This window comes from Salvelinus alpinus, chromosome 29 (assembly GCF_045679555.1).
Source record: "Salvelinus alpinus chromosome 29, SLU_Salpinus.1, whole genome shotgun sequence".
Lineage (NCBI taxonomy): Eukaryota > Metazoa > Chordata > Actinopteri > Salmoniformes > Salmonidae > Salvelinus > Salvelinus alpinus.
Window position 1 is genome coordinate 41,332,230 of NC_092114.1, and position 122,365 is coordinate 41,454,594.

The 122,365-nt window shown below is 43.1% G+C and overlaps 7 protein-coding genes and 1 long non-coding RNA gene across 19 annotated transcripts in view; 3 read left to right on the forward strand and 5 right to left on the reverse strand.

The window, feature by feature from the left end:
* LOC139558746 (uncharacterized) overlaps nucleotides 1-2,217 on the reverse strand; it is an 8,264-nt gene extending 6,047 nt beyond the window's left edge. The window contains exon 1 of the long non-coding RNA XR_011671634.1: nucleotides 2,104-2,217. This is a non-coding gene — a long non-coding RNA (uncharacterized lncRNA). The remainder of the gene's footprint in view (nucleotides 1-2,103) is intronic.
* A 10,165-nt stretch (nucleotides 2,218-12,382) lies between these two features.
* On the reverse strand, nucleotides 12,383-23,877 carry LOC139559039 (sialin-like). Of its 2 annotated transcripts, XM_071374672.1 has the most exons (13): nucleotides 23,749-23,877; nucleotides 22,360-22,458; nucleotides 22,045-22,218; nucleotides 21,340-21,527; nucleotides 20,728-20,942; nucleotides 19,990-20,223; nucleotides 19,596-19,770; nucleotides 18,739-18,857; nucleotides 14,705-14,866; nucleotides 14,134-14,266; nucleotides 13,451-13,598; nucleotides 13,096-13,186; nucleotides 12,383-12,712 (listed from the first exon to the last, which is right to left on the reverse strand). In XM_071374672.1, exons 4-13 carry the CDS (start codon nucleotides 21,440-21,442, stop codon nucleotides 12,545-12,547), a joined length of 1,548 nt encoding a protein of 515 aa, XP_071230773.1. In that variant the 5' UTR covers nucleotides 21,443-21,527; nucleotides 22,045-22,218; nucleotides 22,360-22,458; nucleotides 23,749-23,877; the 3' UTR covers nucleotides 12,383-12,544. The 2 variants fall into 2 exon arrangements, with proteins under 2 accessions (XP_071230773.1, XP_071230774.1); XM_071374673.1 differs by lacking the exons at nucleotides 22,360-22,458; nucleotides 23,749-23,877 and having other exon boundaries at nucleotides 21,340-21,530; nucleotides 22,045-22,182.
* Nucleotides 22,942-28,514, forward strand: LOC139559041 (palmitoyl-protein thioesterase 1-like). Of its 3 annotated transcripts, none has more exons than XM_071374677.1 (10): nucleotides 22,942-23,105; nucleotides 23,806-23,927; nucleotides 24,731-24,840; nucleotides 25,338-25,465; nucleotides 25,744-25,814; nucleotides 25,923-26,025; nucleotides 26,262-26,352; nucleotides 26,517-26,615; nucleotides 26,729-26,800; nucleotides 28,094-28,514. In XM_071374677.1, exons 2-10 carry the CDS (start codon nucleotides 23,813-23,815, stop codon nucleotides 28,214-28,216), a joined length of 912 nt encoding a protein of 303 aa, XP_071230778.1. In that variant the 5' UTR covers nucleotides 22,942-23,105; nucleotides 23,806-23,812; the 3' UTR covers nucleotides 28,217-28,514. The 3 variants fall into 3 exon arrangements, with proteins under 3 accessions (XP_071230778.1, XP_071230777.1, XP_071230779.1); XM_071374676.1 differs by lacking the exon at nucleotides 22,942-23,105 and adding an exon at nucleotides 23,128-23,239; XM_071374678.1 differs by lacking the exon at nucleotides 22,942-23,105 and adding an exon at nucleotides 23,130-23,234.
* A 218-nt stretch (nucleotides 28,515-28,732) lies between these two features.
* LOC139559040 (adenylyl cyclase-associated protein 1-like) lies at nucleotides 28,733-39,338 on the reverse strand. Its single transcript, XM_071374674.1, has 13 exons — nucleotides 39,188-39,338; nucleotides 36,555-36,656; nucleotides 36,202-36,302; nucleotides 35,990-36,067; nucleotides 35,423-35,566; nucleotides 34,941-35,026; nucleotides 34,678-34,783; nucleotides 33,758-33,932; nucleotides 32,092-32,267; nucleotides 31,030-31,153; nucleotides 30,858-30,940; nucleotides 30,128-30,271; nucleotides 28,733-30,010 (listed from the first exon to the last, which is right to left on the reverse strand). Exons 2-13 carry the CDS (start codon nucleotides 36,652-36,654, stop codon nucleotides 29,927-29,929), a joined length of 1,401 nt encoding a protein of 466 aa, XP_071230775.1. The 5' UTR covers nucleotides 36,655-36,656; nucleotides 39,188-39,338; the 3' UTR covers nucleotides 28,733-29,926.
* Nucleotides 39,339-42,253: 2,915 nt separating this feature from the next.
* On the reverse strand, nucleotides 42,254-75,493 carry LOC139559037 (dyslexia-associated protein KIAA0319-like protein). Of its 2 annotated transcripts, XM_071374670.1 has the most exons (22): nucleotides 75,360-75,493; nucleotides 68,026-68,198; nucleotides 67,163-67,294; nucleotides 61,386-61,735; nucleotides 57,337-57,571; nucleotides 56,969-57,067; nucleotides 56,615-56,712; nucleotides 56,275-56,362; nucleotides 55,868-55,960; nucleotides 55,330-55,462; nucleotides 52,764-52,992; nucleotides 52,425-52,548; nucleotides 52,029-52,161; nucleotides 51,524-51,672; nucleotides 50,950-51,101; nucleotides 50,324-50,462; nucleotides 45,742-45,901; nucleotides 45,226-45,368; nucleotides 44,711-44,833; nucleotides 44,418-44,508; nucleotides 44,183-44,277; nucleotides 42,254-44,097 (listed from the first exon to the last, which is right to left on the reverse strand). In XM_071374670.1, exons 3-22 carry the CDS (start codon nucleotides 67,272-67,274, stop codon nucleotides 43,901-43,903), a joined length of 2,943 nt encoding a protein of 980 aa, XP_071230771.1. In that variant the 5' UTR covers nucleotides 67,275-67,294; nucleotides 68,026-68,198; nucleotides 75,360-75,493; the 3' UTR covers nucleotides 42,254-43,900. The 2 variants fall into 2 exon arrangements, with proteins under 2 accessions (XP_071230771.1, XP_071230772.1); XM_071374671.1 differs by lacking the exons at nucleotides 42,254-44,097; nucleotides 44,183-44,277 and adding an exon at nucleotides 44,294-44,321 and having other exon boundaries at nucleotides 75,360-75,489.
* A 7,184-nt stretch (nucleotides 75,494-82,677) lies between these two features.
* Nucleotides 82,678-91,999, forward strand: ncdn (neurochondrin). 5 transcript variants are annotated; one of them, XM_071374150.1, is made up of 8 exons: nucleotides 82,732-82,792; nucleotides 85,699-85,788; nucleotides 85,959-86,163; nucleotides 86,282-87,535; nucleotides 89,838-90,082; nucleotides 90,277-90,492; nucleotides 90,828-90,970; nucleotides 91,324-91,999. In XM_071374150.1, the coding sequence occupies exons 3-8, from the start codon at nucleotides 85,960-85,962 to the stop codon at nucleotides 91,743-91,745; spliced, it is 2,484 nt and encodes an 827-aa protein (XP_071230251.1). In that variant the 5' UTR covers nucleotides 82,732-82,792; nucleotides 85,699-85,788; nucleotide 85,959; the 3' UTR covers nucleotides 91,746-91,999. The 5 variants fall into 5 exon arrangements, with proteins under 5 accessions (XP_071230248.1, XP_071230252.1, XP_071230251.1 ...); XM_071374152.1 differs by having other exon boundaries at nucleotides 82,776-82,792; nucleotides 85,673-85,788; XM_071374147.1 differs by lacking the exon at nucleotides 85,699-85,788 and having other exon boundaries at nucleotides 82,678-82,792.
* A 978-nt stretch (nucleotides 92,000-92,977) lies between these two features.
* On the forward strand, nucleotides 92,978-103,033 carry LOC139559042 (transcription factor AP-2-epsilon). Of its 4 annotated transcripts, none has more exons than XM_071374679.1 (7): nucleotides 92,978-93,144; nucleotides 95,394-95,849; nucleotides 98,398-98,452; nucleotides 100,471-100,702; nucleotides 101,275-101,393; nucleotides 101,734-101,872; nucleotides 102,170-103,033. In XM_071374679.1, exons 1-7 carry the CDS (start codon nucleotides 93,103-93,105, stop codon nucleotides 102,429-102,431), a joined length of 1,305 nt encoding a protein of 434 aa, XP_071230780.1. In that variant the 5' UTR covers nucleotides 92,978-93,102; the 3' UTR covers nucleotides 102,432-103,033. The 4 variants fall into 4 exon arrangements, with proteins under 4 accessions (XP_071230780.1, XP_071230781.1, XP_071230782.1 ...); XM_071374680.1 differs by having other exon boundaries at nucleotides 92,979-93,144; nucleotides 95,394-95,837; XM_071374681.1 differs by lacking the exon at nucleotides 92,978-93,144 and adding an exon at nucleotides 93,880-94,097.
* Nucleotides 103,034-104,482: 1,449 nt separating this feature from the next.
* LOC139559043 (proteasome subunit beta type-2-like) lies at nucleotides 104,483-114,150 on the reverse strand. Its single transcript, XM_071374683.1, has 6 exons — nucleotides 113,893-114,150; nucleotides 112,977-113,099; nucleotides 112,729-112,799; nucleotides 105,358-105,520; nucleotides 105,058-105,107; nucleotides 104,483-104,703 (listed from the first exon to the last, which is right to left on the reverse strand). Exons 1-6 carry the CDS (start codon nucleotides 113,981-113,983, stop codon nucleotides 104,575-104,577), a joined length of 627 nt encoding a protein of 208 aa, XP_071230784.1. The 5' UTR covers nucleotides 113,984-114,150; the 3' UTR covers nucleotides 104,483-104,574.
* Nucleotides 114,151-122,365: the final 8,215 nt, after the last annotated feature.

Below are 122,365 nucleotides of genomic sequence, written 5' to 3' on the forward strand. Positions count from 1 at the left end.
TTTTACACATTTTGTTATGTTAAAGCCTTATTCTAAAATTGATTAAATTGTTGTTGTTTTTTTCACACACAATACTCCATAACGAGAAAGGATTTTTTTTTTTGTTGAATTTTTAGAAAATGTATTAAAAATAAAAATGGAAATATTACATTTACATAAGTATTCAGACCCTTTACTCAGTACTTTGTTCAAGCACCTTTGGCAGCGATTACATCCTTGAGTCTTCTTGGGTATGACGCTACAAGCTTGGCACACCTGTATTTGGGGAGCTTCTCCCATTCTTCTCTGCAGATCCTCTCAAGTTCATGTTTCCCTCTATCCTGACTAGTCTTCCAGTCCCTGCCACTGAAAAACCTCCCCACAGCATGATGCTGCCACCACGATGCTTCACAGTGACCATCAGGCTATTGCATGGTGTTGGTGAAGCATGGTGGTGGCAGCATCATGCTGTGGGGAGGTTTTTCAGCAGCAGGGACTGGGAAACTAGATGAACGGAGCAAAGTACAGAGAGATCCTTGATGAAAACCTGCTACAAAGTGCTCAGGACCTCAGACTGGGGAGAAGGTTCACCTTCCAACAGGACAACGACCCTAAGCACACAGCCAAGACAACGCAGGAGTGGCTTCGGAAGAAGTCTCTGAATATCCTTGACTGGCCCAGCCAGAGCCCAGACTTGAACTCGATCGAACATCTCTGGAGAGACCTGACGCTCCCCATTCAACCTGACAGAGCTTGAGTGGATGTGCACAGATGAATGGGAGAAACTCCCCAAATACAGGTGTGCCAAGCTTGTAGCGTCATACACAAGAAGATTCAAGGCTGTAATCGCTGCCAAATGTGCTTCAACATAGTACTTAATAAAGGGTCTGAATACTTATGTAAATGTGATATTTCCATTTTTAATTTTTAATAAATTAGCAAACATTTATAAAAACCTGTTTTTGCTTTGTCATTGTGGAATATTGTGTGTAGATTGATGAGGGGGAAAAAAACGATTTAATACATTTTAGAATAAGGCTGTAACGTAACAAAATGTGGAAAAAGTGAAGGGGTCTGGATACTTTCCGAATGCACTGTACATGTAGGTAGGGGTAGAAGTGACTAGGCAATCAGGATAGATAATAAACAGAGTAGCAGCAGCGTGTGTGAAAATTGTGAAAGTGTGTCTATGTGTGGCATCAATATGCATGTGTGTGTGAGTATATGTAGTGTGTGTGTGTTGGAGTGTCAGTGTAGAATGTGTGAGTGTGTGGGTAGAGTCCAGTGAGTATGCCTACCGTAGAGCCAGCGCAAGAGAGTCAGTGCAAAAAAAAGGAGGTCAATGCAATAGTCTGTGTAGCCATTTGATTAACTGCTCAGCAGTCTTATGGCTTGGGGGTAGAAGCTGTTCAGGAGCCTTTTGGTCCCAGACTTGGTGCTCTGGTACTGCTTGGGTGGAGTAAATCCGGCCAAGCTTCGCCTCTTCCTCTCTGACCAAATGTAAAACGAGGCCAAATTAGGAAGTGCAGTCACCCTTTAAGTTATTACTGATTATGTCCATGTATCCATTTGACTGTAGTGAGAATCCGGTTTTATACAGGTTTTATAAGTGACAGCCAGGACACAGAACAGTTAGGCCTACTCAAAGGGAAAATTTTGGAAATAAATTAAGTTGTTGTCTCAGAGCACGAATGACACATTTTCCCCAATGACTTTGTGTCTTCAGGCACATCAGAATTATCTAAAAAGGTATGGGCAGTGTGTGGTGTAGGGTCTACTGGTTTGTGTAGTCAGAGAGGAAGAGGCGAAGCAAGAGAGAGTTTACTCCGCCCAAAATCTGTCCACAAATTAACAAAGATAAGACCCCTAAGTGACCCCTAAGCAAATTTTTGTATGGAGGTCAATCAGTGTCATGGTTGAATGAATAAAATAGGCATTTGAGAAGTTGCTAGGAGAGGCTTATTGATCGAGTAGATGTTTCGTAATGGTTAGGTTGTCACAAACGCACTGATGTAAGTTGACATACGTGGCATTTCGGCAACTTTGAAAAAATATACTTTATATTGGAGTTGTGCCTGTTGGTCACCCTCGTATCTGCCCTCTCATTGGCTACCATTGTCCCACCTGATCTTGCCTCGTTCCGCCTGCCTTCCATCTTCGAGGACACGGAATTTCCATTGTTAGAACAGTCACTCGAGTGTCTTGTCAATATAATATAAAATCTGTGACATAACGTTTCTATGCAGTGACGCAAATGAATAGCTTACGCAAGTTGACTTTCTTATTATAGCTCAATGACGTTTACGCACGACCGGGCCAGGCAATGTACATCCGGATCATTCACAAAATCTGAGGCAAGCGCCTGACACACAGAAATAGAAACGTCTTTATTCATTGCCCTCTTGTGGGAGTTTTAGCAACTGTCGCAATCTCAAAATGTTCCTATTTTTTTATTTGGTATTATTTATTGCAACAATAATAACAATATTACAAATCAATACAGGGACATTCCTGTGAATGCAATGAAAAAATAAAACGACCCCGGATTATTATTATTTTTTAATAGGAATTCAGGACATAATTTATGTGACAAAGCAATGAGACATTAACAGACATTCAGAGACATGGCTTCTAATAATGACTTATAATAATTTCCCCAACTTTTTAAGTTTTATAAAATTGTAAGTTTTATGAAAAAAAACTACAAAATAAGGCATTTTTCCATAACATTTACATTTGTGAATATAATATTTTGCCAAGAGAATAATAATGTTAATGAAATAGTTATGTTCGGAATTACAAGGATAAGCATAATGCCATTTAACATCATCAAAGGTAAACATAGGTCATTCTGGAGATTTTATACACAACCATTAATGAATTTCAAGCTATAGTTTACTAGAATGGCGGCATGAAAAAAAAAAATGCTCTATAGATTCTGAACCAGAGGAACAAAAAACTAAAGGCATTTTGTAAAAATTGAACCTTTTGTGCAAGAAATCATTTACAGGGTAGATAGAAGAAAAATATTTAAAAATGGGTTTCTTTAACTTTTGGGATAACTGGACAATTAAGGTAAAAAGTTGTCGCTTTTGACCATAGCACGGGTTGGTCACTTCCATAGAAACATATTTAATTATAAACACCAAAAATTACTTCATTAACTGCCAATTGTATCCACTTCTTGTTTAATTTTTTATCCAAAAGGTTCAAGTCATTAAAAGTGGGAACAACCTCATAATATAGCAAAGTGTTCTTAATAAGTTTAAGTAAAGGAAGTGGATTTGCTTTGCAAACCTTAATATACTCTCTGAGTAATATTAACCTGAAATTTACCAATGAACTCATCAAACGGCAGAAACTCCCCAGTCTTGTCTAACAAATCACATACAAAATGAATACCCGTGTCAAACCAAATGCCTTTGAAAATGGATTTCCTATTAATTTTAATAACTCTATTCCTAATCAATGTTTTATGGGGGGGGGGGGGGGGGGGAATTGTGCTTGAATATCGTTTTCCAGATTTTTTTTTTTTTACTGGTGAAACTTTGGAGGGCCAAAATGATAGTTGCTATCAGGGATTCCTGGGACATCCCAACTCTGACATCACCCCATTGATGTTGACGTTTAAAATGGTTAGGTTAGCGTTAGATTAAGGTTAGGTTAGAAGTTAAGGTTCAGAGTAGGTACGTCCCAAGAATAGCACAAGCCATCTCAAAATTAAACACACAATTGAATTTGGAAAGACAGAGGCCTTGTTGCCCACCTTCAACATGTATAATGTATCGATTGCCCAAACTTTAATCTATTTATTTTAGCATGTGCAGTCAGAGTCCTATTTAGTTGTTTGGTGTTTATTTTGTCTCAAACATTGTTTCTTTTGGAGATTAAAATATTCTTATTAGTCAAAAGTAAGCTATAACACCTTTTATTTCACATGCGTAACCTTCATGCTTAACCTACATTTTGTTCACTCGTTTTGGTTACACATTACATACAGTCAGTACTTGTTTGTAAATTCAATGCAAACAAAGACCACATAACTTCATCCATCGTCAAACTCTGTAGCCTATACTTATATATTCATAAAGCTTTAAAGCTTTGCCAAGCTGATATGCTGCAGTCATGTTGAAGTAGTAGGCCACTTGTTTTGTATGTCGATGAAAATGCAGCCAATGCATCAACATCTGTCTTCATCGTTCGTGCGCCATAGTCCGTCCGTGTGGGCTTTTACGCATGCTGCAAACTTGGGGATTTTGGAAAGTGTCCTGCTACTAGTATTTGTGGCAGACGATTCTTTTCTTCGCTGTCTTCGCGCACTTTCCACAAACATATCTGCCGCATTCCGAACAAACCTCAATAGTTCTGTTCCTACATTTAGTCCTATCCCCCTGACAATTATTTTCGCTAACTCGTTGGCAGGCAGTGTTGCCAACTTCTCAGTAAGGAAAGTAGCTATTGGCTGTCCTAAAAGTCGCTAAATGACGTCGTCACCTAATTTGCATAATTGGCCATGTGCATGTAATTGTGATGGACGCTGTAGGAGAGAGGAATAACGTCTTGGGAGAGACAAAAAGTGAGTAAAAAACACCCTAAATATGTTTAGAACTACAAATGAGCAAGCTGCAGAGAGTGGCACACATAGTGAATTAGAACCAGATATTTGAGGCCATACTCCTCCTTCAGCACTTTATGGACCCCGTTGTAATCCCCGTCATAACAGAGGCATTGTCAGTCCCTATCCCCAGGAGTTTCTCTTTAAGACAACACTTCTCGAGGAAAGCCTCAACAGCACGGGCTATAGATTTGGCATCTCCTTCCTCCAACTCAACAAGCCCCAGAAATGTTGATACAATTGTCTGCTTGGTGTCACTAAAGTACCTTATCACAACCCCCAGGTACTTAGAAACACTTACATCCGTGGACTCATTGAGGAGGAGGCTGAAACATCAAGGAGGAGGTGGTCACCCACATCCGCGACCAGCTTTTTCAGAAAGTATGGTGCTAGAACACCATTAATAATTTCTGGGCACTTTGTCCTGTGCATTTTGAAGTGGGTAGCAGCAGTGGAGTCTGAGAAAGCATCTATACATGCTTCTCCAATGTGATCACATGCCAGCATGGAACAGGGTTCAGCGATAGCTAATGCCATGGTGACCACAGCCATTTTTGCAGAGTCAATTTTTTAAACCATAAATGGCAGCTTGTTTTGGGTGGAACTGTTATAAGGCTTTGCCTTTTGAGTATGTTTTTGAGTTGTCATGTGTTTTTTTACATCACTAAGTTTGGCGTAGAAATCACCCTTACAATACAGGCAGTATGCCCGTGTATCATCTCCAATAAATGGCTTCAACCAGCCTTTGAATTCAGGGTTTGATTCCCACTCCTTTCTGTATTTTTGAGTGTACAGTTTAGACTGAGACACGATGAGCTAGCCAGCTAGATGTTTAGCTTATGTCACATTCTACCACTGTCCTTGAAATGCAAGAGAAAGGTCCCAGTTCTAGCCATCACTATGGTTGTAATTCCGATGGTGTCCACAAGATGACAGCAATGGATGTGCAAAGTTTTAGACGGATTACCTGAAGAATGAGCGAACTACATGACATTTAGTGTGAAGTCACCCAGGTACATTTGGGCAAATCGTGAAGGAGACATTGACATTCATATTACATTTTTCTGCAAGAATATCCTCAAATCTGTATACTTGGACTTTGATTTAGCTTTTCCAGTATTAGTAGCCATATTATAAGTTCAACATTTGCAAAACAACCAGTTTTCATAACTTCATAACTCGGAATATTCTTATAACTTTTGTCCAAAAGGAAAAGGCATGCTGTCGCAAAAGGTTAGCACCTACATTTTGCGACAGAGACAGGGTTTCCGGATACTCCCATAAAGCCCAGCTCATTGGCTATCTAGCTAACTTTGTTGGACCCCGATTGGTGCTTATTTGACAATGATACAGTCGATCAAATGAAGACCGGCCGCGTCATCGGTGTGCCATGAAGGCATCGCTCTCTGACCAAATTTGGTGTCCTATAGAATATAGGACACCCCTAATGATATAGTGAAGTCTGGTTACATCCTAGGATCTCTGACGAATACATTTTCACAGATTCATTTCTTTGCAAATTGAACGAGTGGAAATAAAAAATGTATCGTGCATGCTATATGGACCTTTTTAGGATGTGAAAAACAAAAAACAACACTTCATGTTATCTCTGGGACCCTTTGGATGATAAATCAGAGCAAGATTTCAGAATGTAAGTACACATTTCACCTTCAGAGGTGAATTTATCAAGCCTATCGTGGTGAAAAAAGTGTTTTGTTGTTAGGAGCTCTCCTCAAACAATAGCATGGCATTTGTTTGCAGTAGTAGCTACTGTAAATTGGACAGTGCAATTATATTAACAAGAATTTAAGCTTTCAGCCGATATAAGACACTTATATCTACCGACATTTGTCGTTTCTCTAAAATATGCGATGGTGACATAAGGCGGTGCATGATTTACAACTGTCCCATTAACAGGACGCCTATCCCTAAGAAGTTTTAATCAAGACAAGGTTCCATAAGCTTCAGCACCACACTGGCACTGTCCAGTTGTCTGGCTGTCATCCACTTTCCCCAAGTCGGGGAAACCATTCACGTGGTCAGCATCCACTGCCAGCCAGAACTTGATTCCATAACGGTCCAGCTTGTTTCCCATGAAATGTGAGAAAACGCACTACGAATCCACGGCAATATTCGGCCCTGGATTGTAGCAGGCGATGCTATTTTTGACAAAACTGTTCCAAACGTGTGACACGGGGGAAATGTGTCATTTTTGATACTTTGACTCTTTATTTCTTTGTGGTCCAATCATAAATATTGCATGATATCTCTAAATCTGTTCCTTGACATTGTTTGCCTAAAAAAGATGACCCCCCCCATTGGTCATTCCAAAAGCTCTCCATCTTCATGCAATTGCCACTGAACGTCCCACGAACGTACAGGAGCACAATGAAGGCTTGAACCTCATCCAAAGACATGTCCAATGAACTGTCATCAGTGCATCAACATGTTGATGTCAAACAGGCAATGGAATGCGCTGAGTGGGCTGCTGTCTATGTCGCTTTTTGCATGCTCTTTTGTCCCTGGAGTGGACAAAACATGTTGAGTTGCCTACTGGCCTACTGCCTCTCCAATGGTGTTTAACCTTTGCCAAAGGGAGCCATCTTTGCCAGTCTCCTGCACCCCATTTTCAAATGAAAATCAAATTGTATTAGTCACATGCACCAAATACAACAGGTGTAGACCTTACAGTGAAATGCTTACTTACGAGCCCCTAACCAACAATGCAGTTTAAAAAAAATACGGATAAGAATCAGAAATAAAAATAACAAGTAATTAAAGAGCAGCAGTAAAATAACAATATGATAATAAAAATTAAATAATAAAATGACTATATACAGGGGGGTACTAGTACAGAGTCAATGTGCAGGGGCACCGGTTAGTTGAGGTAATATGTACATGTAGGTAGAGAGTTAAAGTGACTATGCATAGATGATAACAACAGAGAGTTGAAAAGGGGGGGGGGGGGGGGGTCAATGCAAATAGTCTGGGTAGCCATTTGATTAGGTGTTCAGGAGTCTTATGGCTTTGGGGTAGAAGCTGTTTAGAAGCCTCTTGGACCTAGACTTGTCGCTCCGGTACCGCTTGCTGTGCGGTAGCAGAGAGAACAGTCTATGACTAGGGTGGCTGAAGTCTTGGACAATTTTTAGGGACTTCCTCTGACACTGCCTGGTATAGAGGTCCTGGATGGCAGGAAGCTTGGCTCCAGTGATGTACTGGGCCGTTCACACTACCCTCTGTAGTGCCTTGCAGTCGGAGCCTGAGCAGTTGCCATACCAGGCAGTGATGCAACCAGTCAGGATGCTCTCGATGGTTCAGCTGTAGAACCTTTCGAGGATCTGAGGACCCATGCCAAATCTCCTGAGGGGGAATAGGTTTTGTCGAGCCCGCTTCACGACTGTCTTGGTGTGCTTGGACCATGTTAGTTTGTTGATGATGTGCACACCAAGGAACTTGAAGCTCTCAACCTGCAAACCTGTCGATGAGAATGGGGACGTGCTCGGTCCTCTTTTTCCTGTAGTCCACAATCATCTCCTTTGTCTTCATCACGTTGAGGGGGGGGGGGGGTTGTTGTCCTGGCACCACACGGCCAGGTCTCTGACCTCCAGGTCTCTGATTGATGAGCTTTGAGGGCACTATGGTGTTGAACGCTGAGCTGTCAATGAATAGCATTCTCACATAGGTGTTCCTTTTGTCCAGGTGGGAAAGGGCAGTGTGGAGTGCAATAGAGATTGCATCATCTGTGGATCTGTTGGGGCGGTATGCAAATTGGAGTGGGTCTAGGGTTTCTGGGATAATGGTGTTGATGTGAGTCATGACCAGCCTTTCGAAGCACTTCATGGCTACAGACGTGAGTGCTACAGATCGGTAGTCGTTTAGGCAGTTTACTTTAGTGTTCTTGGGCACAGGCACTACGATGGTCTGCTTAAAACATGCTTGTATTACAGACTCGGACAGGGAGAGGTTGAAAATGTAAGTGAAGACACTTGCCAGTTGGTCAGCGCATGCTCGCAGTACACGTCCTGGTAATCCGTCTGGCCCTACGGCCTTGTGAATGTTGACCTGTTGTAAGGTCTTACTCACATCGGCTGCGGAACAGCTGGTGCTCTCATACATGTTTCAATGTTATTTTCCTCAAAGCGAGCATAGAAGTAGTTTAGCTCGTCTGGTAGGCTCGTGTCACTGGACAGCTCTCGGCTGTGCTTTCCTTTGTAGTCTGTAATGGTTTGTAAGCCCTGACACAGGGGCTTGCAAACCCCTGTCACCCCTGTTTTGCTAGCACAGACTGACACGTCGGCCATTTTGTGTGAGAATCTAGCGATATCTCTGGGACCCTCAGGATGACAAATCAGAGCAAGATTACTGAATGTAAGTACATTATTTACCTTCAGAGGTGAATGTATAAAACCAGTTGCCGTGATACGTTTTTTGCTGTTGTGCACTCTCCTCAAACAATAGCATGGTCTTTTTTCACTGTAATAGCTACTGTAAATTGGACAGTGCAGTTAGATTAACAAGAATTTAAGCTTTCTGCCCATATAAGACATGTCTATGTCCTGGAAAGTTTGCCCTTACTTAAAACGTCATGCTCTTCACATTAGCGAACGTTAGCATAACCGTCCCGGTATAGGGACACTGATCCCGTAGAGGATTTTTACCACTTACGGTTAGTACCATTTTTAATCCTCCCCCACTTAACATACTGCTAGACTAGTTGGGCCCAAGCTTGCTGCACAACATTAAAACCCATTCAGTCTGTCAACAAACAGGCCCAATAGCCATCATCACTGTTACATTCTCAGAAAGCATAAGCTTCTGACTTGGGATAATCTTGTGCAATACACCAACGCATGTCTTGTATTCAAAATTCTAAATGGCCCCGCCCCACTTAGTACTCTTGTCAAACAGAAAACCCAAACCCTCTGCAGCAGATCCACAAGGTCTGCCATGAGAGGTCACTGTATAGTTCCCTTAAGGAAAAGCACATTTAGTCAATCTGCTTTCTTTGTGAAAGCTTCCCATGTCTGGAACACACTGCCATCAGACACACACAATTGAAACCACTTATCACACCTTCACAAAAAACATGAAGACATGGCTAAAGGCCAATCAAACTTGTGAAAACAATCCCTAGCTGTGTATTGCCACTTTCCATGTTATCTGTTTCTTGTGAGGTATGGAAACACTTAGTTGCTTTTATGGATTTTGTTGTGATGCTTTTTGTGCTGTTGCTCTGTGTGCATGCTGCTTGTTCAATGTTGCTCTGCATGTGCTCACTGCTAATTGTTTGTCTGTATTGTTATTGGAATTGTTTTTAATAACCTGGCCAGGGACTGCAATAAAAAAATTGCCGGCTGGCTAAAACCGGCACTTTAACTGAAACGTTGATTAATGTGCACTGTCCCTGTAAAGATAAAAATGAACTCAAACTCAAACGTAAAGCTGTTTGATTTGAGTATGAAAGGCATACCAATTCATCCTGTATATACAGTTGAAGTCGGAAGTTTACATACACTTAGGTTGGAGTCATTAAACTTGTTTTTTAACCACTCCACAAATTTCTTCTTAACAAACTATAGTTTTGGCAAGTCGGTTAGGACATCTACTTTGTGCATGACACAAGTAATGTTTCCAACAATTGTTTACAGACAGATTATTTCACTGTATCACAATTCCAGCGGGTCAGAAGTTTACATACACTAAGTTGACTGTGCCTTTAAACAGCTTGGAAAATTCCAGAAAATTATGTCATGGCTTTAGAAGCTTCGGATAGACTAATTGACATCATTTGAGTCAATTGGAGGTGTACCTGTGGATGTATTTCAAGGCCTACCTTCAAACTCTGCAAACTTTGCTTGTGTAACAGTATAGCTTTCATCCGTCCCCTCGCCTGGCTCGAACCAGGGACCCTCTGCACACAGACAACAGTCACCCACGAAGCATCGTTACCCATCGTGCCACAAAAGCCACGGTCCTTACAGAGCATGGGGAACAACTACTTCAGGTCTCAGAGTGACATCACCCGATTGAAACGCTATTAGCGCGCACCACCGCTAACTAGCTAGCCATTTCACATCGGTTACACTTGAAATCATGGGAAAATCAGCCAAGACCTCAGAAAAAATGTGTAGACTTCCACAAGTCAGGTTTATCCTTTGGAGCAATTTCCAAACGCCTGAAGGTGCCACGTTCATCTGTACAAACAATAGTACGCAAGTATAAACACCATGGGACAACGCAGCCGTCATACCACTCATGGCAGGAGACGCGTTCTGTCTCCAAGAGATGAACGTACTTTGCTGCGAAAAGTGCAAATCAATCCCAGAACAACAGCAAAGGACCTTGCGAAGATGTTGGCGGAAACAGGTACAAAAGTATCTATAGCCACAGTAAAACATGTCCTATATCGACATAACCCGAAAGGCCGCTCAGCAAGGAAGAAGCCACTGCTCCAAAACCACCATAAAAAAAGCCAGACTGCGGTTTGCAACTGCACATGGTGACAAAGATGGTACTTTTTGGAGAAATGTCCTCTGGTCTAATGAAACAAATATAGAACTGTTTGGCCATAATGACCATCATTATGTTTGGAGGAAAAAGGGAGATGCTTGCAAGCCGAAGAACACCATCCCAACCGTGAAGCACGGGGGTGGCAGCATTATGTTGTGGGGGTGCTTTGCTGCAGGAGGGTCTGGTGCACTTCACAAAATAGATAGCATCATGGGGAAGGGGATATTATCTGGATATATTGAAGCAACATCTCAAGACATCAGTCAGAAAGTTAAAGCTTGGTCGCAAATGGGTCTTCCAAATGGACAATGACCCCAAGCATACTTCCAAAGTTGTGGCAAAATGGCTTAAGGACAACAAAGTCAAGGTATTGGAGTGGCTATCACAAAGCCCTGACCTCAATCCTATAGAACATTTGTGGGCAGAACTGAAAAAGTGTGTGCGAGCAAGGAGGCCTACAAACCTGACTCGGTTGCACCAGATTTGTCAGGAGGAATGGGCCAAAATTCACCCAACTTATTGTGGGAAGATTGTGGAAGGCTACCTGAAACATTTGACCCAAGTTAAACAATTTAAAGGCAATGTTACCAAATACTAATGTGTATGTAAACTTTCAAATTAAAGCTTAAAGCTGTTTTTTTTTTTTCTCTACTATTATTCAGACATTTCACATTCTTAAAATAAAGTGGTGATCCTAACTGATCTAAGACAGGGAATTTTTACTAGGATTAAATGTCAGGAATTGTGAGAAACTGAGTTTAAATGTATTTGGCTAAGGTGTATGTAAACTTCCGACGTCAACTGTAAATACAAAACATTGTCAGAAACAGATAGTTGTAAAACAATACTAAAGAAAGGCATTTGGAAAATAAAGAGGCCATTTTAAAAAGTCCCTCATCCTATCATGAATATCGTATTTGATAAAGGGTCCCATTCCCAACACAGTGTACTAAGAGAATGCACTGGCCCATCCTTTTTAAAACCACCTGATGGTGAGTTAAGTTAACCTGAGGTCAGTTTATTTCTTACAGGGATCATCAACTAGATTCCGCCGAAGGCCGATTTAAAAAAAATAAAAAATTATTGAGCAGATGGTCAGGGGGCCAGAACATAATTTTAAATCATTTATAGACTGCAAATTGACCGCAAGAATCCCAAACAGATATTTGACTAAAACATAATTTCAAACGATGCTTACATTTGTATTTGATAATGTGCCTCTCTATTATGTGCAGAAATACTTGCGAACAGAATTCCCAAATTAAAATGACTCGGAGCTGATTTCCTGATGTTTTTATATTTGTTTATGTCCAACAATGAAAATGTAAAAAATAAGAATAGTATTGTTTTATACATTTTTTGCTCAGAAAACATGGGGTGCCAAATAAAACCACCGTGGGCCATCAGTTGGGGAACCCTGCTTTAGGTCTTGTCTGTCTGTCATGTAGGGATTAACCTGTCTCTCTTTGTTTCTGCCTGTTCCTGATCCTCCTCTACCAGGGCCCATTTCTGGACCTCCCCGGACCCAAACAAGGTGAAGATGAAAGCTCCTACGGCGCTGATCCCGGCCGACAGACAGAACACACTCCTCCATCCCGCCAGGGATTGCTGTTCCAGGAGGGAGGGGGGACATGGTCGTATGTATAACAGTCTTCAAGAGTGCAGTAACTTTTAGAAATGAGCCATTGGGAAGTTCTCAATTGCATACTCCTTGCGTCAAGCAGCCCAATTCTGATGTTTCTTCCACTAATTGGTCTTTTGACCAATCACATCAGATCTTTTCACATCAGCTCTTTTCCAGAGCTGATCTGTTTGGTCAAAATACCAGATTTTTTTTTTAACTATCAGAATTGTGCTGCCTGTGTCAACGCAGCCATGGTGTAATAATTTTACAGTATTTAAGTAGATATATTACAAATATTAAATTATTTCTAAAAGTAGTACAGAATGAATACATTTGATTATGAAGGAAATGTCACCAGAAAGCTTACATCTTTGGTGAGGTAACCCGTGACGATTGGAGCGACCACACCTGGGATAGTCCCGAAAGTGTTGGTGATTCCGAAAAGCACCCCCGCATACCTGAGGAAGAGAGAGAGAAAAATAGAGGTTCAAATACATTCAAACATCCAAACATCCCAAACTCCAAACATCCAAAAGCAGTGAAAAGCAGTGAGTACGTGAGTGACTTCTTCAGTCTTCAGTGACTTAGAGTGTGATAGAATGAGTGCAAGAGAGAGAAAGTTCAGTGAAGGTCCAAAATATGCCAGAAAAGACTGGTGAGTAGGGAGAGACGTGAAGAGAAACAAGTGAAGTGGCGACCTCTCAAATCGATTAAACACCCACCGTGGAGCAATGTCTATCTGGTTGATGAAGACCCCGGCTGCACTGGTGCCTCCTACAGTTGAAGAGAGGGTGAGGAAGGTCACTGCCAACACACCACTGCAGCCGGAGTAGCCCACAGCAACCAGGAAGGCTGCAGGCAGCAGCAGACCTGGGGGACGAGCGGTCAACAATATACATCAATCACAGGAGGTTGATGGCTCCTTAATTGGGGAGAACGGGCTCATGGCAATTAGTAGAAGGAGCTCAAATACTACATGGTTTCCAGGTGTTTGATGCCATTCCATTTGTTCCGTTCCGGCCATTATTATGAGCCGTCCTCCCCTCAGCAGCCTCCTGTGACGTCAATATACATGGTCAATGTACAAACGCTGCACTTAATAGAAACACATAGGTATGGCCATTCACACAATTAACAACAACACATGTATACAGTTTATGTGATACTCTAACTGTAAATCGGTCTGGATTAGAGCGTCTTCTAAATAACTCAAATGTAATACTCTATTAGTTCATATTTTGTTACAAAACATATTACAACAAACTAAAATATCCACTGCATGAAATAGCATCCAAAGAATCCCGAAAAAACTGTTGCATGTTTTACCAGTCAATCAATCAAACATCTGGTAAAGTCCATAAGTAACCAAGACCAGTTCCTTTCAAAATAAAAGTCCCCTCCTTGCCTGTGATAGTGAAGATCTTGCGGACCGCTGTGACACTCAACAGCTCCTTCTCCAGGAGGCTGTCTGCTACTACACCTGATATCACTGAGAAGGTCCAGCCACCCAGATAGGGCAGAGCTGAGAGAAAGGCATTCTATATAGACAGTCAGAAAGAAATAGACAATATTAACCGACAACAAAAACAACAACAGAAAGGATTGCAACTGCATTGCAGGAATGAAATATCCCGATAACATGGCATCACTTTCACCAATGTTTTATTACAGCAATGCTACAGCAGCACGGTGTAGGCCTAGGTTACAACCGAACATGATTCAAGTCTCGAGACTCCTGTTCTATCCCTGTACACCATGATATCTTAGTCATTCTCTAGTCCTACCACCTGCCTACAGAGCCTAATACCACCAGGTGGAGCTCTTACCATATTTCTTACACCTATCTGGCCTTTACAGCACTATGGAATTGAGCGTCTCACTCTGTCGCTCTCCTCTTAAAGGCGTCATCCATAGAAATCATATGTCCATATATATCAATGATGTATGACTTAATGTACGATTTCTTTGGGTCTCACCTGTCGGAGGTCAAAGTGAAGCACCGTGTCCATGTAGGTGGGTAGTGAGGTGAGCAGAATGCAGTTACCCCAGTTGGCACACATCTGAGACACTATGATGGCCCACAGGGGAACAGAGAGCATCATGGGTAACAAAGGCACTGACCAGCCATGGGCACCACCCTGGGTTAGGAGCCAGAGAGAGAGCGAGAGAGGAGAGAGGGGGTATGCTAATTTGGTATAGAGCAGACCTAACTCACTCCATTAAATTAGTCAAAACAGGAACATTTTACATTTGGCTAGGAATTCAAAAGGAAATTATCTTGACAGATAAAAATATCCTCCTGTGTGCTACCTACAGTATTTCCCCCCACTAGAATCCCCATACTTTAATGAAGACAGCTTCTCCATCCTGGAGGGGGAAATCAATCATTTCCAGGCCCAGGGACATGTACTAGTCTGTTGCAACCTAAATGCCCGAACCGGACAAGAACCTGACACCCTCAGCACACAGGGGGACAAACACCTGCCTGGAGGTGACAGCATTCCCTCCCCCATATGCCCCCCCTAGGCACAACTATGACAACATAACCAACAAAAACGGGTCGCAACTCCTGCAGCTCTGTCGCATGCTGGGTATGTACATAGTCAATGGTAGGCTTCGAGGTATGGTAGGTACACCTATAGCTCATCTCTTGGCAGTAGTACAACCCAGAGTCTCTCAGAGCGTTCACAGGCAGCCCACTGACACACCTATCAGATCACAGCAAAATTACAGTCTACTTGAACAGAGCAATAGTCAATCATGAGGCATCAAAGCCAAAGGAACTGAGTAATATTAAGAAATGCTATATATGGAAGGAATGTAGCGTGGAAACCTACCAAAAATCAGTTAGACAACAACAAATTCAATCCCTTTTAGACAACTTCCTGGACAAAACGTTCCACTGTAATAGTGAAGGTGTAAACCTGGCAGTAGAAAATCTTAAACAGTATATTTGACCTCTCAGCTTCCCTATCAAATCTAAAAATGTCAAGCAGAAAACCGAAGAAAATGAACAACAATGACAAATGGTTTGATGAAGAATGCAAAAACTTAAGAAAGAAATTGAGAAACCTGTTCAACCAAAAACATAAAGACCCAGAAAACCTGAGTCTACGCCTTCACTATGGTGAATCATTAAAACAATACAGAAATACACTACGGATAAAGAAGGAACAGCACGTCAGAAATCAGCTCAATGTAATTGAAGAATCCATAGACTCTAACCACTTCTGGGAAAATGGGTAAACCACTTCTCCAATCTTTTTGGCTCTAACAAAGAACAAACAGCAAAAACATATACATGATCAAATACAAATCTTAGAATCAACTATTAAAGACTACCAGAACCCACTGGATTCTCCAATTACCTTGAATGAACTACAAGATAAAATAAAAACCCCCCAACCCAAAAAAGCCTGTGGTGTTGATGGTATCCTCAATAAAATGATCAAATATACAGACAACAAATTCCAATTGGCTGTACTAAAACTCTTTAACTGTCACGCCCTGACCTTAGAGATCCTTTTTATGTCTCTATTTTGGTTTGGTCAGGGTGTGAGTTGGGGTGGGTATTCTATGTTCTATTATTTGTATTTCTATGTTTTGGCCGGGTAGGGTTCTCAATCAGGGACAGCTGTCTATTGTTGTCTCTGATTGAGAACCATACTTAGGTAGCCCTTTTTCCCACCTGTCTTTGTGGGAAGTTGACTTTGTTTATGGCACATAGCCTTTAGCTTCACGGTTTGTTTTGTAGAGTTTATTGTTTTGTCGGAGTATTCACCTAAATAAAAGAAAATGTACGCTCACCACGCTGCACCTTGGTCCAGTTCTTTCAAAGGCCGTGACATTAACGTCATGGCATCTGGCATCTTCCCCAATATTTGGAACCAAGGACTGATCACCCCAATCCACAAAAGTGGAGACAAATTTGACCCCAATAACTTCTGTGGGATATGCGTCAACAGCAACCTTGGGAAAATCCTCTGCATTATCATTAACAGCAGACTCGTACATTTCCTCAGTGAAAACAATGTACTGAGCAAATGTCAAATTGGATTTTTACCAAATTATCGTATGACAGACCATGTATTCACCCTGCACACCCTAATAAACAAACAAACCGAAACAAAGGCAAAGTCTTCTCATGCTTTGTTGATTTCAAAAAAGCCTTTGACTCAATTTGGCATGAGAGTCTGCTATACAAATTGATGGAAAGTGGTGTTGGGGGAAAAACATATGACATTATAAAATCCATATACACAAACAAGTGTGCGGTTAAAATAGGCAAAAAAACGAACACATTTCTTCCCACAGGGCCGTGGGGTGAGACAGGGATGCAGCTTAAGCCCCACCCTCTTCAACATATATATCAACGAATTGGCGAGGGCACTTGAATAGTCTGCAGCACCCGGCCTCACCCTACTAGAATCTGAAGTCAAATGTCTACTGTTTGCTGATGATCTGATGCTTCTGTCACCAACCAAGGAGGGCCTACAGCAGCACCTAGATCTTCTGCACAGATTCTGCCAGACCTGGGCCATGACAGTAATTCTCAGTAAGACCAAAATAAGGGTGTTCCAAAAAAGGTCCAGTCACCAGGACCACAAATACAAATTCCATCTAGACACCATTGCCCTAGAGCACACAAAAAACTATACATTCCTTGGCCTAAACATCAGCGCCACAGGTAACTTCCACAAAGCTGTGAACAATCTGAGAGACAAGGCAAGAAGGGCATTCTATGCCATCAAAAGGAACATAAAATTTGACATACCAATTAGGATCTGGCTAAAAATACTTGAATCAGTTATAGAACCCATTGCCCTTTATGGTTGTGAGGTCTGGGGTCCGCTCACCAACCAAGAATTCACAAAATGGGACAAACACCAAATTGAGACTCTGCATGCAGAATTCTGCAAAAATATCCCCAGTTTACAACGCAAAACACCAAATAATGCATGCAGAGCAGAATTAGGCCGATACCCGCTAATGATCAAAATCCAGAAAAGAGACGTTAAATTATACAACCACCTAAAAGGAAGCGATTCCCAAAACTTCCATAACAAAGCCATCACCTACAGAGAGATGAACCTGGAGAAGAGTCCCCTAAGCAAGCTGGTCCTAAGGCTCTGTTCACAAACACAAACAGACCCCACAGAGCCCCAGGACATCAACACAATTAGACTCGACCAAATCATGAGAAAACAAAAAGCAAATTACTTGACACATTTGAAAGAATTAACAAAAAAACTGAGCAAACTAGAATGCTATTTGGCCCAAACAGAGAGTACACAGTGGCAGAATACCTGACCACTGTGACTGACCCAAACTTAAGGAAAGCTTGGACTATGTACAGACTCAGTGAGCATAGCCTTGCTATTGAGAAAGGCCGCCGTAGGCAGACCTGGCTCTCAAGAGAAGACAGGCTATGTGCACACTGCCCACAAAATGAGGTGGAAACTGAGCTGCACTTCCTAACCTCTTGCCAAATGTATGACCATATTAGAGACACATATTTCCCTCAGATTACACAGATCCACAAAGAATTCGAAAACAAACCCAATTTTGATAAACTCCCATATCTACTGGGTGAAATACAACAGTGTGCCATCACAGCAGCAATATTTGTGACCTGTTGCAACAAGAAAAGGGCAATTAGCGAAGAACAAACACAATTGTAAATACAACCCATATTTCTGTTTATTTCTTTTCCCTTTTGTACTTTAACCATTTTCACATTGTTACAACACTGTATATATACATAATACCACATTTGTAATGTCTTTATTCTTTTGGAACTTCTGTGAGTGTAATGTTTACTGTTCATTTTTATAGTTTATTTCACTTTTGTATATTATCTACCTCACTTGCTTTGGCAATGTTAACATATGTTTCCCATGCCAATAAAGCCCCTTGAATTAAATCGAAATGAATTGAGAGGAAGGGGATTGACTGTGAACTGATTTACAAAATGTATGACAAAGGGTCATAAAGGATAGACTGTTGTTACCTCTTTTCCTATGGAGTTGATGATGTAATCTTTTTCTCTTGTGCTGATTCGTGGATGAGTGCCAGGCTGGTCCGACACCAGAATGAACCAGAACACTGCCCAAATGCAACCAGCACCCCCTGGTGATGAGAGACAGAGACAGAGAGACAGAGGGACGGAGTGAGAGAAAAGCCTGATTCTGTTAACATCTTCACAAAGCAAAAGGTTGTGCAGGTACAGTGTTTGTGCTGAACAAGAGAGTGTGCAGAGAAGAATTGTGAATGATAAAAAAAAATTGGAAGGTATTATGTGTGTGAAAACTTCACAGGAGAACAAAATAAGAGCTGAAAATGTGGGTATGTAGAGACATGCAGATATGCTGTGTGTAGGGGGAATGTATATGTTTGAGGGGTGTAATGAATGTATATGTTTGAGGTGTGTAATGAATGTTTATGTTTGAGGGGTGTAATGAATGTATATGTTTGAGGTGTGTAATGAATGTTTATGTTTGAGGTGTGTAATGAATGTTTATGTTTGAGGTGTGTAATGAATGTTTATGTTTGAGGGGTGTAATGAATGTTTATGTTTGAGGGGTGTAATGAATGTTTATGTTTGAGGGGTGTAATGAATGTTTATGTTTGAGGTGTGTAATGAATGTTTATGTTTGAGGGGTGTAATGAATGTTTATGTTTGAGGGGTGTAATGAATGTTTATGTTTGAGGGGTGTAATGAATGTTTATGTTTGAGGGGTGTAATGAATGTTTATGTTTGAGGGGTGTAATGAATGTTTATGTTTGCGGTGTGTAATGAATGTTTATGTTTGAGGTGTGTAATGAATGTATTATGTTTGAGGGGTGTAATTGCTATCCAACTCTCACCAAACATGTAGAAGACAGCGGGCCAGCCCAGACTGTGACAGATGAAGCCAGTGAGGGGCAGGGCTACAAAGGCCCCAAAGTTGGCCCCTGACCCCGAAAGGGTCATAAGCCGAGACCTCTCTAGAGGGGGAGCCCAGCGAGCCCACATGGCCATCATGGCCGGGAACGTCACCCCCTGAGGACATACAAACACAGAGCGATACACACTGATTTAAATGAACCATTCTTATGGCACTGAAATGAACAATATGCCTTGGTGTTTTACGGAAAATAATGACCATATGGCTATATGTATACGATAAATACGATGGTTTATACAATCAAATGCTAATCCAGTTCATTGCTGATGACAGAATGAGATTGACCCCTACTCTGCACACACGAAGCCTCTTACCTCCCCAAATCCCTCCAGTGCCCGTAAGCCAAACAGCCAGTAGGGTCCTAGCTGCGCTGCCAGGGGGGTGAGGAGGGTGAGGGCTGCAGTGCCCAGCACCCCTCCCCCCAGGAAGATACTCCCCCCAAAGTGTCCGGCCAAGTAACCCCCGGGGATCTGCGTCACCAGGTAGCCAAAGAAGAACGCCCCCAGCAGCAGGCCCTGAGTCAGAGAATCCCACAAATACAGAGGTATCTGAGCGAGAGAGAGAGAGACAGAGAGACGTAAATGAGCATAAGTGTTACGTATGAGTTTGTGAGTGTCTTCGCATGTGCAGTATGTCCAGTATGCATGGATCATGTTTGTGTGAAGCCTATTTATGTACTGTAATATATGAGCTATAATTAAGCAATAAGGCCTGGGGGGGGAGGGGGGGGGTGGTATATGGCCAATATACTACGGCTATGGGCTGTTCTTATGCGCAACGTAACGAGGAGTGCCTGGACACAGCCTTTAGCTGTGGTATATTGGCCATATATCACAAACCTCCGAGGTGCCTTATTGCTATTATAAACTGGTTACCAATGTAATTAGATAAGTCAAATAAATGTTTTGCCATACCATTGGTATACGGTCTGATGGCTGTCAGCCAATCAACATTCAGGTCTCGAACCACCCAGTTTATAATATATGATATAATATGCATGTAGAGTGTACTACTATAGGTCTAGTTGATACTTTGGAAGAGCTGTTACTTACCCCATCTGGTTGGTCTGGGGTTTGGCTGCCATTGCCGTGGGAGGAAACTGGGCACTCATGGCCACCTGAGCTGTTGAGAGATGGTTGGCTTTTGGTCCCATTGACCATGGCGACCATGGCAACACTTAGATTGACACGGAGACCGTAGACGACGGAGAATCCAAAGAACATCATGATGGCCAGATTGCAGCGTGCAGAGCAACATTGTGGAGGTACTGTTAGACACGACGACAACATGTGCCCAATCACACCTCACAGTCTATCTGAAAACACTTAAAGATGACTAAAGATGACTATTTAGACCGTGTTAGTAGTAAATCTACTCTAGCTAACGAGGAGTACATGACACTTAAATGACATATTTCACTATTTCACTATTTCACTGTTAGTTATGATGTAATAAGCAAAATCATAGGGGTCGAATCCGAACTTCCACGTAGGTCAAATGTTCGCTTAGTCACCCACTGACATCAATGCCCCATACTGACAAAACACTTGATATGACTTCATTCAACTATCAGAAGATTATCATTACATAATGAAGCATTACTAGCACATCCATGCTGCTGAGTGCTGACTACGCAAAAGAGCAACCAAAACAAGTTAAGACACCTGAATCATCAACATCCACCACTTCTTTTTTAAGTAGGGGTGTAGTATCTCCACTCTCGTCCAGTGGGGAGGAGTTGATGGAGTATCCATTTTGCAGAGCCATTGCAACCACAAGTCAGGTGACGGCCAGAGAGAGGAATGAAGTGAGGGTGATCTGAGGTCACCTAACCATAGTGTCCTAAGAAAATCTGCTAGATAGAGAAACAGCAAGAGTCAGCATGAACAATTGCTAGACATTCAGCCTCATGCACGTACGCACGCACACACGCACACACGCACACACGCACACACACACACACACACACACACACACACACATACACACAGACGGGTCAAGACTACAGATACAGGCTGGACAAGCATTTCGCTACACCCGCAATAACATCTGTTAAATATGTGTATGTGAGCAATCAAATTTGATTTGATTTGGATATGAGAATGACCATGACTAGGCAGGCCAATGGTCCTTATAGTGTTCAATGTAATTGGCCGAGCATGCCAAGACAAAAGTATTTAGTTCCTTAGCTACAATAGCCAGACGACAACAACTTACTGACTTTAAAGAAATCCATTGGAGATTGTGCAACAATTACAAAACACCTGACAAGTCAAAGAGATCCAACATAGACACACATGTATATAACATTATGTTTTGCTCTTTATATCGAGGAATGTTTAGATAGAGAAAAAGGTTTGACCAATTACCACAAATTGGACTGGATGGACCAGATAGTTATTCACTTGCGGTTATTGAGGTTCTAGACCTAGATCCTAGGACTGGAGAGCATCATATATACATTCTTCTTCTTCAGATGATGAGGATGATGATGCTCCAAATAGTTTTACGCTAGCTGGTGATGTGGATTATCCATGTTGACCCTGCAGACAAAAACAAGACGGGAAACAAATACCAGACTGTGAGTTATGGCCTATGTAAAGTCAGTCACAGACACATGACTTGTATGATTTTTCATAGCTACTTCTTTTAGTGCTGGACAAATAGTACGCAATACATCTGACCTCAGAATATAGGTCTTTCCACTAAATGAAATGAAGTAGTAGACTTGGCCTCTCCTCCACTCTGTGACTTGTGCAGACTGACCAAAAGCAGATGTGAACCTAGTGTATGTGCAGACAAACAAAACTTTCCCAGGTTACCATTGGAGGAACAGAGAATGTATGTTAAGCAGGTCAGCTGATGAGGGGGGTGGAATAGAATGACGTAATGTAATACCTCTTGACATGGTGTAGGTGAAATTTAAGGTGAATAAAAAATGTATTCAGTTTGGAGTGATTAACACAATGCTTAGCATATTTATGTTGTTCCTTTTCTGTAATACACATTCAGATTCAAATTCAGAAAACTAGAATGTCCTCAATTTGTAACTAAACCAAGATGATTTTGATTGATGTGATCAACGACTGCTCTACTTTTTGTTCACCATAAAATTCCAATTACACATGGATAGACTCAAAAATCTATGTGCAAAATCTATTTGCGTGTTTACGAGCCGGAGAAACCGGTAGTCACATGACCCAAAAAAGTTTTTTTCTTCGGTGACGCGTTTATGAATTTGCACCAATGACTGTATATATTAATTTGCCCTTAAGTCTACAGCACAAGATAAACGCAGCTAGTTTACACATTGCGTAACAAGCTGCTCCGTATGATTTGGAAATCGATGGTTATTTCCCAAGTTCCTTCCTGGCTGCATTAGTTTGTAATGTAACAAGTTATTGCGCTCAGTGGTGGTGATTCCTGAACAGTAAGTAGCAGTTTATTGTGTAGTTTCCGTTTTTATCTGTGAAACACGACCAGCCAGAAATGTAGATAAGGCCAACTGTCAAGCTATGCTGTTGTCTACTGTAGCAAACCTAACTGGTTTGTTATGAAAGTAAGGTAGCTAGTTTTTTAAATTTAACTAGGCAAATTCTTATTTACAATGATGGCCTAGGAACAGTGGGTTAACTGTCTTGTTCAGGGATAGAATAACGGATTTTTACCTTGTCGGGGATTTGATCTAGCGGTTGCTAGTGGTTAGAGCCCAACGCTCTAACCACTAGGCTACCTGCCTCCCCATAGTTACACATGATATGCAAAGATGTCATAGACTCAGTCAGACCTTTTGGGAAAATGGGTAATTGTTGTTCATTCTGGCTTTGTTTTGTTCTTGTGAAGCTCACACAGCCATATTTCATGATTTGACAACACGTAAAACCCCATACCAAACAAGAATCGCAGCTTTAAAGGCATAATCTGTCAGTCCTTGCATTCATTGCTACGTCTATGCATCTGAGAGAAGATACATTTCCCCAGCCCCATCACTCAGTTTAAAAAACAAAGTGGCAGGGCCAGGCTGTTGAAATAACATATTTGAACACATGTCCAGCAAAAAACATCACACTCACACTGTTTTATTGTTAGTTCACTAACTGTCTGGTCCTCTTCGTTACATTCATTTCAAGGTTCAAGATGACCACACTTCTTAGCTTGCTCCTCGGGGCTGGTCCACTACTGTTACTTGCCCTAAACCCAGTACATGGATCTGACAATGCCACCCTCCCATTGGTTCTGTGGCACGGAATGGGTAAGCACTTGAGATGAATAATGCAACAACATCATGTTTCACATACAGCAGTGGTGTTTCTCAGTTTGGCAGAGTAGCAAAATAAGCAACTGATGACCACTTCCTATATTTGCATGTGGCCCTTAGATAAGTCATGATATGGCAGTTAGTGTACATGAGTAGTTTTTTTCCACCCAAAACTCTATATCAATCAATTTTTCACATTTTGTTTTTTCATCAGAAATGATTGCTTTTGAGTTCTCAGATTTTTAGATTCATAGTTTTTGTTGTTGTTGCAAAATGCTTTATATGCGTTGTTTAGCTGGAATGGAATGTTCGTATCCTGTAATTTGACTGTGATATGTGGTTGTCTCACCTAGCTATCTGAAGATGAATGCACTTACTGTAAGTCGCTCTGGATAAGAGCGTCTGCTAAATGACTCAAATGTCAAATGTAAATGATTTACATACAGGCTCATATTACTGTATTGAATAATACCAAAATATATTTTTCAAATATGTCACAAATGTATCAGTTCTTTATCAAAAAAATTGAAGTTATTTGTTACATTTTACTGTGTAAATCCTAGTACTACTTATTTTTCTGAGAGTAAGGTGGATATGTAACATTTAGCAAAAAACACAATTTGTCTGTCATTGAACAACACCGTGCAATGATTAGATAGTGAAAAAACCAATCTCTTTCATAATTTCTTGAAACAACAAAAGCAAATTTACCAACATTTCTGAAAATGGATATATAGCATTTTGGAATGAAACTCTTCATATGGGGACTCTGGGTTCTTGTTTCGGTGTCTACATAGGAGACAGCTGTTGCAACCCTCTCAGCATGGGCTCCATAAAGAAGATGATCGAGGAAACCATCCCTGGAATTGACGTCCTGTCACTAATGATTGGCAAGACTGTCAGTCAGGTACTTTCCAATCTGTGGTGGACAGCCATACCCTGTGGTGACCGGTGTGAATGCTTGCCTTTGCTCCAGCCAAGCCTGATTCTACTAATGAAAGCTTTGATTGAATTTCATAAGTAGAATTGGGTGTATTACTGCAAGTAGCTTAGTCGTTAAGAGTGTTGGGCCAGTAATTGAAAGGTTTCTGGTTTGAATCCCCAAGCCAGCAAGGTGGAAAAATCTGCCGTTCTGCAGATTTGATGTCGATTAAGACACCCCCTGCACATCGCTGATTCAGAGATTAAATGCAGAAGACACATTTCAGTTGAATGCGTTCAATTGTGCAACTGACTAGGTATCCCCTTTCCCTACTGTGTGGCTGGAGCAAAAGCCTGCATCCATGCCAGCCCTTGCAGGCTAAAATCACTCACCCTTGACCTTTTTTGTTGTTGAGATGTGGTGTTTCTGTTTGTCAACATTGTTACTGTCCCAACATGAACATCCTCATATCTACCCCTCAGGACACAGAGAATGGTTTCTTCATGGATGTCAATGAGCAGGTGTCCATGGTGTGCAGCCAGCTGGCCCAGGATCCCAAACTGAAGGATGGCTACAATGCCATGGGCTTCTCCCAGGGAGGACAGTTCCTGTAAGTAGTGTCTCTGGGTCCGTACTCACAAAGCCTCTCAGGATGCTTTTTGAACGCTTTTTTTTTTTTTACATGAATTAGAGCTGCAGTATGTGCCGATTCCAGCCCAACACTTGCACACTTATTCAACCAATGTAGTTAAATCAGGTGTCTTAGAGCTGAGGTGGAACAAAAGCCTGCAGAGTTGCCCATCACCTGGTTAAAGTACTTTATACACGAGACAAGAAGCTGTAATTCTCAGTTCTTTGCCTTTTCACCCCCCCACCCCCCCACCCCAGGAGGGCAGTGGCGCAGCGCTGTCCATCTCCTCCAATGAAAACCCTGATCTCTGTTGGGGGACAACAACAAGGTAACGGCACCATGGCAACAGTGACATAATCCCTTGCCTTGTCTCTTTTCATTGTCTTTCATTCACTTCCTGACAGTTTTGAAATGATCCTATTCTCCACATTCGCAGGGGTGTATGGTCTCCCTAAATGCCCTGGAGAGAGCTCCCATATCTGTGACTGGATTCGCAAGAAACTCAACTCAGGAGCCTACACCGATATTGTGCAAAAACAGTGAGTGTAGAATTGATTTACAACTCAAAACCAGTGAGTGTAGACTATATTTCAACTCATTCAGAGAGTGCAATTCTTATGTTTGAGACGAATCAGCAATATCCAGATGTATATATCCAACAGTATGTTATGACATAGTTACTGTACATTTTGAGACGAGGTACAAAGAGAAAGGGCTTTGTGTATTGTGTGGTTGTTATCCAGTGAGTCATTTGGAATCCTTGTGTCTTTATCAGCTTGGTGCAGGCACAGTACTGGCACGACCCACTGAACGACGACCTGTACAAAAAACACAGCCTCTTCCTGGCTGATATCAATCAGGAGCGGGTTAGTATGGCTCTAGTATGGTGTTAGTATATATTTTCAGAATCAGACGTTGTTATTTGATTGCTCATACAGTGCTGTTTATATTTAATATTCTCCTGAGAACTCTCCATCGCTGTATTCCAATTCAATTCCATTAAATTCATCTGCTGCCTTTCACCCCACAGGTGGTGAACGAGACTTACAAGAAGAACCTCCAGCTGCTGGACAAGTTTGTGATGGTCAAGTTCTTGCAGGACAGTGTTGTGGATCCAGCTGACACTGAGGTAAATACTGGACACATTGTGACAACCTCTCTTGATGTACTGTCCTCCTCCTACACTGTAATTACTGATGCTAATAGGCAATATGTATTTTGTATACAATCTATTTGTCATAGTGGTTTGGTTTTCTGAAAACGGGTCAGGCAAAAGAGACCGAGACGCTTCAGGAGAGTGTTCTCTATAAAGAGGTAAAACCCACATCATGTTTACTCATCTTCAAACACAGACATGTACACTATACAGTATATACAAAAGTATGTGGACAGCCCTTCAAATGAATGGATTCGGCTATTTCAGCCACAACCGTTGCTGACAAAAAAAAAAATCAAGCACACCGCCATGCAATCTCCATAGACAAACATTGGCAGTAGAATGGCCTTCCTAAAGAGCTCAGTTACTTTCAACGTGGCACCGTCATAGGATGTCACCTTTCCACCAAGTCAGGGCGTCAAATTTCTGCGTCAAAAGTTGCCCCGGTCAACTCTAAGTGCTGTTATTGTGAAGTGGAAACGTCTAGGAGCAACAACAGTTCAGCTGCGAAGTGGTAGGCCACACAAGTTCACAGAACAGGACCGCCAAGTGCTGAAGCATGTACCGTGTAACAATCGTCTGTCATCGGTTGCAACACTCGCTACAGAATTCCAAACTGCCCGGGGAAGCAATATCAGCTTGTCGGGAGCTTCATGGAATGGGTTTCCATGGCTGAGCAGCCTCACACAAGCCTAAGATCACCATGTGCAATGCCAAGCGTCGTCTGGAGTGGTGTAAAGCGCGCCGCCATTGAACTCTGGAGCAGAGGAAACACATTCTCTGGAGTGATGAATCATGCTTCACCATCTAGCAGTGCGATGGGTGAATCTGGGTTTGGCGGATGCCAGGAGAACACTACCTGCCCCAATGCATAGTGCCAACTGTAAAGTTTGGTGGAGGAGGAATATTGGTCTTTGGCTGTTTTTCATGGTTCGGGCTAGGTTCCTTAGTTCCAGTGAAGGGAAATCTTAATGCTACAGCATGCAATGACATTCAAGACGATTCTGTACTTCCAACTTTGTGGCAACAGTTTGGGGAAGGCCCTTTCCTGTTTCAGCATGACAATGCCCCCGTGCAGAAAGCGAGGTCCATACAGAAATGGTTTGTTGAGATCGGTGTGGAAGAACTTGACTGGCCTGCACAGAGCCCTGACCTCAATCCCATCGAACACCTTTGGGATGAATTGGAACACTGACTGCGGGCCTGGCCTAATCGCCCAACCTCACTAATGCTCTTGTGGCCGAATGGAGTCCCCTTCAGCAATGTTCCAACATCTAGCAGAAAGCCTTCCCAGAAGTGGAGACGAACTCCATATTAATGCCCATGACTTTGGAATGAGATGTATGACTAGCAGGTGTCCACATACTTTTGGCCATGTAGAGTATTTTCATGTATTCAACTCATATTGTAATGTATGTGATATTGTATTGAGACATTGAATATATTTTCAGGATCGTCTTGGACTGGCAGCGATGGATGCAGCTGGGAAGCTGGATTTCCTGGGTACAGAAGGAGATCACCTCCAGTTCACCAGGGAGTGGTTCAACGCCAAACTAGTGCCTTACCTGCGCTAAATACACCTAGCTATCTACACTCTGACTCAAGTTAGCATGCTCACAACTATTGCACTATCGCACAACTGTGCATTCCTATCATATCCATACCATCCTGCTGATGAATCTAATGCACAACTTATGATTTTTAAAACCCTGATTTTACCCATTTAATGTACTACCACTGAAAATTAAGTTAGTCTTAGTTGGTTCCCAGAGATGCATTGATGGTCTAATTGGGGGATGTGTATTAAAGTTTACATTTGATAATTTTTGTTTAGCGCCATTTTGGAATAAAAATGTACGTTATAAAACTTAAGGTAGTGTGTGTAATGGTAAATAACAAACTAATGATGTTAGATAATCACTGGTTCTGGGCTAATATTCACTAGTGTTGGTTTACCCAGCTCTCCTTGTGAAAAGTGGTAAACAATGGCTCTCTGGGAAAATTAGCTAAAAACATAAGGGCACATCACACAAATCCCCTCCCCCTCATTCCATATTTAGCCTGAAGCAAATGGAGAAAAATCACCCAAGACTGATTTATTATTTTATTGCAACATTTGTCTTCCTCCAGTACTGATGAGCAAAATGTTGAATTAGACCAAAATAAAGAGGCGAACGAAACGCCACAGAGCATGACCGCTACAACAGGATAACCACAGATGTAGACAAGAGTGGCTGGGTGGGTTGATGTGTAGGTGATGGCGACAGTGGAGTTAAGACAACTCTAGCATTAAAAAGAAATGTCTATACAGATCATTACAACAGTCATTCAGAGCTTAAGGGAGGTAACCCCAAACTTAGCCAAAAATGATTCTCCAAGAGTATGTTTGTCTATCTCTAGAACCACTCACTTCCAGCTTGTGCTGAAGTGAAGTCACACTCACCACATACTTCCATCATTCTCCCTCTTTCTTTGCCGCCGTTCACCTCCATATGTCTCAATAATATGGAATGTTCATTTAAAATGCTAAAGGGAATGTCTTGGGAACTAAACTTTTATTTTTCAATATTTTTTCAGCATTTTGATTGTATTTTTTTATTTTATTTTTAAAGACAGTGATCCTGCACGCAACTCTTCATTTCACCGATTTAAGAGCGATGACATGTGTCATAGTTAATCAATCCCTATGAAATGTTAATAACGTCGTCAAAGTTGGAAGTGATAGCATTGTCGTCTGTAAAGAGGGGCTGGTTGTACATGTGCTTCACGGATGAATTGCATAAATGAAACAAACCTTCGACCCCTAAACACCTGCCCCCCCCTGACCAGAGGGGAAACGGAAACCCTATTAAATGATTGGTTGAAGGAAACAGGAAGCATAGCCTGATTGGCATAGGAGTTAAAACCACAGAGAAGGTGTGAAATAAACATAATGGCGGGAGCAAGGCTTTTATCATTTGCTGGAATGTACAGATCAAATCAGAAATGATCCTGGTTGTTGGCAAACTCATCTGAATGCGCTCACTGGCCATGAGGATAACCAAATCGAATAACAAGCTGCTCCCTGCAATTGGCTGAAGGAACGCTCCAGATAAAGCAAGCAGTCCTCTCATTGGCTGAAGGAAGAAACAGCTAAAGCTGTGATTGGCGGATAGAAAAAAAAACAATTGGGCTAGGTTGGCATCTCAGTCTACTTTGTGGTTTGGTTAGATGGTTGGTTGGTCGGTCGATCAGTCAGGTAGGCATTTGCAAAGGGGAGGCTGTTACGAGTGCTGGCTGCCCCTCTATCCAGCAATCTCTGTACAAGTGGTGACTAGCTTCTTGCCATCCCAGACAGTCTTGAACTGCTCAGGAACAGGGATCTCAGTCTAAGAGAGACAAAGGAGAAAATGTTAGTTTATCATCAACATTTCCACATAACACGTATTACTACGTTGTCATATAGTGCCACTAGACGCCCCAAATTCTCCCATAGATGTACTCACATATTCTCCGTCTTTACCAGGTACCAGCACGTTCATCTCTGAGCTCTTGGCGCTGACGATCTCACACTCCAGCGAATCTTTGCTCAGGTACACGTGGCAACCGTCAGTCTTGTTGATGGAGATGGTGGGCACCTTGCCCAAGACCTGAACACACCATATAGGGTTAAAGCTGCAATGTGTCATTTTTTGGGCAACCCAACCAAATTCACAAAGAAATGCGAGTTATAGATATGTCATTCTCATTGAAAGAGTCCAAGAAGCCGTATATCTGCTCCATGTATGCAATTTCTATGCTTCCCGTTAAGTTATATTTTTGTGTCTTATACTTTCGGTTTTGTACACCAGCGGTTTAGATGGTACAATGATTCTTTGCACTAAAGTTGCTTGTTTCGTCACAAACTGAAATCAGAATTTTAGCAACCAGGAAATGGCAGAGCGATGTCTGCATAGTGCATCTTTAAGAGTGAATCAACTATGATTAAATAATCTCTGTTGGGTACTGTGCATAGATAAAACAGCCACAACAGTTTGGAAAACATGAAAAGTAATCCGCAAAATGTCACGGCCACAGTCGCATTGGAGACTTTTAATATGTAAATGGTCATGAGACAAAAGCTGATATGATCTTCTGTTGTCACCGTTGTGCGATATCGCCATGTCCATTGCCTTTGAATGACCAGGCCTTTTCACAGTGTCCATTTCCGCATTAATCCATTTTAGAAATACACACCTGGACCTTGACGTCCCTGCAGTTGATAACCTCGATAATGCCCACAACATCGTCAAAGACCAGGCCCAGTTTCTTACAGTTGTCTGCAAGAAAGGAATCATATTAACAAATGCCCTTCGTTGACCTTTTAATTTGTTCACGCGCGGGCACAGGAACATGGGTCGGCCCTTACCTAAAGTGATGGAGTTGATCTTGCCCTTGATCTGCAGGGTGCTGTTGTTACACTTGAAGGCGTAGACCACCTGCTTGAGCTCTGTGTCACTGATCACCAGGCCCTGGGCACCCTCCTGGTTCTCCTATAGGTCATCACACAGGCGGGAGAGCGGTTAGGAGTTAGGGAGAAAATATACTGGCTTGGGGCTGTCGTGATCAGTGCGTGCTAAACCTGTGCATTCAGTTTTCAGCGGAAAACCAACAGCCCACTTACCTGAAATACACCCATCATGAGTTCACTGTAGTGGAAACTCTGCTTATATAGTAGATATTTTGATAGTACAAACATTTATAAACCACTGGGTTTACTATGACCCATATATAGCCTTTAAAATTGGGTGCACCAAGTAAACCACATGGAGTCATGCACACCACTGTTTGGAAACACTTCCACGTTGCATCTGTTGGGAAACACAGCTAAGTCCTTAAAGTAACTGTCCATTGTTTCCAGATGTATGAAAAATCAACAATCACTTATTAAAATATGAGTCAAATAGTCTTCCAAACAATGGTAATTAAGTACGTTAGAAAGCACCTTTCGGTGTTGGAACGTGTGGGCGTACCCCAAAAACGGGTGGGCGTATAATGGTAATAAAAATATTAATGCGAGTAGACCGCTGATTGGCCAGCTCATCATCCTTTACATCATCCTTTATGAGGAAATAGCATTTTTTTTTAAAAGGTTGGTTTCAAATATTAAAATGATTTTTTCTCCAATTTATGCTTTGGCCACAGATACAAGTATAGGATGAGTCAACAACATTATTTGGATATGAATTAACAAAATAAGAACTTTAAAAGAAGTGAGATTTTCACTGGACAGTTACTTTAAGGGGCTGTGGAGAGAGAACATTTCCTAGAGATGAACCTTTTTCCTATAGGAGGAACTGACTGTCAGAGAAGCAGATGTGGTGCACTGATGAAGCTCTCCAGGCCTGTTTGTCAGTCTATTTGTTTCTCTCTGGCTCTACCATCCATGCCCCCGCTGCTGAAGCTACACTACTTTTACAATCCAGCTCACCACTTTCCACTTTTTGCCGTCAAGCTCCAAAACGGGGGGCAGCTTGCGAGAGGCGGCGGCGGTGACAGCCGGCTTGGCGGTAGTGAAGGGCTTGGGCCCTGTGCGCACCGGGCCGGTCTGAGTCCTCAGGTTGGGGTTCTTGTGAGTCATCTGGTCTTTGGGCACGTGCTTCAGGCCTTGGGACATAAAGTAATAAAGGTACGAGATGGGGGAACACAAATATTTACATTTTAGTCATTTACCTGATGCTATTATCAGAGTAACATACAGTAAGATGGGTGAGACATTTAAAAAATATATATTTTACCTTTATTTAACTAGGCAAGTCAGTTAAGAACAAATCCTTATTTTCAATGACAGCTTAGGAACAGTGGGTTAACTGCCTTGTTCAGGGGAAGAACGACTGATTTTTACCTTGTCGGCTCGGTGATTCGATCTTGCAACCTTTCGGTTACTAGTCCAACGCTCTAACGACTGCGTGGCCAAACACGACTCCAACACCATAATTACGTTTGCTGATGACAACAGTGGGAGGCCTGATCACCGACAACGATGAAACAGCCTATAGGGAAGTCAGAGACCTGGCAGTGTGGTACCAGGGCAACCTCTCTCTCAATGTGAGCTGATCATGGACTACAGGAAAAGGAGGGCCGAACAGGCCCCCATTAACGTCAACAGGGCTGAAGTGGAGCGGGTCGAGAGTTTCAAGTTCCTTGGTGTCCAAATCACCAACAAACTATCATGGTCCAAACACATCAAGACAGTCATGAAGAGGGCACGACAACACCTTTTCCCCCCTCAGGAGACTGAAAAGATTTGGCATGAGTCCCCAAATCCTCAAAAAGTTCTACAGCTGCACCATCGAGAGCATCCTGACCGGTTGCAGCACCGCCTGGTATGGCAGCTGCTCGGCATCTGACCGTAAGGCGCTACAGAGGGTATTGCTTACGGCCCAGTACATCACTGGGGCCAAGCTTCCTGCCATCCAGGACCTATATAATAGGCGGTGTCAGAGGAAAGCCCATAAAATTGTCAGACACTTCAGTCACCCAAGTCAGACTGTTCTCTCTGCTACCACACGGCAAGCAGTACCGGAACACCAAGTCTAGGACCAAAAGGCTCCTTAACAGCTTCTACCCCCAAGCAATAAGACCTCTGAACAATTAATCAAATAGCCACCCGGATTATTTACATTGATCCCCCCCTTTGTTTTTACACTGCTGCTATAAGCTGTTTATTATCTATGCATAGTCACTTTATAAATTACCTCTACTAACTTGTACCCCCGCACATTGACTCGGTACTGGTACCCCCTGTATATAGCCTCGTTATTGTTATTGAGAGTAGTCCGTCATTGTAAATAAGAATTAGTTCTTAACTGACTTGCTTAGTTAAATAAAAAAGTAATGTCCTTGTGTTTTTTAAATATTACACCTGTTATATTCAGCTCATCAAATCAAATTTACACAACAGGTGGCCCTGGATAATGAATCTAAGGGCTGGGGTCAATCTGCTTCTCACATTGTCTTTATCCTTTATTTAACCAAGTAAGTCACATTGAGATTGACATCTTTCTCAAGTTAACTCTGTATGTTTCAAAGTACTTCTTAATCAATTGAGCTTCTGATTCTTGAGAACTTTTGAGGATTCATTATTCGACACGTACCCTTGGTGACGTCAGTTCCCTTGTTGAGGGAAGCGAAGAGGGCGTTACGGGTGTCTGGTTCCTGGTCTCCGCTGCCGCCAGACGACCCGCTGAAGTCCATGGGAGGGGGAGGAGGTCCGGGGGGAGGAGGACCGGCGCGGGGAGGAGGAGCTGCAGAGGCCGAGGCCACTGGACCCTGGGATGGATGAAACACACAGCACATTGGTCACACACATGCCTGGACATGACCATTTCCTGGTCACACACATGCCTAGACATGGCCATTTCCTGGTCACACACATGCCTAGACATGGCCATTTCCTGGTCACACACATGCCTAGACATGGCCATTTCCTGGTCACACACATGCCTAGACATGGCCATTTCCTGGTCACACACATGCCTGGACATGGCCATTTCCTGGTCACACACATGCCTAGACATGGCCATTTCCTGGTCACACGCATGCCTAGACATGGTCATTTTCTGGTTATACACACATGCCCAGACATGGTCATTTCCTGCTCGTAACAACTTGGTCTAATTCAATAAGGCACAATTGTTTGAATTGTGCAGATAGGAAAGGGCTGACGAGTAACAAACACATCGGTGGTTTTACCTTTGCCCTCTTATCGCACATAAATCCAAAGACAACACTTGACAACCGAGTGTGACGTTTAGTTCTGTGCTGATAGAACAGTCAAACAGAGCCCAGTCTGACGATTCCATATTCCACATGACAGATCTTCACGCATGTTCGATAAACACAATTAGAACGTTTCTAATCAGAAACGTTCCACTTTCCTAAATAAGCCCATGTCATTATTTTACTCCTATGGTAACGGTTAGGATCACCCCCAGCACTACGTCTGTTGAAGCCGATAAAGTGAATCCGTCCTGTACTGACGTGAGGAGAGAGATAGTAAAGTTAAAGGACTTACACTCTTGCTCCAGGCCAGTCCGGTGGTATGGTTCTGTTTGATGTAGTTCTGCAGCTCAGTCCAGATAGACAGGTAGGCCTTCACCCAGTCCACATGCTTCTGATCCCTAAGGTGTAGGACACAAGGCAATTGAATTGAACACAACAAGAGGGAGACCAAAGGATGAAGAAAATATACAGTATCCAACTATGAGAGTGTGGAGCTTACATAGGGAACTTGGCGGTAAGAAAAAAAAGTTAAAGGCCAGAGAGCAGAGTCCTTACTTCTCCTTGTAGTCCTTGAGAACCCGGTTGGTGTAGAACTGAGCAGCATCCTGCATCTCCTTCACATAGGGACCTGGCTTAGGAGCCTGGAAGAGCAAGCACATCATAAGAACATTGCAGGAGAGTTCCTCCTCTTCAAACAGAGCTTGTGTGGACACAGCTGGTGTGATGGCTTACAATGGGTTTTAATTTTTCTTCCACTGGCATGCCAAAGTCTAGGTTTGCCTTTGTTCATTATTCATCAGATTACAATGCAGAAGTTCTCATTAATATTCATTCATCAAAATGATAATTATAATTCCAGAGTTTTAACAATGATGCAGTGTTGCTAGACGAACTTTGTTGAAAATTTCACTGCCAAACAACCGTCTCAGACTTCTACAGAATGAAAGACGTGTTTGTTTCCGGCAATTACACACTGCCCCCCCCCACACACAATGGTGGCGGTGGAAATGTCAAGCCCCTCCTCTCCCTTCCCTCACCATGGCGACCCAGCCGAGGGCAGGCACGCTCTCGCTGACGGCCGAGAGGTGGTTGAAGAGGGGCGAGGAGCGGTTCTGCTCGCGGAACGTCTGCACCTGCTGGATCACTTTGGAGACGGGGGCCAGGAGAGCAGTCAAGGATGCCTATAGAGGGAAAACAACCATGACTTAAAATCATAACATCCTAGAGATGCTAAGAAACAAATGTGTTTGTGCCTGATGACAAAATATTATATAATCTAAGTGTCAACCAGGGTGGAATAGCATGAGTAAAAAGGCAATTAATTACATGAGATAATGTGTGGCAAGAAACATTTAGGGAAACCATGCTATGGGATTGGAATTAGTTGACCCAATTGCTACACTGCTGATTCATTGCCAATACATCCGTTAATGAGACAATTACAGTATATCCACTGTTCAGTTGATCTAAATAATGACGTATTCTGCTGAAAACTCATGTTGAGGGTCAAGGGGATTGATGATTGTAAGTCGCTCTGGATAAGAGCGTCTGCTAAATGACTTAAATGTAATGTAAAAAAATGTATGATGGATGAACCAACTCACATCAGAGGGTTTCTGGGAGCAGGAGGAGGTAACCAGGAGCTGTCTCTGACAGGAGAACGCCTGCTTCATCATGTCCGCCTGAGAGAGGCGTGGAGAAATTAGAAAAGATCCAGGTTTGGTTAATTGTATCCTACACATCCACTGATAAGCATGACAGGAGACGTGATGAGCATTCCTAACCAACTTTTCCCCTGTAGTGCAATTCAACTTACATGCTTCTGGACGTCGCCCCCTATCTGCTGGCTGAGGGCCATGTACTGGCCAACAGATCCGGTGATGATGCCATCATAGGCCTCCACGTACGCTGCCACAACTGCAAGGAATGGGTGGCAACAGGGAGACAAGTCAGATACCAACATTTATGGGTTATGTTTGTTCTGCTTGCGAGTCATGTTTTAATTTCACCTCCATTTATGTAAGACAAAACAAACTATGACAACTGGTACTGTAAACCTTTCTTTAGCATTATTAGGACCTGGACTCGCAATTCCAACTCAGTCTTTCCATGATTTCTAGCATTCATGTTTGTGTGAAATGGGCTACAATACAGAAAACTCCAGGTTACCCCCAGAGCCGACAGCAGCGCCACCTCCATCACCCGACACGGCCTCCAGACGACCCACAGCCACCTCCAGCCGCTGCACCAGACTTGCCAACTCTGCCATTCCTGGGGAGAGACGACACATCAGCGGAGGGGGTTCAGTGGTCACTGCTTGTTTACTAACAAAGTATCACGAGCGGTCATTGACAGCAAGTGGGTTTGACTGCAGAATTAGTGATAGGGACATTCTCCCCCACCCCCCCATCATTTTGGCTGCTCATTTAAAGTTTTGATTGCATTAGTAGGCCTACATGTCTCAGCATGTTAGCCTATATCTTGTCATTCCGTCAAGTCATACACTGTCTATTAAAAATAGTGCAATTTTGCCAATAAAATCTGAGATTGTAGCCATAGATACAACTGGACTGACAACAAAAAGAGGGAAGACAATGTTTTACTTTAACCCAAAGTGTGGTAAAAAAAAAAAAAAAAAAGAGGCCTGGAATGGGTTTGGGGGACATGTCAAGACCTGCTGAGTACAGGTATGCAGGTAATAAGACAGCCCTTCCCTCCCTGATATTCCCATTTCCCAATACCCGGCCCATATTACATCAAAGTAACCACTCATAACTACACAGGCTTAGCGCACACAGCTAAATCTATATATTCTCAACAACAGTCCTCTGTGTTGACAAAGTGGTAAGTGTTAGATCTCTACTGTTGTGAAATGCCCTTGCACGAGTGCACCCCCCCCCCCCCCCAGACCTAGAGGCTGACATTGCATAACAGAAACCAGATCCCCTGTTCATCTGAGTGAGTGTCAGGTACTGTCACCTGAGTGGAAACACAAAGACCTCACCCCATTAATGACAGTGGATCCATGTCGCTCTATTCTTCTGGGATAATCCCCTCGGCATTCACTTTCCCAGAGCAAAATGTTGCTTGTAACATAGGGCAGGGGTATGCTAAATGCCACCAAATGATTCTATGGCTTTTGATTTGGTTGGAGATTAACATTTCAGCCTCTAAATCAAGGTCTTGTTCATGTTTGAGAAATACATGCAGACCCACTTGTTTTATGGGGAGCAGATGACAATAGGCAAACACCATGACATTAACTATTAAGAGAGACCAGTAATAATCAGCCATCTGCGTTTCCCATCCGGTTACTTGCTTGTCACTTTGCAAATGTTTGTGCTGCCAAGCAGGGCAGAGATGCAGTCTTCATTTTAGATGTCCATAACATTTTGCTGCCTCAGAGACACTAAATCATGCTTTGGAAATATGTTAAGAAAAATGGTTAGCTCTACTATTAAGGTGCTAGGGGTCAAGCAGACAGGTCTGGAGGTCATTCATGATATATTATGTGTTTTTATGTATGCAGTCACAGCCAAACTGTCCCCATGGGGATAGACATCACTGCACACCATACCTATCATTGACCTACATGTATGGGCTAGGCCTGTGCTTGGAAGATTGGGTCCACCAGCCCTTATATAGCCTGAGTTCAACTTTTATTTTACTTCCTTGTTGCCATGTCAGTGCCATGCCTCAACCAAGGCCTGCTCCTGTGGTTAAAGCAGGATGGGTCAACTTTTGTTGCTTACATGGACAGTTAGAAAACAGTGCTTAAAGTGCACTTGGAAAGTAGGAAGAAGTCTTACTGCAAACTGCAGTTAAACATCTGTTTTCCAAAGGCTGTGCAGCCTCGGAGTCGCCAACAGCCTCGGGTAGAGCGCGGTTAAGGTGCGTTCAGACATAAAGGGAAAAGGCACTTAGGCGCAGTCTGCTGTGTGTTCTAGTCTGGGATAAAAATAAATAATAGAAAACAGGTCATTTCTGCTTTAGTAAGGAATAAGTAGGGCAAATATACCCCGGCGTCTTGTGCCTACCGGTATCCATAGCCAAACAGTTTTTTGGGATGCCCAATGTTCCATCTAGCTATCATGGCTAGGTAGCTAGCGAAGCACTGCTAATCTTTACAAGCCGATGACAATGATATTGGGACTCGGCCGAGGTAGTTAACTATAGCTAGCAAGCAACAACGAAACAGCTGAGGTTAGTTGTGGCGTATTCATTATGTCGATTCTGTTACAAAACGTTTCTTAAACGGAAGCAAACGAAACGGGGATGAACCTACCTGAATTTGTCCAATAGAAACTCTAGCTTTGTTTCGTTCGGTTCTTAAACTGTAACGTGAACGGTTTATGTAATGAATAAACCCTTTTACATGAAAAAGGTTGGTTAGCAAAGTAAACAACTACCAGTTAACGATTTATTCAGACAGATAAGAGTCCCGAACTCGACCAAAATACTAATGGGCAAAAATACTCCCGTCCCTCTGTGTTTCGGCATTTCCTGTATTTTTTTTGCACACCCCTCCCTTGTTGCACTAGTCTGCAAAAAAGAATCACTTCACATTTAGATTGAAATATTCAATGCATCAAAATATTGCAACCATGGAATAATGTCTTGTTACTTCAAATTGACATCAGCCAGCAATCTACCTTGCATCACGCTAAATCATAATTTCTGAATGATCAATGCAATGGAGTCGGAGGCGCATTATGACACGGACTAGTGTGCACTTCTAAGACAATTTAGGAGGAGTAAAATAAGGTAGCATATGCCCAAAGAGTTATAAACGTCATCCTTACCTGCTAACTTGGACAAGCAGCACTGATTAGGTATTTAATCACCGTCAATTGTCTATGGGAGAGTGCCGAGCTAGCGGACTGACTGCTCTGCTTATTCTTCCTGTATGAGTGTAGCAGTTCCCAGCTGTCACCGCGCGGCGTTTCCGCCCTTATTCGCGCAACCATTCCTTTCCCTTATAAGGAGAAGAGAGTGAAGATAACTGAAAGACAACACAAAACATCTTTCCTTCCTCTTCTTCTGAACTAAACATTTCCTCCCACTTTCTGGTCTCAGTTGTAATTCACAACATCTGTCATTGTTCCAAACACTGTATGTCCCGATGCCCTATAACTGTGACACATTGCTCATTATATCATACTGTACATTAGCGTCTGGTTGTAGGGTAGGCCTACTGATGTGACGTCCATACTCCGCTCTACCCCTCAGCCTCACCACAATTTGACTGTCAGCACAATATGGGGCCAGTTTTGAGTATCTATATAATGGAGGTGGTTCAGTCAACCACACTTGCTTGATTAATGCTCTTGCCAGTGAGACCTGAAGGCTTGCGCTAGCTCCCTGGCCAGAAGCAATGCCTAGGTTTCATATCAGTGGGCTAACAGTCTTGTGGTGTACAGACAACCGAGTTCAAACCCAGACAGTCACATTGGTGCTGTGACCTGGATTCAGTCAGTTGATGCCACCAATAACAGGTCATTGTGAAGAGGAGACCTGCAGAGTGATGACTTGCCTTTAACCTGAAGAGGTCAGGTCTAAACTCAGAAGGCATTGAGATAATCAGCTTTATTTTGAAATGTTTTTTATTGGCCAACAGTCTTGTTGAACCCGGTTTCAAATCCAGTCAACCAGAAACACACATCCAGCTTATAAATCCCCACTGCCCTTCTCAGCATAGGCTGCCATTAGTAATGGCCATCAAATATATTTATTCAGTGTCACAGCCAGTCACCTGATAGTGAAAGGATGCCATTAATGACCTTAATGAACTGATTTGCTTGGCGTTAGTATTTTCATGAGTGGCAAGCAATTGGTTAATAAACATTCGTTGCAAGTGGTGTGTGAAATAGTTAAACACAGTGTACCCCTAATTCTCGTCTGAACACGTCTCTGTTGAGTTGCTGTTTCAGATGAGGGGATCGCAACACACAACTGAAATAATGGCAGTGTTTGAGAGCATTAGCCAGTGGTGGAAAAAGTACCCAATTGTCATAGTTAAAGTATAGATACCTTAATAGAAAGTTACTCAAGTAAAAGTCAGCCAGTAAAATACTACTTGAGTAAGTCTAAAAGTATTTGGTTTTAAATATACTTAAGTATCAAAGTAAATGTAATTGCTAAAATATACTTAAATTAAAAGTATAAATCAATTAAAATTCCTTATATTAAGCAAAGCAGACAGCACCATTTTCTTGTTTTCAATGGATAGCCAGAGGCACACACTCCAACACTCAGACATTATTAAAAAAATATTAATGTGTTTAGTGAGTCCGCCAGGCCAGATGCAGTAGGGATGACCATGTGTTCTTTTGATTAGTGCTTGAATTTGACAATTTTCCTGTCCTGCTAAGCAATCAAAATGTAACGAGTACTTTTGGGTGTCAGGGAAAATGTATGTATTCAAAAGTACATTATTTTCTTTAGGAATTATTATTTTTATTTAACTAGGCAAGTCAGAACAAGAACAACTTCTTAATTACAATGACGGCCTACCCCAGCCAAACCCGGACGACGCTGGGCCAATTGTGCGCCGTCCTATGGAACTCCCAATCACGGAGGATGTGATACAGTCTGACTGTAGCGAAGTAAAAGTTCTCAAAAATATAAATAGTGAAGTACAAATACCCCCAAAAACGACTTTTTACCCCACTGGCATTAGCGACTATGCAGACTGACTGGTCTACAAATCCCCTTGCATCCAAATAACTCATTGTAAATCCGTCCATCCATCCATTTAGTCAGTGATCAGACTGTGGCATTGATACTCTCAAGCACCAATGTTTGTTAGTCCGTCATTCAATCTCTGATGTGAGTTAGATTTAAAGACATACATGCTCTGGAATTTTGGCAGCTACTTAAATTTATTTATTTATTTTTTTAATTTTTCTAAACCTCTGGGTTGAATGTGTCAATGTGGAGTTCCTACATGCATAATCTCTGAGCAGAATTACTGTTTTACCTTAATTTGCCAAGAAATCCCTAGCCGTTTCCCCAATGTGGACCCCAGCCCCCTAGCAATTTGAGTTCTAGCTAATGAGCTTCAGCCTCTCACCATTTGAGTGACAGCTAGCAAGATGCAGCAGAGTGAGCAATGTTGTGGTGCACACATCTGCACGTGACAGTACATTTTCGGAGACCACTTTTGGCTAGTGAGCACTACTTTCAGAGTTACTGGCTAAAAAGTATACAAAAGTATTAGATCATCTCTATCTCATTACTGACTGGGTATTCAAAGCCGTTAAGTCAACACTTAGTGGTGAGGTGATTAAACAGACTTACACACTGCACCCGGTCTAGTCTATAGAGAGATCAAAGTCAAGCAGGCGGAATAACATTAAATGAGACAATCATCATCATCTAAGATGGCTTTATCTCATCAATTAGTGTTATGGAGCACTAAAGGGAAACCACAGTCCGTAATGGTCAGCCATAAAAGAGAATGAAATCTGTAAGTGGCAACAGAATAGATAGCTGTGTAGTAACGTATGCCATTACAGCAGCGTTTCCAAAACTCGATCCTCGGGACCCTAAGCTGATTCAAAACAGCTGATTCAAATGATCAAAGCTTGATGATTAGTTGATTATTTGATATCAGCTGTGTAGCGCAAGGGCAAAAACCGAAACGTGCACCGAGTTTGGGGAAACCCTGCATTACAGTGTTGTTTTCTCAAATGGGTCACAGTTGGTCTCTCCTGGGTCAGAGCGCTAAAGGCTTATTTAGACTTGTTGTGACGGGAATAAACAGGATATGTTTAGGGTAGGTCACAAGATTTTTGCAGATGTTTTAGGTTAGCCATAAACCTAAAATACTTTGGGAGTCTTGACAACAACAAAAAAAGGTGGACAAATTAAAACATTTGATTTTAATTTACTGATAATCCAGTTTCATCAGGTCTGGTCACATATTGAGGGGAATCCTTCACAAAACAATATTGTTATTAAACAACTTAATTAACACAGAATCCCTTCATTTTGTTGCTGATCCCTGTCTGCCTTCACAGTGGACTCCATGTCCCAGAATGAACGCTACCCATCTTTTATCAAATGTGCTCGACTAGTGCAACGGAGAAACAGCATGAGAGCTTATTTCACAGAGCGTTCCTCTGATTAGATGCGGGCTTTCCTCTGAAAAACATTCAACAACCAAAACAGTAGCTAAAGTCAGGATGAAGGGTCAGGTTCACAGTAACCTACATGCAAAGTGACAACACCATTCATATTTGGAGGGAGGTACATGCTGGGCAATGGAGTCCCACTCCGAATCTACGGCTGAACTGAAGAAATTCCCAATCACTGTGTGGATCAGCACTTGTTCAGTTAGCAGCCTGTGAGAGCAGTGGAGATGCAGACATTGCCACGGTGAGCATGAAAAACAAAGTGCATCAGAATCAAAATAAATCGGTCAAAAGGAATCTTAAAAACAGACAAGATGTTAAGTGGTCTTCCAGACTCGAGCAGTCATCTGAGGTGAGTGAGTAGGAAGCGTTGCCCCTTTCTTCCCCATGTGTCATTGGTGTCATCATCATCATCAACTCCCAGGAACACAGTCATAGGGGTTAGGGGCGTCAATGTTGTGTAGTCCAGTGAATTCATACAGTATGAGGCATGGCTCTCGTAAAACAGCATTTCCCAGGATCCTCTGACTGACCAACATGGCTGGCAGTAGCAGTTTCGACTCAATGCTGGTTAAGTGTCAAACAAACACATAACCCTTTTCAGAAACAAGATGTTTTGGCAAAATGGCCAAAAGCACGCATATTCTGATTTTAGACACATTCGGGCACACACAACATGGATAACTCATGCAGACCTAACCACCATTCAAACATTAATACATATACATACGACTGCAGCCGTACCGTCTCATGCACAGATATCTAGATTTGTTTTCATCTAGACAAGTCACTTGTCAATCATATTGTAACCTATGTCAGAGTGGAGTTGGCCAGCGTTGAGTTTTGCCTAACAGTACTTGGAAGTGTGTTGTGTCAAGCATCCTGGGAAGAGGTGTGTGTCTTAGAGGAACTCTGTGTGTGTGTGTGTGTGTGTGTGTGTGAGAGACGGGCTCAGTTTCCATGTGGTTCACATGACATTGGAATGGAGTAAAGTTCCTGTCTGAAGGGAACAGGATCATCTTGACTAGCAGTCTCCCGTTTTTTCCTTCTAGAAGTGAGGGTGGAGTACATTCATGTCTCAGGGGTGAACAGCGCTCAACCTGACATTCTGACCATTCGTTACCCTATCAACTCCCCCATTTTTCCATTAAATGGAGTGTCCTTCTCAAAGGTTAAACCTCATCTCCATCTTGGCTCAGTGTGGGCGCAGGGAAGTTTAAATACGGGGATGTGTAGCTTGATCCCGTGTCCAACAGAGTACTCTCTCATTCTCCAGGATCCATGTGTCTTAAGTGTCCTATGGGTGGAGAGGTGCACGGTTTGTGTGGTGGAGAAGAGCGAGAGAGAGGGGGTGGTGAGGGTTTCCCCCACCCTCTGTCGCTATAGCTGCTCCTCTCTTTGCTTTTTACTCCTGGTGGGACCCTGGCCGTTTTTCAGGGTTCCGTTCTGGGGTCGGAGGAGGTGTCCTCGTTCCCGGTCCGTCCACGGGACCCCTCCCTGCCCGTCGTCACTGTCCAGGTCAGAGTCAGAGTGCATGAGGGCCGAGGAGGAGGGAGCGGGGGCTGGCTTCATTCTGCCTGGTGGGGGAGGGATTTGCGGTTTTCGACTTATTCAAAGATAACAGGGTACAAAGAGTAGGTAGTGTGTGTGTGTGTGTGTTACCAGCTCGGGGTGGGTGTAGCTCCAGGCTGTCCTGCTCTTCGCCATTAAGCATCTTATAGCGGCTTTTGCTCTTGTGGCGCACTTTACCCTTACGCCTGCTCAAAACACACAGTCCTGTCAGTCTGCTTATTCCACATTACTAGAGGGACAATAAGTATGTTTAAATACAGAGCAGTACGCCATGCAATGTAAAAGAAGCAACATAATATTACTATGCAATATGTAAATCTCTTACCTGCGGTAACAACATACCATACCCCAGACAACGGTCGCGATGACAACCACAATCATGAAGGATGCTATGGTTACGTACAGCACACTCCATTCTGAAAGAGAGAGAATCAATAGAAGTCGCAGGTTGTCAGAATGAGAGAGCTTGAATTCCAGCACTTTCCGCGCTAGATATTTCCACGACAACGCTCCCTACTGTGTGTTGAAGTAAAGTCGGGAGGTCACATGACTCCTCACAGTATCCTAATATACAATGTCATAATCTTCAATTCCATGAGTGTCCACTCTGCTCCTCACCACAGTTTCTTTCTTGGTCCCACAACTGTGCTTTGATAAAATTCTCCATCCAGAAGGGGTGGCAGACGCAGGTCCGTGTGAATGAGTCACAATCCCCGTGACTAGAGCAGTTCAGCTGGCAGACTGCAGGGGGAGAGAGACGTGAATTCCGTCAGGCCACAGGTTTTCCAGTGTCTTTCTTGACATCTTCTTGGTCAAAGACCACAAACCTATCCTAACTGTCTAGTAAGATTAGTCTCTCTCGCCTGGAGAACAATACAACAACTAAAATATTCAACTTGGAAGTTAGAAAATAAGGAAAAGTCAAAAGAAACTAAATTGCCCATATACTTTACATATGACAAACGTAAAAACAATACACTAAACAAATCATTTAAATCATAGAGCATGTTCAATTTCCCAGCAAACTCTCTAAGTGCTTTTTATGTAACTCAACTAAGCTTCAATTCATTAGTCCTAATACATTGCTCCATTCATGTATTCCTTTTCTCTTCTCTCGTGTCTTAAATACTCACTGACTGTGTCCACCCGCCGTGCCTTGAAGATGAGGAAGTCGTTCTTCTGTTTGCGTAGTTTGTTGCGCAGCCCCAGAGCCACACTGTGACCGGACAGAGGGGGGCGACCCGGACCCCCAGACACCAAGAACACCAGACGAGTACTGAGGAGAGGAATGGAGACGAGAAGAAATGAACAGATTCGCTCAAGCTGAGGACAAAATCAATAGATTCACTCAACCAGCCTAATTATGACATTCTTAGTTATTCTAACTATTGCCTCTCATGTTCATACCATGTAAGTGTTGCAATTTTTTTTTATTAAGTTACATTGTTCATACAACCCCAAATAGTGTTATCAACTGATTTAAATCAGAGTCAGATGGGCCAAAACAAAACATGCTAAAATATAATGTGCATGTCAGAGAAAGTGTATTCCTGTGTTCTTGCACTTACATTGCAATATAATAACTTATTGTGCCAATAAAGTTGAGTGAGTTGAATTGAAGAGACCGAATATAGTGGAAAGGAGCTGACCTGTGCTCGTTGAAGGCGCTGACCTCCCGTACGGTGATGTCACTGTCGAGCACGCCCAGCAGCACGCCCACCTGCCTGAGCAGCATGTCTCTCTGGCGGTGGGACACCTGGGACACAGACACCTCCAGCACCAGCTCCACCAGGTCACGCTGCCACACGTCTGACAGGAGAGAGGGAGGAGGACAGATTAAGAGAAGAAGACATTGGGATAACGATAGTGTGTGTAGGAATCAAATCAAATCAAATCAAATTTTATTAGTCACATACACATGGTTAGCAGATGTTAATGCGAGTGTAGCGAAATGCTTGTGCTTCTAGTTCCGACAATGCAGTAATAACCAACAAGTAATCTAACCTAACAATTCCACAACTACTACCTTATACACACACACAAGTGTAAAGGGATAAAGAATATGTACATAAAGATATATGAATGAGTGGTGGTACAGAACGGCATAGGCAAGATGCAGTAGATGGTATAGAGTACGGTATATACATATGAGATGAGTACTGTAGGGTATGTAAACATAAAGTGGCATAGTTTAAAGTGGCTAGTGGTACATTTTTACATAATTTCCATCAATTCCCATTTTTAAAGTGGCTGGAGTTGAGTCAGTATGTTGGCAGCGGCCGCTAAATGTTAGTGGTGGCTGTTTAACAGTCTGATGGCCTTGAGATAGAAGCTGTTTTTCAGTCTCTCGGTCCCTGCTTTGATGCACCTGTACTGACCTCGCCTTCTGGATGATAGCGGGGTGAACAGGCAGTGGCTTGGGTGGTTGTTGTCCTTGATGATCTTTATGGCCTTCCTGTGACATTGGGTGGTGTAGGTGTCCTGGAGGGCAGGTAGTTTGCCCCCGGTGATGCGTTCTGCAGACCTCACTACCCTCTGGAGAGCCTTACGGTTGTGGGCGGAGCAGTTGCCGTACCAGGCGGTGATACAGCCCGACAGGATGCTCTCGATTGTGCATCTGTAGAAGTTTGTGAGTGCTTTTGGTGACAAGCCGAATTTCTTCAGCCTCCTGAGGTTGAAGAGGCGCTGCTGCGCCTTCTTCACGACGCTGTCTGTGTGGGTGGACCAATTCAGTTTGTCCGTGATGTGTACACCGAGGAACTTAAAACTTTCCACCTTCTCCACTACTGACCCGTCGATGTGGATAGGGGGGTGCTCCCTCTGCTGTTTCCTGAAGTCCACAATCATCTCCTTTGTTTTGTTGACGTTGAGTGTGAGGTTATTTTCCTGACACCACACTCCGAGGGCCCTCACCTCCTCCCTGTAGGCCGTCTCGTCGTTGTTGGTAATCAAGCCTACCACTGTAGTGTCATCCGCAAACTTGATGATTGAGTTGGAGGCGTGCATGGCCACGCAGTCGTGGGTGAACAGGGAGTACAGGAGAGGGCTCAGAACGCACCCTTGTGGGGCCCCAGTGTTGAGGATCAGCGGGGTGGAGATGTTGTTACCTACCCTCACCACCTGGGGGCGGCCCGTCAGGAAGTCCAGGACCCAGTTGCACAGGGCGGGGTCGAGACCCAGGGTCTCGAGCTTGATGACGAGTTTGGAGGGTACTATGGTGTTAAATGCTGAGCTGTAATCGATGAACAGCATTCTCACATGGGTATTCCTCTTGTCCAGATGGGTTAGGGCAGTGTGCAGTGTGGTTGCGATTGCGTCGTCTGTGGACCTATTGGGTCGGTAAGCAAATTGGAGTGGGTCTAGGGTGTCCGGTAGGGTGGAGGTGATATGGTCCTTGACTAGTCTCTCAAAGCACTTCATGATGACGGAAGTGAGTGCTACGGGGCGGTAGTCGTTTAGCTCAGTTACCTTAGCTTTCTTGGGAACAGGAACAATGGTGGCCCTCTTGAAGCATGTGGGAACAGCAGACTGGGATAAGGATTGATTGAATATGTCCGTAAACACACCAGCCAGCTGGTCTGCGCATGCTCTGAGGACGCGGCTGGGAATGCCGTCTGGGCCTGCAGCCTTGCGAGGGTTAACACGTTTAAATGTTTTACTCACCTCGGCTGCAGTGAAGGAGAGCCCGCAGGTTTTGGTAGGGGGCCGTGTCAGTGGCACTGTATTGTCCTCAAAGCGGGCAAAAAAGTTGTTTAGCCTGTCTGGGAGCAAGACATCCTGGTCCGCGACGGGGCTGGTTTTCTTTTTGTAATCCGTGATTGACTGTAGACCCTGCCACATACCTCTTGTGTCTGAGCTGTTGAATTGCGACTCGATTTTGTCTCTGTACTGGGACTTAGCCTGTTTGATTGCCTTGCGGAGAGAATAGCCACACTGTTTGTATTCGGTCATGCTTCCGGTCACCTTGCCCTGATTAAAAGCAGTGGTTCGCGCTTTCAGTTTCACGCGAATGCTGCCGTCAATCCACGGTTTCTGGTTTGGGAATGTTTTAATCGTTGCTGTGGGTACGACATCGTCAATGCACTTCCTAATGAACTCGCTCACCGAATCAGCATATTCGTCAATATTGTTGTTGGACGCAATGCGGAACATATTCCAATCCGCGTGATCGAAGCAGTCTTGAAGCGTGGAATCAGATTGGTCGGACCAGCGTTGAACAGACCTGAGCGCAGGAGCTTGTTGTTTTAGTTTCTGTTTGTAGGCTGGAATCAACAAAATGGAGTCGTGGTCAGCTTTTCCGAAAGGGGGGCGGGGGAGGGCCTTATATGCGTCGCGGAAATTAGTATAACAATGATCTAGGGTTTTTCCAGCCCTGGTAGCACAATCGATATGCTGATAGAATTTAGGGAGTTTTGTTTTTAGATTAGCCTTGTTAAAATCCCCAGCTACGATGAATGCAGCCTCAGGGTGTGTGGTTTCCAGTTTACAAAGAGTCAGATAAAGTTCGTTCAGGGCCATCGATGTGTCTGCTTGGGGGGAATATATACGGCTGTGATTATGATTGAGGAGAATTCCCTTGGTAGATAATGCGGTCGACATTTGATTGTGAGGAGTTCTAGATCAGGTGAACAGAATGACTTGAGTTCCTGTGTGTTGTTATGATGATCACACCACGTCTCGTTAATCATAAGGCATACCCCCCCGCCCCTCTTCTTACCAGAAAGATGTTTGTTTCTGTCGGCGCGATGCATGAAGAAACCAGCTGGCTGCACCGACTCCGTTAGCGTCTCTTGAGTTAGCCATGTTTCCGTGAAGCAGAGCACGTTGCAATCCCTGATGTCTCTCTGGAATGCTACCCGTGCTCGGATTTCATCAACCTTATTGTCAAGAGACTGGACATTGGCGAGTAGTATGCTAGGGAGTGGAGCGCGATGTGCCCGTCTCCGAAGCCTGACCAGGAGACCGCCTCGTTTGCCCCTTTTACGGCGTCGCACAGGGTCGCCGGCTGGGATCATGTTGATATCACAAGTTTACTGGAGAACTGAGACGAAGTAGAGACTCTGGACAGGGTGGATGAGGTTTAATTAAAAGCAATTTATTCAGAGGTAAAGATATCTGAAATAGCGTGCACGGACCCTTTCATCAAGCTCAAATGGAACTCTCCGAAAGAAGCCCAGATAACAGAGTGCATAGACATTTTATACAAAGATAGAAAGTAGGTTGAGTCTGGAAGTTCTTGTCCTCTGGTTGGTCCTGATGAGTTGGGCGAGGTCCCCTTCAGGCTAGTATCACTGTCTCATTGGCTCTGAGTAGATTTCTTTGTCTTCAGAAATGTTCAGCTAAAACAGGAGATTAGGTGTGTGCGTAGATGTTCCTATTTTGACATTTCTGTGTGTCTCTGTAAAATGTTCAGACTGAAGAGGAGATTTTGTGTGTGCGTAGATGTTCCTGTCTTATCAGTGTTTATGAAAGGTTTGCGTCAGCCCTCTGTCCTTGGGTATGTGTGTGTCTCCGTATCTCGTGATATGCAGTACCAGGCACCCTTTTCTTATCAGTCTTTATGAAAGGCCTGTGTCAGCCATCTGTCTCTGGGTGTGTGTGGGTCTCAGTATCTGCTTATGAGTTTGTGAGAAACCCTGTTTGGAAAGAAGTTAGTTATAACAATGTAATAGCAAATATGCTTGTGTTATAATAAATGATATTTATTACAATCAGATCCATTGTATTGGGTGGAAGGCAAAACACTGGATCCGTTTCGGGAAAGTCATATTCCTGGTAGGAACGATGATGAGTTGACGTTAATCGTATATTCAGTAGTTCCTCCCGACTGTATGTAATGAAACCTAAGATTACCTGGGGTACCGATGTAAGAAATAACACATAAAAAAACAAAATACTGCATATTTTCCAAGGAACGCGAAGCGAGGCGGCCATCTCGTTTCGGCGCCGGATGTACAAGGAGCCATTTCTGCTGTGTGTGTGTTTATATATATATATATATATATTGTGTGTGTGTGTGATCCAGTCTTAAATAGATTATTGCTCCTACTTCCCATAGATCTGAATGGATTGGATGTAAAGAATATGGTGGAAATATAACGCTATCGTACCAAAAAGCTAGCTGAAGTTATAGCCACATCCATTTGATTCTTTCAGACCTAGTGTCTAGGGGTTGATTTTGCACTGGGCATGTGTGTTTGTGTGTATGTAGACCATGAGGAGCCCACTGACCTGGTTTGACCTCTAAAGTCCCTCTATCTGAGCTGCTCTGACCCTTGCTGTCTGTCACAGTCAAAGTGAAGCTGTACTTTCCCTCCACCAGGTTAGTGAGAAACAGCACCGCCTGGTGGTCAGAGTTGTTCAGTACATCCTGGAGGATGGAACACAATTAATTCTTCAGACAAGATGCATTTTATTTGCATGTGATCAATTACAATTATATTGTCTCATGCTGATGACACATTTCTTAATTCAAAGTCTGATTAAGACATTGAATAATGTGATAATTGCAGAATGTATTTTCTAGCTGCATGCAATGGCCTACATTACTGAAAAAATAAATGTAGAAAAACTGTTGTCTGAGCAGAACACATTCTTATTCCAAATATTTCCAAGTAGGTCATTGTATGCAACTATTATTAAGCAGAATGTTAATCATGAGAAATGCAAGAGTATGATAAGAATGCTTTTACTTAATACAACATGAAGAAGGAAATGCTTGCTAGATTGTATTTGTTTGTTTACTTACTATGGGTTCATTGTGCTTGCCTGCCACAGTTCACCTAATACTTCATCATATTTTCTGTAAATATTTCTGTTATTCGTTTTAGCACTACGGAGTGGACTCGGTCTCTCACCCCTGCTGCAGGGCTACTGTCGTCACGGGTCCACAAGTAGCCGACTCCGCCCTTGTCGTCTGTGGAGTGGGAGCCATCCAGGGCTGCAGTCCGCAGGGGCAGAGAGATGGACGGCCTGGACTGGACATGGGCTACTGGGGGCTGGTCCAACTCTGGTAGAGAGCAGACAAGACACATTTAAGGACATTGCAGTGCCAAAGAGTATTCTGAAATACTCTGTACGCGGTTTCCATGCACCTGGTAAAACTATAGTTGTGGGAGTTATACTTAGGTTATACTTTAAAGAGTACTGCCATTCAGCTCGACTTCAGTTGACAAAATATTTCAGTGCATCTCGTGTGAGACCATTACCTTGTCTAGCCTGTTTTTGAAAGCTTCATATAGTTCAGTCTCTGATACATTTCCTTGTAGGCAATTCTCTATTAATAACTGTGTTTGTCTGATAAAACTCATCTCAACACCCAGAAGAAAAAAAAGAAAAAATCAGAGACTAAGGAAAACCTTACTCTTCAGAAATCAGAAAACCGAATTTAAACAAAAACACAGAACAAATAAACACACAGAGGACAGTTACCCTCTCGGACGATGACTGTGACCGTTTCGGTGCTCGCCAGATCCCTCTCGTCCGTCACGGTCAGGCTGAACTCGTACTCGCCCACCTGCAGCCCCGTCACCGTGGCAACGGCGCCGTCGGCGTTCTCGATCTTCACTCCGTCCGGGCCCCTGAGAGGAGAGAGACGACCATCACAGAGTCAGACAGGTGGAGAAACAGCAGCTCCACTGTCACCACAGAGCGCTGAACTGCGCCATATAACATGAGGAGGAAGAGAAGAGGGCTCCAAAGTGTCATCTCCACTCACCATACTGCCTCTGGTAGTTGAACTAAGTGTCACTCAAGCACAGAGAACAGGGAGTGTGTAATTTGCCAAAGTGTGTGGTGTGTGTGTGTGTATTTGGGAGTGTGTGCGTATGTGTGTGCATGAGAGAAAGTGAGTGTGTGAGCTCAAACGTGAGCATGCATGCAGTTGAGTGTGTGTGTGTGTCTGTGTCCGTCTGTGCATACGTGTGTGAATACTGACTTGCTCTGTTTCCAGTGGTAGGTGGAGATATTCTGGTCGTCCGTGCTCTTGCTGCCGTCCAGAGTGGTGCGGTCCACAGGTAGGGTCAGCTCCTTCTCTGGGCCGGGGTCTGCTACTGGGGGCTTATTGTTCTCTGAGGAGGATGGAACACAAGCAGGCTCGGGAAAACGTAGACTTTGGTGACAAGAGGACAATATCCGTATATAACTGTATTTTCATTTACAGAATCGTGCCAGTCGTTTGTCTCTGTTCATCAAGGTTAAACCAACATCCATTCAGATATGTTATATAATAGCAATGAATGAGAGACAATGTGTGGCTTATTTCTTGTAAATCAGGCATGATATTCAAGCAATTACCACTGCACTACACATGATCTATATGCTGCTGATTTACCTGGCTGGACGATAACAGTGACCTGTGCCGTGTCTTGCTGTCCGGCTGTGTCTGTGACAGTGAGCTGGAAGGTGTAGTCTCCTTCCTGCATGGCAGATAGCTGCAGAGTGGGAGTCCGCACGCCCTATAAGGTGAAGAAAAGAACTGTCAAGATGGGAGAGAAGAATTTCCCTTTTCTTGTTGGTGTCGAAATGAAGAATTTCCATTTTAAAACTACAAAAAAGCAATAATGGGGAAGCTTTATTTTCAGAAACCCCCCCCCACCTCAAATCCCCATGATTGCTAGGTAAGACCAGTGCATGGTCCCTGACATGGCTACCCCTGGTGCTCCTCTCTCACCTGCATCTCCACCACCTTGCCCTTGCTCTCGGGGCTGAGCGACCACTCGTAGGCCAGCGGCTCGTGGTCGTCCGCGCTCTGGTTGCCGTGCAGTGTGACAGCGTTGCGCGGTAGCGTGATGACCTGGTTGGGCCCGGCGTTGGCCACCGGCCGGTAGTCCATGGCCTTGCTGACCGACAGCGTGGCCTGGGTGGAGCTCTGGGCCCCGTCTGAGTCCGTAACCGTCAGACTGAAGGGGAGAGAATAGGGGGGAAAGTTTGTGATAGACAAAAGCAAGGACGTTAGGAATTTGTCTAAGACCTAGCCTTCACCTATGGCTGAAATGGGGAGAGGGTGAGGGGCAAATGCTTGTGAAATGGTATGAGGAAAACAGCTGAACAAAGAGATAGACGGGGAATACAAGGAGAATACAAAATGGCATGCCCATAGAAACAACAAGGTATATTTAAGCAATATGGCCCGAGGGGGTGTGGTATACGGCCAATATACGACGGCAAAGGGCTGTTCTTACACGCAACGCGGATACAGCCCTTAGCCGTGGTATACTGGCCATATACCACCAAACCCAGAGGTGCCTTATTGCTATTATAAACTGGTTACCAACGTAATTACAGCAGTAACAAGAAATATTGTGTCATACCCGGGGTATATGATCTGATAAACAACGGCTGTCAGCCAATCAGCATTCAGGGCTCGAAACACCTAGTTTATAAAAAGCATTATTAACTGGGTGGTTCGAGCCCTGAATGCGCCGCGTCGCGCCTAAGAACAGCCCTTAGCCGTGGTATAGTGGCAAGAAAAAGTGTGAGAACCATTTGGAATTACCTGGATTTCTGCATAAATTGGTCATAAAATTTGATCTGATCTTCATCAAAGTCACAACAATAGACAAACAGTGTGCTTAAACTAATAACACACAAATTATTGTATTTTTCTTGTCTATATTCACAGTGTAGGTTGGAAAAAGTATGTGAACCCCAAGGCTAATAACTTCTCCAAAAGCTAATCGGAGTCCGGAGTCAGCTAACCTGGAGTCGAATCAATGAGACGAGATTAGAGATGCTGGTTAGAGCTGGCCTGCCCTATAAAAAAAACTCACAAAATTTTAGTTTGCTATTCACAAGAAGCATTGCCTGATGTGAACCATGCCTCGAACAAAAGAGATCTCAGAAGACCTAAGATTAAGAATGGTTGACTTGCATAAAGCTGGAAAGGGTTACAATAGTATCTCTAAAAGTCAGTCCACGGTAAGACAAATTGTCTAGAAATGGAGAAATGTCAGCACTGTTGCTACTCTCCCTAGGAGTGGCTGTCCTGCAAAGATGACTGCAAGAGCACAGCGCAGAATACTCAATGAGGTTAAGAAGAATCCTAGACTGTCAGCTAAAGACTTACAGAAATATCTGGAAGATGCTAACATCTCTGTTGACGAGTCTATGATACGTAAAACACAAAACAAGAATGGTGTTCATGGGAGGACACCACGGAAGAAGCCACTGCTGTCCAAAAAAACATTGCTGCATGTCTGAAGTCCGCAAAAGAGCACATAGATGTTCCACAGCGCTACCGGCAAAATATTCTGTGGACAGATGAAACTACAGTTGAGTTGTTTGGAAGGAACACACAATACTATGTGTGGAGAAAAAAAAGGCACAGCACACCAACATCAAAACCTCATCCCAACTGTAAACTATGCTGGAGGGAGGATCATGGTTTGGGGATGCTTTGCTGTCTCAGGGCCTGGACAGTTGCTATCATCGATAGAAAAATGAATTCCCAAGTTTATCAAGACATTTTGCAGGAGAATGTTAGGGTATCTGTCTGCCAATTGAAGCTCAACAGAAGTTGGGTGATGCAACAGGACAACGACTTAAAACACAGAAGTATATCAACAACAGAATGGCTTCAACAGAAGAAAATACACCTTCTGGAGTGGCACAGTCAGAGTCCTGACCTCAACCCGATTTGAGATGCTGTGGCAGGACCTCAAGAAAGCAGTTCACACCAGACATCCCAACAATATTGCTGAACTGAAACAGTTTTGTAAAGAGGAATGGTTCAAAATTCCTCCTGACCGTTGTGCAGGTCTGATCCGCAACTACAGAAAACATTTGGTTGAGGTTATTGTTGCCAAAGGAGGGTCAACATGTTATTAAATCCAGGGGTTCACATACTTTCCCACCCTTCACTGTGAATGTTTACAAGGTGTGTTCAATAAAGACATGAAAACGTATAATTGTTGGAGTGTTATTAGATTAAGCAGCCTGTGTTTGTCGATTGTTGTGACATAGATAAAGATCAGATCAAATTTTATGACAAATTTATGCAGAAATCCAGGTAATTCCAAAGGGTTCACATACGTTATCTTGCCACGGTATATTGACCATATACCACACCCCCCCGTCTTTTATTGCTGAAATATGTAGAGAAAATACAAGACCGTGCATGCCCATGGAGAAGACAAGGTGACAGCGCCGGGAGGTGTACAAAGGTAATGAAAGTGTAGGCACTAGGTAGAGAAACTACAAAGCGCCACATACCCATTGAGAAGACAAGGGAAGAGTACCTGAATGTGTAGTTCCCTGGGACAAGGCCGGTGAGGGTGAGGATTTGGGTGTCTGCAGAGACCTTCTCCTCCCTCAGCGGGCCCTTCACCTCCTCCCAATGCCACGCCACCACCTTGTCATCGTCTGTGCTCTCTGAGGGGCCGAAACACAGGGAGAGGAGGAAGACAGGACAGGAAGAAGAGGGAGGAAAAGAACCGGTTAAAAACAAACAGTCCATAAATGTATAGGCCACCCTGCCTTTACTTTTGCCCGTCTCAACCCTGACTACCAAAGTTTTTCTCCCCATTGTTTTATGGAAGAACTGCGCCAAACCAAAGATAAACATCTAGCATTCTAGGGTAAATACCGGTTCTTGCTACAATTTCAATGTACGGCAGTAGAGCTATAATCTAAATAAAGACACCCTTGACAAAATCGGTCTTTTTTTGTAAGCAAAGAACTAGACAAGATGCTACACAAAATCCCTTTTGACATCCACAGATGGTGCAATCCCAGTTGATCTGATTTGATTGTGACCAACGAGCCAGGTGAACTCACGGCTGCCGTCGATCACCGTGGAGCTGGTTGGCAAGGAGATCTCCTGGAACTTAGGGGAAACCACAGCGATGGGCAGCTTGTTTATCCGCAGCTCTGTGAAGTGGAAGAGGTTAGCTAATTGGCTGAACGGTACAGTTGGGTCGTGTTCATAAGGGCACGAGTAGCAAAACGAAAATGTGCATTTCTTATTGGACAACTCCAGGTAATCCATCCCTGTCTCAGTCTGCTATCTTCTGTTCGGTTCTAACGAACACGCCCCAGGTATGAGTCATTGTTGACATTTCAGTATAAGCCCATTAATGGGAAAGTCAAGGGAGGTGACCTTTAATATGTTACAGTTTACACAGGTTCCTACTAAAGAGAATATCAAACACAGTCAATACGAGTCATGTTAGTTTAACCCCCACCTGGTTTGACTGTTACGTTGACAAAGCCCTCTCCGTGTGCTCCGTCGCCGGCCACGGTCACCTCAAACTCATACAGTCCCACCGTCAGCTGAACACAAGAGCCAGAGAGAGGTTGAATTGGAGTGACTACAATAATAATTGTTTCTCATAGTTTTACAGTACTGTATAAATGGTTCTGGTCATAAATGTAATCTCAGTTAAGAGGCCTGAGTTTGAACAGAGAGAGAGAGATGAGAGGTAATGGTTGTACTAATTCAAGGAGCTGTACCTTGCTGAGTTTGAACAGAGAGAGAGAGAGAGATGAGAGAGGTAACGGTTGAACTTATTCAAAGAGCTGTACCTTGCTGAGTTTGAGTGTCTTGCTGTGTTTCCCCTCCATCTCTCCACTGTAGTCTTTGGGATGAGTTCTCAAGAGCCAGTCAAATACATAGTCGGTCCCTTTCGAGAAGTGAGAGAGAGAGATCAATCAAAGCCGAGGATGTAAGCTCTGACTAATGGCATGCGTGGATACAGAGCTCGCCTCAGTGCCAGGCTATTTTCTTCGTTAGCTCACTCCTTTGTCGTTGTCATGCCAAATGAAACAGATGAGCTTATACAGAACTCGGGTGAGACGCGGACCACACGGGCTGTGTATAATACAGGTGTATGACACAGTATAACTAAGTAATAACGCAGGTAGGTTGAGTAGTAGTACCTGGCTGGGGCGCTGGCACCACAAAGGCGTTGAGTTCCACCTCGTTGCGCGGCAGCGTGACCTCCACACTCTCGCCTGCCGACACCACCAATTCCCGCACTGTCGTGGAAACCACAGGATTTGCATGGATTGAAACGGAGGGCGGAACACTGAAACAGAAGCTCATTCAAAGTGCAAACAGTAGACGTACATCTGCAGTGGGTGCCAGTTTATGAATGGGAGTAGATGTTTGGTGCTACACGTTTCTTCCTTCCACGAAGACATGCCTCAACACATCCATTTTGTTATTAGTACGTTATCAACCAAACAGTTGTCGAGGGTGGGGTTTTGAGGGATACTAGGTCAAAGTTCAGCGTCCACTGCCTTACCAGCCTGCGTTGGTGATGTAGTGATTGTAGGAGCAGTAGTGGGAAGCACAGAGCTGCTGTTGGAAGATGCTGTGTCCCTGGTGTCCTCTGACGTATAGTTCTGCTGTGAGGGTGACGGAGCTTCTCCACTTCCATTGGTTAGCTGACTGTGGTTCTTATCAGATGTTTGAGGGAAGGTTACACCGCTGGTGATGCCGACTGTTGGATCTGGACGCTCTGCATCCTTGGAAACCCGCTGTCAAGACATGGATGAACTCAATGAACTTCAGATAAGAATGGAAAGATGACGAACGACATTGGCTACATTGTACAGTCTTCAATAGCCTTCGTGAAGTAACCACTGCAGTTACATTCAGGAAGTATTCAGACTTTTCCCACTGTTACGTTGCAGCTTTAATCTAAAAAAGGGAATAAATAAGAAAATGTTCCTCATCAATCCACACACAATACCCCATAATGGCAAAGCGAAAACAGGTTTTTAGAAATGTTTGAACGTTTATAAAAAATTTAAAACAGAAATACACTACCGGTCAAAAGTTTTAGAACACCTACTCATTCAAGGGTTTTTCTTTATTTTGACTAATTTCTACATTGTAGAATAGTAGTGAAGACATCAAAACTATGAATGAACACATATGGAATCATGTAGTAATTAAAAAAGTGTAGCCACCCTTTGCCTTGATGACAGCTTTGCACACTCTTGGCATTCTCTCAACCAGCTTCATGAGGTAGTCACCTGGAATGCATTTCAATGAACAGGTGTGCCTTGTTAAAAGTTAATTTGTGGAATTTCTTTCCTTCTTAATGCGTTTGAGCCAATCAGTTGTGTTGTGACAAGGTAGGGGGGTATACAGAAGACAGCCCTATTTGGTGAAAGACCAAGTCCATATTATGCAGTGCTATGATGGAACTGGCTCTCATGAGGACCGCCACAGGAATGGAAGACCCAGAGTTACCTCTGCTGCAGAGGATAAGTTCATTAGAGTTACCAGCCTCAGAAATTGCAGCCCAAATAAATGCTTCACAAAGTTCAAGTAACAGACACATCAACATCAACTGTTCAGAGGAGACTGTGAGAATCAGGCCTTCATGGTAGAATTGCTGCAAAGAAACCACTACTAAAGGATACCAATAATAATAAGAGACTTGCTTGGGCCAAGAAACACGAGCAAATGGACAATAGACTGGTGGAAATTTGAGATTTTTTGGTACCAACCTCTTTGTTTTTGTGAGACGCGGTGTAAGTGAACGGATGATCTCCGCATGTGCATTTCCCACTGTAAAGCATGGAGGAGGTGGTGTTATGGTGTGTGGGTGCTTTGCTGGTGACACTGTCTATGCTTTATGTAAAATTCAAGGCACACTTAAACCGGAATAGCTACCACAGAATTCTGCAGCGATACGCCATCACATCTGGTTTGGGTTTAGTGGAACTATCATTTGTTTTTCAACAGGACAATGACCCAACACACCTCCAGGGGGTGTAAGGGCTATTTGACCAAGAAGGAGAGTAATGGAGCGCTGCATCAGATGACCTGGCCTCCACAATCCCCCGACCTCAACCAAATTGAGATGGTTTGGGATGAGTCGGACCGCAGAGTGAAAGAAAAGCAGCCAGCAAGTGCTCAGCGTACGTGGAAACTCCTGTTGGAGTTTGGAAAAGCATTCCAGGTGAAGCTAGTTGAGAGAATGCCAAGAGTGTGCAAAGCTGTCATCACGGCAAAGGGTGGCTATTTGAAGAATCTCAAATATAAAATATCTTTTGATTTGTTTAACACTTTTTGATTACTACATGATTCCATGTGTTATTTCATAGTTTTGATGTCTTCACTGTTATTCTACAATGTAGACAATAGTAAAAGTAAAGAAAAACCCTTTAATGAGTAGGTGTCCTAAAACTTTTGACCGGTTGTGTACCTTATTTACATAAGTATTCAGACCCTTTGCTATGGGACTAGAAATTGAGCTCAGGTGCATCCTGTTTCCATTGATCATCCTTGATGTTTCTACAAGTTGTAGTCCACCTGTGGTAAATTCAATTGATTGGACATGATTTGGAAAGGCACACACCTGTCTATATAAGGGCCCACAGATCAAAAAACAAGCCATGAGGTCGAAGGAATTGTCTGTAGAGCGCAGAGACTGGATTGTGTCGAGGCACAGATCTGGGGAAGGGTACCAAAAAAAGGCTGGCAGCATTGAAGGTCCCCAAGAACACAGTGGCCTCCATCATTCTTAAATAGAAGAAGTTTGGAACCACCAAGAGACTCTTCCTAGAGCTGGCCGCCCGGCCAAACTGCGCAATCGGGGGAGAAGGGCCTTGGTCAGCGAGGTGACTAAGAACCCGATGTTCACTGACAGAGCTCCAGAGTTCCTCTGTGGAGATGGGAGAACATTCTAGAACAGGGGTTCTTAAACTTGTTAAGCCTGGGACCCAAATGAGAAATTCTGTGTTTTCCTGGGACCCAAGCTTATGAAAACATGCAACTATTCGTAAATATTGGTACATTTCATCGGCCTTATCCCTAAAACAAATGCAATATAGACAACTAACAATGAGATACACATATAAATAGCTATTCATGTTTCTTTTTCCCCCATTAAAAACACTCTTACAGCCTCCTGAGTGGCGCAGCGGTCTAAGGCACTACATTGCAGTGCTAGCTGCGTTACTAAAGATCCTGGTTCAATACCGGGCTGTGTCGCAGCCGGCCGCGCCCGGGAAACCCATGAGGCGACGCACAATTGGCCTAGCGTCGTTCGGGTTAGGGGAGGGTTTGCCTGACCGAATGTCCTTGTCCCATCGCGCCCTAGCAACTCCTGTTGCGGGCCGGGCGCATGCACGCTGACACGGTCGCCAGGTGTACGGTGTTTCCTCCGACACATTTGTTAGGCTGGCTTCCGGGTTAAGCACGCATTGTGTCAAGAAGCAGTGCGGCTAGGTTGGGTTGTGTTTCGGAGGACGCACGGCTCTCGACCTTCGCTTCTCCAGAGTCCGTACAGGAGTTGCAGCGATGGGACAAGACTGTAACTACCAATTTGATATCACGAAATTAGGGAGAAAGGGGTAAAAAAAAAATATAATAACAATAATAAAATGTAATAAATAAAAAACACTTACAAATCTGTCTAGGTTGGAACTGTTGCTGTTAAACTACAATAAATAATTTTAATTCTGAACTGGAACAAACTGATTGGCGCAAGATGTTTTTTGAGGCATCACACAGATGTAAACCAGAAAACACACACAGTCCTAATGAGAGGTGTGTAACTGGTTGAAGTTTTCAACAAGCAGGTCTATTCTGGGCTCAGTTTTGTTCAGTGCAATCTTGAGGTCATGCTCAGCATTGAGACCGTTTCTGTACTTGCTTTTTAAGTAGTCCAGAGTTGAGAACCCTGACTGACATAGGTATGTGGTGCCAAACCGGATCAGAACATCTACTGCTTTCTCAGTATGTCTGCAGACTGCTTCCTGCAGTAGATGCGCAACCCAGAACTGTGTTTGCCTCAAAAAGCATCTTGCAATCAATCACTTTTTTGGTTACTACATGATTCCATATGTGTTATTTCATAGTTTTAATGTCTTCACTATTATTCTCTGACGTAGAAAATAGTAAAAATTAAGAAAAACCCTTGAATTAGTCGGTGTGTCCAAACTTGACTGGTACTGTATGTAAATGTGATAGTTTTCTAATTTGTATGAATGTGCAAACATTTCAACAACAAAAAAACTTTCTTTGTCATTATGGGGTATTGTGTGTAGATTGATGAGGTGAATTTTTTTTTTTTATCCATTTTAGAATAAGGCTGTAACGTAACAACATGTGGAAAAAGTCAAGGGGTCTGAATACTTTCCGAATGCACTGTATGATTGCATAGCTTACATTAATTAACACATATGTTAGGGAAATATAGATGTTGTCTATGTATTACTTTATAGGAGGGTATTTAGTCTTTGTTTTTATCTACTCCGTCCCAGTGATCCCAGAAGGAAGGGTAAACAGGCATCTATGACTCAACTACAATACTAGAACTTTCCGTTGACTCACAGTGCTAGAAAGTTGGTCCGACCCACTTCCCTTTCCTGTTGGTGCCCGCCTCTGCCTTCTCCTTCGAGCTGTGGTGGTGCCCTTTGAAAGCTGCTGCAGGAGCCCCAGGGACTCGATGTGGGGCTGGGGTAGAGACGTGACTTGACAGAGCCCTCTGTTGGAGCAGCTCAGTAGCACACAGCGCCCCCCCAGGCTCCACACGGCACTGCAGGCGGGCTCCAGGCAGCATGATTCCCAGCATCTGGCGCTGTTCCTCCCCACAGCCAAGGGGCGCCAGCCTAAACCGACCACACTGCTCCAGTGGATCCCCAACACTCCCCCTGTCACCCGGCAGATCTCGGCAGATACACCTGGAGAGGGAAAGAAGATGAAAGAGAGTTGTTATAGAAAGTGTGTATATATTTTTTTATTTAACTAGGCAAGTCAGTTAAGAACAAATTCTTATTTACAGTGACGGCCTACCCCGGCCAAACCCGGACGACACTGGGCCAATTGTGCGCCGGTCTATGGGATATAAAGAGGACGTGATCAGTGAATTTGCCATCTGGGACAAGGATTGGTATTTTCTGTGGGTACTTGGGGCCAATGTTCCCTCTAAGCTGGGTGCTTGCGAGCAGTAGCCCCGAGACTGCTGTGTAGAAATATCAGCACACAGAGAGAAGCACGAGATTGAACTTCACTCAACTTTCTAGAGCAGTGGTCACCAACCGGTCAATCTCCAAGGCATTCCTAGTCAAACATTTATGTAAAAACCAATGATAAAGCCTTGTGTTCCTACTTTGTTTTATTCGTCTCAGGCTGTTGGAGGTAGGTGCACCTCATTCACCGGCCCTGCACGCCGGGTAGGTGAACTGTTGCCATTTTGAACCATTTCATGTGTCTGAAGGTACAAACTCTGCCTTCCCGGCTGGCCCGGAGAACAAATCAAGTGCACTATAGGCCTACCGCTGGCCAATTGGCTCAGATTGCCATGGCTGCAGTGACGTAGCAGACGTAAAAGCTACAGCAAAGTTGATACTGTGAAATTTCAAAACGTTTAAAACCATGACTAGAAAGAGATTGTCAACGAATACAGCAAAGAGGTGCTGTTATTATGAGTGAGTTCATGTTTAAGTTCTTACTCAGCACTGACAACACTTTGTATTCAACACTTTTAGAAGGCCTAAAATGAGCGTTCTATTTCCACTCAGCACTACAACAAGCAGTAACGAATGAGTATGAAAGTGTATCTATAGGCTTGCGTTGTTGTTGTTATTATTAGCGGCTTGGGTCTTATTTAATATTTCACTTCCTCTATTCATAGGAGTAACATGAATTTGTGCGCGAGGCAGTAATAATGAGGTGAGACGCGAGTCGCCCCATCAGCTGGAAGACGGTGTCCCTTTTGGTCAGCGGAGGACAGGGAGAGCGGAGGGATGTTGAGAGACGGACTCTCAGCCTGCTGCCCTCTCCCTCCGCTGAGACTGACCATCAGATGCAGGCACCACCAGCCCAGTAAAATACAAATAAAAAGCAAATGATTTAAATGTGTGCTCACTCAGCTGTGCCTCACAAGTAATACAACAACGGATCCATTACCGGTGTGATCATATAGCCTACCTCGAACTTTGAAATACAATAAAACAAAAAATGGCCAACAATGCCTTGGCAGGGCAATTCAAGCAAAGCCAATATGCAGAAATAATGCATTTGGCCTATAGCTTACTTCACATAACTCATTGCTACAGTACTGTTTTTAATTGGATAATGTTGCATAGGCTTAGGTTTTGTAAGTCGGCTTGCATGTTAACTCAGTTATTTTGACTCTTAACTCATGAGTTTTCCCTGTTAACGTTTCCCTTTACTGTGGAAAATGTGATCAAATCAACACAACATTAGGCACTTTCAATGCAACATACCGAAACAAAACAAACTATGCAAGATATTTTGTTGTAGGCATAGCGCATCCGAGTAGGAGTCTATTGCATTGACACGCACTACTCAGTCCGTACTGTACACAGACCGGTGAGGCATAAACAAATCAGAGCTGCAGTAGGCCTATATGCAAATATCCATATATGGCAATGGTCTCTCTGCCATTTACTTTCACCTGGACTGTGTTTACAGCATGAGTGGTCGTGAGTAGATGTGCTTGTTTTGAGATCAAAGCGAGAGCTGCATGTACCGACGTGTGCACATTTTGTTCATATCCTTTGCTAGTTGAGTTACTAGCCCAGTTAGATTATTTGTAGTCAGAAATAGGGGACTGATTGCTTCCTACAAGAGCACAAAACATGTACATTTCTAGACATCTTTTAAAAGCAAGTGAGGTAAAGAGCGTTTTTTTTGTTTTAACCTCTAACGAGTCACAAACCCGGATCCGGGATCCCCCCCATCAAAAAAGCTGACTAGCATAGCCTAGCCTAAAGCCACAGGGATATCATATAATAAAATGTTCATGAAATCACAAGTCCAAGACACCAAATGAAAGATACACATCTTGTGAATCCAGCCATCATTTCTGATTTTTAAAATGTTTTACAGGGAAGACACAATATGTATTTCTATTAGCTAACCACCATAGCAAAAGACACAACTTTTTTTCCCCACCATTTTTTCCCTGCATAGGTAGCTATCACAAATTCGACCAAATAAAGATATAAATAGTCACTAACCAAGAAACAACTTCATCAGATGACAGTCTGATAACATATTTATTGTATAGCATATGTTTTGTTCGAAAAATTTGCATATTTCAGGTATAAATCATAGTTTTACATTGCAGCCACCATCACAACTCTCACCAAAGCAACTAGAATAACTACAGAGAGCAAACGTGAATTACCTAAATACTCATCATAAAACATTTATGGAAAATACACAGCGTACAGCAAATGAAAGACAAAGATCTTGTGAATCCAGCCAATATTTCAGATTCTTTAAGTGTTTTACAGCGAAAACACAATTTAGCATTATATTAGCTTACTACAATAGCCAACCACACAACAGCATTGATTCAAGCCAACAGTAGCGATAACGAATAAACCAGCAAAATATATAATTTTTTTCACTAACCTTCTTCAGATGACAGTCCTATAACATCATATTACACAATACATATATTGTTTGTTCGAAAATGTGCATATTTAGCGGCACAAATGGTGGTTATACAATGAGAATAGTAGCCAAGCTGCCAACAAAATGTCGGGAGAAATCTTGGGAGAGGCACCTAATCTAATCAATAACTAATCATAAACTTGACTAAAAAATACAGGTTGGACAGCAAATGAAAGATACATTAGTTCTTAATGCAACCGCTGTGTTAGATTTTTAAAATTAACGTTACTACGACATACAGCGTGCGCTAAAGCGAGACCGCACCGAAATTAATGGCCGAATAATAGTTTTACATTTTTCAACAGAACAACGAATTAACATCATAAATAGTTCTTACTTTTTGATGAGCTTCCATCAGAATCTTGTGCAAGTGGTCCTTTGTCCAGAATCATCGTTGCGCGGTTGTAGATTGCCGTCTTCAACTTAGGAATTAGCAGCAAACATTAGCCATGTGGCGAAGACGTGTCCAACTCACCATAACGCAGGACAAAGAAATATCCGAAAATCGCAATATACTGATATAAACTGATATAACTCGGTTTAAAATAACTACATTATGATGTCTTTAACACCTATATCGAATAAAATCAGAGCCGGATATATCTAAGGCCTATAACGAGAGCTTTTCAGAATGCCATCCTGAGGTCCTCCTCTGCGCCATGACGAACGTTGAAAAGAGTGCACCCCCGGTTCCATGAGCCTTTATATGGCCTCAGATCTGCCTAGCAACACAATTCCAATTCTCACTGCTTACTGACATCTAGGGGAAATCGTATGCAGTGCATGTCGACTCATAGATCACATGCAATTTAATAAACTGACCCTGGAACAGAGCATCGATTTCAGATTTATCACTTCCTGACAGGAAGTTAGCTGCAACTTGAGTTCTGTTTTACTCACAGATATAATTCAAACGGTTTTAGAAACTAGAGAGTGTTTTCTATCCAATAGTAATAATAATATGCATATTGTACGAGCAAGAATTGAGTACGAGGCAGTTTAATTTGGGAATGAATTTTTACAAAGTGAAAACAGCGCCCCCATATTGACAAGAAGTTTTAAAGGGGCACTGTTGTATTTTGAGACAGGCTTAAATAAGCAAAGTAGCCAATAGGCAGAGACTAGCATAATTTGTCTGATTCTCTATAATAATGGTATGGGAATAATAATACATTTTATTTTGTAAAGTGGTTTCTTGCATCAAACACATCAACATTTTCAGTCACCTTCTTGTCTGAAGGACAAGTGGATAAACAGGTTAATGTCAAACCCTGGATGTTATTTTCAAAAGTCTCATGGAATGGAATGTAGGCCTACACCGAACACAATATATTGGCTGCTGGTTGCTACTGTAGACTGAAAGATAGAATAGTTATTTCCATGTTAAAATATTATGGGATGCATTTTCTCCATTGTTTTTGATGGTAGGCCACACTGGTAGGTCTCTTTTATGATCAAATCGCCACAGTAACCTACATGGCCAGTGTTAAAACGGTAACTTAGAGTGTACAGCCTCAGTGTTCACAGTAAACGCATGCTGGAAGTTGCACCGAATTTTCACAATGTTAAAGTTTGCGCTCAGCAGACCGGAAATTTGTCTCAGTGCTAAAAGAAAGAGGGAACCTTGATTAGCGCCCTGAATGTTTAGATTTGAGATCCTTCTTTCTTAGCTCTGGGAAGCCAGGTGTGTGCAGTCTGAGAGCAACCAGACATTAATGTGCTAGGCAGATGAGAAAAGCAGCCGACCCTGGTTTTGCACCCTACTGATTTAGGGCATAGATGTTATGTCATTGACATGAATGACCCTTTTCAACTTGTAACAAGCTTTAGCCTTCTATGTCATCTCTCTATAGCCATATGTACCTCGCAAATGCAATCTCTTAACATACAGTAACGCTCCAGACATGCCTGAAGCTCAACTGTTCAATCAAGTCACAGCGGTAAAGGGAAAAGAGGCCTTTCCCTGACAAAACAAGACGTTGATTAGGCTTTATTATCACCACGGTCAAACGTCCTATCATCAGGGCTTCAAGAACATAATCAAAAAAAGGCAGGATGAGTGTCTCTAGACAAGACATGGCACCAACCATCACCAACTCAGACACTCACTGACAGCGCAGCTGTTTCCATGGCTATTGTTGCCATAGCTCCGGAGCTGAATATTATGGGATGCGGGTGTAACCTAAACTCTGTGTAACACTGCTTGCAGCGATTGGGCCCCTTTGCTTTCTTTTAGAGAATGGAGCCTTTCGCCTCCGTTTAGTCATTCCCCTCCTACCCGAGCGACACTGACTCACAGAGGACCGATTGTCCGGCCTACATTGTAACTCACCATGCCTTGTGGCATCCACACTGTAAAAACAGCCATTCGGAGTGAGCCACCACCGAAACATGCATACACGCCTCAGAACCAACAGACAGTATAAACAATTACTAACAACCCGATAAACACAGAAAGTAAAGATACACACAAAGTAAAGATGTGCCAAGGTGTAAGACACACCCAAAGTAATAAAGGCAAGCATCTAATGTTAGACAATTGTATTCATGTTTTAATGTCTTCGATTCAATAAAGTGTATGGTAAGTACAACAAAACAATGAATATATCTCATTCCTTCTTACATCTTGGACAACCATGACACCGTGAATATTTCCAGAGAAATGTATTGGCGCATTTTACCTGTGGGAGGAACTAAGTAGCACAAGAAGCCCAGTAACAGGAAGAGGAGATGATGCGGTCGTGTCAATCGAGGTCGACTCCAGCTGAACAGGTTCTGATATGCATAGGACATTCTCCAGGAGGACCAAAGACCTGGACAGAACAGAAACAGTTGTCAGGATTGTGTAACATTACTAGCCTGTAAATCCAGACTGAATTGCCGCTCAACAGTGAAACAATAGTAAAGCGTAGCATGCTTCAGTCTAGATTTCCAGGCTATAACATCACACTACCTTGATGTAATTCAACACCAGCACAAAGGCGGCGCTATGAAGGGATTGACGTTTCAAGTCTGAACGGCACTTTGCCCATCGGCCAAGTCAGAAGTCTCTTTGGGCTGCCCCGAAGATTATGATCATTTGCACAAAAATGTAGATTGGCTATTTCCACGCAGAAGTGCCATACATTGCCTGAACATGGCGGAGGAATCAGAAAGATCAGTACTGAAATTCTTTATATTTGGTTGTTTTCAGTAAACAGAATCTCAGAGCAGGCTCCGATGGCATAAATTGTCCGTCTTTTACTTAAACAATGGGGAGAAACCAGAAAGATGAGTTTAAGCTACTGGAATTCTTGGTCGGTGGTTTTCACATGTATTGTTTCACCACCTGCTCAAAAGGACAACCTTAGAGCAGGCTCAACTTGTGTGACTGCTCTGTTCACTTACCCCAAGCAATGCAACAACCCTTAATGTCAATCCTAGCTAAGACTATTGTACACATTGCATCATTTCCAGACATGAATGAGTCAGACAGCACAGCAGGTGATCAAATACAATTGGGTGCGTTAAGGTCACATACGATTTTATAGTACAGTAGATTTACCTTTCTCCGGGCCAAGTGGTGGAAGAGGGTGGAGACTGAGAGCAGCTGGAGTTAGCTTACTTTGGAAGGGAGGTACAGTGAGGTGAATGGTGAAGACAGGTCAACACCAGCACTTTGTGGAAGAGCAGCTTCAACATGACACTCCCCCTGGCCCTGGCAGACTAGAGAGCAACCTGGCGGAGGAAGGGGGGGTGGGGGGTGGGGGAGAGGTTTCACCTGAGATGTTTTAGAATGTAGTAACGAGCGGCTGTTCTATAAGCACTTGTAACAGGCTTTGGTTTAACAGAAATTCTCTTTAAAGAGACTAATGAGCATTGTTAAATATTTGAATGACAGGTGTTGTCTGTGTTATTTCTATATGTCAACTATTCACCCACTGGCATAAGCTTTCAGTTTCATGCACTCTTCATCCGAACACTGTTTATTGTAAATGGTGAGACTGCATTTTATATTGGTTATTAGTACTTAAGCTGAAAACAAAAAAGAAATGTCCCTTTTCAGGACCCTGTGTCTTTCAAAGAGAATTAGTAAAAATCCAAATAACTTCACAGATCTTCATTGTAAAGGGTTTAAACACCGTCTCCCATGCTTGTTAGATGAACCAAAAAATTAATGAACATACACCTGTGGAATGGTCATTAAGACACTAGCAGTTTACAGACGGTAGGCAATAAGGTCACAGTTATGAAAACTTAGGACACTAAAGAGGCCTTTCTACTGACTCTGAAAACACCAAAAGAAAGATGCCCAGGGTCCCTGTTCATCTGCGTGAATGTGCCTTTGGCATGCTGCAAGGAGGCACGAGGACTGCAGGTGGCCAGGGCAATAAATTGCAATGTCCGTACTGTGAGACGCCTAAGACAGCGCTACAGGGAGACACAGCTGATCGTCCTTGCAGTGGCAGACCACGTTTAACAACACCTGCACAGGATCGGTACATCACACCTGCGGGACAGGTACAGGATGGCAACAACAACTGCCCGAGTTACACCAGAAATGCACAATCCCTCCATCAGCGCTCAGACTGTCCGCAATAGGCTGAGAGAGGCTGGACTGAGGGCTTGTAGGCATGTCGTAAGGCAGGTCCTCACCAGACATCACCGGCAACAACGTTGCCTATGGGCACAAACCCACCGTCGCTGGACCAGACAGGACAGGCAAAAAGTGCTCTTCACTGACGAGTCGCGTTTTTGTCTAACCAGGGGTGATGGTCAGATTCGCGTTCATCGTCGAAGGAATGAGCGTTACACCGAGGCCTGTAATCTGGACAGGGATTGATTTGGAGGTGGAGGGTCCGTCATTGTCTGGGGAGATGTGTCACAGCATCATCGGACTGAGCTTGTTGTCATTGCAGTCAATCTCAACGCTATGCGTTACAGGGAAGACATCCTCCTCCCTCATGTGGTACCCTTCCTGCAGGCTCATCCTGAGATGACCCTCCAGCATGACAATGCCACCAGCCATACTGCTCATTCTGTGCGTGATTTCCTGCAAGACAGGAATGTCAGTGTTCTGCCATGGCCAGCGAAGAGCCCGGATCTCAATCCCATTGAGCACGTCTGGGACCTGTTGGATCGGAGGGTGAGGGCTAGGGCCATTCCCCCCCAGAAATGTCCGGGAACTTGCAGGGGCCTTGGTGGAAGAGTGGGGTAACATCTCACAGCAAGAACTGGAAAATCTGGTGCAGTCCATGAGGAGGAGATGCACTGCAGTACAGTGATCCCTCGCCACTTCGCGGTTCACTTATCGCGGATTCGCTATTTCGCGGATTTTCATAATGCATTTTTTTTTTTTTTTTGGTGCATTGTGCTCTGCATTCTGATTCGCTAAAAACTCACTCCCGCTTCTTGTATCAAAACATGCTACGAATTGTGCTATCATTTTGTCGTCTCGTGCAGTTATGTGTACGTACATAAAACAGCTTGGCAAATTTACATTAAGTTGGCCAGGAAGGAAGGAAGGACTAACGCTTGGTCGCTTAGCAACCATGGTGCGAATGGCCACTGAACTTAAGCGAGTAGCTGAGGAATGGGACCCTTTGATGAGCCGTTCATTACAGTTCTCCAACGTAATCGATGGTGGCATGTCGGTGTACAAGGATCTTTTTGCAAAGAAGAAAAAAGAGCGACAACAGCTGCCTATCACTATGTTCTTCTCCCGAACAAACACACCTGCACCGCGGGCTTCAGAAGAAGAGAACACTGCAGAGCGCAGTCAGGATGCAGCGGCCCAGTCTGAAGAGCAGTGAAACGGCCTACACGTGAGTCACTGTATTTGTATACATGTAATAGTTGCTAATTGTAAAAAAAAAAAAAGTTTTCTATTTCGCGGATTTCACTTATCGCGGGTCATTTTCGGAACGTAACCCCCGCGATAAACGAGGGATTACTGTACTTAATGGTGGCCACACCAGATACTGACTGTTACTTTTGATTTTGACCCCCTCCCTTTGTTCAGGGACACATTATTACATTTCTGTTAATCACATGTCTGTGGAACTTGTTCAGTTTATGTCTCAGTTGTTGAATCTTGTTATGTTCATACAAATATTTGCACATGTTAAGTTTGCTGAAAATAAACGCAGTTGACAGTGAGAGGACGTTTCTTTTTTTGCATCTTGCCTATGCCGCTCGGTTATCCATATATTTACACATACATATGCTTATTCCATCCCTTTAGATTTGTGTGTATTAGGTAGTTGTGGAATTGTTAGATTACTTGTTAGATATTACTGCACTGTCGGGAACTAGAAGCACAAGCATTTCGCTACACTCGCATTAACATCTGCAAACCATGTGTATGTGACCAATAACATTTGATTTTTGTAATTGGTAATTTCCATGTAAAAGGACCCATGTAAAAAAAAACATGAGCAGCAACATGTGAAGTTCATAGGAGCATATCAAACTGGGTGTCAAATGAAAGCTAAGAGTCTATATTTCTGAGAAATTAAGGCATAAATACATTTTTCAACCATTTTCCATCCTAAAAATTAGGAATATGCAAAGGATTTTATTTAAAAAGTTGCTACATATAATTTGGGATTTCTAAATAAATGACATGTACCCATTGATTCTTAAAGAACACATCACAAATGCCTCATGAGCTTCGTTCAACTGTACTCCACCAGAACCCAAAATATAAGCTTGTTTTACAAATGAAATATGTTTGTCACATGCAGTGTAAGTCGCTCTGGATAAGAGCGTCTGCTAAATGACTTAAATGTAAAATGTAAATGTGAATAAAACAGGTGTAGACTTTACCGTGAAATGCTAGTTTTTGAGCTCACGAGCCCTTCCCAACGACGCAGACTTAGATAATAATGTTAGCACAAGAGGAATAAAATACACAAGAATGAAGCTGTATACGGGGAGTACCAGATCAATGTGCAGGGGTACGAGCTGTTTGTAAACAAAGTAAATGTAAGCAAACACTGACTCAAAACAAGGTTAAAACTATAATTTTGATAACATGGATGGTCAGTCCTTACCTCTGCATCCATCCATACATACCTCTGTCTATGAATTTGAGTGGGGTTACATTTCTCCAGCCCCACCCCTCAACTTTTTACAGAAACAGGGGCGTGGAAAATGCTTTGTTATTGTTTCAACTGCTGATTGCCGCTTTAAAAAAAGGTATTAGAAATACGTCGAAACACATTAATGTTGAAGACCACTAACAAAACGTATATTTAAAAAACATTGCTCTGTGCCTTGAAATTCCATGACCAAATACTGTACTCTGCTGCAGGGGTATTCAACCGGGGGTCCACGCCACCCTAGGGGTTTCGCAGAGGTACTGCAGTGGGTCCGCAAAAATATATTTTTGCAATGTTTTTATGAATATCACCAGCAACAGAATAAACAGATATTTAATTACATTGTCGTGTTAATTCAGTACTGAGAGAGATTTGGTCATTTCTTCAAACAATCATCTTTATTTGATTTCGATTAATTATTGCAATAATGAGGCTGGTCGACCCCCCACCCTTGAGTGTTGGACCGAGTAACCTAACCTTTACACAAATGCAGAGTACTATATATAGCTGACACTAACAATGCTCAGCCATGGTTGGTTCAATCCCCTCTCATGCTGACCAAGGAGCATCATAAGCCACTCTGGGTTCATCCTGTCGTTACCTGCACGTGGGTATTGTCTTAACCCCTACCTGGCTTAGTTTCCCAAGTGCAAGGATTATTTAGAGACAATGAGGAATTGTTCTAAACTCCTCCTGGCTATCTCTATCTCAGTTACACCCACCACATCTTGCCTATGTAATGCAGTCTAACTCCTTTGTCAGCTCAAGCCATCTCTAGTGACCATACGCACAGATTAGCTGCAGGGAACTTGAGCGGAGACCATAAAAAACAGCATTAGCAGGACAGAAATATGCTACTGTTGGTTAAGTAAATAATCGTTTACTATTAATAGAAAAATGACATACCTGATTTGTTTGATATCACAACATACCTACAGCAGAAGAGGAGAATCTTATAATAACTTTGTTTCTCAACTCCTAATATTGAGCAAATTACACTCACTGGAGTATCTGACATAGGTTTTGAAAAATCACCCAGTGTGGCAAGTTCTACTGGCTGCCGACATGTTTTCTTGACTTAAACATGAATTTTTGACAACACATGGCTAACCAAAACAGCTGTTCTTAGAATGTGAAAATGTGTTTGGAGTAACCTTCTAGCCAATGTTAGAGTTTACACTTCCTCTTCCAATCCTAATGTGGGGAGTTCAAAATAATGAAAAATGATCTACCAAATCGATTTATTTTTTAATTGTTGATTACTTCTCCTTGCCATTATCATTCACCTGCTAAAAATTATTTTTCTAACGTATGATGGGGGTCCCTGGGTTGCCGGTTTGCCTGGAAGGGGGTCCCTGGGTTGCCTGGGCGGGGGTCCCTGGGGGGGAAAAAAGGTTTAAGACCCCTGCTCTATATTCTACCGAGCTGAACTTTGATGTCCAAACTTGAAAAACATAGTCGTCTATGATCATTCAAATAATAGCCAGTGGTAGAATAATAGTCAAATATGCAAAGGAGGATATTTCATATTTATACCTTTGTGTACCTATTCAGGATTCATCACCATGAAGAGAATGATATTCACACCCATAATTATGCATTTCTGTGTTGCCCAGATATGGGACCCATGATGAAATTCCATTACCGCAATTCTGTTACCGGGTGTAAATCCACTTCACTTAATGTAGTCATAAAAAACAGAGGAAGATTTTATTGAAATTCTGTTACCAAACTTTGCATCTGCACAGTTCTTCCAGAATGTGTTTTTGTAAAATGTTCAGTGTAAATTGATAAAAGTTGTCCTTGTGCATAGAGTTGTGTGGTTTGTTAAACTTCGAAATCAATGGTTTTGGTTTGGCATACATTTTAAGTGAAAGATCTTAGTCTCAGCGAAATTCCACTATCGTGGAATTGCCCAACTACAGTAGGAAGTCTTTCTGGAGTCCACCGAATTTCAAATGAGCTGACAGGAAAGTGCATTTCAGATAAGTTAAGATAGACAACGACTTAACGGTAGTTGACACAAAAGTACGAGCATCCTCAAAACGTTCAGCTGCAGCTTTAAGACGGCGCTGTCTTATCTGACCAAAATAACACAGCATTTTCATACCCATCTTTTTGCTTTGGAAGTGAGTTCCAGCACTTATTGTGGCCTTCTCCTAGTAAGTACAAAGCTTAGCTTGAGACACAATAACAAGTATACCAGAATAACATGGCAGCAACAGTTGGTCCCACAGGTTTGCCTGGTGGGACTGAAAACGTTTGCCTTATGAGAATGGATTCATTCCAGCAATTGAAAGCTGTGTAGAATTATATCTATTATACTACTATAGAATTACAGAAGGCGGAATGCTTGCCACATGCTGAAAATCTACTACATTTACATTTACATTTAAGTCATTTAGCAGACGCTCTTATCCAGAGCGACTTACAACTATTTTTAACTTCACAATTCCTCAGAAAGTTCTTGCACTAAACAGATCAGCATGAGAACATTTTGTTCAGGTTGGAGTAGAGTGCATTGCCATGGCATTGGACATAGGCTCTCACATTCACAGCCGTTTCTGACTAATTATCTAAGTGAGAGTATTTGGCAACTGCTGAGCTATTAAGTCATTTAATATTAAGCGTCCACTTACTAACCATGACAAACAAACCTGCATGATATAGGTCAATTCCTAGTAGTATCCGCATTCCAGCACGCAGATCATGCCACACTTCCATCCGCCTCAGTCTTATCAACTGCTGTAACGTTATCCTGATAAAGAAGCCGACTGCAATGACGGATGTCACAAAAGCCTGGCTTTAAGAAGTTGTTTACGGCGTTTAGAAGTACAATTGGCTTTGTTTCCTGTTAATTTAAGTTCCTTTCATATAAGACAAACAGGTGAAAGTTTAAAAAAAAACACTTGGCTGTCAGTTATTCTAAATTATAACCGCATTTGCATTTTGGCAGCGCGGTGGCTTGAGACCAGTCGTGACGTGGTGCCCGCATAACTGTGCCCGCATAACTGCTCTCGCTCTGCCATGTGACGCGGTCACTGGGATGCCACCACCGTCACCGTTTTTTAGAAGCAAGTTCCATTTAAAAAAAAATGCAGACAATGATCTCTGCGATGGTAAACTTCAGATCCGAGAAAGGTTTCCCCGACTTTTTCTTCCTCTTCCACCTCCCATTCTCTCAGCAAGGCTAATCAAAAACACACTAGTAAATCCTCTGTTGGCTGCTGTAGACAAACAGTTCAGAGGAGCACTTTCTCGGATTACTGAATGTCCCCTGTCTTTGGCACTGCCTCGTTTCAAATGAAGACACATTCAGATATTTAATTGACATTTCCATTTGAAACCCTGCAAATTAAAAACAAATGATAATAATCATGAAGATGCATGAGTAGCCTAGATTTGTGACGCATAACTAAGCTAGCCAAGTTTTTATTTTATTTTTATAAGCTGAACATAGCCATAGGCTAAGCAAGCTAATCATCTCTAAAACCCTTCCTCAAAGTCGACATCAGTAGGCAAGGTTGCGCAGTGGACACACTGACAATGATTTATGGCATTCTACCATTATAATCATGCTTAAATACATATGTTATTGATATTCAACATGACAGGTGTAAAATGCCATATATCTCGGTATAATCCTGGAATGATCACCCCGTCCAGCCACCAGCTGTTTATACTGGTGTTGCTTTGGAACCTGGTGTCATTAGCCCAAACACTGATCGAATGCATGCAGTTTATCGTGCCTGTCACGCCACTGTATTATCGTATGAGAGCCGAAAATCATACTCACCAATCGTCGTATTAAATGTTTCGGTTTCTGTCTTTGAGCTAGGATACGTCGTCGTTGCTCGCTGTTCACTATTTGGGTCAGCGCTTCCTTACACCGCTGTCAAACGGGCAAGAATAACTAAGTACTTCCGGGTCGCGGATTTTTGGAATCCTTCAGAATAAGATACCCTTCCTGAGTAAATTAATAATTAGTGCGAAAATAATAGAACATTGGTTATTGTGGCAAATCCTCTTAAATCCATTTTTTTTTCTTCATATTGGACATACATATTGCACCTTACACAATTGTTGTGTAGCCTATGTTTTGTCGCAATAAATGGGGGTCCATTCTACTCAAGAGCACTTCTAGTTTCCAAATCTACAGAGTTATACCCAGAGGAGCATCTCTGCTCATTTTGCAGCCAGGTCACCCGTGATACAAGTCAGTATTAGACATCCATCATCCATGTCTGAGGACATCCGAGATGACGTGAAATCCGGCCAATAGGGGCAACAGTGAGCGCTAGCCATAGAACGTTGTTTTGATATTTTTGTATTAAGCCTATTACAAACTTGAACCTTTACCGTAATCTTTTCACACATGAGTTCCAAATATATCTAACGGTTGCCCCAGCATTAGTTTTTTTTTTAATGCATGTGATGTGAGAATGCAATTACTGTTCCAAAATGTGATTGTTATGCAACAGGACAGTTAACCTGTGCTGCCCTCAAACCAAACTTGTCAATTTCTAATTATTTTCTAACAAGTTTTATTTTCTAACAACAGTTTGAATTGAGCTGTGTTCGGCCTCATTAATTCACATAATAAGTTGCCAATTTCACTGTTGTGGACAATTTATTTTTGAGGCTTAACTGAACCAGACAAACTTCTCTCTTTGACGAGAGCCCAAGCACTTACCCAGTGTTTCCCAGATCTAAATATGCAGACATTTGCGCATCTCTTGGCAGAACAGACCTTGTGCTAACTTTTTCCCCGTGGCACATTTTCTGGCTGGCGACTTAATTGCCTTCATTGTTGTTTTCCTTATGTAACAGTATATCTTCCGTCCCTCTCCTCGCCCCTACCTGGGCTCGAACCAGGGACCCTCTGCACACATCTACAAATGCCTCCCACGAAGCATCGTTACCCATCACTCCACAAAAGCCACGGCTCTTGCAGAGCAAGGGGAACAACTACTTCAAGGTCTCAGAGCGAGTGACTTCACCGATTGAAAGGCTATTAGCGCGCACACCGCGAACTAGCTAGCCATTTCACATCGGTTACACTTACAAATAATAAGTGCCTTATTTTCTGTATATCGTGTTGTTGTTTCTACTGTAGCATACTGTATGTATGTACAGTACAAGTCAAAAGTTTGGACACACCTACTCATTCAAGGGTTTTTCTTTATTTTTTCTACATTATAAAAACTATGAAACCAACAAAGCACCCCCACACCATCACACCTCCTCCTCCATGCTTCACGGTGGGAACCACACATGCAGAGATCATCCATTCACCTACTCTGCGTCTCACAAAGACCCGGCGGTTGCAACCAAAAATCTCAAATTTGGATCAAAGGACTGATTTCCACCAGTCTATTGTCCATTGCTCGTGTTTCTTGGCCCAAGCAAGTCTCTTCTTTTTGGTGTCCTTTAGTAGTGGTTTCTTTGTAGCAATTTGACCATGAAGGCATGATTCACGCAGTCTCCTCTGAAGAGTTGATGTTGAGATGTGTCTGTTACTTGAACTCTGTGATGCATTTATTTGGGCTGCAATCTGAGGTGCAGTTAACTCTAATGAACTTAGCCTCTCACTCGACTGACTTCTGGTGTGACATTAATGCTAGTATGAACTCGGACCCAAGCGCAGAGAAACACAGCAGACGGAGGTAAGGGTAAATCCAGAATATTTACTTAAGCTCTTCATAGCAAGAGAACACTGAACAAAACATGAGACCTGAACAACTGGCCCAGTCCACAGAGGAACCTAAATAGTCATCCAGCAGGTGATCCCAATAAGCCCAATCAGGGTCACCTGGATATTGGAAGTAACTCAAGGGTGCTCTCCAGTGGCAACCTCGGGTAGTACACTCAAGGGAGAAAACCTGACCTGTGACATATGGTACTTAAGACAACTAGGAACTCAGAAAAATTGGTAAAATCATGAAGTCAGCTATCTTGTTGGAATTCCGAGTTGGATGACCGTTCAAAACAATTTTTCCCAGTCAGAGCTCGTTTTTTCAGAGTTCCCAGTTGTTTTGAACGCAGCATCAGATTGTAAATATGGTACCTCAGGGTTGCTAGCTCAGTCCGCCCTTTCCAGGGGTTTTATTTTTTATTTAACTTGTAAACTTCTCCTGTGTTTGCCCCCCATTTATTAATAAATCCCCCATCATAGTAATATTTCCTGCATCATATCCCCCCACGATACCTTCTCCCATTTTTACCCAACCAAAAACTCCCCCAAATTAAATGAACCCCCCCACAAACTCCCCTAAAATGGCTTCATCCAATCCTGGCAACCCTGTTTAGCTTTCGCGCGGTTAGGCTAGGCTGTAGGATTGTATTCGGGGTGATGATATGTGAGGTGATAACATTTTATTTGCTTTGTGATTTGTCAAAAACTGTAAACGACTTGTCAAGTCATGTGCTCCGGTTCTTATAACAAGTAAAGTGCATTCAGAAACTATTCAGACCCCTTCTCTTTTTTCACACTTCGTTACATTACAGACATTTTCTAAAATTGATTACATTTTAGAATTGAATCTATCTCATCAATCTACAAACAATACCCTATAATGACGAAGCGAAAACAGGTTTAGAAATGTTTGCAAATTTATACAAAATTTAAAACATTAGTACCTATTTTACATAAGTATTCAGACCCTTTGCTATGTGACTCGAAATTGAGCTCGGGTGCATCCTGTTTCCATTGATCATCCTTGAGATGTTTCTACAACTTGATTGGAGTCCACCTGTGGTTGATTGGACATGATTTGGAAAGGCACACACCTGTCTATATAAGGTCCCACAACTGACAGTGCATGTCTGAGCAAAAACCAAGCCATGAGGTTGAATGAATTGTCCGTAGAGCTCCGAGACAGAAATGGGTAGAGGCACAGATCTGTAGAAGTGTACCAACCAATTTCTGCAGCAAGGGGAAAGGCTAATGACGTAGTCCGAGATATCAGGCAAGAGGTCGACAACAGGAAATCTGCTCCCAGACAGGCTAAACAACTTTTTTGCCCGCTTTGAGGACAATACAGTGCCACTGACACGGCCCCCTACCAAAACCTGCGGGCTCTCCTTCACTGCAGCCGAGGTGAGTAAAACATTTAAACGTGTTAACCCTCGCAAGGCTGCAGGCCCAGACGGCATTCCCAGCCGCGTCCTCAGAGCATGCGCAGACCAGCTGGCTGGTGTGTTTACGGACATATTCAATCAATCCTTATCCCAGTCTGCTGTTCCCACATGCTTCAAGAGGGCCACCATTGTTCCTGTTCCCAAGAAAGCTAAGGTAACTGAGCTAAACGACTACCGCCCCGTAGCACTCACTTCCGTCATCATGAAGTGCTTTGAGAGACTAGTCAAGGACCATATCACCTCCACCCTACCGGACACCCTAGACCCACTCCAATTTGCTTACCGACCCAATAGGTCCACAGACGACGCAATCGCAACCACACTGCACACTGCCCTAACCCATCTGGACAAGAGGAATACCCATGTGAGAATGCTGTTCATCGATTACAGCTCAGCATTTAACACCATAGTACCCTCCAAACTCGTCATCAAGCTCGAGACCCTGGGTCTCGACCCCGCCCTGTGCAACTGGGTCCTGGACTTCCTGACGGGCCGCCCCCAGGTGGTGAGGGTAGGTAACAACATCTCCACCCCGCTGATCCTCAACACTGGGGCCCCACAAGGGTGCGTTCTGAGCCCTCTCCTGTACTCCCTGTTCACCCACGACTGCGTGGCCATGCACGCCTCCAACTCAATCATCAAGTTTGCGGATGACACTACAGTGGTAGGCTTGATCACCAACAACGACGAGACGGCCTACAGGGAGGAGGTGAGGGCCCTCGGAGTGTGGTGTCAGGAAAATAACCTCATACTCAACGTCAACAAAACAAAGGAGATGATTGTGGACTTCAGGAAACAGCAGAGGGAGCACCCCCCTATCCACATCGACGGGTCAGTAGTGGAGAAGGTGGAAAGTTTTAAGTTCCTCGGTGTACACATCACGGACAAACTGAACTGGTCCACCCACACAGACAGCGTCGTGAAGAAGGCGCAGCAGCGCCTCTTCAACCTCAGGAGGCTGAAGAAATTCGGCTTGTCACCAAAAGCACTCACAAACTTCTACAGATGCACAATCGAGAGCATCCTGTCGGGCTGTATCACCGCCTGGTACGGCAACTGCTCCGCCCACAACCGTAAGGCTCTCCAGAGGGTAGTGAGGTCTGCAGAACGCATCACCAGGGGCAAACTACCTGCCCTCCAGGACACCTACACCACCCGATGTCACAGGAAGGCCATAAAGATCATCAAGGACAACAACCACCCAAGCCACTGCCTGTTCACCCCGCTATCATCCAGAAGGCGAGGTCAGTACAGGTGCATCAAAGCAGGGACCGAGAGACTGAAAAACAGCTTCTATCTCAAGGCCATCAGACTGTTAAACAGCCACCACTAACATTTAGCGGCCGCTGCCAACATACTGACTCAACTCCAGCCACTTTAAAAATGGGAATTGATGGAAATTATGTAAAAATGTACCACTAGCCACTTTAAGCAATGCCACTTAATACAATGTTTACATACCCTACATTACCCATCTCATATGTATATATACTGTACTCTATATCATCTACTGCATCTTGCCATCTTTATGCAATACATGTACCACTAGCCACTTTAAACTATGCCACTTTATGTTTACATACCCTACAGTACTCATCTCATATGTATATACCGTACTCTATACCATCTACTGCATCTGCCATGCCGTTCTGTACCACCACTCATCCATATATCTTTATGTACATATTCTTTATCCCTTTACACTTGTGTGTGTGTGTAAGGTAGTAGTGTGGAATTGTTAGGTTAGATTACTGTTGGTTATTACTGCATTGTCGGAACTAGAAGCACAAGCATTTCGCTACACTCGCATTAACATCTGCTAACCATGTGTATGTGACTAATAAAATTTGATTTGATTTGATTTGATAGGAAATAGGCGTCGTTAGTGAGGATGGCCAAAAACTACGATACACGGGAGGACTAGTACAGAAATAAACAGAGCTCCGAATACACCGTGTAACAAAACAAACAATACCTCACAATGATGGGGTGCAAAGAACTGAACTAAATAGTGTGTGTAAATGACATACAGGTGTGAGAACATGTGATCAGAATTCAGGTGATTGGGATCTGGAGAGTGAGCTGCGTTCAGGGGATCTATGTGTTTGAGAGTGTGGGCTGGAAAGTGAGCTGCGTTCAGGGGATCTACGTGTTTGAGAGTGTGAGTTGGAAGCAGACGTTACACCAGGAACACAGTGGAATAAGTTTAAATAGAATAAGTTTGGAACCACCAAGATTCTTCCTAGAGCTGGCCGCTCGGCCAAACTGGGCAATCGGGGGAGATGGGCCTTGGTCAGTGAGGTGACCAAGAACCCAATGGTCACTGACAGAGCTCCAGAGTTCTTCTTCTGGTCACTCTGCAGCAATCCACCAATCAGGCCTTTATGGTAGAGCGGGCACATGACAGCCCACTTCGAGTTTTCCAAAAGGCCTGAATACCAAGCATCACGTCTGGAGGAAACCTGGCACCATCCCTACGTTGAAGCATGGTGGTGGGGATCATGCTGTGGGGATGTTTTTCAGCGACAGGGACTGGGAGACGAGTCAGGATCGAGGGAAATATGAATGGAGCAAAGTACAGAGAGATCCTTAATGAAAACCTGCTCCAGAACGCTCAGTACCTTAGACTGGGGCGAAGGTTCACCTAAGCACACAGCCAAGACAACGCAGGAGTGGCTTCGGGACAAGTCTCGGAATGTCCTTGAGTGACCCAGCCAGAGACCGGACTTGAACCCGATCCAACATCTCTGGAGAGACCTGAAAATAGCTGTGCAGTGACGCTCCCCATCCAACTTGACTGAGCTTGAGAGGATCAGCAGAGAAGAATGGGAGAACATCCCCAAATACAAGTGTGCTAAGCTTGTAGCGTCATACCCAAGAAGACCCGAGGCTGTAATTGCTGTATTCGTTGACAATCTCTTTCTAGTCATGGTTTTAAACATTTTGAAATCTCACAGTATCAACTTTGCTGTAGCTTTTATGTCTGCTACGTTACTGCAGACATGGTCATCTGAGCCATACGATTGGCCAGCGGTAGGCCTATAGTGCACTTGATTTGCTCTCTGGGCCAGCCGGGAAGGCAGCGTTTTTACCTTCAGACACATGAAATGGTTAAAAATGGCAACAGTTCGCCTACCAGGCGCACAGGGCAGCTGAATCGGGTGCACCTACCGCCAACAGCCTGTGACGAAAAAAAAGAAAGAAGGAATACAAGGCTTTATCTTTGAGGTTTTTACAGAAATGTTTGGCGATTGACTAGGAATGCCTTGGAGATCGACCGGTTGGCGACCACTGCTCTAGAAAGCTGAGTGAAGTTCAATCTCGTGCTTCTCTCTGTGGCAGTCCCGGGCTACTGTGTGTGCAGCTTAGAGGAAACACTGCTTGTAACCACAGCAGCCCAGGACCTCCACATTTGGCTTCTTCACCTTCTTAGGAGTATTTTTGTCTGTAATAAAGCCCTTTTGTAGGGAAAAACTCATTCTGATTGGCTGGGCCTGGCTCCCCAGTGGGTGGGCCTATGCCCTCCCAGGCACACTCATGCCTGCGCCCCTGCCCAGTCATGTGAAATCCATAGATTAGAGCCTAATTTATTTATTTAAATTGACTGATTTCCTTATATGAACTGTATCAATGTAAAATCTTTTAAATTGTTGTGTTTGTATTTTTGTTCAATATAGTTCACAAAAACTGGCTTCTGAGAGGTCTTGCTTGCGTAGTTTGCGACTTAATATAAACCTAAACACGATTAATCCAATCACGTCCGTCTCACGCAGCCAAGTAATTGCAATCTTTTGGAGTAACTTGTATTACTATGACAAAACACAACATTATCAGAGAGCATTTGAAATAATGTGCCAATATTTTGCTTTGCCAACAAAAAATATAAACGTTCCCAGAACGGACCACCAACCAAAATGGCGTCCTTACATGTCAAAGAACCTCCTCATGATTGGCCGATTATAATTTGTTGATCACGTTGATTGGTTGTTGTAACCATCTCTTCTTTTGACAGCTTACTTTCGTGGATCTCATTCTCTTGTGTAGCGCTGAAAGTTGAATGAACAAATAAAGAACGCAGCTAGCCTAAATGTGAGTATGTTTGTAGCTACTAACACTAATTATTTTATCACAGTAGTTTTCAATGTATGCCAAAGAAAATGCTAAAATATATGTACGCTGAACGTATACGATATGAGTTCATTAGCCACAACACTTTGGAAAGCTTACTAATTTGAGTTAGCCTAGCCCTTGAGCATGACTCTCAGTTCCTCCACAAGAGCCATTGGGTGAAGGTGTCTTCTGTACGGAGGAGTTTTGATAAGAGCGATGCTCGGTCTGAACATTAACCACATACGGTACGGTTTAGGAAGTAATAAGGAACTTATCTTTCATATCAGCGATACATATTTTCCAAAAAATAAAACGTTAAATTGGCGCTCATCTTTTATATGGGTAGGCCAGGTTCGTGTTCCCACATGGCCATATTTCGATGTTACAGCAGTTACATGTGTAGAAGGTCGCCAGAAACGTGTTGTCACTGAAAAATACTGTCCACTGCAACTGATAAAGCTGGTTAAAACAGTGTGTATTTTGCTTTTGTGAAATTGTTTTGGTGTGATATGAAAAGGGCTTTGTTTTTGGAACCGTATCGTAATTGAGAATCGATTCATGTTTAGATGGAGTATTTGGCTGTTAGAGCCAGTCTACCTCTGCAAATAACAAGGCTCCTTAATAAGAGTAGGGATGTCAAACTTCCAGGCTGCTGCACAGACACTGGAGGCTTTAGTCTAGAGCAGGGTTTCCCAAACTCGGTCCTGGGGCACCCCCTGGGTGCACGTTTTGGTTTTTGCACAGCCCTACACAGCTGATTCCAGGATCAAATTTGGTAAACACTGGTCTAGAGAGCTGAGCTAAATGTTTGAGAGCTTTTTAAAACTCTTAATTGGTTAAATGAGTGAGATGTCATTGTTGCAATAGTTTGAGTGGGCAACATACTATCACCTTAAATTGACATGTAGAATTATTTTTGCCATATTCTATATTGTGCTAATTTTCTTAATGTGGACAGTTTGTGTTACTACTTTACACAAGCTTGCATTTTTCACCCTGTAAAATTTGAGTGTAATTACACATCCTTTATACCCCAGATTGGTGATATTAGTATAAAAGTGTATAGCCATAACGATGACATAAGATTGCTTGCTTAAAACAGATACATATCTTTGGTTTTGTACTGTTGATTTGTCACGCGATGGGATGTGCAGGACTTTAAACGCGGAGTTAAGGAAATGGCACGGAAAATTTGGGGCGGTTTCTATAAGTCGCTTGCCGCACCCCAATACATGAATTCGACTGTCAAGCTATCACTTAAATAGCAGCCAACCGTTGTCACTTCTATCCTATGCTGCGTCGTTATTTGTTTAATTTAACAGAAAAAGTGGTCTGTTCCTTTTCTGTGATGGCAGCCTCCCGAAATCAATATCCGACATTCCAAAATATAGGTAAGCCGTCTACAAGTTCTCATCTAACCAACCGTGTATAGGCTGTTCCAAGTTTCCGTGTGGCCTTTGAATAGTGTTAGTGTAGACAGCGCTACATCCAAAGCGTTTTCCCTCTGTTCTATTGATTTCAGCGTGATATCGAAGTGATTAGCAAAAAAAGTGTTGCGTTACACTTACCGCGTTGGCGACCGACTTGATTTAAAATGTTGTGTTCTACAAATTGTCCTCCAACCAATGCTCTACACATTATTCCCAGATTCTGTGGGTTTTGAACTGTTAGTTTTATCAGGACGTGCAACCTCGTTTCCTCCCTCAAGCAATCGATATCAACGTGATATCGATATGAGTAATTGACAAATAAGTGTTGCTTTTCTGTTTTGGCGACCCCCCTCAAAAATCTAAATTCATCACTCCAAAATTTAGCTGACTGTCTTCTGCAGGTTGTTCTCTAACCAGTAATGTAAAAAATATCTCCAGTTTCCATGGGGTTTTGACTCCACAAAGGAAGTACTGCATCCTAGTTTTATCTGGTCTTGATTATTGTCCAGTCACATGGTCAAGTGCTGCAAAGAAGGACCTAGTTAAGCTGCAGCTGTCCCAGAACAGAGCAGCACGTTTTGCTCTTCACTGTAATCAGATGGCTAATATTAATCATGTGCATGCCAGTCTCTCTTGGTTAAGAGTTGAGGAAAGACTGACTGGGTTCTTCTTGTTTGATAAGAAACATTGTGTTGGAAATTCCAAGTTGTTTGCATAGTCATCTTACGCACAACACTTAACACATACTTACACCACCAGACATGCCACCAGGGGTCTTTTCACAGTCCCCAGGCCCAGAACAAATTCAAGGTAACGTACAGTTGATTGCAAGGAACTCTCTTCCATCTCATATAGTGCAAGTGAACAGCAAACCTGGTTTATAAAAAACTAAACCAATAAAGCAACACCTCACGGCACAACGCCTCTCCCCCGTTTGACCTACTTGTTGTGTGTATGTACTGACATGTATGTGTAACTGATCAATGCAAACACACACTACATGTTAATGTGCAATTTATAAAAAACTACAAGTAATATGATTACTATTGTTGCACATGTATGTGCAGATAGTACATTTTATGTTTAGGTCTTCAATATATCACAAACTGTTGGTTACTGATTTGGACACTGGGCTGTTTATCAAAATGTCTTGTCAACAGGAAGCAGCAACAACATCCTTTTCAACTTACGTTTTCGGAATATAAATTGAACTTTAAACATGATTTTCCAATGGTATTGTACTTAATCAGTTAACTTTTGAATGAGTCCAAAAATGTATTGATTTATTTTGATGAAATACCAGAAATCACCAAAACTGGTTTGGTCTACCTATTAAGAGTACATCTTGGGATAGTTAGTCTAGCTAGCTAGCTACACAGCTAACATGAACATAATACAATGCACAACAAGACTTATTTCATAATATAAGAGTTCAGGTGGGCCTTTGCACTTCAGCAAACAAAGGAAAGGAGTGGTGCTCCACAACAAGGACAAAAATCATGAGAATGGCTTACCAAGAAAAACTTCCAAAAGGACTAATTTGAGGTAAGCTCTTGACAAAAAAAGGCAGAGTGGTTTATTTTTGCTCACTAATCCAATGTACAGGATGCAGTAGAGGCTGACGTCTTCCTACCTCAACATGTTGTGAAGATGGTGCATTGTCTGGATCTCTGTCTCACTCATTTTCACCACTGATATGTATATTGTGTTGACAGGATGGCATTAGCAATGGCTGAGGGTACATTTATTGTGAGCTCTGAGAGTGATTCCAGTGGTGAACACACAGGCGGTGAGGAAGGAGAGGGAGCTCCGCTGGCGATAGATGGCTTGTCTGCTGCCCAGCGCGAGGTTCTGGAGCGCTGTCTACACACACTCACCCACGCCAAAAACGACAGCCACACACTCGCTGCACTCCTTCTGGTAAGAGTGTCACCAGTCTACCTTATCTCCGACCCTTAGTAATTCTATTTAATCTGGTATGGTGGGTAACAAAATATTTCACCCTTATATTCTCCATCCTTCACTTTCTGTTCTGTAGATTACACGATTGTGTCCAGCAGGCCAGCTTGACAGTGCGACGCTGCGGCGCATCTTTGAGGCGGTGGGGCTGAGTCTTCCAGCTCGCCTGCTGGTGACTGCGGTCCGGGGGAGTGATGCCTCCGGCTTGCCCCCAGAGGAGCTTCTGTCTCTGGGCACAGCTCTGCTGGCTGCCCTCAGCACAGACCCAGACATGGCCGCCCACCCACAGCTCCTTACCACCATCCCTCTACTGCTAGGGCTGCTGGCCGATGGGCCCAAATGGAGCCCGCAGAAACAAGCCCAGCACCAGGCTAGACAAGGGATGGAACCAGACCAGCCAAGCCAGGCGGAAGATGAACAGTCATCACAGAGCACGAACACTACCAAAGAGCCTGTCCAGGACACTGCAGGATTCAAAGCACCATCTCAGGATGCGACGAGCCCTACAGGCTCTGAGGAAGGCACTGCAGAAAATGAAGCTCCAACTTCCCATTCAACAGTCAAACTGGATGAGGCCTTGGCTACAGACTGTTACCAGGTTTTGATTACAGTGTGTGCTTTACCCCGGGGCCCAGATCAGCTCCTGGCCAGGGGTGCTGTCCCAGCTCTTTGTCGGGCCTTGGGGCAGAAACAGACACTGAGCCATGAAAAAGGACTACCCCTTCTTGGTGCCTTGCTCTCAGGCAAAACTAAAGAGAGAGCCTGGAGTAAGCACCCAGCTGAACTCCTCTCTCTCCTGGCCAGAGTCTCCCAAGACTTCTGCCAAGCCACTGGCCTCACCCAGCTCGATATGTGTGCCCTGGTGCCGCAGTTCCTCCCCTCGCCAGGTGGAACACCAAAGGACACTGACCTAACGCCAACTATGGTCAGTCTGTGGGCGGCCCTGAGGCCCATGCTGCAGGCTAAGCTGACCCCAGGTCAATTAGGCCCTGTGTTAGTCCTCTCTGCCTGCCTGTTGGACCTGTGCGGCTGGGAGCCTGTGGGGCCACCTAAGTTCTGTTGCCTGCTGGTGAACCGGGCCTGTGTGGAGGTGAGGATGGGGCTGGAGGAGCCCCCCGATACAGAGCTGAGTCCCCAGCTGCAACAGACACTCACCGCCTGCTACCGCGTCATGGAAGCGGCCATGGAGCAGGCCTGCAGCAGCCAGGGAGTTGCCCAGCAGAGTGATGCCCAGCCACAGACTGCCATCACTGGGCTCAGTCTGCAGCAGAGCAGGCAGGTTCTCCGGGTTCTGGAGGAGGCCTTCTCGGCAGTCATCTATCACCTGCAGCAGGTAAGAGAACGAGGCAAAGAAGATGAATTCATACTCATTATACACACCAGCCAGAGTGTCTGTAAGAAAGTGTAGGTGGAGTAAAATTCAAATAATGTTTCCTGTGTTGTGAAGATAACTGTGTTGTGGACAGTACAAAGCACAGACACACAAAATTCACAATAGGGTAAGTCCATTTGATTTCAAGCGCTTTTTGACAACATCCCTTTTGATTTAAACATAATTTTCAATACATTTTTGCCCATGGAAGAAGTGGTCAGGAAGTGACTTTTTTTGGACCTGAATGCCAAAACTTTCAGAAGATAGAGGTGCTCGAAGTTGAGCCATTTTCCATTCCCGCCCTACCATTACACGTCTTCATCACTGGAAAAGCTAAACGGTTGAGTTTGATATCATTTAAAAGCTCACAAAAAGAGTTGTCAAACTATTCTAAAATATCTTGGGAAATGTTGTTTTAATGAAAATGCTTTTACATTTTTAAAAACCTTTTTTAATGTTAATTATCAAAATATTGGTGAACTTGATTTATTTTATGTATTTATTTTTTTAATACTCATGTTGTAGCTTAGACTCTGCTTTACAGAATTGTAGGATTTGTGTTTCAACTGATGGCGGGCACAAAACAAGAACCTCAGATAATGTAAAATAGGGTTTATGCGAATATATATTTTGGGATAATTTACATTTTTACGGTAACTTAAAAAATAAAAATAAATAAATCGAATACAATTTATTTTTTACCTCTTACACTATATGGATAGGGCTAAATTGAAATGTTTCTTATCGAAGAAATATGGAAAGCATATTCATACCCATGGTAGCAATGAAAAGGAAACAGTTATGAGATTATGGGAAAAGTATTAGACAAAAGGTGAGGGACACAACAGTTCACCTGACACGAGTGAATCCAAACATTACACTGTTGATTTTATGTGCATTTTACTGTCCTTTACCTAGTTTCTTTAACAAAATCTGGAAATACATTCAGTAACGTGATAAGAATATTCTTGGAACATTTGGGATAGGTGCAACCGAAGACATGACAAAGGTTTGAGTGAGAGGTCTAACTGGTGTTTCCAAGTGGCCCCACACCTTAGTGTGCACAGTTCCTAAGTAATTTCAATGCGTTTATATGACTCGAAGAGTCTTCAACTATAAAGTGTTTCTTTTTAGCTCTCCTAGCTGTGCCGTTGAGGAACTAGAGCAAGTACACTTGTAGTTGTTTTGTTTGGAACACAGCATTGCATCCCCCCCGCCTTTACACAAATACTGTTTACACAATCCAAAAAACGGTCCACAATAAATCTCATTCTGGGTCAGGTGGGCATAATTTGAAAGCTTGTTCTATTTCCAACATGACTAGCTAAATTGTATTTTATAATCTTATAGTATCAGGCTTTCACGAGGCAATTCAGCGAAGCAGATGGTCATTTTGGGGGGCGCATGGAATGGGAAGATGAGTGCATTCAGATGCGTGGTCCGCGGCAAATGTTCTTCACAATACAACAAACAGGCTCATTCTGTTCAGGACAACCCATGTCATCTTGTGACTGCACATCAAACTTAGTGATCATAAATGTTGACACTGTATATGACATGAGTTTTATGAGATGGAAATGTGAAGTGCACATTTGGACTCACGGGCGTTTGGCTTGCTTGTATGACTTCAAAGAAATATTTGTTTGAATCCTCAACGTCTAGTTTTTCACAATACATCGAGTCCTCGTCATTTGCAGCATTTCCTTCACTCGGACAACAAAAAATGTGCAAAAGTTGCCAAATTAGCGGGGGGGTTGTGGCCAACTTCTTGTTGCACGCGGTGGTCAAGTTCAGAACGCCTGTCAGTCAAAACCCATACAGAGCTGTGGAGCGGAGACCCTGAGCTCTGATACTCATGTATAGCATTTAACTGTACAGCCACTACGTTCCAATTTAGGTGCTTATCAGTCCATTTTCAACCTGTTTACGGGTAGAAGTGCAAAGGGCTATATTTTCCAGTGATGAAGACATGGATGTCTCATGGTATGGTGGGGTATGCAAAATGGGTTAACTTTGAACACGTTTACATTTTGACATTCGCGTCCAAAAAGTCACTTTCTGAGCCTTCCTACAATGGGAAAATATATTGAAGGCTTCGTTCAAATCAAAAGGGGTGCTGTCAAAAAGTGATTGAATTCAAATGGATTTACCCAGTACAGTAGTGTTTAACTTACATCACACTTTCAGCTTTGCTCAAAGAGTACTACTGTAAGAGAAGTTTAACTCTGATTCTGAAACTAACTTTTTAAGTCTTTTTCTCCAGGTTGATCCGAGTCGTTACGGCGACCCCTTCATTTTCGTCACGTTCCGTTCCCTCTGCGCCTGGCTCGCCGAAGAGACTTCCTGTCTCAAGGAGGAAGTGACTGCCCTCTTGCCCTTTCTGATGGGCTACGCCAGAAGCCATATGCAGGGAGAGAGTCAGGACCAGGGTCTTTCCAATTGGATGTCGGAGATGTCTGTAGGCGACTGCTCACAGGGAGGGGCTTGGACAGGCAAAGATGCTGTAAGGTAGGTTGACTCTGATTCCAGTCCCAATTGAATTCTTTAAAAAACTGCTCCTGGTAACTGCATGCTGGGTTTAGTGCAGGTTGTGCTGACAGTCCCAAGCTGTGTGCATTTATCAGGAGTTGACCGCATTTGAGAAACAGGATCTTAAGCCACAGCCTCTCTCCTGCCCCCCCCCTCCCCCTCTCTCTCTCTAGGTATCTCCTCCCAGCTCTGTGCCACCTCTCTGCAGAGGACGCCCCAAGAAAGGTGTTACTCACCCTGGACACCCCAGGTCTCCTGGTGACATTCCTAACCCAGGGATGGGGTGACCTGCGGGGGAAAGGAGGGGCAGCGCTTGCCCGGGACCCAAGTATGGAGACAGCCTGCTCGGCCCTGCTCAACTTCGCTGTCACGGAGCCGGAGCGAGTCAGGTACAAAATAAACTACACACAGCTGCCCTTGCAGAGACCCAAATACACACGTATGTGTTGTATAACGAATGTTTTGTAGAGAATGAAATGCACACACGTACGTTATAAAACACACATAGCATAGTTTAATTTACAGATACTGGTGACTAGTTGGGATGGATTTTTATACAGCAAAATGGGGTCGTTTTGTGTTGTTGACTATGAAAGAAATGAAAATGAATCTCCCCCCCAATGGTAAATAGTTCACTAACTGCAAATTTACATTGGGGATGCATAATATTACAATATAACCTGTGTGACAAAATCTGTTATTTATGCACAATCTTGTCTCTCAGAAAGGACCCTTGTTTCAGAAGCCTTGAGTCACTGTTGAGTGAAGCACTTCCTGTTCTCCTGCACAAACCCCGCCTCTTGGTCCTGGCTGCCAATCTTTGTACTCTGGGGCTCATGATTGGCAGGCTTAAACTGGCTCCTAAAGGTGAGTTAACATGGCTTTGTTTTTAGATGAGTGAACGGGACAATTTCTGTCTTAATAGAATTGTTTATTTTTGCAATTGTATAAATGTATGCCTAATACATTCCCTCTAAAATTTTTATTTTTATTTTACCTTTATTTAACTAGGCAAGTCAGTTAAGAACAAATTCTTATTTTCAATGACGGCCTAGGAACAGTGGGTTAACTGCCTGTTCAGGGGCAGAACGACAGATTTGTACCTTGTCAGCTCGGGGATTTGAACTTGCAACCTTTCGGTTACTAGTCCAACGCTCTAACCACTAGGCTACCCTGCCGCCATTGAAGCCTGTCTTTGTATTTCTTCTACCATGTTCCAGCTCCGGTTGAAGCAAACCAGAGGCGGTTCTTCTCCGCAGCCCTGCGGTTCCTCCGTGGTGCCCTGGACTCCAGCTCAGGCCCGGGCCCAGTTAGGGTGAGCCCTGCCTGGGAGGAGTGGTGGGAGGAGGCTGGGGAGCTGTGGAGGCTGGGTCTGCAGGCCCTGGGAGGTTGTGTGAAGGCCCAGCCCTGGATCATCACCCTGGTCAGGGAGGAGGGTTGGCTCAACCACACCCTCGCCATGCTGGGCTCCTGTAGCACCCTGCCTGACCCCCACACCCAGGGGGCACTAGAGGAGGCCCTCTGCGCAGTGGCACTCCAGTGCCCGTCCTGTCGACAGGAGATCAGTGTGCTCCTGAAGAGCAGTGCCAAGGGAGCCTTGGGTAGCATGGGCAGTCTGAGGAAATCCCTTACCACAAACTGAAGCACTTGTGTATTGATCATGAAGATGAGGGCCAAGGGTTTTTCCTGAGCAGACACGTAACATGATCATGAAAAACTTCAGCCTCGAGACTAAGACAAAATGGCTGAATATATCATTGTTTAGTAACAGGCTATATTTGCTTTGTCATACGCTTCCTGATAAACATTTCAGTTGTTTGTAAGATGGTATGACTGTATATAAGCAGTCTGTTACATGTATGAAAGTTAAGAATAAAATCATTATTTTGTTTAAGATTTCATCTTAAGTTTTTTCATTTTGAAGCGGAATGTTCCTTCAACAGAGAAGAGAGATGGTATCCACACTCAAAGCTGTCCTGCTTACTACTGAAATTCAAAACACTTACAGGACGTATGCATAAAACCAATGTTCTTGTTTTCTGAAAGGAGTGATGCAGTTTCTGATCATACATTTTAGACTAATATAATTGGTATAGTAACTATGTGGTACTGTAGTTATTAAAGTGAACCAATATCTTTCCATGTCTCTGCATGTTGCTTTTTCTACCGCTAGATGGCATTCTGACAGCAGTGTGGCATTTTGGGTCAGGATACATCCCAGAATTATGCATGGATTACGCGTTGGAAGTTATTTTGAAGACCGTAATATATTAGTGAAACAATAACTAATTCTTTGTTTGGCAGATATCCTCAATCCATAAAACTGAAATGTTTTAACTTTACATTTCAGAGAAAGTAAGTCTTTAGATTTCAACGCTGCATTTTACTTAATTTCTTTCTTACTAAAAGAGTCACTGCATGACGAGGTTTATTTTCCGATACATTTTTGATATAACCTGCAGGGTCTCAAGTCTGGACATAGTTTTCAAATGATACAGTAGCAAGGAGAGACACCAGTAGCCTGAAGTCTAGTGTACGGTTATAATTCCGTTTTAATTGATATATCTATGGAAACGCTTAAATATAATTATTTGCCTGTAATTAATAAAAATCTAGTCTATACAGTTTGCTTAAAATCTCTTGGTCATGCGTAATAGTATAATTGCACATTACAGTACAATTTAATGCATTCGACTTAATAAACGTGAGTGTGTTATCTATTCAAATGTTTCGTTTTGGCATAAAACTCTAACCCTCTTTTTGCCCTTATTTAGCAGCCCTCTTGATTCCGCTCACCTCCCGCCCTCACACCCCTACTCAAACTTCCGTCCATGTCTCTGTGTGACTCATACAAAACTCCTGCGTCGCTACTCCAACCAACTCACTCATCAGTCTACCTTCAACTCGTCTTAATCCATCCTCCTGTTGCCCGCTATAACCCCCTGTCCAAACGTAACTCCAATCTCTGCAACCCGGCCACCCTTTACAACAACGTCATCATGCTTTGGAAATCTCGAACGAAGACTGAGCCCTACTGTCAGGTAACAAATTATTTGGCTATGCTTGAATTGATAAACGTTTATAAAACGGCTAATGAATTTTGAAAAATGTTTTCTCTCACGCTATTACTGATCGGGCTAGATTACAATGAATATTTTTTTTAATCGTTTTTGTAAAGTGGCAAGAACTAGTGACAGAACTTGTTTGATGTTATAATGGCTTTACGGATCGATGTTGCAAATGTTAACAGTTTTCCAATTTGGGTGCCTGAAATGCTATAGATAACATTCACTCATTGTCATGGTAAGCACAATCAAATTATTCAAAATTATGTAAATATATTTAACACACTTTAAAAGTTGTTTTGAGTTATCTGTATCTCAAAAAGTTGAGCGAGGTGGATAGCGTGCGTAATGCTTTGATTACGCGGCAGTTTAAACAGAAGGCTGGATATTGATTCATATAGACTAATAGGCTATTTGATGCATACTCTGTGCCAAAATCATTTTGGGTTGTCTGGGGTCGAGACCTCTCATTTGGCGTTTAAAACAGGAGGCAAGTAATATGGGATGTTTGGTTAGTTTAATAACTTCGAATCTAAAAAGAAAGTAAAGGTAGGAAAATGATCAAACATACATGTGGGGAAATGTATGATTGTCTGAATGAATATCTCTTTAAGAAAACTGGACCCCCCCCCCCACCCCACCCCTCCCCTCTTCTGTGGAGCGCGTTCGGAAAACCTATAAGTAGCGCATGCATGGAGAAAATTTAGGACACTTTCTGACAGAAGCATCCGTAACAGCACGTGGTTGAGGATTGAGACATTTCTAAAAGGAAGAAGAAGAAAAGCTTTAGCTATTTCCTGCATGGATCTTGTAGACACATGAAAGTATCTTGGATTATAACTATTTGGTGACATCGATAAAACATCCATATCCTAGACCGTGAATTTGGGTAACCAGACGAGATGTTAGTCCACACATATTCGGCTATGGTGAGTCCCTATAAATTCAATACTACGCGCTAGTCTGCAGACCAGATTAGGTCCGATATGGTCTTGTCATTTTCCATTTCTACAACTTTGTCTTGACTCGAGTGGGCACAGATGTGTGACGTTAACTTCGCACTGGCGGCGCAGCTTTTGTCCTTGTCAGCTGTCCGGATAGATCGGCGGAATGTCGGACCGCATCAAAGTGTCCGTAGAAATATGAATTTAAAGAGAGCCGAGTAAACAAGAATGGCACTTTGAGATGGTAGATAATACTTTTGTGAAAGTACCATTGCGTTTTGCTGTGGTGAGCATAGTGACAATTGAAACTACTAAAGGGGTGTGAAATGTACAAGGCATACATGTTCAGATGGTAACCTATATATTAGTGGTTATTGGTTTAATGTTGGCATTTATTATTTTATACATATTTTAAATGAACTTTTTCCTTTGCTTTTAAATCCCTCATTGTTAGTTTCTAATAATGGACATTGTTCCAACAAAACATAATCGATCGGTGGGACCCAGCTTTAGAAAAATCGATTTTAACCAGGAAGTGCATGCATATGTGAAGGCTACAGGACAGTTGGAGAATATTGTAAAATGATTGCATTGATGATAGTATGTTATTACAATATTACATAATGTCTCCCAAATTAATTAAGACAAAATGGCTAAAGTTATGTTTAGGCTATATTACTTTACATTTAACTTGAACATATTTGCAATATTTTATAAGCTCCTGTAGTCATAAATGTGTTCACATATTTTATAATATTGGGTATTGTATTTCCTGGGGCAACATGATGCTATTGCGCATTAGATACCTGTCCTTTGTTCTGTTGGGGTTCTCAGTGGCCATGACCTTTGACACTGTCATGCAGCGATGCCAGAGGCACCTGCTGCCTGTCTGCATGCAAATCAAACACTTCGTTTGAGTTATTTGGACATTTAATAATTAAATAGTTGAATTTTAAGCTACATTTGTATTTTTTTTGTGGTCAAGACAGACTAAGTTTTGTACAGATCTGTATGCGCTATCGAACTGATTTAAAATCATTTTATTTGTATGTTGTATTTCAATTTCATTGCAGTTCAGTCAATCACAATCAATAACGAATTGTAATGTGCTTATGATAACGCTTAGGCTACTATTTATAGTTTTGCAAAGATTATTTGAATAAATAAAAAAACATTTAATTATAGGCCTGACATTTGGTGCAGTAAATCGATGCATTTGCATGTAATCAAAAAATAGTTTGATTTAGAAGCCTAAGTTACTTTTTTGTATTTAATGCACAGGACCGGGCGGACGGACTGACCGGCTCCTCGCCCAGCGGGCGACTGTCCCAACTCTCCTCGTTGAACCAGGCAGCTTACTCCTCGGCTCCCCCGCTCTGCCACACACCGGCCTCTGACTTCCAACCTCCGTACTTCCCCCCTCCATACCCACAGTCTTCGCTCTCATACTCACAGAGCCAGGACTCTGCATACTCTCACTTATCGGACCCCTACACCTCCATCAACTCCATCCATCAGCACCAGCAAGCGGCATGGCACTCGCAGAGGTCGCGATCGGACGAGGGGGGGCTATTGTCACAGTCACACCGGGCTTTAAGCCTCGACCACCGTCGGGAGTACCCCGGTGTACCCCGGCTTCTCCACGGACTTGGGGAGGGTGCCGCAGCGCTAGGGGACGGGCCTCTTGGAATGCACATTGGACATCACGGACTGGAGGACATGCAGGTGGGTTTATTTGTGCGTGGACCTTTTTATTATTCCTTCTCCCGTTCACAAACACTATATTGGTCGTGCGTAAAAGTCACCTTCCAGCGCATAGCCTAACCCATGCACCCATTACGTAGATAATTGCTGCATTCGTTTACTGTTTTCTTGTGGAAGAATCTATAAGAACTGGGTGAATAATTGTGTGCATGGCAAGGATTCTCTTTTCTTTTGTTACTGTGACAGTCGTCTTCTTTTGATGCGTATTTTACACACTCGCTTTTTTCTCCCAAAGGCTCCACCTTAGAAAAAGACCTAATTGTAAACGCAATTCATATAACATTTGGTCAAATATTGCATATTTACCAACTGTTCCACTAATACTTGTCTCGAAGTGGCCACCTGTCAAATGAAATGACCTTGCTCTTCGCCCTGATCTTATTGTGAAAAGTATACGCACAGTTTAAACACTTTATTTAGAGACCAATGGCATCTTTTCCCCGTGGCAGTGTAAATAGGCTAGAGACTTGTCTAAGTGGTGATGATTGCGTTGATGGATACATGTAGGCCTAATCATGTTAAACGGAATTGGTCCACTAATTGCAGAGGCTCGCTTGTCTCGTTAGCTTAAAAATTATATTAGTTCAACCTAATCCCCAAAGTGTTGTTATGTTAAATATAGCGGGCAGAGATCAAACAAATATATCTGAAAGCAACTATCATTTACATTCTTAGACCTTGAAAACATTTTCGTGATATGTTTAACTATATTAGCCTATTTTGTGGACGCAGTTTTTAAATAGATTATTTGGAAAAGCCATTTCTTTCAGGTAAATTGAAATAGACATGGATATTGGAAATATCAACAAAACAGTACGATATCAATAAGATAATAGGCGTATTTATACTATTACCTCATATATAACTAATTTGTTTCTGATTTCAATGACATATTGACAATGTATTATTGACAATGCAGCGGGAAAATTAACAAAATTTACTTTAGTCTCCTGAAAAAATTTACATAATAATATTAAATATTATATGTTGCAATTATTTACTTCCTGAATAGTTTTGTTGTTCTTTGTGTGTCTAAATTCAAGGCTGAGTTATTAGGCCAATAGGCTATCCTCTAACACAGGAAGCAAGTCAACATTTCGTTGGTGGCTTTAGCCGCCATCCATTGAAGTCATAGGAAGAAGTGTTGAACATATTATGGTACGCATGCAATTTAGCAAGAATAATAGTTTAAACGTTGCTATGGATTTATTGAGTAGTCAACCACACACAAGCAGGTGCAGATTCAGATGCATTTGTTCAAAGCATCCTGCATCTCTGACACAATTCGGCGCAACCAATTGATTCCCGTGGTCATTAATACAAAGAAACACTTACTCAAGCGGAAGGCATGGAGTTATCCAGAGCATGTTTGTGTTAAACGCTCTCTCTTGACAGAACCTTTATTTGATTAATGGATTAAATTCGCAAATTTGAGCCCCATATAAATCCCGAGACCAAGAGCATCTCTCTCTGCAGATATTTTTTTTTTATCACTCCTCATGACACATGTAGAATAACATAGTAATACCCCACAAATGTCAAACACTTCGAAGTTTAAAATGTTGAAATGTTTGTTGAATTTGTTATAGCGAATTAAATTGGTCACTTTATTTTCGCAGTTCAATGATATCCCCCCTCCCCCTCAAACATGTTTTCAATAAAGTTTATTTGCTGAATAGACAAGTAGGCCTGATCCATCCATATAAAAATATGTAGGCTTAAGATAGATAATTACATAAAGATTTAGTAACTTGAAAATTGGGCACTAAGATGACATTTTTGAAAATGTCCGATGTCCATGAATTCACATCGAAAAGGAGTGCGAACGCAGGGTTTATCTCATGAAGGCTAATCGATTAGCCCCTTTGTCATTTAAGTGAAAAACATACCCTACTTAGGCCATAGTTTTTTATTTGCAATTTTTAATGTAAAATAAAATGTGTAAAAGAGACATGGAATTGACAAAGTGATTATCATGCCAATAGCCCTCCCACAAGACCCGCCCTCAACTCACAAACACAAAATGTCAGTTCTTTGTCTAGGTTATCATAGAGTGAAGACAATGTTAAGCAGGGCCAACTTTTGTCTTCTTCTTTGTTCTCTGACCACACAACATTGTGTTCACAGCCAATTTCAAGAAATAGTGCAATTCTGTTTACTGCTTTTTCTTCCACCCCGTTCATAGAGATCACATACACTGTAAATGTATAAACTTGGCCTTGAATAAAAGCGTCTGCTAAGTCTCATACACTGTATTATGATAAGGGCCCCACAGTAACCGCCTCAACATAGAATTAACACCGGCTTCTCATTAAACTGCCCTCTTTTGCGTCTAGTTTCCAACACTGATGCCCTAACAAACCACAATACTCTAGCAAATCTGCCAATCAACTGTTATAATTTTCTTACACTGTGACAAGAGCTAAATTATAGATTGCACTTGGCCCAGACTGGTTTTGAATTGGCTGGTGGGGGTAGTGAATAAATGATCCTGACTGGCCACTGTATCTACCCAACACAGGGAATGGAGGAGGGATCAGCCTTGGGCATCCTGGACCACTCCGTCATTAAGAAAGGTAAGGGAAGCAGAGCTCTCTCTGTGTGTGTGTGTGTGTGTGTGTGTGTGTGTGTGTGTGTGTGTGTGTGTGTGTGTGTGTGTGTGTGTGTGTGTGTGTGTGTGTGTGTGTGTGTGTGTGTGTGTGTGTGTGTGTGTGTGTGTGTGTGTGTGTGCGCACCCTTCCCTATAAACACCAACCACCCCTCCAGCATACACACACACACACTATAAATAATTCTGTTTTGCTATTTCATTTGAAGTCAAAAAGTTCTCTAATACTCGGCTGCAGACTTCACCCTAAAGGCAGTCATTCTTAATGAACTGTTCATGGTCATATGAGAGGACGAGGGAGAGAGAGAGTGAGCAGGATTAGAGCAAGGAGGAGAGAAGAGAAGTGGGGCAAGGAAAAGGGAGGGGGAAGAAGTGATAAAAGAGGAGTTCTGTAGAAATTCACAGCCGTATGATCACTCTAATATTACCAATAGTAAGAACTAGGATTTTTCACAAGACACAGGGGCACGATTAACCAATTCAAGTTGAATTCCAAACAGCTTGAAATACTTAAAATCCAAAGCCGCTTTTGTGACTACACCGGAGACATGACATCTATGCATGAGCGATGCTTAACATTTTGCAACCAACACTCATTTTCAAGAGGAATGACTATCATTCCAGGGATTTGCCGAGGTTGAGAATGTATCAATTACAGCGCGTACTCATGGCCACGGATTTAAGAGCATAGAACAAACTCAAAGCCCACATGAATAAGCGGATCGGAGAGAGAGAGACACACACACAGAGAGACCTTAAAGACCTCTACACTGCTCCGCGGCTGGGCCTGGCTGGCTCTGAATGGGGGATAGAGAGAGCTCCCTTCTGTCCGGGAATCTGTGCCGCACAGTGGGGCGTCGCAAAGAGACGCACGCCGCCCACGGAGAGAGAGTGGAGAGAGAACATCCCAGCAGCAGCACTAGCACAGCTGACAGTAGGCACATAGATAATAACTCCGGAACAGTATAGCTAGTCACTGGGAGTATGCACTGAGCCAAAGGGATAAGGGGGGAAGAGATGCAGAAACCCACATGCGCACACACACACACACAGGGGCAGGAGAGGATACTAAGATACCATAGAAACACAGTAATGCACACATAATAACACACACACACGCTCACCTAGGGAAAGGGTTAATTCAATCCTCTCAATTCAGCCTATAGGAGCCACACAGCCTTTTGATCCCAGCCCACAGTCCTGGCATGAGAAGATGTGTGATTAGTGGGCTACATCAGCTAATTTCAAGAAAACAAATGAACGGTTTAAAAGATGATGTAACATTTATTTTTATTTGTACGTCAACATAAATCGTTATTAGGAACTGAATGGCCGTTTAAATTGTAATCATTTTTTCGCATACTCCTCTCAAGTAACTGCGAATATTACCACGATGCTTAGATTTTAACGGCTCAACTGCTTTCTCAGCCACAATGCTGTGATTGGCATTCATAGGGTAGTTCTGCTTTGTCCCCAGTTTCTCCCAGTTTTTAAACCTGCAAAGAGGTACCTTCAGTCCTAGCAACATTCAATACTTGAGAAGGAAGGTCTTTAAGCTTAGCAGTCAGAGAAAAGTGACTGTGAAAGTAGTGAGGCGTGAACAAGATCTAAATGAGATGTGTTACTTACAGAAACAGGGAACCCACCTGCTGTGACCAAAACAACAACAGCAATAGTGGTGCCAGAATTAGAGCTGTCAACACATGGGAATACGTGCCACTGAATGTATTATCCATGCAATAAACACATTACTTACGTTACTTGTATATTAGAAAGGATCGTGGAAATATGATTTTTATTTCCCTTAACTCTTTTTCTCCCTTCCTCAATACCCATCTTTCTCTATCATCTCTCTTCCTATCTTGCTACCCCCCCTCCTTTTTCCACCCTCTCTCTCTCGCTCTCTCTCTCTCTCTCTCTCTCTCTCTCTCTCTCTCTCTCTCTCTCTCTCTCTCTCTCGCTCTCTCTCTCGCTCTCTCTCAACAGTTCCCATCCCCTCCAAGCTGAACGGCTCAGCCCTGTCGGCCCTCCACCTCAGTAAGGATGGTCTAGGGATGGGTTCCGTGTCCAACCCAGGGGAGGTGTTCTGCTCTGTCCCCGGCCGTCTCTCCCTCCTCAGCTCCACCTCCAAGTACAAGGTCACCGTGGGGGAGGTGCAGCGACGGCTGGCCCCGCCCGAGTGCCTCAATGCTTCCCTGTTGGGCGGAGTCCTGCGCAGGTGAGAGGGTTGGAGTAAGGGGTGGGGAGAGAGAAACAGTGGAGAGACACACAGCTTCAAGGCTTCACACATGATAATAAATCAAATAAGAAAATTCTGAACAACAGATCTATTCAGGTATTCTGGACAATAGAATACAATATGTGTCACCCCTTGATTGCTTAATGTATCCAGTGGCAAAAGGTCCGCTCCTCCACAGAGAATGTAATAATGCATATATATTTTAAGACATTTTCAATTCCTAAAAAAAAAAAAAGTAACGTACCACATTTCCTGTTCAGTGTTCATACATTAGATTATAGTTGTGCATGTTTCAAATCATTGTCCTTCTATGAAGTGCTTTGGCACCATGTCTAACAAAAACGGAACGCAAAAGCAAAGGACCAAATGAAACCATCAAGTGGCAGCAGTACTAGACTATGGCCATGGGGAGTTTTGTGTGAAAGCAGCCCAGACAGACAAACAGACCTAGGAGTGGGCAGCCAGAGCCAGGGACTAGGCTCAGTAGTTTGTTACGTGGCCACACAGACAGGTCTTAAGCTGCTCTCTCTGGCTCCTCTCTCCTCCCTCAGGGCAAAGTCAAAGAATGGTGGGCGCTGTCTGAGAGAGCGTCTGGAGAAGATTGGGCTCAATCTCCCCGCTGGGCGACGCAAGGCAGCCAACGTCACCCTCCTGACGGCTCTAGTGGAGGGTAAGAGGCCCACAGTAACTTGTACACATACTGACAGACACTCCTGGGTGAACACAACTCTCTAGGTAGAGGACATATTCCCCAATTATCGATTAGTCAAATCTCGATTAAAATCTACTGCCACTGTAATTAACTGTTCAACCAAAATGTATTGCACAATTAAATTGAATGAAAATTGGTAATAAATTAATAATAACATAAAAGACCCTGCAGTACCATAAACCAATGGTAAATCCAAACAAGAGCATCACGTAAAAAAAACCCAGAGCTTTTCCTTATTTCCTGCCGAACCTTCACATTGACATCCGGCCATTCACTAGTCTTTTCTATCTCTTCCCAGGTGAGGCGGTCCACCTGGCCCGTGACTTTGGGTACGTGTGTGAGACGGAGTTCCCTGCCAGAGCGACAGCAGAGTATTTGTGTAGGCAGAGTGATCCTGAGCAGCTTCCCACACGACGCAGTATGCTGCTGGCCACCAAGTGAGTGTCTCGTGATCCATGTCTGGGCCTAATACAATCTTCCAGTAGATACAGTCTCACTAATACGGAACCATCTCAAGTGTTGCATATTCATACAGATATACATAGTTTGCGTGAAGGGCAGACGCCAACTACAAAATATTTTCGGCTTAACTGAAGCAGACGAAGCTAATTAGGAAATGTGTGTATAGTTTTAATGAGTGTGATTATCGTCCCATTACATTGTTAAATGTTGACCTGAAAATGTTGACGTTGGCATTGAAAAATTCGAACCCTTCTCCTACTTTTTCTCCTCAGGGAGATCTGCAAGGAGTTTGTAGACCTGTTGTCCCAAGACCGCTCTCCTCTGGGGGCGAGTCGTCCCAACCCCTGTCTGGAGCACGGGGTCCAGAGCAACCTCACCCACTTTAGCCTGCTCACCCACGGCTTCGGTACCCCCGCTATCTGCGCCGCCCTCTCCGCCTTCCAGAGCTACCTGGTGGAGGCCATCAAAATGCTGGACAAGGACCACGGGGGTGGCAAAGGCCACCACGAGAAGGAGATGAAGCACCGCAAATAGGTGGACGCCTTCTGACGAGATTGGAGATTTGACGGACTGACTGATTTCCATATTCCATCCTTTCTTAGCCTCCTTTAAGAGGACAAAGACATATTTCTTCCCCAAATTCTTACTGCGGCCCAATCCCTCACAGGGAAGGGCATGGTGATGTTTGTGCTGTATATGTGTCGGCCACTTCACTCAAAGACAGACGCATGGACTTCTTCTGGGCTGCTGGTTTTCTGGGCAGTGTCCATTCCTAACTGCCAATGACATTGTCTGAATGCGTTCTGACCTCATGTCCCTGTATGTTTGTCTGACTGTCAAGATGATACCCCAACCTGCATTCATTGGAATGCCCTCTACTTCCCATAGAGATACAACTATTTATCTCTATGCTTCTTCCATTCAAGATCTGTTTGACTCTCTGGACTTGGACCCACTTTGAAAACATCTCGTCACAAGAGATGAGCCATATCCAGGACAGCCAACTTTCTTAGTTTTGTTCATTCCTCATCTGGACATTGGATACCGTTTCACTTTCCACCCCATAGGATGGGCAGTTTGTGTACTACGATTTTATGTGGGTGCTGCTGGGTAATTGAGTTCTTGGGGGGGGGGGGGGGGGGGGCATGGTGTCACAGGCAGCTATGGGATTTTTTTGGGGTGAATGGGAGGGTATGTGTGGGTAAATTAAGAAAAAAAACCACATCATTTTGTACTTACTGTGTATGTTTAATATTAATGTTATTACTGTTATTATTGTATTACGGCATAAATGTAATATATTATTAAAGAATAACTGATGCAGAATGTCTGTCTGATGTTTTATCATTCACTGTCGATAATGGTGGAAGGTTGCTTTTCAAGGTTTATTCTAATACGTTAATACCTACAAACCACTGGCCATGAAATAACCCCTTCAAAATATGAATGGTTAAAGTACAATTTCGTGTGAATTTTTAAAATGTCTTTATCTCAAAAATAATTTCTTAAGATATACAATTAAAAAATATTTACTAAAACGTTTTTGATAGAGAAAATTTGTTGCCAAGTTAAAAAATGGAATATTCTAAAAAAATAAGCAATTCACCACTTATGATTAACCATAGACACACTACCCACCTCCCTTTCTCACATACACAAATTAATAATTACTGATGCGAACGTGCACCCCAGGGGCCACAAAAAATTCAGAGAGCCCATTTACGGCAGAGCGATGAAGTGAAAACGATCCCTCACCATCACAGCGGTAACTGTCATCGTGCCAGGCAGTCGCCAGCCCCACCGTTACCTGGGAGACCACCGCGACACCAGTGCACAACACCGCACCTCAGCTTCCGTCCCTCTCCCCCATCTGTTAAACTACCTCTCTTATCTGCTTGTTCTCTCCCTTCTCTACACCTCCTTACCTGCCCCCTCCCTCCACATTACCCCAAGTGTCAATTCCCCCATCCTATCTCCTTGTGACCTACCCCTCCCCCTCCTTTCCTATATCTGACACTCAGCAGGGTTGTTCTCCATCTCTCTGTGCCTCCAGGCAAACATATGCTGCTGTTCCCGTCAGATTCCGGTGTGTTTGGGAGAGGAGGGATTGTTTAATGTTTATTAATCACCTGTCTGCGGTATAGGAAGAGAGAGGAGTTGGAGACACACTGGCTTGATGTTCACTATTCTGGCTGTTTTCACATCCGGCTGCATAGCGGTTTCATTTTTCCTGAATGTAGAGGAAAATTGGGACTAAGTGTTGTGACAGCTAGGTAATAGGAGTTTATATGCTATGTATTTATCAAACATAACACTTAAATATAGTGTGCGTAATACAAGCATAATGTGGTACTTAAATTGGAGTTCCAAGTCTTTTGAAACGACCCACATTTTACTGAGGTACATCACTTAAATAGCAGTAAACAAAAAGCCATATTATATGGCTTTTCACTTTCACTCATGGTTGACTATGCACGTACACAACACATACGGAGGCACACAGACAGACAGACTACGGTGTACACAGCCAGAAGGCTGTTCTCTTTATAGGGGACACAGAGGAAAGCACCACGAGGACAAAGATATCTCAACGGTGTGTCACGTTTTATTGGAACAAAAAGAGCAAAGGTCTAGGGTACAACAAAAAAAATGTGGGCATTAGGGGTAAGCAGTGAGCTTAGGAACTTGGCGCCCGAGCAAGGGACTTGGCACCCACGGGCATAATCTTCTCCAAGTCATGGATGCCTTCCGTGTCAATCAAACGGACGCTGAAGGAGGGCAGGTTGAGGATGAAGCGCTTGTTCAGCTGGAGGAGACAGAGAGAGGAGAGTTCGGTCATGAGTCTTTTCATGCCAATGCACAGGGCGGCACTAGAATATAGGAGAAAACAAAGCTATGTTCCTGTTATAGGTGATAGTTTCAGTTCATTGAACAGTTCTCGCTAAATGTAGTTTCCCTAAATTAGAGACGTCTCAATTTGATATATTCAAGTAACTCGCACTCGACTGCCGCGTGGGAAATGATTCAACTGCAACGTGCGTCACAGCAACATCTCCAAACGTGATGAACTTTAAACCAACTAACGAGGCGGTCATGAAACACACCGCCGTCATTCAGCTCGCTCTAAAACAGAGGAGAAAAAAATAAAAAAAGAGCTCACCTCCTCAACGCACTTCTTCAGTAGGTCCACGGCTTCATCGCGAGTCAGATCTGAAGCACGAGAGTGATTCGAGAGCGGGAGACGGGAATAAAAAGAGAGCAATATGACTCACTGCACATCCTGATGAAGTTTAACTTCAATACAAGAACTCTTCAATCATTTACTATTTAAATTCTGTTGAGTGTTGCGAGAGCGCCAAGAACACGGCGAAAGGAACAGGGGAAACAGACAAGAGGTTAAGAACAGAAGGAGGCAGAAAGAGGAATAGTAAAAAAACGGATGGAGAACGAGAGATCCCACCTGGTCTGTAGTAGCGGTCGAGGATAGACAGGGTGAGGTAGGCTCCGTAGCCGTGGGCAGCGAAGGGGGCCTTAGCCAGAGCAGAGAGGTGGTCCATGTAGTAGAGCCCTGGGCCGTCCGTCTCATCAAACCCAGCCAGCAACAGGTTCACATGGTACGGAGTCTGGTGAGAGAGGAGAGAGGCATTGGTCAGCGAAGATGTGGAAAGCAATTCTGAGTATTATCGCGACATTATGGTATTATCGCGATATGAAGACATTATCGTGTGACGACAATGTTCTCACGATGGAGATGTAAGGAAGGACGATGAACTAAATGATCACACACACACAATACAGTTCTTCGCCCACATCCGAACAACAAGGTCCAGTTTTCCTTTCCTTCGTTATTACCGTCCAAGGCTGATGCTCCGACAGCGACCAATAGTCAGTACCATAGAGACTAATCGATTTAATATTGCACGCCAACGATTTCTCTCTATGGTCAGCACATTAAAGGATCATTGCATAAGCTGGGTGCCAGACACTTTGAAGAGGCAGCGTATGATTAAGACCGCAACAGAAGGCAAATAAAATGTAGTTTCTTTCCAGCTCGCTCAAACGTCGCCGCTCCTAATTATCGGCTGTGATTTGGAAGTTAACAAAATAGGAGATTAGATAACAACAGTGGCGAAAAAGTATGGGGAGGGGTGTGAAACTGCCGTGACATGGAGGGGGGTTAGGTGTTGGAGAGGACTGGGGGGGGGGTCATGGTGTCACCATCAGTATGACATCTGCTGGGAGATGGCACCCCCGCTGCTCCCTCCCACCACCCCCCCCCCCCCCCCCCCCCTCCACTCCCGCCTTCACCCTGGAGTAACGCCAGGGCTCATTAAAAACTTCTGTAGTCTCGCTCTCCTTCCCTCTCCCTTAAATTACTTATTTCATCCTTCTAGCTACTCCGTTTCAATGAGCTCTTCTACACGCTCGCAATACTCTTCTTTCGCCATCCTCCCTCCTTTTGCTATAATCCCTCTAAAATCAGGACAAATTGAAGTTTCAGAAACCAGTCATGGTGTGAAACCAGTCATTCGACAAATGTAGAGTTTCCGTTTAAAAGGAGTCAAACCTACCGATGCTATGAAGTGAATGCTAAAAAAATAAATAATCTGCAGCTAAGTGTTACACATGAGCTGCAGTAACCTGCTGTAATCTGAACACCTGCCCCAAGTATCAATGTGTGTTAGACACTTGCACCAGGGGAAAGAAAGGCCGACTTGCCATGCTCCCTGTGGAGAGGGGTTGTGTGTGTGTTTGTCTCGCCAGGCCATGCCTGAACCCATTGGTGTGCCGCGGAACACCCCAGTGGCATTACCCCCCACCCACCCGAGCGACACCTGTCTCACAGGTTACAACGTAACAATACAGCGCAGGAGATGGCATCAACATAACCCTTCCTCCCCATGTCACCTCAGAGGGTACCAACAACCGGGCAGCAGGCTCGTTAAATCCTGCACCTGACCTCACGCCAAGTCACAAACACGCACATGTTCAGAAGAACCTCGTAAAACACACAGAGAGAGATGGGCTGTTTAATATTCATTCAACTAAAAGGATGTACGGTTAGTTCTGGTGATGAAAGAGGTGAGCCGTAGTAAATCAACCCAACTCCGCTCGCTCTCGCTCTCCTCTTCCACGTGCCAGCGCTCGCTCCCTCTCTCCTTCCTGCCCTCCCTCCCCCTCTCTGTGCACCGTGCCCCAGGACATGTTCTCTTTATTGGCATTTCTCCTCAATGTGCTGTATTAATTGTTCATCTGTGCTGGAACAGGGGAGTCGTGTGCAATATGGCACTAGTAATTATTTGTGCCCGTGCTGTACTAAAAAAAAAGAAAACCCCATATGTGACGCTAGCACCACAAACTGTTGCCGTGGCCTTTTTGCTAAATCTTTAAATAAGCAAGAGGACTTACTTGTTCTTTTGGATACAACCTAAGAGGCTACATCTGACTGAGGTAATGGTTTACGAACCCTGTAAAAGACCATTGCCACTGAAATTTGCGGTCCATTTTTACAAATACAGCTTTGAAATACATAATGCTGTTAGTTGATTTCAGGTTTCTTTACAGTTGCTTGCCAGTGTTCTCCATCTTCCCTTCTCTCACACCATCTCTCTGAAGCTTGGCGCTTACTCCTGGGGTTATTGAGAGGCCCAGTTGTTGTTCTGGATCCCTGGTAGGTACACAGTGCAAGATCCCCCCCCCCCCCCACTCACACAATTCCAAGCTCCATCGCTACCACTTATCCCCGAGGTTTCAAACCACAAGAGACATCCTCTTCGCTTAACAGCTTAGCTCACCTCCATTCAGGTAGACAAGAGAGAAAAAACATTCAAATGCTCAGGAAGGAGTGGAAAACATGTTTATGTAACATATTTGCATGTCCATATATTCTGGGGTGGGTGTGAATTGGGGAGCATAACTAAAGGAAGGTGTGGGATGTCGACGAGAAATTGCTTACACTAAAAAAGAAATCTCAATACTTTTGGGAACCCTGCGAGAACTGCGTATGAAAATTCAATATACATAAACAAGGATATTTTTACCACAGGATAAAAATATATATATACGGTATTACTGCCTTTGGGCGGGCATGTATTTCTGAATATTTTGTAATATTATCCAATATCTAAAGCACATATTGAACCAGCAGCAGCCTAACTAACACAGACGCTCGCACTCTCTTCTGTGCCGTGTTGACTTCTGGGTCTAGCTCAAAGCCCTCGGGACTGGCCCCCTCTCTCCCCTCCGTATCCCACTCCCTCGGCTCCCACCTCCTTGTGTCCCACATTCCCTTCTCAGCCTCACTAATTGTTTTTTGTAATTATTTTCATCCTTCTGCTATTGTGACAGGCAGCGGCTGCACTCTTCTTAACATATTAACCTCGCCACAACCAGATGAGATTTAGAGGGACGGATACGAGGAGACTTGACTCCTGTGTTCTTCACACACACACACACACACACACACACACACACACACACACACACACACACACACACACACACACACACACACACACACACACACACACACACACACACACACACACACACACACACACACACACACACTTCACTCCAAGGAGTGGTAGGACAGGGACCTGGTGGGTTGCATTACGTTTCTGCCGCAGGTGTTGCGTACCGTTGAGACAAGAGCGACACTTACGCCAATTCACAACATATTGACAAATGTCTCTGGATCAGTCAAAATAAACTCGCAGCCCACATCTCAAACTGATATAGTAGAGGTACACAGAGACAAAAATGGGTGGAACATGTGTGCTACCCTAGCACGTCATGAAAGCAGTCGTTTTTCTGTTTGTTGCTACACTGGAAGCGGGCGACATGCTTGTGCCCAATTTTCATCTGAAACAATGGGAATGACTCGTGCTCTGCTAAGGTTAAGTGTCCAGTGTAGTACGCTCGTTAAGACTGGATTCCCACCTGAATGTGTGACAAAGGCTACGCGGCAAAAGCACAGAGCAACTTAGTAGTAACATAGTATAGTAGGCTGCGCTACATTGGAGAAAATACAAGCATTGGTCCACATTAAATAATGACATTGTCCCACTGTGGCATTGCTGTAACTTTACAGCACAGCCATGCACAATTACATAGGGAGGGGAAAAAATTGGGTAAGCTTAGTTATTAAACACACTCCCATCTTTGGACTTACATAAAATAAAATGTTTTTAAATACCCCCGATGTTTAACCTTTACTTAACACCCATCCCGGATCCGGGAGCATCCTCATCAGTAAAAGCTGACTAGCATAGCGCCACAAGTAAATAATAGCATATAAATATCATGAAATCACAAGTCCAATACAGCAAATGAAAGATAAACATCTTGTGAATCCAGCCATCATTTCCGATTTTTAAAATGTTTTACAGCGAAAACACAATATGTATTTCTATTAGCTAACCACAATAGCCAAAGACTCAACCGCATATTTTCACAATTTTTCTACCGCATAGGTAGCTATCACAAAACCGACCAAATAAAGATATAATTAGTCACTAACCAAGAAACAACTTCATCAGATGACAGTCTTATAACATGTTATACAATAAATTTATGTTTTGTTCAAAAATGTGCATATTTGAGGTATAAATCATAGTTTTACATTGCAGCTACCATCAAAAATATCCGCCGTGTATACCGAACGCTTTTCAGAAGCCAATGTCGACGTACTTCGCGCGCCAGAGAAGACAAAGAAATTTCCAGACCTGCCACTCCAAGAGCTCTTGTTCGACCTCAGATCAAGCTAGACACCCCATTCCACCTTCCACTGCCTGTTGACATCTAGTGGAAGGCGTATGAAGTGCATGCATATCGATAAATATTAGGCAATTGAATAGGCAGGCCCTGGAACAGAGCATCGTTTTCAGATTTTTCACTTCCTATATGGAAGTTTGCTGCAAAATTAGTTCTGTTTTACTCACAGATATAATTCAAATAGTTTTAGAAACTTGAGTGTTTTCTATCCAATAGTAATAATAATATGCATATTGTACGATGTAGAATAGAGTACGAGGCAGTTTAATTTGGGCATGATTTTTTCCAAAGTGAAAACAGCGCCCCCCTATTGACAAGAAGTTTAATGCTTCAACCAATTCATCTGGTTATATCCATAACAGTTTTTAATCTAAACCAATCAGATGTTGTATTATTAAGTTATTGACAGTTGTGCAAGTTTCCGATATCAAAGCTCCAAAGCAAACTTTGGTGTTGAGGGGACCCTCAGATAACATCTTCAGATATATTTTGTACTTTCTCAGATAAGTGATCATACTTTATGTACAATTCATATGCTGATGATGCACATGATAGCATATTTCATGGGCATTAATACATTTCTTGCCAATTTAAAATATGTGTTTTTCCATGCTAGCAGTCGTGACTGCATGTCACAGTCTCACAGTAGCAGTATAACTTGAATAAAAAATAAATAATTTCAGCTTACATTATTAAAATGCATTCTCTTATTTGTCTGTTAAACGAACCTTGCATTGTTATTCCCAGATGCCATTTTTGTAAATTTGAGATTTATCTTAAGTGGACTTAAAGGGCACAAAAAGCATTCCCTCTATTTATAATGTAAATGGAAATAAAGAAATATTGTAGGGTGTCTAATCAAAAAGGCATATTTTGATCAATGGGGAAATAATATGTTAATTGTGTAGATACTCCTCTTAGAAAACCAATGGTGCAAACTAGGGATGCACGATATATCGCCGAACATATCGGAATCGGCCGATATTAGCTAAAAATGCCAACATCGGTATCGACCCGATGTCTAGTTTAACGCCGATGTTAAAAACCGATGTCAAAACTACCGTGCATACCTATATAATGTAGGTACATGACGTAATGACGCCACGTAAAATTTTACGCTACAGGTGCAAAATAGCATTCCTAACCTAGCCCACAATGTCTGCTGTGTGGATCGAGCAGTCAACAAGTCGAGCAGTCATTTGAAAGATTAAGACAATTTCAGCGAGACAACTCAAAGGCGAAATCCCTTGACAGTCAACCGTTCTCTGTCGTCGGTGATGTTGGCTTTCGCTGACTGGTCGAGCACCAGTAGACACTTCCAAGTTCGCTATTTTTCAGATGTTGCGCTACTGCTATTAGCTTCACGACATACATACATATATATTATGGAATGCCATTTGGGTCTTTGCGTGTCAAGAAAGATACAGTAGCACTGTCAATGCTGTACAAAAAAGTCAGCAAACAAGCAAACACAGGCCACGAACGATGTGTTTACAATACCGCGTTGGTAATAAAGCCTCATTTGTTTGACCGCAACTTCTGGGGTCGCTAGCTTTAGCTTGGTACCTAGCTAGCACCAATACAACCAGCCTGAAAACAATTACCAGTAGAACCTGCAGTCATTTTCATTATTCTTAGCAATGATTTAGGAATCCTTGTGAGTAAGTATTATCTAGGTTGCCACTTGTTGTTCCCATATTGAAATTGAACTTCATTTCATGAAAATAAATAGCTGGCCAGCTACTTAACCCTGTTGCCCAAAGCTAACGTTATAAGCAGCCAGCTAGCTTCATTTGGCTAGTGAGGCTGGCTCGACCTGACCGGGGTATGTGTTGTGAAGCGTGCCACACTAAGGATAAGGCACAATAGTGGATTTTGCGGTTTGCCTTCAGAATAAAAGTATGTCATTAACAATTATGCAAAGGAATACAAGTAGTAGAATTATGCCATACTTTTATTTTTGAAGGCTAACCGCAAAGTCCACTGTTGTGGCTAATCCGTATTGTGGCTAGCTTCACATAGATGGGTCCGACCACCATTAATCAAATAAGAACTGTCTTATAAATCAGAGTTATTTTAGATGACTCCTGAGTTTGAAGGTAGGCCTTGAAATACATCCACAGGTACACCTCCAATTGACTCAAATGATGTCAATTAGCCTATCAAAAGCTTCTAAAGCCAGGACATCATTTTCTGGACTTTTCCAAGCTGTTTAAAGGCACAGTCAATTTAGTGTATGTAAACTTCTGACCCACTGGAATTGTGATACAGTGAATTATAAGTGAAATAATCTGTCTGCAAATAATTGTTTGAAAAATTACTTGTATCATGCACAAAGTAGATGTCCTAACAGACTTGCCAAAACTATAGTTTGTTAACAAGACATTTGTGGAGTGGTTGAAAAACGAGTTTTAATGACTCCAACCTAAATCTATGTAAACTTCTGACTTTACCTGTATGTTGTGTGGTCCTCCCACTTTGACTCGGGATAGCATGCAGTTTATTAGGCTGCAGGTTAAATAAGTTACGGTGACATTCACAGCGTGGTGAAAGTGCATGGTAATGAGCTTGATACTCCTTTCCTATAAATATCAAGGGTCTTATTCTGGTGACATGATGATCGATGCTTGGCTGTTGTTTGACAAATGAAAATAATCTCGCTTTTATCCATAATAACCTTGTTATGTAGGCTATCCTACACGCACTGTATCTGCGAGCTGTTGACTACAGCGCACATGCCAAAACCAGAGTGGGCACATTTGCTATATAGCACAACAGTTTGTAACAAAAACATTGGAAGAGTTGAAAATGCGATGGGAACACATTTAACTTAAATTTTTTATTCTGTACATTGGAAAGTAATCCCAAAAGTATTTTTTTGTGCACTACGTTATCACGCACAGCCTGTTATCCACAACAAGTCTGTTTGATGGAAACATCTCTGGTGGGGAAACGTACATATCGTTTCATGCAGACTTTAGAATATTTGCATAAAAATCTGTTGCCAATTGGATGGAATCTTCGCTAGTGTCTGATTTGTTAGGCAAATAATTACCCTGCTTCGAAGGTAGTCTGCAAGGTTCTTGCGTGTGAAGTTGGCTGCCGCTTTTGGACTGAGTTCATAACCTGAAAGAGAGTCAAACGAAAGAAATGCCCATTACAGGTCATACGTAACCATGGAAACCCCATAACTCAAATCTTCCATCTATATTTTAAGATTAGAAGCGTAGTGGTGCCATGAATAATAGGGCTACTAAGCCATCTTTATTTTGACACCAGAGAAACACAAGAAAGAGAACTTACCGTTTCTCATTTTGTAGAGCTGAATATTCTTCTGGATGTACTCTGCAAACTGCACTGTGTCACCTGCCTCTCCCACACATAGCAATAGAATCTTGTCACTCAGCTTGAACATCTTGTCTTGGTCTGAGGGCGATAGACAAGGTGTTAGTTATTCAATCACACACACCAGTGACATGTTCAACATGATGCATGGAAATACTAAAGAAAAAGAAAACACAATTTTCCTAAAATGTGTTTGATTACAAATAGCTTTCAGATTTTTTTGACAGAGGAAAATATTGCAAGTCATTTTGATAGTAATCTGGGCCTACTTGTGTGCACTCCTTGCCGAATTCCACTTTCACAATTCGAAGAATCAAACTACCTAGCTGGCTGGCTAACACACTAGCTAGCCTTTTTACCTATCTAACAAGTTTGTAACCCACCGTTTTGAGTTTGTGAACATGCAAGTTAGCAAGCTAGGTAGACAGTCCAACACGATTGTTCCCAACACACTTAGTCGCGTGAACAGTTAAAATCGTGCAAGATAGACAGATAGTTAACGTTAGGTGAGAACTGAAAGCATAGATACTGTTCTATCATTTCTGCTGGAAGCCACATCAGTCAGTTAAGAGTGTGTGTTTTTCCGATCTCGACTCATTAGCCGATGAGAAAGGAAGCTCGCTAGTTAGCTAACTAACTAGTTAGCTATTTAGCTCAAACAGCAGATGTTAGCTAGATAGGCTAGAATGCATAATTTACACAACCATTCTAACTAGTAAGTTAACATATGACTCAAAACCGAAATGTATGAGACAAATATGTTGGACCTTCTACTAATTTTAAACATTTTATGAATTAGTTAATGGCCAACAAAAGCCGGTTAAATAGCTAGTTGGCTAACTGCAAACGAGCGATGTCATAGTCATAACGTTACCCTGTTTCATCTGAATGATGCTGTTGGCGGCAATATTATCAGCAGCAACCAGGACAAAGTCTTGTCCCTGAATCCCGATCAAATATTCCATACTGTAATTTATGGGTAACAATTTTAAAGAAGTTTTTCTTGAGCAACAACTCAAACTCGTTCGTACACTCAGATTACGCAGCAAAACTGTAATAATTGGCGCAAGATGTTGACGTCATGATATATGAAGCTTTTCCCCTTCTCATGTGACCCAGGTCTGGTGCCACTGAAAGCCTACTGCAAATCAGAGCCCTCTGCTGAAAATGATTAATGTACTACGGTCTATCTCTGGAATATACAGACTACTTTCTTTTAATTGAAGTGGGGTGTTTAATAGCCTAAAGCAAGATCAAAAACAAAGAAACACCAAAAAAATTTGAACACGTTTTAGTCATTTAGCAGACGCTTTTATCCATAGCGACTTACAGGAGTCATTATGGTTAAGTGCCTTACTCAAGGGCACATCGACAAATGTTCCACCTAGTCGGCCAGGGATTTGAACCAGAGACCTTTCTGTTACTGGCCCAACGCTCTTAACCGGTAGGATACTGCTAGGCTTAACACACACACACACACACACTGATTAAAAGCAAAATTCCCTTTTTGTAATGCATTTTTGGATTATGCAAGGCATCATTTTTGCTTTGTCTTTTTATTGAGTTTGAAATCAGTTTGCTCTGTTTTTCAAGCGGGATTGCTCTTTCAGTTTGTTCTTCCCAACCCTCCAAATTCTCCCAACTCTGTAGCCTGCTGAAGGAAGGTTAGAAAAGGATAAACACTCAGGTTAGAAAGCCATAAACACACAATTTGCAAATGGATTTAAACTGTGTGCAGAAATCTCAGCATTACTCATCATTAGTTTTCTGTCTTTTTTTTTTTTTGTCTCTCTGGGCTCTGTAAACCTCCAGTTTGAGCTCTCTGAAATGCACCTTTTGTAACATTAGAAATTGCTATGCAGTTGCTCGAGCTCCGACTGTCAGGCACCCTTTGTAGGCTTGTGTATTTTTAACAAGTTATTCATATCTACTTGTCACAATGAGTGAGAGTTATAGATGTAGAGATGTGAGGAGTTTTTTTGTGCACACGCTACACTCAAACTGGGTGCTAGAGTTATTGATTTACAATTCTGATGTGTTTTGGCTTTGTGTGTTGACAGGCTGACTTTGGAAGCTGGATACTTTATACTCATTTTCATATTTCTCTCTCTCCTCTCCTATTTCACTCTCGGCAGTTGTCGCTGGTTCAGCTTGACTGCTTCGTTAGGGCTCATCATTTGCATTCAGATTAATTATCTAATTACCGACAAATGTCCGGCGGCCACCCCACACTCCGGCTCGTCAGCTCTGAGCCTGTAATTATTTTAATCATTTACTTTCATCTGGAGCGTTCCTGCCATACTCCTGTGTTTAGAGGCCATTCTTAATTACCCTGCCCAGACACTCTTCTCCTCTTTTCGTGAAAAAGAGGGGGAAGGAGGGAGAGAGAGAGACACATAGAGACAGAGAGAGAGAGAGAGAGAGAGAGAGAGAGAGAGAGAGAGAGAGAGAGAGCCCAGTGGGGACATGATCCAGGAGCACTGACAGCACAGAGGAAGCTCTCTCAGCTCTTCTGGTTGTTCATCCCCTTCTTCATACTCTCTTTTTCTTTATATCTCTACCCCCCCTTTCTCTCTGCACCCCCCCCCCCCCCTTCCCAACTTCCTCCTCTCTTTCTTTCCTCTCCACATCCCCCCACCACACACACACACACACTACTATCGCACCCCTTCCCCCCTATACTTCCTCCCTTTTCCCTTTATCGCAAGCACACACAGGAATCGCCCCTGGGCTTCAGTGCTCTGACTGCTAATACACTGACACACTCACAGAAAGCGAGAGAGTAGAGAGAGAGAGAGTAGAGAGAGTAGAGAGAGTAGAGAGAGTAGAGAGAGAGAGAGAGAGAGAGAGAGAGAGAGAGAGAGAGAGAGAGAGAGAGAGAGAGAGAGAGAGAAGGAGAGAGCGACTAGATCAGAGTGGCGCGCACACGCACACTGTTTATGGCACACATCACAATGCACACATCTTTCCACTATCCGCCCGGAAAATCTATACACCTCTCTGTCTCTCTATACTTTATTTAGACAGCCATCAGCCAGCCTGTTCCATCTCTCAGTCTGGTTCCTGCCCAGCACATGAGAGATGGGTCAACTCCCCCGTGGCCACTCAGTAATGATGCTCTCACTGAACCCGTAAGCGAGATACACTCACCCTGACTGCTCTTGTTAAAGGAAAAAGATACAAGCTGTGTAATTGGGCTCTTGAATATTTAAGTTAGCCCGGGATGAAAGTTTAATGAAAAGATGATTATCTACCAGTTTATCACACTATTTAATCTTTCATTTTATTCACTGGCTGCTGCTGCAGCACGCACTGTCCGTTTTGGCAGCCGTGGATACAGCAGAGGCTCACGGGTTGAAACCGCACGAGACAGCAAGTAGAATATTATGAATTATATTAGTGAACTGAGCAGGTGTATTTTTTTAAATATGTATCTTCACAAACCACTAAATCGAACCTTCTAACACACAGACACAAACACACACACACACACACTTGTGTTTGATAATACATGTTGCTGTCATTTAGTCTTATTGTTTGTATCTATAGGGGGAATTAATCGTTTTTGCCAGAAATGGTGTGAAAAGCAGACAATGTTGTGCTTTGACAGACATAGCATTTTAGCCAAACCCCAGTGGGATACGTGACGGGGTTTGGGAGGATTATGTATGGACCCAACTTGCCCTAAAGGGAGAGCTGCTGGAATGGGACATGGCTTGAACGACAGAGATTAGCAATCAATGTGCATGGTGTAAACAATTTGAGGGAATATATCCTACACGGGCTAAAGCCCCCCGTTTCAATTTACAACAAAAAAATATGCTTGTCTTTTTCTAAACACTAAAAAGATTAAAAAACAGCCTGGAAAATGAGGTTGTGGTTGTGAGGCTCAAGCATTTTGACATGGTTCAATTTACAGAGATAAGAATCTTGACCTTCACACACAGACTTTCCTTTGTGAATGTAGGCAACATCAGAATAGATTTGTGCGCTATCCTAATTGACTGAGTAGGCAAGACTGTAACCTGTTTTATTTGATAAGTTACTGCAATATTGCAAGACCAATTTCACACTAACCAACAGACTGGCCTATGATGTGGTGGATCATGATTTAGAAATATGGGCCTTGAATAGAAGTGTCGAGGGAATAGACAGAGTTATTGTGTTAAGACTTTGTTTAACCTTGCCTTCTTAGATTTTGGCATTCAATTATACGTCCTGAAGAAATGCGAGGTCGATATCAGTGGCACCGCTTATCGGTTTAATCCACAATTTCACGGTGCTGAGGCGGGATGGGATGTCACCGTTTAGCGATCCCTTTCGTCTCCAAACCGGGAGAGGACGTCGAGGGAACCTGGGCACGAGAGACCACTTCATCTCAAGGGGGTGAAAAAGAGCAAGTTAAATGGAAGTGACAATCTGAAAAAATTCCTGCTGGCAGCTGCGCGCATTCGACATAGTCAGCTCCCCTATATGGTCGCCGACCGCACGACCCCCGTGTCTGGCACACGCACCTGCCGCTCCCAGAAGCGCTTTCACCAACAGCCACATAATCCATGGGCGTGTCGCGGAGGGGCTTCTCTCAATGTGCTCTTGTGAAACCCCCTTATGCGTGAAAAAGCCCCCTTTCTCTCTCTATTGTCCAACACAGTTTTATGGGACAACATTGGGCATTATGAGGTTTCGGGATTTACATGGGACTCTATAGAAGGGTATAATCCTTTCAAGCAGAGAACGAATACAAGTTTTAACCCGCTGTTTTCATATTTATTAGCTGGTTAAAGCAGCCGAGGCAGCTGAACCTTATACCCCAGACCCCACCAACAGGCTCTCAAGACCCCCACATTCAGAAAGTCCCGGGGAACCCCCAGAGAACCCTCAGACTTGGACAGGCAGGCAGGCAAATGATCAGTGATACAGGACTTCAGAAGGCCTAATATTTCCACAACCATGACAGCGAATTGAAATATAGGCCTATAGGCGCACTGTATAGGCCTAGGCTAACTTGGTGTGGTCATATTCAGGGTCATCCTTTTATGTCAGCCAACAGGTTTCTTAAATCTTATCAATTCAGATAGGCCTACAATGACGTGCATTAACAAGCCGACGACGCATTACTCAGGGTGAATGATGACTTAATTGAATTAGTCCATTTTATGTTCAAAATAAAAACAAATACAGGCCTCTATGAATCCATGAGGATATATGTCAATAAGCCCTCAGGATTGTGGTTTACTTTATGGAGATTAGTATTATTATTAGGCCTAACCTATATTTCAATAATAACTTTACAATAGGTATGCCTTTTTGACCTCTGATACGTTGGACCTCGAAACATTTTCAACATCATATTAAAATTACATTAACAAAAATATGTGGATGAATGAATTGTCATGTGACGCAAAGAGCACTTCCCATTTTTTATATAAGGACATATCTTGCCCATCCCTGACTCTCCGTGGCATTTATAAAGCACTCCATCAACACTTTTGTTAAGGCTCTGTGCACAATTTCTATCCTCACAGCACTGTAAAGGTTATGATGATATAGCCTAGTCGTGCTTTCTGTTGTAAATTACAGCCCTCCAGTTGTACCGAAGGTAGTTTGAGCATTTGCTAACCATTTCCAATTCAGGCAATTCAGGAAGTGGTTTGAAATTCCGTTCATGAATTAAAATGTGCCTGGTATTTCTATGAGGATATTTTCCATTCATTAATTTAATTATAATTCATTGCTGTGGATACTGATATAAAAAAATTTAATGATTCAAAGCCTGGCTGGAAATGAACCAATAAAATATATATATATTTTTTTTTTCAGCGTGAAAAAAAAGAGAGCACATAACTCACAAAAAAAAAACACAATGTCATACTCAAGAAGGACATATATACTGTCTGAATGGCTCATGGCAAATATTAGTTCATTTTCAATTTGTTATGTAGATCATTGGTAAAAAGTGAAGAGATACTTAACTACATCTATCTATCTATCCTGCTGTATGTTTGCTCTTTCTCTTTTGGCGACAGGTCTTTCTATCCAGTTCATCATACACAGGCCGCAGGCCGCAGCCCCCTGCCCTCCACCCCCACAATCCCCCACCACCCCCTTTCTGTCAAAGCTGATTGTTTCCACGCCAACAGAGTGCTGGGGGCAAGCACACTGTCACACTACATCAGGCAGAGGGAAGACAGGGAGAGAAAGAAAAGGGGAGAGAGAGAGAGTCTGCTCTATGGACTCATCAGACAGCACTGGGTAGTACGGGCCTAAATGTCCAACTCACAAAACACGGGCTGAACTGAGGCTACTTCATTGGATCATGCAGAAGAGTGCCCCCTTGTGTTCTTAACACGCAATTGGATTTAAAAAAATGTAAGCGACAAAAGGAGCTATGTGATGAAGAGTCGCCCTCTGCTGGACTAAAATATAGTTCTTATTTCACTCCCCTTTATAGGCCAACTGTAGGATACTGTGTCATGGTGGGTTCAGCTTGTTGTCATTGTCGTGTGAAAAAGACATGACCGAGTGATGGGAAAGAAAACACATCAACAATAGGCAAATCATTGAAAATGACCATCATGCGTTATGGCACCATTACGCATGGGATGGACTAGCCTGACCTTGACTATGATGATCAATTCATGATTTTCAGAAATACAGATTACAAATTTCAGAAGTAGGCTAAATGAAGGCAATATCATTGATATAAAATATAGCCTAATTCATGAGAATAGTTCGCGTTTTAGGCAGAACACCACTGCTATCGAAATCCAAGTTATGCCCGAATGCGCGCAAAGTTGCCAGATAGAATGTCTCTACACAATGGCCACAACAGTCTGAAACGTAAATTCCATACATTCAATTGTTGGAGTGTAATGAGCAGGTGGATCGTTATTTCGCGAATATCGCAGGTTCACACATACTTGGAAACACTTGACACCGACTTGGATGACACCAGGCACAGCTGTGTGCACCTCTCTCTCCTTCGCAATAATTTGGGAGAATACGCCTCAAACTGCGTTGCTAACGTTATCTTCGCTCGTTTTTAGCAGTTCTGCTCAAGGAGAGAGACGGTGGCGCGTCCCGCAGCTCTCCCGTGCGTGTGCTTCTCCCCGGGCGGGGTGCTCTTTCGCCTGTGCCGCTGTTCGCGCCCAGCAGGACCTCCATCACACATGCCTCGTGTCCCGCCGTGTGGCGAACCTATTATACAGTGTCGCTGAGACGAAGAGATGTGTTCAGGGTGAGGTCACGGTGTTTAACGTTAGACACAGCGCAGAATCCCAAACACTTTTTTCCTTACAGAAACAAAAGATACATTTGCAAGAATTGTCCCTTTGTGGAGTTGAGGCCAATAGCTAACAAGACAGAATAACAACTCCATCCCATCTAATTTTATAGGCTACAGGCCTATAGGTAAAATGTCCCTTTGCATTTTAACTTCACTGCCTGCCTAACTACATCATGGGGGATTTTATGTCCTCAAGATGTTTTGTTTCTCTGCGATTTTTGGATACGGTATTTGTACACAGGCAGGACAATAACAGAACAAACGTGTTATCCCAGCCGCTTCCCCTTTTGATGCCCTAAATACACACATCTTAAAAACCAATAAACAACAGATAAATATGTTAATTCTCTCACATGTTCACTGTCATGCCTGCGTCCAGGAGGGGCGATAAGCTTTAGAACATAAGCCTGAGCGCCCGGAGTTCGGAGGTATAACCGAGGATTATCCCAAACTTGCCCCGGGGTTTGGCTCATATTGCGGGATTGGACCGGCGGCTGCTCACCCGGCCGGATAGGACCGCCTGGCCCCGGGGCGCAAACTGACAGATTCCCCGGGGGACCGTAACCTGCAGAACCAGCTCAACTCAGACCGCAGATTAGTTGGCGAAGGCTGGTATCTCTGGAAGCACTCACACAGACACACACAGCCCTGCTAGACGTTCCCTGCCCGCAGCGACGAGAGACGCAGTAACCATGGCTATAAAGATTGATGCTTGGTCCTCACAGGGCTATCACACCACCAACAGAACACAGTCATGATGAGGCGATACAAACGAACTTTGTGCTGCTGATAAATAGAAGATTGTACTGAAAGGTCATGGACCAGAGGCTGCAATTTATATATTTCACCAACGAATACAAAGAGTCTTTAACTGTTCTATTAGTGCTTTATGTATAAAATAGAGCACACCGCCATGCAATCTCCATAGACAAACATTAGCAGTAGAATGGTCTTACTGAAGAGCTCAGTGACTTTCAACGTGGCACCGTCATAGGATGCCAACTTTCCAACCTTTCCTCAAATGTCTGCCCTGCTAGAGCTGCTCCAGTCAACTTTAAGTGATGTTATTGTGAAGTGGAAATGTCAAGGGGCAACAACGGCTCAGCCGCGAAGTGGTAGGCCACACAAGCTCACCGAACGGGGCTAACGAGTGCTGAAGCACGTAGGGCCTAAAAATCGTCTGTCTTCGGTTGCAACACACACTACCGAGTTCTAAACTGCATCTGGAAGCCACGTCAGCACAATAACTGTTCGTCGGGAGCTTAATGAAATGGGTTTCCATGGCCGAGCAGCTGCACAAAAGCCTAAGATCAACATGCGCAATGCCAAGCATCGGCTGGAGTGGTGTAAAGTGCACCGCCATTGGACTCTGGAGCAGAGGAAAAGTGTTCTCTAGAGTGATAAATCACGCTTTACCACCTGGCAGTCCGATGGACAATGCTACCTGCCCCAATGCATAGTGCCAACTGTAAAGTTTGGTGGAGGAGGAATAATGGTCTGTGGCTGTTTATCATGGTTTGGGCTAGACCCCTTAGTTCCAGTGAAGGGAAATCTTAATGCTACAGCATATGACATTTTAGACAATTCTCTGTTTCCAACTTTGTGGCAACAGTTTGGGGAAGGCCTGTTTCTGTTTATGCATGACAATGCCTCTGTGCACAAAGCGAGGTCCATACAGAAATGGTTTGTCGAGATCGGTGTGGAAGAACTTGACTGGCCTGCAACAGAGCCCTGACCTCAACCCAATCGAACACCTTTTGGGATGAAATAGACGGGTCGACTGCGAGCCAGGCCCAACATCAGTGCCCGATCTCACTAATGCTCTTGTGGCTGAATGGACATACGTCCCTGCAACATCTTCACAGAAGAGTGGAGGCTGTTATAGCAGCAAAGGGGGGACCAGTCCACATACTTTTGTGATGTAGTGTATGTCAAACGAACGGCCTATAGCTTAGGTTTAGCATGTGTTCTATATAAGCTATCTGACATAGCCTACTTGTTCTCATTTGCTGCTAATCCACACTTTTCTTTGTATGCTGACCTAACATTGATGTGGGGTTTA

What these genes read in the sequence shown, in the direction of transcription:
- LOC139559043 (XM_071374683.1), bottom strand. Translation starts at nt 113,983, where the DNA reads ATGGAATATTTGATCGGGATTCAGGGACAAGACTTTGTCCTGGTTGCT. An exon ending in CAGACTACCTTCGAAGCAGG is followed by an intron (nt 105,521 to 112,728) that starts GTAATTATTTGC and finishes CTCTCTCACCAG; the next exon opens with ACTCCGTACCATGTGAACCT. An exon ending in TGAAGAAGTGCGTTGAGGAG is followed by an intron (nt 104,704 to 105,057) that starts GTGAGCTCTTTT and finishes TGTCTCCTCCAG; the next exon opens with CTGAACAAGCGCTTCATCCT.
- ncdn (XM_071374147.1), top strand. An exon ending in TCATCTATCACCTGCAGCAG is followed by an intron (nt 87,536 to 89,837) that starts GTAAGAGAACGA and finishes CTTTTTCTCCAG; the next exon opens with GTTGATCCGAGTCGTTACGG. An exon ending in GCTTAAACTGGCTCCTAAAG is followed by an intron (nt 90,971 to 91,323) that starts GTGAGTTAACAT and finishes ACCATGTTCCAG; the next exon opens with CTCCGGTTGAAGCAAACCAG.
- LOC139559041 (XM_071374676.1), top strand. An exon ending in TTGGCAAGACTGTCAGTCAG is followed by an intron (nt 24,841 to 25,337) that starts GTACTTTCCAAT and finishes TCTACCCCTCAG; the next exon opens with GACACAGAGAATGGTTTCTT. An exon ending in TGTTGGGGGACAACAACAAG is followed by an intron (nt 25,815 to 25,922) that starts GTAACGGCACCA and finishes CCACATTCGCAG; the next exon opens with GGGTGTATGGTCTCCCTAAA.
- LOC139559039 (XM_071374672.1), bottom strand. Translation starts at nt 21,442, where the DNA reads ATGGCTCTGCAAAATGGATACTCCATCAACTCCTCCCCACTGGACGAG. An exon ending in CCCCAGACCAACCAGATGGG is followed by an intron (nt 20,224 to 20,727) that starts GTAAGTAACAGC and finishes TCTCTCGCTCAG; the next exon opens with ATACCTCTGTATTTGTGGGA. An exon ending in CAGATAGACATTGCTCCACG is followed by an intron (nt 13,187 to 13,450) that starts GTGGGTGTTTAA and finishes TCTCTTCCTCAG; the next exon opens with GTATGCGGGGGTGCTTTTCG.
- LOC139559042 (XM_071374679.1), top strand. Translation starts at nt 93,103, where the DNA reads ATGCTTTGGAAATCTCGAACGAAGACTGAGCCCTACTGTCAG. An exon ending in ACATGCAGGTGGGTTTATTT is followed by an intron (nt 95,850 to 98,397) that starts GTGCGTGGACCT and finishes TACCCAACACAG; the next exon opens with GGAATGGAGGAGGGATCAGC. An exon ending in TTGGGCGGAGTCCTGCGCAG is followed by an intron (nt 100,703 to 101,274) that starts GTGAGAGGGTTG and finishes CTCCTCCCTCAG; the next exon opens with GGCAAAGTCAAAGAATGGTG.
- LOC139559040 (XM_071374674.1), bottom strand. Translation starts at nt 36,654, where the DNA reads ATGGCAGAGTTGGCAAGTCTGGTGCAGCGGCTGGAGGTGGCTGTGGGT. An exon ending in GACTGGCCTGGAGCAAGAGT is followed by an intron (nt 33,933 to 34,677) that starts GTAAGTCCTTTA and finishes CATCCATCCCAG; the next exon opens with GGTCCAGTGGCCTCGGCCTC. An exon ending in GCAGGGACGTCAAGGTCCAG is followed by an intron (nt 30,272 to 30,857) that starts GTGTGTATTTCT and finishes TGGTGTGTTCAG; the next exon opens with GTCTTGGGCAAGGTGCCCAC.
- LOC139559037 (XM_071374670.1), bottom strand. Translation starts at nt 67,274, where the DNA reads ATGTCCTATGCATATCAGAACCTGTTCAGCTGGAGTCGACCTCGATTG. An exon ending in CAACGTAACAGTCAAACCAG is followed by an intron (nt 55,961 to 56,274) that starts GTGGGGGTTAAA and finishes TCCACTTCACAG; the next exon opens with AGCTGCGGATAAACAAGCTG. An exon ending in GGACCAAGAAAGAAACTGTG is followed by an intron (nt 44,509 to 44,710) that starts GTGAGGAGCAGA and finishes TCTCTCTTTCAG; the next exon opens with AATGGAGTGTGCTGTACGTA.